This window comes from Macaca nemestrina, chromosome 9 (genome assembly GCF_043159975.1).
Source record: "Macaca nemestrina isolate mMacNem1 chromosome 9, mMacNem.hap1, whole genome shotgun sequence".
NCBI lineage: Eukaryota > Metazoa > Chordata > Mammalia > Primates > Cercopithecidae > Macaca > Macaca nemestrina.
The window spans coordinates 89,378,163-89,481,933 of NC_092133.1; the positions used below are offsets into that span (position 1 = coordinate 89,378,163).

At 52.5% G+C, this 103,771-nt stretch overlaps 1 protein-coding gene across 4 annotated transcripts; it reads right to left on the minus strand.

Annotated features, from left to right (window-relative positions):
- Positions 1 to 4,096: 4,096 nt before the first annotated feature.
- On the minus strand, positions 4,097 to 74,142 carry LOC105486611 (RasGEF domain family member 1A). Of its 4 annotated transcripts, none has more exons than XM_011749537.2 (13): positions 73,923 to 74,142; positions 15,388 to 15,591; positions 12,751 to 12,873; positions 11,328 to 11,465; positions 10,187 to 10,408; positions 9,701 to 9,775; positions 9,216 to 9,308; positions 8,635 to 8,737; positions 8,477 to 8,556; positions 7,544 to 7,735; positions 6,508 to 6,631; positions 6,008 to 6,080; positions 4,097 to 5,801 (listed from the first exon to the last, which is right to left on the minus strand). In XM_011749537.2, exons 2-13 carry the CDS (start codon positions 15,583 to 15,585, stop codon positions 5,777 to 5,779), a joined length of 1,446 nt encoding a protein of 481 aa, XP_011747839.1. In that variant the 5' UTR covers positions 15,586 to 15,591; positions 73,923 to 74,142; the 3' UTR covers positions 4,097 to 5,776. The 4 variants fall into 4 exon arrangements, with proteins under 4 accessions (XP_011747839.1, XP_011747841.1, XP_011747838.1 ...); XM_011749539.2 differs by lacking the exon at positions 73,923 to 74,142 and adding an exon at positions 39,506 to 39,589; XM_011749536.3 differs by lacking the exon at positions 73,923 to 74,142 and adding an exon at positions 39,027 to 39,385.
- Between the last annotated feature and the right edge of the window lie 29,629 nt (positions 74,143 to 103,771).

Sequence of the window (103,771 nt, forward strand, 5' to 3'; positions counted from 1 at the left end):
CATTCCTGATATATTTATGCTTTCTATTTTTTCTTGATCAGCTTTGCCAGGAGTGGGCAGATTTTTTTCAATCCTTTTAAATAACCCTTACCAGCCATGTATGAGACATCAGTTGCTTTACATCCTCCCCAACACAGTATTTCCAGTGTTTTTAATTTAAACTCTTTAATTATAATTTCTAATGGGTGTGTACAGTTCTTTTCATCTTAGTTTATAATCAGGGAATGATATCAAGTACCTTATCATATACTTATTGGCCATTTAGATATCTTCTTTTGTGAAATGCCTGTTGAAGTTTTTCTGCCTTTTTAACAAAAAAAAAAGTTTGATTTTTTTTTTTTCAGTTGATTTGTAGGGGTTAATTCTGAATTCTGAATTTGAGTCCTTTGTCAGATTTGCATATTACACATACCTTCTCCTAGCAACGGCCTCTCTTTCAGTATGTTAATGTTATCTGTCAGTAAACAAAAGTTCTTAATTTCAATAAAAACCAATTTTCTTTTATGGCTAGTGATTTTGGTGTCCAATTTAAGAAACCTTTCCTACTCTCAGAATTTTTTAAATTCTTTTTTTGACACTTCATTGCATTGCCTTTCATATTTAGGTCTGTGATCCATCTGGAAATCGTTTTGTATATGGGTTGCAGTAAGAGTCAAGATCCATCCTTTAGTTTTTCTTTTAGGGAAGGTCTGTGGATAGCAAACGCCATTGAGTTGTCTATAAATATCTTTATTATCTCTCATTTAATAAATAGTTTTAAAAAGTAGAGAATTCTAAATTGGCCATTATTTGTCTTTTTAGCACATTGGAGTTACTACTCCACTGTCTCTTGGCTTCAGTTATTTCTGCTGTGAATCATCAGCGTAACAGCCATCATCCATTGAAAGCAATCCACTCTCTTCTTTTCTGTTCTGTGTCACTATGATACATCTGTGTGTGGGTTTGTTTTTTTTCTGGTCCTGCTTAAGATTCTTTGGGTTCCTTGGATTGTTACTCTGAAAAATTCTCAGCTGTTTTCTTTTCAAAAGTGATTTCTGCCTCATTCTCTCTTTGCTTCTCTAACTCTGATAACATGTTAAAACCGCTGTGCCCTCCATGTCTCCACCTGTTTCTTGTTTTCCAATGCTTTATGTGTTAGATTCTGGTAATTTCTTCAGAATTATGATCAGATTTGGAAAAGAACCAAATAGAGCATCTAGAAATGAAAACTACAATAATTGAATTTTTTAAATCCAACAGATGGGTTGAACAAAATTAGACACAGCTAAGGAGATTTTTTTAAAAAACTGGAATATAGGTCAGAATGTTTGTTTCTACTGGATGTTTAGGGGCAGTACCGGTTCAGGGCCAGTTCAAAGAATTCTCAGCTTAAAGTTTGTTGGACCAGTGTTGATTTGTGCTGTAAAATTTTGTGAAGCTCACTGATTCATTGTTATCAATTATCAAGGTAAAATTTCCCTGCCTCCATTCAGTGCTGAGGTTCAAATCAGGGAGCTTTTCCTAGCTCCCTCGGTGGGGTTTGGGTGGAGCGCCTTATTTCAAGCTCACGGCTGCACTGAGGGGTGGCTCTTTGAGATGCCAGCTTTATGGGCTGGGGTCTCCTATTTGATTCTTCACTTGAGGCAGGCCCTGGACGTTTTTCTCTACCCCTGTGGACTTGAAAACAGAAGTTCATGGTCCTTACCCTCAGGCAAAGCAGGCTCCAGAGCTTCCCTGACTTCTCTGGCTCCCTGCCTTCACTTGGATTTTTAAATTTGGTACAACTCTGTCATTTTCAGTGGGCACGCACTTCATCTCTCACACTGCCAGAAATGGACAAGTGGTGCAGTTTACTTTCTTACACTCTTCCCTGCACTGTTGCTGAACCACTCAGCCCTGCTGCTGTACAGCCGTACCTGAGCGTCTGCACCTGAGCATCCTGGTGCTGTGGGGTAGATACTTGTGAGGTGTTCGTCAGCCCCTCACCTTCCTCACAGTATCCTGACTTCCTTGTTGGGAGTAAAGATTGAAATTGTGTTAACATCATCTAAACTGGCCTGCAGATGGATTGTAAGTTTTGCCTCTTGAAGTTTTGAATGCAAATTTGTGGGAATTCTTTCCCATTTATATTTCTGTGCCGGTTGGATCGAACAGTGACTGTGGTGAATGCTAACATGCTTCGTATTGACCAGGACCCCAGGTGTTCCTTTGAGAAGGGAGCCTTTGCTTCACTTTTCCCAAACGGTGCTGTGGCCTTTTGCAGAAGTGCTGCTTGGCGTCCCCAGCACCAGGGCCAGTCCACAGCAAGCACCGACTGTGCTGACAATGGACCAAGTGCCTGTTCTGTCTGCCTTTGCTTCTTAGAAGACTTTGCTTCACTTTTCCCAAAAGGTGCTGTGTCCTTTTGCAGAAGTGCTGATTGGCGTCCCCAGCACCAGGGCCAGTCCACAGACAGCACTGACTGTGCTGACAGTGAACCGGGTGCCTGCTCTGTCTGCCACCACAGCCCTGCAAGGGAGATCAAATGAGAACATGGAGGCTATAAGGTGAACAGCTTGTCCAAGCTTCTCCAGCTGGGGGCTGAAGACCAGCGCTCACTCCAGGTTCCCCAGGTCCTTGCTCCCTCCCTGCTGCCTTGTGCCTCCCTGAGTAGCAGGGTCTATGTTCGCATATGGGCATAGTAGGTGTGTGTCACAAGCAACGTGTGTCACAGAAGTCTCCATGGCTTAGTACAGATCTTTAGCTTATTCTGCTACATCTGACACTCGGACATCAATTTGTTCCTGAAACGTGTGAAGGGTGACATTCAGCCATCACACAGGGATGTGCTGGTCACAAGGCATATAGACTGTCACCCACCGAGTGCTTCTCGCACGTACTGTGCGGCCCAAGGCTTGGACTAGGCCCCCACCATGTTGCCAGTTCAGGAGGTGTGTGGAGGGGCCTAAGAATGGACATTCAAACAGGTTCCCAGGGACCCACACTTGAGAGCCACTGCCCATGGCAGAGGATGGCCCGCCCAGCTTGAGGTTGTATCCAAGGCCAGGGCAAATTATGCACTCCCCCTTCTTCAGCTGAGGCAGATGAACACTTCCAAAAATAACTTCACCAGGAAATTAGGGATGCCATTGGATTAAAGACCTAAAAAATATCATTCACTAAAAGCTCAAGCATCATCTCCATGTCCCCATTTCCTCCACAGACACCTGAGCACCTGTCCTTTACTGCCCACTGCATGGGGTGGCAAGGCCCCAAGGCCCAGCTTCCGTCCAACACAGGGGCTCCTGGCTGTCCAAATTCACATCCCAAATTCAGCCCCTGGGTCACACTGGCCACATCCCAGTGGACAGGACCCACATGTGGTTGGCAGCTGCTGTACTGGACAGCACAGATACAGGACATTCCCTTACCCCAGAAAGGTTTCTGTTGGATAGCGCTCATCTCGTGGGAATGATGACACTCAGCGCATAGTGAAAGATGAGCTGAGTTATCCCCGGGGTGCAGTCCCCACCTAGTCCGGGCCTGAGAACCGCGGGAATGGGCAGGTTGGAGGAGCAGAGGGGAGTACCATGTCCTGGTTCTGGAGCCTTAGTTCTTTTCCTTCAATTCTGGAGCTCTCATGTGCCCCCCAGTGAACCCCTCTTCTCTGTTACTCTTGAGTATAACTCATGACACCAGAAGCAGCCCCTCCAGACCTGCTTTCTGCAGGCTGCCCTGCAGGATTGTGTCCAGGGGTTCCCCAACCTCCCCTGCCCCAGAGAGGCCATCTGACTCCTCTGCAGTCACACAGCCCATACAGCCTAGCTTAACTAGGTATCCTGAACTTACGTGACCATGCGACCATGCAATACAGTAGCCAGTGATCTCTTTTTGGAGCTCACATTGAGGAAAGTAGGACTAAATGTGCCTCCTATAGCTTTTTTCGAGTCTTGCCTTATCCAGTGGAAAGCCCTTTGTCAGAAAGTGTTGCCAACTGGAGACAAAAGTCCCTTGCCCAGTCCCTCCTGGGAAGGCCACAGCAGGCCTGGCAGCCTCACCCTCCTCCCTGCCCCAGGGGACCCACGTCTCCAGCCAGCAGCAGGGCTGCCCCCTCACCATATACACATAGCAGGCAAGGGAGGGGAGTGACGTGTTCTTTTATTGAAGCAAGTATGTCCAGTCACACCAAAACTGACATCTTGCATTATGGTACAGCTTCATACTCAGAGTTCATCTTAAATACCAAAACATCAAATCAGGGTATGTATCAAATTGGGAAAATAAAGTAGCAAACATAGACACTGTTTCAAGTAGGTACTAGAACTGATCACCCGTGAAGTGCACGTGGATGTGTACAGAAACCATTCTAAGGCTGTATTCCAAATATATATTCTCAAGTTTTAAGCCTTTCTCATCTCAAAGACATAAACAAAGCAATATGTACTATCAATATACAATCTGTACTAGCTAGAACCTCAGAAAGTGCAAACACACTGTGACAATACAGTGGAACTATTCCTGCTCCACCCAGGACCAGAGGCATGGGCAGCGGGCCTAGGGCTGCCTCCTCCCCAGGCCCAGCCTCTCCCAGTGTCTTCAGGCTCTCCCAGGAGCTTTGGGAATTGGGACCTGGCCCATCCTCACCCAGGCTTCCCCATTAATCAAGGCTCCTGCAGAAGGCGGGAATGCAGAGAGGGACGAGGGTGCGGAATTCCTGCGAGGGAGACGGTCTGCGTGGATGGACCTCACGCTTTCTGAAGGACAGCTATCCTGTGCCACGGTCAGTAGTGCCCAGGGCTCACACCAGGAAGTCAGACATGGGAAAATGGAGTGTGCTCCTCTAGCTGGATGTAGAAAACACCTCTCAGTATTGGGCAGTTTTATCTGAATGAGCTCCAGCAGTATGGCCTGGTGAATTTTGTTTCTAATTCCAGTTAGGGGCGCTGCCCACCCAGGTGGGAGGAGGGCTGTTGGCTCCCTCCCCTCTGTAGGTAGGTTTCAAGACTAGCTCTAAATGTCACCACCCTGGAGTCAGCCGTGTATTTTTCTTCATCACAGCTCAGTGTGTCTTTCCGTCGCAGCCCAAAAACCTGACAACTCCATGCTTCCCTCCCTTATTTTTAGATTTCCTGCTTTCTAAAATGTAGTTGAAGAATGATTTGCTGGACACATTGTCACAGAAAATATGCTGCCAGGTGCCCCCTGCCCCTCCCTGACCCCACAGATCCCTGAAAGGAAAATGAAAATGTAAACTTTGGACAGCCTGTACTCAAAGGCTCACTTCCAGAAGTGTGTGGACGTGACCTCCCAGCCACCAGCCCTCCTGAGGGCAGGCGCCCAGATGGAGTGGGACTCACCGCAGCCCGAACCACAGAGCAGGAAGACCAGACCCCAGTACCCTCTAAGGCACTAACCCCTACGTCAGAGACACTGGCTGGAAAGGCGTCCGAGCAGGCAGGGCTCACGTTGGTTTTGGTTGGGTTTTTTAAAATATTTTTTTCATAAGATGTTAATAATCAAAAGTAGAAAATAAAAATCTACATTTCATTAGAATAAGATGTTATCATGGATGCCATCTCCCATGATACTCTCCCCTCTCCCTCCCCAAAGCAGGGCCCTGCCCTGTTATTTAAAATAAACAAAAAAACTTTGTAAGTGCCAAAGGTTGATGCATGAAATAATTACCATTTTTTTCTCATAAAAGTTATATACAAAATGGACCCCAACCAGTGAGGCCTCCTCATCTCAACCCACATCAGTCGAAATTTAAACCCAGTTAGTGCGCGTGCTTCCTCTGGCGTCACGGGCTGCATCCGCCTCAGGCTCTGTTCAGGAGGGTGGTCCTAGAGGGGGACAGGGGACAGGCAGCACTCAGGCCCGAGCAGGGCAGCGGGTCTGAGCCATCCTCAGCCTCCCACCAAACATGTCCGGCAGCCCCGCACCAGGGACGCGGCAGTGCCCAGGCCCCCTTTCCAGGAGGGTGACCCTTGTGCCCACCCTGAGTCCTCCCTCTTCCTCACAGACTCCCATGTCGCTGGCACTCTCCTACCTGAGGGTCTTCCAGCTGTCTTTTTCCATGTGGTTCTCAGGACCCTCACTTTCAAAGGAGGCGACGAAGAGAGCTGAGAGACAGGAAAGTCCCTCAGAGTCTGCGTCCCCATGCAGTGTCTGCCTGAACCCAGCTGTCCCTTCAAGGGTGCGGCCCAGGACAAGGGGACAGTGACCTCTGGCTGGGCTGAACACAGTTCTCTGCTGTGTGGGGCTCTCAGGCTGCCTGCTGGGGACTCTAGGAAGGTTCCTCGTGTTGCAGCTCCTGCCCTAACCCCATGTGACCCTCTCCAGTGGCCACTGGAAACTAAGTCTCTTGTCCTTCTCTTCCATCCATCCCACGACCCACCCTCATGCACACTCGCCCATGCGAGCAGAGCCAGGCCTGTGTGGCATGGAGCAGCCAGCAGGCCACCTCCCAGGGCAACCCCAAAGGGCACCGGGCCTGGACAAGGAGTCAGGTGGGGAGGGAGGCATGCTGCATTGGGAGGCAGCCCTCACCTTCCTCGCTGTAGATGGGCGCCGTGAGCAGGTAACTCTGAATCTTCTTGTCCTTCTCGAAGGGACACTCTACCTGTGTCCATGTCATGAACTCATGGATCTGTCTGGAGATCTCCCAAAATTTCTGAAGGGAGCAAAACCAACTGATGTTCATCTGTCACCTTAAGCACCAAACACTCGGTCAGGGCAGGGGACACAGGTTTTGGCCTCAGTCTCCTGCCCACTTCACTGGTCCCAGCGAGATGGGACAGCGGCCCTGCATGCTGACCCGGTGGCCATGGTGGCATGCCATGCAGCCTCACAGCCAGCAGGTGTCCCCCAAGGCCACTCTATCTAGCCCTCCACCTGGGCCATCAGGCCGGCAGCAGGGTCTCTGCCTCTCTGTGCAGGGACCCAAAGAAGGCCCTACTGATGACTCCAGCCTGGCAGGCACCCCATCCACACCCAGCCCAGTGGCGCCAACCAGAACATGTCATGATGTCCCTTCTCTGGGACCTTCAGAGGGATCCCTGCTCCTGCCCACCCCTCACCTGTGTGAGGTAGGCATCCGGCAGCCCAGAGCCGCCTACACCTGCCCTGCCACCTATGTCCCACCCTCCCATCCTCAGCAGGTGCCTTCAGGCCCACCAGGCAGGCTCTTCACTTCCATCTGGAATTCTCTGCCGCCTCCTTCCTACTCAAGTCCCTTCCTACCTAAACCCCTCCTGACTTCCAATCCCACAGGGGTGGACAGGGCTGTCTCCCTGTTGGGGCCAGGCTGGAACCACGGTCCTGGATAAATACAATTCCCTGTGACTCCAAGCTCTGCAACTAGGCCACCCACCCAGAAGTACAGACAGGCGCACCTCAAACCTCACAGTCAAACAGCACCCCTGACCCACCATAAGGCTTTTGGTCTTGAAGGCCCTTGTGAACCTCAGGCAGGGCTCAGGAAACCCACAGACCCTGACCCAGGGCTACTGCTGGCAGCTCCAGTAGCTCAAGACAGTTTCCACCTGGCCTGCCCTGTGCTGGGACCCCATGGGGCTGAGCTCACCTTGAAGTTAATGTGCCCGTTGGGTAGGTGGTTGGTGTGGATTTTGTGCAAGAAGTAGATGTCCTTAACGAAGAGGTTGAACACAGGGATGACAATCTTCTCACGGCTGCTGTTGGCCATCTGGGACCTCTGCGTGGCCCCCTGCAGGGCTGTGCGGTAGTTGCAGAAGTTGCTGGACGGGTCCATGTGATGCTGTGGGCACAGGGAGGACCTGGTGAGCATCACAGCCCCATGCCCCTCTGACCTGCTCAAGACACCCCTCTGCAGAGCAGGAGGCAGCAGACAGAGAAGGCACCTGCCCCCTGGGCAGCCTGGGAATTAGCACAGGGGAGGGGACGCCCAAGGTTGCCTGGCTGAGATCTGGAGCCAGGGCTTCTGAGTTCAGGTCTCGGCATCCTCTGGAAAGCCATAAAGAAGTGTCATTGCCCTGCCTGCCAAGCCTGACCCCCTCGCCCTCCTTCCTTTGAGACTTCCCTTTGCTCCTCTACTTAGATCAACATCTCCCAGACCTGATCAGCTCTACAAGACACATGCTTTGCAAAAATGGACTCTGTGATCACACACATCTGAGGAAGGCTGCAGATGATCCTGTCTGCCGGCCTCTGGGCCATCTAGACAAGCCAGGACCTGGAGACACTGACCAAGGAAAAGGCAGTGTCTTCCAACACAACCCCACTCTTGTCAAATTCTTGCTTAACCGCCTTCCACTCTGGAACTCGCCTTAGGCGATGCCGGGTCCGCCTGAAGTAACCGAGGACACCTTAAGTCCCCACTGCTGGAGGATGAACACGCCAGGCCAACTCAGCCAGCAGGTAGGTGCTGACCACAGGGAGAGGACAGCAGCTCCCCACCCCCACTGTCAGGGCCCCCTTCGAGCCGTTGCGGGACAAAGTGGGTGCAGCTCGCAGCTGTGACAGGGACTCAGGTGCCTACCTCCAAGACATCAAACTTGGCTGTCTTGACCTTGGACCAAGTTTTCTTCAGCCTCGCCACAGGACTGAGATTCATGCCAGCTGCAGAGGACAGCAGGTAGGGTCAGGGCTGGGGGGCGGGCCACACAGCAGTCCCACCCTGGGTGCCCAGTCACTCACAGATGATGGCCATCATGGAGTTGAAGTTCCCAATGTTGAAGCACTCCCGGGCCACATCAATGAAAAACTCCAACATGCGGGTCCGGTGTTTCTTCTTCACCACCTGAAAGGTGCAGGTGACCTCAGCACAACGCTGCCAGGGGACAGCAGGAGCTGGGGCCACCGGGCAGAGGAACAGAGGGGCAGGGAGGACCTTGGGACTTAGCTTCTGGCCACAGTGGGCTGGTCCAGGTCTATGGCTGCGTCTGGGAGGCCCAGACATGCGCACAGCCTATGCTCAGGCTCCTCAGTCATCAAAGGAAGGGCACCATCTGCCCCAGAGGGCTGTGAGGGCCTGCAAAGCCTCACACAGGCAAGAAAAATGGTGCTGGGCATGGGGAGCACTCCATGGACAGGGTGTCTGTTGTCACTGAAGGAATCGCTGTATGTTGGGGTTGGGAGACCACCAAGGCCCTGACAATGCAACAGGGACTTCGTGCGTTCACTCTTAAAGTTCCATCATCTAACTTCTGGGGCAGGATCAGGGCCTCGCTGGGTGTGGGCATGGCAGCCACCCCACCATGTCTGCCGTCGGTACTTACCCGGCACACCTCAGTGGCCACGAGCATGCTCAGGCAGTTGAACCAGTTGTCGTAGGCCTCCAGGCTGTAGGTCTTAGTCAGGTCCCCTCGGCACTGGAAAGGACACACCAGGTCATAGGGGGCCTGGAGGACCCTGGCTGGACAACTCAGTCCCCACAGCTGGCCCTGGTCCCCAGCCATGGCTCAGCCTACACTGCAGCAGCCTCAATCATGCCTGCCTGCTCCTTGCTGCCCAGTGCAGGGCTGGTAGGCCAGGCTGGCTCCCCAGCCCAAGTCTGTGACCTTTCCCAGCACTCATCATCCATGACCAGCACAGCCATCTAAGGCCTCTTGGAGCAGGTGCTAGGAGGGCCAGTGCCACATCCATCAGGGCTCATGGCCCAGCACTCCAGAGGCACTAAGTGAGGCCCACACCCACCCTGCATGGAGTGCAAGTGCCAGGCAGACAGGGCTGGCAGGGGTGCCACGGGCCTTGGCCCACTTACCCTGTGGTTGTCCAAGGAGTCCATGTGGCTGACGATCTGCATCAAGTCCTCAGGGTAAATGCTGCTGACCCTGTCCTGGGGTGGAAGACAGCAAAGGGAAGGTGACAAGCCTCCCCTGGAGAAGGGACAGCACTGCATAGGCATGGGCACAGGGAGAGGAGGAGCTGCCCAGGGCATAGGACCTTCACCTCCTCCCAGGCCAGTCCTCCATCCTAGGGCCACTACAGTCCCCACTGCAGGACGACGCTGCTCCAGCTCCTCCCACTGACACAGCACTGCTGTGCTCCTGAGGATGTGAGTGCCAGGCACAGAGGTGCCCGCCACTCAGATGGACACACACCTGGCATGAAGTGTAGCAGCTGGGACTGGCAAGCGGGCTTCCCTGATGGCTCAGTGTGACTAGCAGGGGCCTGCAGTGCTGTGCTGAAAGAGGCACTGTGGTCCCGCAGCCCCCGCCCCCTAGTCAGGGCATGAAGCAGCACTGACCAGCTCAATGTGAGTCAGCTGCTGGGCCAGCACCAGGGGGTCGCAGCACACGCCCAGGATGTCCTTCTGGGCGGCTGGTGGCTTGGTCTTGAGGATGGGCCCCTTGTCTACAGCCGGTGGTCGGAGCTTCTCGCGCAGTTCCTGGAGCTGGCTCCGGGCAGCCAGGGACAGCAACAGGCTCTGCGTCATCTGGGCAATGGCCTTCTTCACTGTGCCATTCTCCTGTGGGGTTGAGGGCAATAAGGGTGCCAGCATGGGCTGGCAGCAAGCCCACCACCACTGTGGGTAGGATCCATCTCACCTCCAGGGATGTGCCTGACCAATATGAGCCCACAGCTCCTATCTAAACCTCAGCCTTCAGGCCTTCAAGGACAAAGTGGGGCACAGTGTGGGCTCCTCTGAGGACTGCTGGGGAGGGGTCTCAGTGGGCTGTCCTGCTGCAGAACGAGGCTAAGGGCAGAGACAGGCTCAAGGCTGAGCTTTTGGGTCTGAAAAGCATGACTTTTTCAGAGGTGGCCCACTGAGGTGCTTCCTGCAGCAGGAGTGGCCCATAGAACAGTTCAAGGCATGGGAAAGGCTTCTGCCAAAGCCAGGAGTCTCTGCCCCCTAGGTGGGGGCAGCCTGGGATCCCTGGTTCCTCCTGGAGTACTCTAGGTGAACAGGAGCTGCTAAGCACTGGGAATGCTTCTACTGTGGAGGCCCAGTTGGCCCAGGCATCTCCAGTTTTCTCTCCACCAAAGGCAAGGGTGAAGACATTTGAAAAATGGGAGGCCTATTTAAAGCCTTACCCCCACCTCCTCTCACTAATCCAGGACAGGCAGAACCTTACAAACTCTCAATAGGCTCCCACTCCAGGGACAAGAACAGCAAGGGCCAGGAGAGGGTCGAGGCAATGATCGCCAGGCCTGCAACCGGGCTGCAAGGTCCCTGTGTGCAGTATCATGAGTGACCCTGGCCCACTGCTGGACAGCTGAGCTGTCATCTGGGGGAAGGGAGGTTGAATGGGGCCACCCAGCAACTCTCCTGGGGGAGTAACATGGAAGGGGACCACATACAGAATTATCCCCGAAGCCCCCACCCTCCCAAGGGCAGACCCTGACACACACCCAAGGACCCTGACCAGAGCCCAGAGAGCACTCACCTCGTCGCACTGGGTGACACGGTGTGTGATGGCTTTCAGCTCAGCCATGGCCTTCTCATCCTGGAAGTCATAGGGGAAGGCCTCCGTCCACTCCTTCAGGAGCTGCACGATCTTGGCTGAGAAGGACTTCAGCTTGGCCTGGGGCAGCAGAGGATACGGAGTGAGGCCCCACAGGGCAGAGCAGAGGACAAGATGGCAAATTGTGCAAGCTTCCCACATCCCCGAGCCACACCCCAGGGCCTGTGCTGGGCACAGCCCCCAACTGCGTGCCACCTGCAGTTTGGCCAGACCTGAACCACCACAGGACTCCTGTTTGGTTCCTTCTTCCTTTCCCTTAAGTTGGCTTTCTTTTTCACTTAAATAAACTTATATTCAAAAAACCTACCCCATCTCTAAGGTGACAAAAAACTAATTCCATTTGCTATAATGAGAAGTCACCCATAAAAACAATACAGTAAAATAATCCAAGCCAAGCCATCCAGTTAGAGGAGAGCTCCCGTCTGCCCCCCGCGGTTGAAAGCAGGGCGACAGCGCTGAAAGGGGTGTGACCCTGAGGAGAGGCGACGCGCCCCCGTGTCCTAGTCCACAGGCACGCACGACCCCACCCAGCACAGGGCCTAGAGCATGGGGACTGGCCCTCTTGGCTGAAACGACTTCGACCCTCTCGGAAGATGCCCGCGCTGCCTCAACCCCCATGGAGGGGGGACTGTGCCCGAGGCTCAGTCGCCGCGCCCCCATCCTCCAATCCCCTAGAACGCACCACGGGCCAAGCCCCTCCTGCGCCCACAAAGCCTTTGCGCCAGCCCACACCAGCCCACTCAGACCGCTGGACCTCCCCCCCGGCTCCTGCACCACCTAGTCCGCCCACGTTGCCGGCTCGGGCCTCCCCCTCCCACCACGCCCCTAACCCAACCCACAGCTCCATCCCAGACCTCACCCCAGCCTGGTGTGGCGCCACGCCCCAACTCAGACCCGCCCACAGCCCCAGCCAGGCCACGCCCCAACCCTAGCCCTGACCCCGCCCCCAGGCCCCGCCAGCCCAGCCAGGCCATGCCTAACCCTAGCCCTGACCCGACCCCGAGACCCCACCGCCCCAGTCAGGCCACGCCCCAACCCCAGCCATGACCCCACCCCCTGGTACTACCCTGGACCCCACCCTACAACCCCAGCTAGGCCACGCCCAACCCTAGCCCTGACCCCACCCCTGCCCCAACCAGGCCACGCCCCAACCCTAGCCCTGACCCCATCCCCTGGCCCCACTCTGGACCCCGTCCCACAGTCCCAGCCAGGCCAAGCCCCAACTCTAGCCCTGACCCCGACCCCTGGCTCCACACGGAACCCCGCCCCATGCCTCCAGCCCTTAGCCTTGACCTCACCTCCCGCCCCCTGCCCCCGCCCTTGCCCCAGCCAGGCCCCGGATCACCTTTTCAGGCCCAGCCTCCAGCTGCTGCTTCTGCTCCACACAGATCTGCCCCACACGGGCCAGCAGGTCATGAGGGGGCATAAAGACCCGTGAGCTCAGGAGAAAGGTGAAGATGTACGTCCTCTGAAGGCAGGAGACGGCGAGAGGGCGGAGGGAGGGTGAGGCTCGGCGGAAGCAGGCCCCCCGGGGGCTCACCGCGCTGCTTCACCTGGCCCGGCTGCTTCCCAGGCCCAGCACCGCCCGTCCGGCGGCCATGCCTTCGCCTGCCCGGTTCCCTTCGCCTTGCAGGCCCTTCCTCCTCTTACTGCTACCTCGGCCCTGCCTACCTAGGAGGCACAGCTCGAGCCCCGCCTCCCAGCAGCTCTCCGAGGGCTCCTAGCAGCCTTCCTCCACTGGGATTCTCCCCCTCTCTGCCCCAAGCCACCATAGGGCTAACCCCAGCCTGGGACGTTGGTAGGGCTCCATGGGGCTCGCTGCGCCAGGATGCAAGCCAGTTGCTTCTTCAGATCCTCGTGGGCCGGGCTGGAGGTCAGCGGTGGGGAGGGTGGGGGATGCAGGGAGGTTGGCACAGGAGCGGGGCCTATCGGGAGCAGGGCTGATCCATGGGGCGGGGCCTCATCAGCAGGGTCAGGCCCCATCAGCAGGGGCGGGGCCTGAGAAGCAATGGTGGTAGGGGTCCCTGCACTCTCTGACCAGCTCTGGGCCTAGACCCTGACTGCCAGAGCAGGGCCCCTCCATACCACATCCACATGCCCTCCATCGAGATCCTCATGGGCTGGGTTCTTGGGCCTTTTGTCTAATGAGGGTCAGTGTCTGTGGGAACTTCACTTTGGCTCCTGCTTGTGGACAGGGTAGACTTGCAGGTCAGGGAGACTGCCTGGGACTCCCTAGAGGGACTCTGCCCCACGTGGCTGCTGCAGGCTGGGCTGCCCAGGAGCCTCTGCCCCTACTCCCAGCCCAAATAACCCAGTTTTTCTTGCCCTAGCCAGAAGCAAGCCAGGTTGTATTTGCTGAGAGTACAGGCCTCCTGGAGCAGGACTCAGGGGCCTGGGCTGGCACTGCCCACCGCAGCCCTCCCTAGAGCACCGGGGACTCCTCTAACATCCTGCAAACTTCCCACGCCCTGCCCCAGGCTGTGCAGCATGGGGACTTGGGGGGTCAGAGCCAGCACATCTCTCAGGGTCCACCTTCTAAGGAGACAACCAAGATGTGGAGGAAAGGCCCGCCATGGAGCTCTTGGCCAAGGGCAGGGCACCCAAGGGGAGAGCCTGTGCATCTCCAAGGAGGAGCACGGAGACCATGTGTGTGTGTTTGTGTGCATATGTGAGTGTGTTCAGCTACCCGTGCACATGGGGAACGGTGGGGTGGCAGGGGAGGGGGTAGATGCTTGGCAGAGGAGCCAATGCCCAACTGGGCTCTCCTGCCCCTACCATCCCTTTGTCCTCTCCTGGGAAGCTGGTCAGATCCCAGGGCACAGGGACCACACTGGGTGACCGCCAAGTTGGCTCCTCTGGGGTAGGCCTCTGAGAGGGGCGGCTTCTCCAGCTGCGGCATGAGGCCCATGTCCCATAGACAGTCCTGCCCTGGACTAGTTCAGGGCCTTGGGCCTCTCCCCTGGCTCTGCCCTGTGAGCACTCACCAGCCTGTCTGCACTGCCATCTCCAGCCCCAGCCAAACCCTGACAGGGCTTATGGGACGGACAGAAGGACAGATGGAGGAGGAGGAGAAGTGGGCAACAGAAAGGCAAGGCCCCCTCACCCAAAGCCCAGAAGGCAGAGGAAGCCTGGCAGGTGGTGAAGCCAGGCTGACTGCAGCCCCGTTCATTGGAAGCTAGAGGGCAGCATCCCTCCCGCCCACCTCCCTGCAAGCTGTCTAACTCCCAGGCTGACTAGCAGGGCAGGGAGGGAGAGGGGGTAGCATGATGTGGGCAGGACTGGCCCTCCCAGAGGGTAAATGCTCAGCTCACAAGAGGGAGCTGGCAGGCCCAGTGCCACTGCTGCTAAGAGACATCACCCTCCAGGGAGAGGGAAGCCACACTTGACAAGGGAACGCTTTCTGTTCCAATACTGTATCATGCCACCTTGAGGTGAAAAGGGAGGATTAGGGTTGTTGCCTAGGAACAGTCCCCGAGTCAGCCTGAACAGTGCTCTGCTGACAGGGCACGGCAAGCCGGGCCATCTCCTCTTCATTCTGGACCACCAGGGTTTATGTACAAACCAGCTTCCCAGTTCAGCCCTAGGCTCCAGGACCTGGGCTGGGCGTGCCCTCGCCAGGACCCCAAGTGCTGGCTTTGCCCTTTAAAACTCCTCTTCCTCCTTGGAGGCCCTGCTCAGAACTCAGGGCCTTGCTCGGCCCTTGTGTGTTTCTGCTTCCCGTGTCCCCAGGATCATCTCCTCCTGCCTGGGGCAGCAGCAGGGAAGTCACAGCAGGTTCCCCCAGGCCCCCTGCTAGCTGGGGGTGTATGCAGAGCAGAAGGCAGAGAAGGCCCTGGAGGTGGGCCTGGGCCCTCCACTGCCCTGCCCCTCCTGCAGCCCCATCCAGCTCTACCACTCTGTGGGGGCCTCCCTCCCACACCTGACATCTGCTGGAGCCCAGGTCACCCCATTAGTCTCACTCCACAAGGCCCCACGCACTCACATCGGGGTAATAATCCACTGTGGGAACAAGGTGCTCCATCAGGGCCTCCAGGGACCCAGAGATGAGGCGTCCATCTTGGAAGATGAGGTCCCCGGAGCCACCACCGGCCCCGCCTCCACGCTCCCCCATGCCAGGCTGCACCTGTCCACTACAGCTGGGCCCAAGGATGCTGGAGAAGACAACGGACGTCTGGGGCATAGTTTCCTGGGAGAAAAGAGCAAGGACATGAGGCATCAAAGGCGCCTCCACAGCTCCACAGACCCTCCTCCCAGGCAGCCCGCAGCCTGCATGCATGTGCACAGGGGTGCGTGGCAGGGGCACAGCAGTACTGGCAGAGGGCACCCCCATCGCAGGGCAGGGGCAGGTGGGCTCCTCAGTGGTCCCCCAGCTGCTGCACATCTGATCACTGTGTCTTCAGCTCCCTGCGGGCCAGGCCTCATTCCAGGGCCCTGGACACTCAGAGCCAGCAGAGAAGAGAAACTCTGGAGAAATCGTCCGAGGAGGGACAGGGAGCCCGTGGTGGGCAGTCAGGGCCACCTGGGGTGAGAGGGCTGTGAACAACTGATGGGGCTGGCCACGTAGCTCCCAGGATAAGAAAGGAACACCCTAGGCATGAGGGACAGCGGGTGCCGAGGTCCTGACCCAGAGATGTGTGCAGCCGGGAGCTGGGAGGGCAGTCTGAGGACTCAGGGCCGGACACACAGGCTGCATGTGCTGCTTCGTGAGGTGGGAGCCTGGGGCTCTGAGCACAGTGGTCTGACTTGTGGTGGCTGCCGCGTGGACGGTGGGTCTTGCCACAGCCCAGGGAGAGCTTGCTCAGGCAGGTGGTAGCAGGAGTGGTGAGCAGGGCCACTCCACACGGTGAAGGTCTGGGGCCGAGCGGCTGACCAATATGAGGTGGGCGGGGCTGGAGAGAGATCTGGAACTGGCTTTGAGTGAATCTGAATGCTCCTGAGATGCAGATGTCTGAGCAGCTGGGCCTCCTGGCGGGCTCGGTGCCCACACTGGGACTGTCCTCCATGGCATGGCCCGCTGTGACGGGGCTCAGGGTCTCACCACACCCTGCAGCTGGGAGTTCTTGTGAAGCCTAAGGGAGTCTGAAGCCCTCTGGGCCTGTTTCCCCAGTGCCCCAGACAGCCAACCATGCCTGGGAGAAGCCAAGTGGAGACTGGGCAATGCAGCATTTGCCAGCCTGAGAGCCAGGGGTGGCCTGTCTATGGCCTTGTCTGCACACAGAGCCAGCCTCACCCTCCTGGCCCTCAAGGGAAGGCAGCACAGGTGCCAGCAGCTGAGGTCAGGTGGAGGAGCCAGGCCCTCCTGCCATTTTGGCCTTAGTTTCCCCTCTGGGCAGAGCATGTTGCCATGATTACTTCAGTGCCATGACAGGACCGTGGGCCCCTGCCCTGTAGGGGCCTTACAAGCAGAGAGCGGACCACCTGCCCGCCGCCCGCCCCCCATACACACACACACAGCACGTCCCTGTCCCTGCCACCAGGGAAAAAAGGGCATCCGGCCCAGATGACACTGGTTTTCCCACCAAATGCCTAAAGGTTTCCTTGGAATTCTTAGAAAATCCTTAGCAAGGAGAGCAATAACGCAACCAAAGGCCCCACGATGAGGCTGGGTGGAATCTCCAGGCCCCCAGGCTCAGTGCTGTCCCCACTCCAGGGCAGGGAGGTCATGGCTCAGACTCACACAATGCTCCCCTCAAACTCAGGCCAGCAGTGGTGCCTCACACAAGTTGGAATGCACATTCTCAGGCCTAGCCCCAGACCTGCTGGTCAGAAACTCAGGGTGGCCGCTTCTGTACTCCAACACACCCTCTACTCCAGCCCAAGAACCACTGATGTGAGCCAATCCTTCATTTTTCAGATGGTGAAACTGAGGCACAGTGGGAAGGAACTCAATTAAGGAAACTCCAGGAGTTCCAAGTCCAGCCTAGGTGTCACCACCTCCAGGAAGACTCCCTGGGTTTAACCTAGACTGTTGACCCACAAAGCCAGAAGTGGCTGTATCATTCACTTGTGTGTCCTATTGCTGGCCCAGGGTGGCACTCAGTGACCATTTGTGCAATGAAGTCACGAAGGTGGGCTCACAGACCCCTTGTTGCCCACAGCTGCTCAGCACTGTCTCAGGCATCTTACCTGAGGCCAATGCACTCTGAGACAACTTCCCCAAGATCACAGTTCTGGGTTCAAAAGGTGACCAGCAGGTGGTAACCTTGGTCAGTTGGGCCTCCTCACCCCAAGCTCTTGGAGTCATCAGAGAGGGCATTTGCCATGCCACTGGCCTCTCCCACTGCAGGCTGCTCTGATCAGGAGGTAGTATGTGGGGGATGCACTCTGACACCCCACAAACTCAGCCCCAGCGGATCCCCCACAGGGCAAGGCCACTCCACGTCCAGCCTTCAGAGAGACCTGCCTCAGTGCCGGGAGGCCTGCCTAGCAGCTGAGGAGCCAGCCTGGGGATCCGGCCCACTGGTCAGCAGCCAGAGAGGGGCTGGGAAGGCCACATGGGAGCTGGTCACCTTCAAGGGTGGGGGCCTGGAGGAGGAGCATGCAGGGATGTCCCAGGCAACCAGGGGTTCTGCACATGCTCACAATCCTTTCGGGGAGTCAGCAGAGCCTGAGGGGGCCCGTGTGGAGCCACACTGACCTGAGAGGTGGGGTGCTCTGGGTTCCTTCTGTCCTGCCACCTGGAGACCCACCTGGGGACATGGCCCAGTGCTAGGTCTCCTGCATTCAACAGTTTTAAACCAAGACCCTGCAGGTCTGGGGGATGCCCCATGAGCCTCTACCCCTGAAAGCTCAAGCCTAGCAGGGCCCACCCTGCCCAGCTATGGAGCACTTCGAGAAGGGCCTCCAGGGCTCAGTGCCAAGTGGAGAGGCAGGTTCACTACATGGCTTTTCCCGGGCAGGAATCCTGGCCCCACAGCAGGCCCACTCCTTGTTCCTGGGTGCTTCTGGCCAGCCCTCGACCTTCCCAGCTGTGAAATGGTGATGATGACAGCACTTCCCCTGCGGGGTCCCCTGCCGGCCACCCCCACCCAGCCCTGAGGTCACTTGTTCTTGCACCTGCTTCCTCCTCGCCCCAACAGCAGGGACAGGCACTTCGATGTGCAACTGCAAACCTGTGTATCTGAACAGCTGTGTCTACCCCCAGGCGGCCCCTTCCCAGGGAAGAACTGCACACTGGGCCCTTGGCTCCAGTCACAGCAATAGCGATCATGATACAGTGATGGCCAGGGTGCTGAACACTGAAAATGGCAATGCTAGAGTTGAAGAATCCCAGTTACTCCTCACAATCACCCCCTATGCTCCCAGAGAACCCTTTATTCCCTTACGCAGGTGAGGGCTCAGTAACTGCCCCAGGTCACAGCCAGAGGGCAGCAGTGCCAGGATTCACACCAAGCAAGCAGCAGGGGCAGGCAGGGGGCCCAAGTCTGAGCCTGGCTCCACCACCTGTCTTGGCTGTATCAAGATCCTCAAACCCTCGGAGCCTTAATTTCTTTGTCTATAAAATGGGCACAGGGAGCACAGGGGTTTGCAGGGAGGATCAGAGGAGCCCCTGTGTAAGGTGCTGGGTACCAGGTGGCTCCTCACCCCCAGGAGCTGACTCCCACCAGCATGATTGCTCAGCACCTCTCCAGCCCACACAGGAGGCACTGCTTATTCTAGACACACTGGCCGTTTGTGTCTGGGCACTGTGGAGAGCTCAGGAAGCCCCCCCAGGGCTAGGCAGAGACAGGGCTGTGGCGGGCCAGCTTGCTCAACCAGCATTTGTGGGAACCATCACCTCCACCCCAAGTCCAGCTGGGGCCGGCCTGGACAGAGCAGGCCACCCTGACCCCAGAGAACCAGACCCTGCATGGATGCTCTAAGGCCAGGTGTGGTCCCCGAAGCAGGAGCAGCACCTTCTCCTGAGCCAGAAACTGGTGGGATTGGGCCCAGTGCTCCCCCTTCAGGTAGCTCAGCTGCACACTAGAGTTCTAGACCCTTCCCCTACAGCCTCTCAGTTCCAAGTGTGGCCGCTGGACCTGCAGCTACAGCATGACCTGTCGCTTGTCAAAGTGCAGATCGCAAGTTCCAGGCCAGGCCTGCTGGGTCACAACCGCTGCTGAGCAAGACACCAGATGAATCATATGCAGGTGAATGGAAGGCCCGGGAAGCCCACCTGCGTGAGAGCCTCAGCCTCCAGGTAAGCTGCACTGGCTAACCCAGGGCAGGGGCCGGGTACAGAGGCTCATGCCTGTAATCCCAGCACTTTGGGAGGCCGAGGTGGGTGGATCGCTTGAACCCAGGAGTTGGAGACAAGCCTGGGTAACATAGAGACCCCTGTCTCTACTAAAATTCAAAGAAAAGTTAGCTAGGTGTGGTGGCACATGTCTGTGGTTCCAGCTACTTGGGGAGCTGAGTCTGGGGGATCACTTGAGCCCAGGAGGTTGAGGCTACAGTGAGCCATGATCATACCACTGCACTCCAGCCTGGGCAACAGAACCAGAGCCTGCCTCAATCAATCAATCAATAAACAAACCAGGGCAGGCCCTCGGCTGTAGTACGTGCACACCAGCACCACGTGGCGACTTTTCAAAGACACCGTGCCTAACCCCCACCCCAACAACTCTAATTTAACGGGTCTCGGGGGCAGGAGAGGCACTGGCATCTTCCACAGACTTCCACGAAGCACGGGGAGCCTCTCTCCTGCCTCAGCTGCTGCTGGCTGCATCAGACCCATCTCGAGGCAGCAGACCCTGTGAAGGGCTCAGGAAGCACCCTCCCCCTTCCCCCGGGATGTAGGCACAGACGGGGCCGGGGCCAGCCAGTGTGCCAGACCAACGTCTGTGGCAACCCTCACCTGGAAGAGCAGCAGCCCCTTGCAGGGAGTTGGGGACAGGCTTGCACCCTACACTAGCCCCTCTGACTCCTTGGAGAAGCAGCCCCTTGCAGGGAGTGGGGGACAGGCTTTCACCCAGCAGTCCCTCTGGCTCCTTGCAGCCCCTCCTCTGTTCAGGCAGGAAGGAAAGCGCCTCCTAATTATAGAGCTAATCAACACAGAAGAAACGTGCTCACAGTGAGGCGGGGAAGAGTGACTCACTGTCTCCTGGAGCACGCGCCTCACTCCCTTCTCACCTCCCACGCAGGGCCGGTGGGCACAAGGGCAGTCCAGAGGCCCAGCCTGCTGGTGAGAGAGGGGCCCTCTTCCATCTCGGGAGAGAGCCAGTTTCCATACTTGGCTTTACTTGGCTCTCTGGGGGCAACATTTGAGAAGGGGGTCCTCCCTGTATCTGAGCCCAAGTCATCCTGGCTGGGCCTTGAGGGTCACACTCCTGCCCTGCACAGCCTCAGCAGCACTGTGGGAGGCCTGGAGTGGAGGCTGCCTGAGAGAGGCTGAACCTAGAGACCCCTTGCCACCTGCCTGCCAGGATGCGCTGCAGCAGGCCAGAGGGGAGGCGGCAGACAACAAGGCACAGGGCTCTCCCCAGGCCTCCACTACTCCGCCTGAGTGTGGCTGTCCCAGCCTTTTCAGGCTCGACCCAAGGTGCCCCACTTGGCACATGTGCTGCTGTCCCCCAGAGGATGAAGTGACTCATGGGGTCCTGCTGCTGTCCCGCCTTGGTCTGCCACAGGGGATACTATCCTGAGAGGCCCCCACAGCTGCACCCCAGTCTCTCATGCCCTTGTCCGCAGCCCTGCACACCTGAGTCTGTTCCCGCAGTTGCAGATCTTGGGCCTGGGACTGCAGAGCATGCCAGAGAACAGGCTCTGTCCCCACACCTGCAGGAAGCCTCTGGGTGGCCCTGAGCCTGCTTCCTCGGCTGGACACTGGGTGTGGAATGTCTCGTCCCGCCTCCCTGCAGGGTTGCAGTGAGGTTGAAGTGAGAGACGGAAGTTAGTGCGGTTGTGTGCCTGGAGCGGAACCAGATATGTGGTTCTGTGCCGCCCACATCTAGGCCTTCCCTCAATGGTGCCCAGTGGCCCAGCACTGGGTGCCACTGCTTCTGACCTGTGGCCTCTGACCTAGGCCCTTAGGACCATGGACACACACGACACCGCCAGCCCTGGGAGAGGTTGGGGCTGGGGTAGGTTAACACCTTGTAGGAATCCTCACCCCAGAGGCACTGTTTTGAGACACAGAAGTTTCACAGAGCCTCCCCAGAGATGACTGGGACACCAGCTGATGTTGGAACACATCCTGGCATCTCTCCACTCGCTCCCGGCCTCCCGCTGCCCAGGACTGTGCTTCCCAATAAAGCGAGCACAGCCAACATTTCCCTGAGCTCTGATCTCAGGTCTAAGATGGGCTCTGAGACCTTGCACCACCCCGTAGAGTGAGTAGGGTAGAGGAAGGGCTGTCATCTGGTTTCTCAATCCCCTCTGACTCTAGAACAGCCACATGCTGATGGCGCCAAAGTGCCAGGAGGGGAGAGGCCAGGAGCCTGCATCCACAAGTGGGCCAGGCCTCCCATCGGCGGTCGGCCTGGGGCAGTTCCTCCGTCTGTGTGAGCCTTAGTGGCACTGGCACCTGAACCTCATGGTGGCTGTGGGGAGGGCGGGGGTGGCAGGGACACACGTGGAGTGTGGCTTCCAGCCTAGCATGAGTGCTCACACGCGGGGCGTGCTTCGGTGCAAGTGAACGCTGCTCTCGGGGCTCTGCTCAGCCTGGGTGAGGGACTGCGGGAACACAGCCCTGGATCTCTGGGACCTTTTGCAGTGGGTATGTTCTGGAGCTTGGCTTCAGTACAACTCAGGGGAGAGGCACTTTTAGGGGACATAGCCTAAAACTTTAGCTTCTGAATATTCACAGCTCCCCCCACAACACTCACACACACAGGTTCACACAGGTGCACACATGCACACACAGATGCACACGCCCCTTCACACCAAGGAATACACTGTGCCAAGCACGCAGCACTGAGAGTGGAGGGCACTATGTTAAGTGGAGCAAGCCAGGTACGGAAAGACCAACACTGCATGTTCCAACTCAGGTGGGAGCTGAAAACCTTGGTATCATGGAGGTAGACAGTAGAATAATGGCTACCAGAGGGCAGGAGCAGGAAACAAAGATAGCTTAGGCAACCAGTACAGACGCACATTTAGATAGAAGAAATAAGTTCTAATATTCCATAACAGACTCAGGTGGCTATAGTTTGCAGTAATGTATTACATACTTCCAAAGAGAGAGAAGACTTGAAATGTTCCCAACACATAGAAATGATAAATGCTCGAGATTATGGACACCCCAAATACCCTTCCTTGATCATTACACACCCCGTGCATGTAAAAAATACATGTACCCCATAACTATGTAAAATACTACATATGAATAAAAGAAAAGAATAGCTTGGGGAGAGGAAAAAAGCATAGAGAGCAAGAATGGAAGTGGCTAGACCAAGGGTCCAGGGTGAGAAGAGGGGAGGGGGCAGCCAGGATGTGAGAAACTCCAGCCTTTTAAGAAAGTAAGAGGGACCCTATGCAGCCCCAGTGCCATGAGAGATCCTGGGAGAGAGAGGAAAAGAGGGATATTTTTGCCAAAGAGTATGAATGACATTCCTTTTTGCAGCCTCTTCAAGAGACGTTGGAGAGTTTTTTGTTGTTTTTTTTATTTTGAGACAGAGTCTTGCTCTGTGACCCAAGCTTGGAGTGCAGTGGCACGATTTTGGCTCACTGCAACCTCCACCTCGCAGGTTCAAGCGATTCTCCTGCCTCAGCCTCCTGAGTAGCTGGGATTACAGGTGTACACCACCATGCCCAGCTAATGTTTGTATTTTTAGTAGAGACAGAGTTTCACGATGTTGGCCAGGCTGGTCTTGAACTCCTGGCCAGTCTCAAGTGATCTGCATGCCTCAACGTCTCAAAGTGCTGGGATTACAGGGTTTAGCCACCGCACCCAGCCTGCTACCCAGCTTTCTAATGTGGCCCATGCCTGCCCCCCAGGCAGCACACAGAGAGAGGCCATCTGCCTCTGGCCTCATGTGTGCAAAAGCTGGATGCACTCCTCAGGAGGGGCAGCCACACAGCATGTACACCTTTCCTGAGCTGATGCACAGTCCTTCCCTCCACTCAAACTCCAGCCATGGGCTCTGAGACCTTGCACCCTGCCCTGTCACCCAGGAGCCCCTGAGAGCTGCAGCTACGATGGAGGCCTAGTGGCTCCCAGCTCACACCTGTGGCCTCACTGCAGCCAGGCCCTGATGTGTGTGTCATCTTCCTGTGCACCCACTCATGTGTCCGGGCCTGGGCAGCAGCTGGGTCCCTTCCCACTCCCGAGTGTTCTTTCTGTGTCCTGCACTGAGGATGCCCAGCAATGAGGAGACCCAACAGAGCCACGGGAGGCCTGACACCACTGTGGCCTCATAAAAGACCCCCGGGGAAGGGGGACGCAGGGGTCAATGAGTATTGACCCACCCTGCCCCCCTTCAGGGGTGTGTGCACAGAGTACGTCTGTCCAGCTCCCCAAAAGGGACTATGGGAGGAGCATCAGAAGGTGGCCCCATGGGGTAACTAGCCATCCTCCAACACCGCCAGCCCCACCACAGCAGAGTGGGGACAACAGGGCAGGAGGGGACAAAGTCTCCTGCACAGCCAGACATGAACAGGGTCAGGCCTCCGTTCAATTTCAAAGGGAAGAGCGGTCTAGGGCAGGATTCTAGCACACTGTCGGAATCTAGCACACTGTCGGAATTCTAGGACCCCTTCTGGATCCTGGAGTCTGCAGTTCTGGAAACTTCCAAAGCAGGGATTCGCCTTCACTTGACTAACTTTGCTTTGCTTTAAGTGTGCATCATTAGGAGTTAGAGTGAGCCGTGTGCTGCCATTCCATGACTCATCTCAATGCAATTCTCCCTCATCCAGGGAGGCAGCCCAGAGAGGCCCGTTTCTCAGATGGGAACACTGAGGCTCAGCTCACAGGACCCACGAGGCCGTAATGTGCAGGTCTGCCCAGGTCTGCCCAGGTCTGCCCTGCTGTTACTCAGACCTCAGCATTACCCCTGAGAGCGCCTGGCGGGGGCATGGCCCCCCGAGCATCAAGTGCAGGCTGAAGCCCTGGCCCAGACGTGTGGACAAGTACACATTCCCATGACCTTCTGCAGATGATTCTGGGGACCGATGAGCTCTCAGAAGCTCATCCGTGGACCTCAAATTAAGAAACTCAGCTTCCTGGAAAACTGGGACAAAAACAGCCCTCAGGGCCCATCATGCATGAGTCCCAGGGATCTGCCAGGAGGTGGAGGAGGGGCTCGAGCCAGCCCCCTGCCTCTGCCAGCCTTGGCAGGGGGGCTTCTTTCTGAGGCAGCACGTGGGCTTCTATTTTTTAACCTACTCAACAAAAACGGAGACTATTTTTAGCTCAGCAAGCTGCAGGGCATCACAATTAGCAACTGAAAATTACACATCTCGCCTGTCTCCCCTCTCTTGGCTGGCGGAGAAAGCGTGCTCCTGGAGGGAGCCGGGGGCAGCCCTGTGCCATGACACTGGTGGGCCTCAGGAGGGGAGGACGCACGCACCTACCTGGGCTGGGCTGGATGCATGCCATGGACCCAACAGAATGGGCCGTTTGCCCTTCAAGGGATAACCAGCCAGTTCTCCGAAATTATCGGCACTGGGGTGGGGAAGGAGGTGGGTGTTCCCGGAGCCCTATTCTTTGGGCTGGATGCATGCCATGGACCCAACAGAAAGGGCCCTTTGCCCTTCAAGGGATAACTGACCAGTTCTCTGAAATTATCGGCACTGGGCTGGGGAAGGAGGTGGGTGTTCCCGGAGCCCTATTCTTTGCCCATTCATTCATTCATTCATTCACAAGTGGTAATGATCCCTACTGGAGATACACCAGGGAAAAAAAACAGGGCTCTCTGGCCCCAGAGAGCACCCCACAGAGCCTGTGTGGTGCCACACATAATGGCCACAGATGGCAACATGATATTACGGGTTAAGAGAGAATCAGTGCTCCAACAGAGGAGAGAGAAGGTCAGGAATATGAGTGGGAAAGCAGTAACCTCTGTCTGGGCTGTGAGGTTGGCCTCCCTGCGGAGGTGAGGCCTCAGCTGACTGGAAGGAGCTTCTGGGAAAGGACTAGCGGAGTGAGTGAACAGAAGGGCTGGCGCCAAGGCCTGGGAGCTTTGGCCCATTAGTTCTCTGGCAAACGCTCCCTGGGGCACCTCCTGGCTGGCTCACTCGCTCCAAAACATGCACTGACTGATGATGTGTGTGTCGGCTCTGCTAAACCTGGACCTGTGATGTGCCAGGGTCAGGGTCCCCAGCAGTGCCAGGCTGCCCCCCAACCTGGCCTGGTCCCCACCCTGCCAGGAGCAGGGGCGCTGGAGCCACCAGCACCCCGGGCACATCCCACCGCCACCACCATTGTCATCGGTACTCAGGGTCTGTGCCTACAGTGGGTGGGCCGCCTGCCCCACTCTGCGAGGGTCTGGGCTCCTCCCACCAGGACATCGGGAACGAGGCTCCCCTCCCCAGGAGGCTCTCCCAGGATGTAGCAGATGGTTCCTGATTCCCTTGGGGGACCATCTTGTGGGGGTCCTCACCTTACATAGCGGGGAGGGCTCAGCAGGGAGTCAGGTGCAATTTGGAAGTGAAGTGCTTGTTTGAGTGTATGGGAGGCAGACACCACGGTTACAAGATTCCTCGTGCAAATGCACATCTTTTGCCAAACCTTCAGTGGGCCCTTTGCCTCAGTGAGGATTTTGACCCCCTCCTGGATAGGAGACAGTGCTAGGTAGCCGGCCCAGGGGCTGCCCCCACCCAGAGAAGGCCGTCGGGATGTGGCAGTAGGCCACATCACAGGGAAGAAGCTGCCCGCCTTGGGGAAGGTAGAGGGCTGAGTGTGCCCACTTGGCTTGAAGGCTCAGTCACCCTCAGGGAGGAAAGAAAGCGGGACACTGCTCCTGATGGGATAGGAACCTGCATGGGGTGGCAGAGGAGGGGGAAGGAGGTTAGGGGCCTCCTCCACGCAGCATGCAGCAAGGACAGACCTCACCCCATCTCCCTCCCGAGCTCCATCAGCATTGGTCAGATGGCGGAGGCAGCTGCACCTCCTTTGCCACTCACCCTTCCCAACTTACACACCCTTCCCCAACCTCTGACCCTGCCAGTCCAGAGCTGCATTCCCAGACCAGTAAAAAGAGGCCTCTGGGGTCCCACCTGCACTGAGAGGCACGGTGGAGGGAGAGAAATGAGGTAGGGGCCACCCTCACTTCCTGGATGTCACTCACCAGCAGGGGAGCCCAAGTGAGGAGAGCCGATGGCCCACAGACCCAGTGGGGCTGCTGTACCCTCAGCTGACGGAGCGCGCTGGGACCCGGCCCATCCCAGCATAAGGCTGGGGGACCTGTATGGAGCTGAGAGGAGGGGTGCCTGCCCCAGGCAGCTCCCAGCCCTTCCATCCCCTTTTGGCTCCCACTTCTCTATCACCCCTGTCCTGGTGACCTGTGTCCCTCGCTCATGCTCCCTCTTCCCACACCAGGGCTACGGTGCTCTCTCCAAGCTGGCACTGCAGTCCCAGGCGCTGGACAACCCATCTCAGCGCCTCCATCCCCACTGCACCTAGGCCCTCCCGGCTCTGTGGAAGAAGGCTGGGTGGCCAGCCACAGACCAGCCCCTCCACCACCCCCAGGTCCTCCCAGCTCTGTGGAAGAAGGCCAGGTGACCGGCCATTGTCCAACCCCTCTGGACATCGTCTATCCACAATGTGCAGGTGAGTGACACCTGCCTGGGAGAGTCTGGGGCTTTGTCTCCACCATTTCTGAGATTCTAGTGCCTGCTAGAGGGACTAAAGCCAGGACTCTAGAAGCCACACCCTGACTCTGCCCAGGTTGGCCCCAGGCCTGCCCTCAACAGCAGGTGGGTCACATCAGAGCCCCTTCCCTCAACCAGGATGCATCCACCTCATACTCCCTGACCCAGGGCAGGAAGGGATCTCCCCCAACCACCCAGCCAACACTCATATGTCCTCCCCACCCCCAAACCCCAGCTCTCAGACCGTCCTGACTGCGCTGAAACGTGTCTCCCTTGACTCCAAGGAGCCCTTGTCCAATCTGCTGAGGCCAGCACAGCAGATGGGCAGGGGCCAGCTGCAGGCCCAGGCTGGATCTAGGCATAGGCTGGGTGTCCAGTGGTAAGGGAGTGGGCCCCACTCCAGCTGGGAGCCGGCACCCTCCTCTGTGAGATGCCACCTCCAGCACCTTCTTCCCAGGTGACCATGAGCACTAAGTGAAGCCACGAAGCTCAGGACAGGCTCAATGCCTGGTGGGCTCTGATGGCATCGGCACTGCAGAGCACTAGCAGTCCTATAGGTTATCCAGCTGCCTCCCTAGACACACAGCTCTTGGGAGCTGGTGCCGCCCCCTCCCTCATCCCACTTCTGAGTCCTCACCTCCCATGCAAGGGACAGCCAGTGCACCTGCTGCAGACAGCAACAAGCGAGCAGAAGCTGCCTCCTGCTTCTAGGCAGGTGGACCCATTGACCTGGTTGCACTGTCCTGTCCCAGGCATGGGGGACTCAGAGCTGGCTCTGGTCTAGGGGTGGGTGGCGTTGGGGGTGACACTCCCCTGCAAGTCACCTCTCCAGTCCTCACCCTCCTCTCTCTCAACTCCTGTGGCCTCTGCAGCAGCACAGTCCTTGGGAGCACATGCTGGTCCCATTCCTGCAGCAGGGCAGGGAGCTCCCTACAGCCCCTGCCTCTCCATCCTCCAGGCCAGGCAGGCATCAGAAGGCAGGAGCCACACTGTTTCACATAAGCCAAACTTCAAGTGCTGTGAAGAAGGGCTGGATTTACCTTGGTGAACCTTCCAGGCTGGCCAGGGCAGTCCCGGGACCTGGCCAAGGGCCGCAGGCCGGACTCCAACAAGGAGGCGGCTGCCATGGGAACCAGCAGGACAGCACCTCGCAAGGGCGCCCGCTCCAGAGGCCCGGCCACAGGCGCGACGCAGATGATTAAAGCTTTGTTACAGACACATGATTCATTTTTTCCTTCTGAATTCCCTTCTATTACCCAATACAATTTGAATTGACTGAAGGAATCTGGCCATCTCCTCTTCACACTCCTCAGATTCTGCCCAGTCTCCCTTTTCCCTTTCTGTCTAGTCAGCTTCTTCTGGGCCTGCTCAGGGCACAGAATGTCATTGTCCACGAAGAACCATTCCATTCTTGAGACTCAAGAGGCCCACGGATGCAGGAGGCGGGACTTCAGGGAACCCCTGCCCTTTCCCGGCAGGCGCTGGCAGCCTGGCTTCCCACTCCGGCTGCCTGGGGGTCCCTGTACCCCCTCCCCTTGGCCTCGCTCCCTCTTGGGTTGATACCATCAGATTCTGCAGGGGTAACAGGAGCCTCCTGCAGATGGGTGGGTAGCCCTGGGCCTCCCAGGGGCAGAGCTGGGCACAGGCTTGGATGGGGTCATGTGCAAACTCAGGCAACCTTGGTGGTCAGTTCTGTCCTTTCCAGGGAGACCCTCAGGGTGCCATGGAGGAGGGGGCTGGGAAGCAGTGTGCAGATTCCACCCCAAGTGAAATCAGCCCTCTGGGGTCCCTGTCCTAGATGGGTTGTCCACTGACGATGGCAAGACAGAGTAGGGTGTCCTGCTGCTCATCAGTTCTGGGCAGTGGCCAGGGCACCTGCCGGCTCCAGTAGGAAGGCACCAGTAACCTGTCCTGCCCAGGCCCACCCGGGCACACTGCCCACATCCAGCCAGCCCTGGAGTCAGCCCCGAAGCAGCAGCCCATGACCAAGAGAGAGAGACAGTGAGCGGGCGGGGTCAGGGCTGAGGGCCTCCAGAGGTGGGAAGGGATGGCCAGCCGCGCAGGACATAAACAGACCTGTTCCAGGTGAGCTGCAGCCTCTGCCCTCCACAGCCAACTAGGATGCTGGAATATGGAATAAAAACCATATGGTTCTTTTAAATGATAACTAATTAGGCTGAGCAAAGATCTTTCCTTTGTGTTTCAAAACAAATAAAAATCCATTTCCCTCAGCTGAATTGTCATCCTCCTGGCAGATGACTGTGGGAGCAGGGAGCTCTCTCTGGGCCAGTCATGGGGGTAAGGGCAGGGGCACCCAGCTCCCTGCTGGGTCACAGAGCCATGGGCAAGCTCAGCCCAGCAGCCTCTGGGAAACAGCACCCAGACACACGTCCTGACTGCCACCCCCATGCTGTGGACACAAGCAGCTCTCCTGTCACATGCTGTGTATCTGTCCCCTGGCCCTGGGGGCTGGTAACCGGTGGTTAGACACTGGGCAGACCAGTACACAGGAATGTGTAATAACGTGTTGTGGTCCTTAGGGTCTCAAAATAAACGGCCAGGCACAGTGGCTCACACTTGTAATCCCGGCACTTTAGGAAGCTGAGGTGGGAGGATTGCTTGAGCCCAGGAATTCAAGACCAGCCTGGGAAACACAGGGAGATCCCTGTCTCTACAAAAAAATTAACCAGGGACAGTGGCATGCGCCTGTAGTCCCAGCTACTCAGGAGGCTGAGGTAGGGGGATTGCTTGAGCCCAGGAGGTAAAGGATGCAGTGTGCCAAGATCGTACCACTGCACCCCTGGGTGACAGAGCCTGGGCAACAGAGCAAGACCCTATCTCACCAGGTGTGGTGGCTCACTCCTGTAATCCCAACACGATGGGAGGCCGAGGCAGGTAGATCACTTGAGGTCAGGAGTTCGAGACCAGCCTAACCAACATGGTGAAACCCCATCTCTATTAAAAGTACAAAAAATTAGCCAGGCGTGGTGGTGCATGCCTGTAATCTCAGCTACTCCAGAGGCTGAGGCATGAGAATTGCTTGAACCCAGGAGGTGGAGGTTGCAGTGAGCTGAGATCACACCACTGCACTCCAGCCTAGATGACACAACAAGACTCTGTCTTAAAAAAAAAAAAAAAAAAAAAAGGAGTACTTATGACAAGCAACTCAGCTTAGAGTGAAGTTGCTGAGCCCTCAGCGTGCAGAGTGACAAGCATAGGTGTGGTGGACTGCAATGATCAGGTGATATCTGCTGTGGCCAGGCACCCCTTTGCCAGACCCAACAAGAAAGTGATGCCAAAAGCCAAAAGGCAGCTGAAGATGATGGCCAGGGACACTCCTGCAGAGGGCCATAAATACAAAGAAGCTGCTCATGACCAACTCCTTTCCGGGGAGACCCTCAGGGTGCCATGGAGGAGGGGGCTGGGAAGCAGTGTGCAGTTCTGCGGAAGCACTGCCCTCGAGAACTCCAAGGCCTCTTTTCCTCTGGAGGCCACCAGATGCCCTGCTGGGAGAAGAGCAGAGATCCCATCCCTCCACCCGGGGGTCTACGCTCCCTCTGCTCTGAGGGAACATGGACCTCGGGCAGTCAGCAGCTGGTCTTCCCCTCCCCCCACACTGTGGTTCGCTCCCGCCTCTCTTATGACTGCCTGGGTGTGCGGAATATATTTGCATGATTGTTGGTGTGTGAAAGCGTCCCAATAAACCATGAATTTGTAAGCATTTAATTGGCTACTGAGTCATCCTGAAACCTCCCTGCGTCAATTAGTGCCACTAGGCTGATTCGAACCTAAGGTAGACACAGCCACCTCCACGCCTTCCCAGGGTGGCTCTCCTGCTGCTCCCCCTTCTCCAGATGAAGGAACAGAGGCCCAAAGGGCCTCAGTCACCAGCGCCAGTCGGGGAAAGTGGGATTGGAGGAGCTGGGATTGGAACCATGTCTGACGCGCCACCCAGGGCAACCAGCGCAGGGCTCAAGGGGAGGGAGAATGGTGTGACACGGTGACAGCAGGGGGAGCCAGCCAGGCCTGTGGGATGGACAGGGCCTGATCCAGGAGGAGCTGCCCTTGCTGCATTTGCGAGCTAGGCTGCAAGCGCAGGGCAGCGAGGTGGGATGGGGGAAATCAGGTCGGGGTCCAAGGGGCCTGTGCTGGATTCCAGCCCCCACAAAACTGCCCACAAGCCTCACCACTAATGAGTGCCGTGGGCAGAGGGCCTCCTACCTGCTGGGCCCTGTGACACCTTCTGGGGGCTTCTGAGGCCCTGCTCACCACTTCCCAGATGAGATACAGGTGTGGGGCTGAGGACAGGGCAGAGCTGGAAGCAGCCCAGGCCTCCTGCCTGCAAGTTGGCCCTTCCTGTCCGTGTGGCCCAGGCACAGGGAGGGGCCAGGATACTGTGATTTATAAGAAGACATACAGTCATGCGTCCATTCGCGATGGGGATACTTCCTGAGAAATGCATCTTAGGCGATTTTGTCATTGTGCAAACCCCACAGAGTGACTTAACACAGACCAGGATGGGACAGCCCACTACATACCCAGGTTCCGTGGTACAGCCTATTGCTCCCGGGCTCCCAACCTGCATAGTGTGTGACCGCACTGAATACTGGAGGCAAATGTAACACAATGGTAAGGATTTCTACAGCTAAACATAGAAAAGGCCCAGTGACAATATTGTATTATGAATCTCAGGGGACCACTATGTGGTGCATGACGCTGTCTTTTTTCCCAGCACACTCTCCTAACACTAAAGTGGTAAATGTGTGCTGTGTGCTGATGGACTCCTGGACAGCCTGGCTGGGGGCTGGTTGTCAGGGGAACCAACCATGTGATGAGGACTTTCACTCCCACCCCAGCTCTAGGGAGGAGAGAGAGGCTGAAGGTTGGGTCCATCACCAACGGCCAATGATGCAGTCAGTCACGCCCACGTAACCAGGCCTCCACAAAATTCCAAAAGGAGCGGGTTTGGAGCCTCTGGATAGGTGAGCAGGTAGAGGGCCCTAGAGTGCAGTGCCTGGGAGGATGGGGAAGCTCCACGCTCCTTCTCACATTCCTTGCCCTGAGCATCCCTTCCTCTGACTGTTCATCTGTGACCACTGTAAAAACCTGTATAGTAAGTGGGTAAATGGAAGCAAGTGCTTCCCTGAATTATGTGAGCCGCTCTAGCAAATTAATTGAATCTGAGAAGTGAGTCCTGGGAGCGCTGATTTGCTGGGTAAGTCAGAAGCATAGGCCACAACCTGACACTTGCAAATGGTATCTGAAGTCGAGGGAGGGGGGCAGCCTTGTGGGACCAAGTTCTCAACCTGTGGGATCTGACTCTGCCTCCAATATTGTCCAAATTGAATTACAGGGCACCCAGCTGCTGTCTTAATGTTAGAGAATCTGGTGTCAGAATGTTGTGCTGAATGGCTGAGAGTGGAGAGTAAGAAAAACACTTTATTTATTTATTTTTTTTCTCTAACCCTATTAGAGGTAAACTCCCAAGAACACAAAGCTATGCCCAGGAAATACAGTGAGCACCTCTTCATGCTGGATTCACAACCAGAAATTGCCCAGCAAGTGGTAGATGCCCAAGGGATGAAAATACTGCAATGCACGCTCTCTGGATAGGGGACCAACATATGTGAAAAACTGTGTCTAGAAACAGAAAGGCACATTCTACTGTCCAGAGTCTCTACCACATGGTAATATGTTATACCACCAGTGAAACCCCATAAAGTCCCCAAACAGAAGTGTGCAGGTGAGAGAATGACATGAGCTACAGTTGGATATTAATGTACAATGTACTACAGTTGGATATTAATACATAACTGATAAGCCAAAAAAAAAATACGCACTTCATAAAAAAATTCCCTAAATCATGCCTGTGTTAAAGATTCAAGCTCCAATTAGAGATGTCAGAAAAATAACCTTTATAGGAAACTCTGGTTGGAATTTGATATGGCCAAAGCTGTACTCAGAGAAAAGATCATAGATTTCAATAACATACTGAAGTAAACACTAAGCACTTGATTCAAAAAACTTAAAAAAGAGCTTCTCAACAAAATAGCGAAACAAACTGGAAGAAGAAATTGCTAAAAGGCAAATTAGATGACTTAATCAAAAAATAAAGTAGAACTCCTTATAAACTTCAAGAGCTGATTCTTTGAAAACACAGATTTCAAGGATAACCCTCTTGCAATTCTAATCAACAAAAGGAAAGAAGAAAGGGAGGGAGGGCCAGGCACCCTGGATCATGCCTGTAATCCCAGGACTTTGGGGGGCTCTAGTGACACCCTGTCTCTATTTCTTTAAAAAAAATTATTAAAATTTATTTAAGAAAAGAAAGGGAGGGAGAGAAGAAGGAAGAAAGGAAGGACATGAAAAATACATTGGGCATGAAAAAAGGAAATCTAACTCCAGATATGTAGAAGAAAGTTTAAAACAAACAACTACCTAAATCTATGGTAAATGATCTGCAAGAACTTTGAATGGTTATATTACCTAGAAAATATAAGTAACCAAAAATAAACTAAAAATGTTTAGAACCCAAAAAGACCAATGACCATAGTACAAATTAAGTTGACAGCCAACTAACCCTCTAGAAAAAATAAAAGCAAGCCCTGGCTGAAATAGTTTCTAAAATGAATTATTTCAAGTCTTTGAGGATAAGATAATTTTATATGATATATAAACTATTTCAGCTACACAATTCATATTGAAAAGGCTTCCTATTCATTTTATAAAGCTAAAATAGCATGATTTATAAATGTGACAAATGTCTTCTAGTATAAAAATATGCATAAATTCTTACTTCTGAAAATAGTGAAAAATACCCTCAGCAACATAGCAACACATCAGTAAAATGAACTCAGCAGCATTTTTAAGCACAATAGAGCCTGACCCAGTGGGCTTTATTCCAGGAACAAGAGGATGATTTAGCTCATAAGAGTTAATAAGTCAACACATTAATAAATCCAAGGAGGAAAGGCATTTGATGATTTTGATAGATACAGGAAAGCCTTTGATGAAACTGAATATCCATTCGTGGTGTGCACTCTTGGCAATTAATGTAGGATTCCAGCATACTGTCCATGATGACAAATACCTATTGGAAACATAGGGCTGATTTCAGACTTAGTAAAACATGAACGACCTCCTCATTAAATGAAGATCAAGCCAAGGACAACTGCTATTATTTAATGTTGCACCTTTTAGAAAACACCATAAGATAGGAAAACTAAAGATACATTAGAAATAAAGAAGTTGGCTGTTCCTTATGTGCAAGTAATATAATTAATTTCTTGGGTTTTCCGGGAAGCCAAACTAAAAATCTGTTCAAACTAGTAAGATATCAATAATCAATTACCTAACATAAACTTAAAAAATCAATAGCTTACCTATCTACCTCCCCTGAGCACAGGTTTCTGCACATAAGTCTGTGTGGAGCTGGTATGAAGATGCCCACACCAGTGGCAGTAGGGGGAGGTGTGTCTGTGTGTCTCTGTATGTGTCTGTGTGTCTCTGTGTTAGTGTGTCTTTGTTTCTGTGTGTGTGTGCCTGCATGTGTCTATGTGTCTGTGTCTCTGTATGTGTCTGTGTGTGTGTGTGTGCCTGCGTGTGTCTCTGTGTGTGTGCGTGTCTGTGTGTGGGGGTCTGTTGCGGGGGGGTCTCTGTGTCCGTTTCTCTCTGTGTGTCTGTGTCTTTGTGTGTGTGTGTCTTTGTGTGTGTGTGTCTTTGTCCCTCTCTGTGTCTGTGTCTGTGTGTGTGCCTGCATGTGTCTGTGTGTTTGTGTGTCTCTGTGTCTGTGTGTGGGTGTCTGTGTGTGGGGGTGTGTGTGTCCAGGAATCTCTCAGCTCTCTAAGCGCCATCGTCATCACCCAGGAACACGATGTCCACAGTGGGCCTGCTCTGCCAACCAGCTCAGCTACCCTGAAGCCACTTTTCCTGGTCACCCACCCAAAACACCCCACACCACTGCCCCCTCAGGCTGGGCACTCTAGGAACATGCCAGTCCCTGTTTTAAGGACATCTGTCGTATGTGGCCCCCGGGATGCCCCCAGGGAAGTCATACTCAGGTTGGGGCCAGAGTTGAAGGCTGAGCCTCCTCACCCACAGGGAGGGGGAGGGAGAGGAGGGCGGCACTCTGACGCACACTTACCGGCCCAAGGCCGGGCAGGGGTGGCTGGCGGCAGTCACAGTGACATTTGGGAAATGCCAGGGGCTGGGTTCTGGCCCAGAAGGCGGGTGTGGGCAGTGACAGGGCGGGGGTGGGGTTATTCCCCAAGCCTGAGACCACAAGATACCAGCTTTGCCAACAAAACTCCACTGGGCCAGTGGTGCCAGGGGCCACAGGGCCAGGGCCCAGCCAGCAGCAGGGGCCAGAAGAAGAAACAGGAGGCCGGGTTCGGTGGCTCATGGCTGTAATCCCAGCACTTTGGGAGGCCAAGGCGGGCAGCTCATCTGAGGTCAGGAGTTCGAGACCAGCCTGACCAACATGGAGAAACCCCATCTCTACTAAAAATACAAAATTAGCCGGGCGTGGTGGCACATGCCTGTAATCCCAGCTATTCGGGGGACTGAGGCAAGAGAATCACTTGAACCTGGGAGGTGGAGGTTGCGGTAAGATCATGTCATTGCACTCCAGCCTGGGCAACAGGAGCGAAACTCTGTCTCAAAAAAAGAAAAGAAAAGAAAAAAAGAAACAGAGAAGCTGCAGGGGGTCTTGGCTGCCATCCTCCTCCAAGACCCACACCATCCATAGGCGCCCACCTGACTGTCCCCAGGTTCCCTCAGGAGCCCCCAGGCCTCGTGTTCCATCAGCCTCTGAACTCCCCTTGTCCTGGAACCCACAGGGACCCAGGCAGCCCAGAACCCACACGGTGGAGCCCTCATGACCCAGGAGCCAGCTCTGACTCCTGACCTCCTGGCTGACCTCAGGCAAGACACAGCCCCTCTGGACCTCAGTTTCCCCAGATGTAAAGCAAGAAGTAGAGAGCCTATACGGGCCACTTCCTGCCCTCATCTTTGTTCCTTCCTTTCTTCCTTCCTCCTTCCTTCCAGAACTTGTTCAGTCAAGTCAGCATCCCTTGAGGCCCTTGTGGCCTATGCCACACATTCAGAACGGAACAGCCCATGGACCTTAGTGTCTGTGGGGAAACAGACACAACTCCATGGCATGGCATGATCTCTTCAGGATTGGGGGTCCATGCTGGGTGTCAGGGAGGCACAGCGGTGGGGAACTAACTCTGTAGGGAGTAGTCACGAGGGCTTCATGGAGGAGGTGATTCTGAGATGGGCTTCCAAGGATAACCAGGGGTTTTCCAGTGGATTAAGGGGGAAAAGGGAGGTTGACATGACAGTTTGGTCTCCTTCCTCTAGTCATTCACCAGCAGTTCCCTGGAGGACGAGGCCCAAAAGCCCAAAGGTGTGGGGGATGCAGGCAGCTTCCCCTGCACTAAGTCAATTCTCATGCATCCCACCAAAGCCAGTGTGATAGTCTCTCCCCCAGGCAGCCCTTCCTGACTGCCCGCCCCTCCCCCTCCAATGGATGGCACTGCTGCAGCCCATGCATCTGTGAGTGTGTGACCCTGGGTTGTGCCGTCCCCAGTGCCTCCTGCATCCTGGCCAGGCCTGGACCCCCAACACACAGAGGGGGCGGGCTAACATAAGAGGCCATGGGGCTCTGCTCTCCTTCCCCTGGCCTATGCCCCGCTGAGGGCTAAAGTCCTTATCCCACCTCTCCTGAGGGAGCTGAAAGAAGGTGGCTCAAGTTAGCAGGCCCAGCAAGATGGGCTTTGGGCCTGGGCAGGCTGGGGCCCAGGGCTGTACTGTCCTGAGCCAGCAGATGCAGGCGTGGGCAGTGTGGCCAGGGGCAGGGCAGCAAGGAGCCTGCAGGGTGGAGCAGGCCAGGCTCTGCACGAGCACATGCAGCCTAGACCTCTCCCTGGACTCTAGACTGCCCACACCCCTGCCAGGCAACACCTCCGGGGTTGGAGGTGTTGAACTGTCCCCGCTCCCACCTGCTGCACCTGCCATCTTGCCCACCTCTAAGGGCAACACCCTCCTTCCTGCGCCAGCCTGACTCTTTCCCATCTCAATGAAAACAGCCTACCCAGCACGACCTCCAGGTTCTGCCTTCAGAATACCCCGAGGATCAGTCCTTCCCTTCTCCTCCTCTGCCATCTCCCAAGGCTGGGACTCTCATCTGTCCCTGGACCACTGGGGTGGGACCCTGCTAGCTTCACCCCTCCCAGCAGCAGTCAGCAGTGCCATGGTAGCCCCATGGGGAGCACACCCTGCTCTGCTACCTCCCACTGCAGCCCAGTCACTCCCCGAGCCACGCCACCTCGCTGACCTCACTGTCCCACCTCCTCATGGGCTCTGCTCCTGATGCCCCAGTCTCCAATCTGGCCCCAACATGCAGGCAGCTTCCACTTCAAAGTTCTGCCTTGGCCTTTTCCTAGTATGCACCCCACATAGCTCCCTCCCTCCCCTCCTTCAGCAGGTCCTGTGCACATGTCTCCTCTAGCCACTGTACCTAAGGCACAGACAGCCCCCTCTTCACTGGTGGTCAGCACGCTGGGCACCAAGTGTGTCAGACCCCTGGTTGCTGGGGGAGCAGGACTGTCATTGCAGGTCCGAATGAAACTGGGTGGGGCCGTGGGGTCCACCTGTCTCACAGCAGTGACTGGAGTACTGGGCTGGGGTATTTAAATACCAGTGCAGGGCCCTCCCCCCTCCCCTACCACGTGACCCCGTTGGCCTGGGTCCCTGAATGAGGGCGGCCTGGACCAGGGCTGACACCAGTGAGTGGAAACTGCACCGTGTTGTTGTGAGCCGAGGGACTTGGGGCTGCTCTGTTGCTGCAGAATGACCTGAACTACCTTCACCGCTGAACTCCTCACAGGCCCTGCTGGCTCTCCTACATTGCTTTTTCTCTAACCCTCAGCACCAGGTGGCACTCCACCCATTTTACCTACCCATTGTGCTTGTTTCTTTCCTGTGTGGGCACTGTGAGAACAACACCCTCCTTCCTGTGGTGTTTGGTTCCCTGCTGAACCGCAGTGCCTACACACAGCAGAGGCCCAATAAATGCGTGTTAAGTGAAGGAAGGAAGGGACAGATGAGTCCTGCATCTTTCACGTGGCCAGGGCTGGCCGGGGCTCAGCTCCATGCTGTGGGCGCTCAGAATCCAGGGGGCTGCCGCACCCGAATCACACCGCCTTGCGCCTCTGGGAGTGGGTCTCCATAAACAGCATGAGAAATGCCTATGCTCCACGGTCAGGTCCTCTACAGGGCCAGTTCTCCACCTGCGCCCCACAGCGCCCTCGCCCTGGAGCGTACACTCCTCAAAGCCCCACGCTGGGCTCCACTCTCCCTAAACGCACAGGCGCGCCTGGGGCTCACAAGGCACAGGTACGGCCGCCTCCCTCCCACGTGCCATGAATAAGCGCGCCCGCGCTTCCGCAGCCCTCCGCTGCCACCACCTCACACAGACCACACACCGTGGACCACCCCTCGCCCGGCACATCCTTCTCGGAGCAACAGGTGGTTCTGCGCCCCTCAAGTAGTCCGGGCTCTTATACACCCGAAAGTGCCCGTCCCGGACAGACCCCTCCGGTGCCTGCTGCTGGGGCGCCTGTCCCCATCCCTTCCAGGCTCACAGGCTGTGCTCTCAGCGTCTGCGGGCCGCGCCGCGAAGGGCACAGCAGGAGAAGGGGCAGGCTGGGCGCCGCCCACAGGGCAGCAGGTGCTCCAGCGGGGACGCACAGAGCGAGGCGCGTGGGTCCTCAGGACGGGCTCCCTCCCGCGCGAGTCGGGATGCAGGGGACCGTCGCACCCCTCCCGAGCCCGATAACGCAAAAACCCTGCCCCGCGGTCCCGCACCTGGGCCCGCCACAGCCCTACCTGGGGCTCCAGTAACATTCTGGCCGTCGCGTCCAGCGAGCGGCAGTTCCTCTGCCCGCGACTTGAGCAAGCGCCCACTCCTGCGCCAGCCCCTGCCGCTGGGCGCCTCCGCTGGAGGGGTGGGACCCGGGACGCGGGAAACCGAGAGGCTGGGCTGGGGACCGCGGGGTCCGGGCGGCGCAGAGGGGCCGCAAGGCCAGCCAGGAACGCTGGGCGGGGCCGAGGCTAGGAGCATGGCGCGGAGGTGGGGCAGGGACCTGGGGCGGCCTGGAGTGCTGTCAGGGGGCGCCGCCTGGGCTGGGCGCGCGCCTGGCACGAAGTGTGGGGGCGTCGTAGGTGCCGGGGTGTGGGGCTGGGCGGGGCGTCCGGGGTCGGCCGTGCCTGGGGTCGGTGCTAGCGCGCGGAGTCGGCGAAGAGGCGCAGCGTGGGTCGGGGCTCTGCTCGAGGAGGGGACGCCTCTCACCCCGCCCCGGCCTCACCTGATCGTAGACATCCACTACGGAACTACAGCAGGTGTTCCGCCAGCGTTCGGCTTGAATGCCTCCCCTGACGGGGCGCTCACTCCACACATCTCTGGCCTGAGACGGGGGTCGCACAGAACTCCCTGTCCTTCCATTTCCTTGGAACGCGGGGGACACGGCAGCTGCTTTTGTGGGAGGACTGATCTGAGCCGCGGCGAGGGGTGGGCCGGGCACATGGCACAGTGAGGCGCCTCCCGCCCCCAGAGCCCCAGCCTCAGAAGGAATCTGTCAGGTGACGGGGCTCCCCCTCCGCGAGTCCCTGCAGTGGACCCCACTCCCTCAGAGGATGTGGACTGGAAAGATTCGCGGAACCGAAGAGCGCCCTCTCCTGGAGTCTGGATTGGAGCATCCAGCACCTGAGCTGGGTGAGAGACCCATTGGTTCTGGGGGAGTCCAAGCTGGCCGGCGGGGCGGCCGCTAGGGAGGAGCGGGGTATGCTCAGGTTGAACCTCACAGAGAGGCTCTGACAACCCCGGAGAGCTCGCAAGCCATGGGCTGATGGACAATCGTGACCCTGAAGACATCCGGCGGCCCCAGGACGCCCATACCCTCACCCCACCTCCACCCCACGGCTCTTGCCCAGGCCTTGCCAGAGGCCCTCTGCCTCCCAGCTTATTTGCCTGCTCACTTACTAGCAGCAAGAGTACCTACTAGGCTGGTTCGATGGGCAGTTGTCTCTGTCTTGGGAAAGTAGGGGCTGTGCTGGGTCCATTCACTGGCCTCCCTCAAGCCAGCTCAAGGGCCTGGAGACAGGAGTCCTTCTCCTGGAGCACTGCCCTCTCACCCGCTCTTCTCTACCAGTGAGTGTTGGCCTGACCTGGAACCGCTTCACACTGCTCAGAGCATGCACTATACATTACTGCGTGGTATGCAGTGCCTCTGGGTGAGCAGTGCGGGCAACCAGGCAGAAATGGCATAGTGGCCCTCCAGCTTTCACAATGTCCTCCCCCACTTTTGCTTCTGCATCTTGTTTCAGTCCAGCCAGAAGATGCAAAGCTCATGGTGACCTTGGCAGGTGGACAGGTGGCATCAGGATGGTCTGGGCCTGCAGGGCCACCCTGTCCCTTCAGGTGGCTTCATGGAGAGCACGAAGAAGGTGAAGCCTGGTGTCTTGCTCCTGGGGAAGACTTCCAGGCACCTGCCCCTGCCTTCCTCAGCCCTGTACCATGGCCCTGCAGAACATCTCGGCCCTGGGGTGAACCCAGTGTTGTCTCAGGAAGTCCGTGTGAGCAGTTGGCCCTGCTGCCTCCTGACCCCAGAGCGAGCATCCCCTCTGCCTCCCTGAATGTGACACTCTAGAGGAGGTGGCGGATGGGTGGGCAGTCCCACAAGCCTTCTTATACAGTCACAGGGTCACTTCCCATCGTGCTCATCCCAGATTGCACCAGTGTCATCCAAGGACCTCGATAAGGCAGACATTTCCCCAGGAGGAATGGGGCCCTTGCCCCCGTCTCTGGCTGACACAGATGGTGCTATCTCCTTTACCCACCAGTGTGACCTCAGCATTCATGTGTGACCTGACCCACATCCTTCCTGGTGCCTGAGGATGTGAGGAGGCTGCTGTGCTGGGGCTGAGCCCTGCCAGGCGTCCTGCTTTATATCCCTGCAGCTGGGACTGAGGCCATCCTGCAGGGAGGGCCGGTGGGGCCTGAGGCAGAATCCCACTGCCACTTCAGAAAGCAGAGAAAAAGCCAGGTGTGGTGGGGCCAGTGGCCATCTGCTGGGGCTTCAGGGAGACCAGATACACAGGAAGACGCACTTTCTCCAGATGCCTCCTCTAGGGGCAGGGCACAAGGCCTGGAACGGGGCTGCCTCTGACCAGAGCAACAGATGCTGCTCTGAGGATGGCGAAGCCTAGAGCAGGCAAGCTGTCAAGATTCTGAGTTGAGGGTCTCAGGACAGGAGGCTGGACTCCCCTTGATATGATTTGGGTGTGTGTCCCCACCCAAATCTCATGTTCAATTGTAATCCCCAGTGTTGGAGGTGGGGCCTGGCGGGAGGCGATTGGATCATGGGGGCAGAGTTCTCACGAATGGGTTAGCACCATCCCCTCAGCGCTGTTCTCCTGTTAGTGAGTGAGTTCTGGAGGGATCCGACTGTTTGAAATTGTGGGGCACCTCCCCCTTCTCTCACTTGCTCCTGCCGTGTCAGACCTGCCTGCTCCCACTCTGTCTTCCACCATGAGTGAAAGCTCCCTGAGGCCTTCCCAGAAGCAAATGCTGCCACGATTCCTATACAGTTTGCAGAGCCGTGATCCAATTAAACCTCTTTTCTTTATAAATTACCCAGTCTCCGGTTTTTTTTTTTTTTTGGTTTTTTTTTTTTTTTTTTTTTTTGAGATGGAGTCTCCATCTATCGCCCAGGTTGGAGCGCAGTGACATGATCTCAGCTCACTGCAACTTCCACCTTCTGGGTTTAAGCGATTCTCTTGCCTCAGCCTCCTAAGTAGCTGGGATTACATTACAGGTGCACACCACCATGCCCGGCTAATTTTTGTATTTTTAGTAGAGACGGGGTTTCACCATGTTGGCCAGGCTGGTCTCAAACTCCTGACCCAAGTGATATGCCCACCTTAGCTTCCCAAAGTGCTGAGATTACAGGCATGAGCCACCGTGCCTGACCAAGGCCCTTCTTTATAGCAGTGTGAGAACAGACTACTACACTCGCAAAGGCTCCCTCTCAGAGTCCACCCTTGCTGTCTCCACACAGCAGCCAGAGGGGATCTCTTAGAACCTGAGTCAGAAGCTCTCTGACTCCCACCTCAATCTCAATGAAGGCAGAGTCCTAACGAATAGCCCCATCAGGGACCTCAGTGCTCCCTGCTCAGCCTTGACATGCCCTGCCCACCCTCGCCTGAGTGGAATGTGCTCTGCAGTGTCTGTGCCCCCCACCCCGACAGGCCACCTTCCCACTAACACAGCTGCAATGCCACCCTCTGCCCCAGCACTTTCCCGCCATGAAACGGTTTTCCTCAAGGTTACTGGGTCCAGCAGAGCCTTTCCACCTCCTGGTCCGTTCGTCTGCTCTCCTGAGAATGCGACCTCCATGAGGGCAGGATCTTTGTTTTGTTCACTGCTACATCCCAGTGACTGTAACATGTCTGTGCACAGAGGCACTCAGAACCTATGTGTGTGCACGTGTGTGTGTGTGTAGACAGATATAGAGACACAGGTGTGGATACGGATTTGGTTGTATATATCCAGCACAGGACTCATATCGAAAATATATAAAGAACTCATGTAAATCAAAAAAGTCAGAAGACTCAATATTTTACAAATGGGCAAAAGACTTGAAGACATATTTCACTGAAAGAAGGCTATCCAAGGGGTGATAGGCCTAAGAGAGCACCCAGCTCCATGACTCATCTGGGGAGGGCACTAAACTGCAGTGTGGCACCCTGCACACCCGGCAGCATGGCTACTATCAAAAGCCAGAAAATGCCACGTGCTGACGAGATGGCACAACCCAAACTCCCAGCTGCTGGCGGCACGGCAGAGTCAGCTGGAGCAGCCAGGCAGGAAAACAGCCCAGTCATGCCTATGAACACCGACCACACCAGGACCAGAAATTCCATCCTGGATGGAGGCCGGGCAGAAACACTAGAGACTCACACCGAAGGACACACACAGGAGTGTCTGCAGCAGCCCTACACACAAGGGCTTCCAACTGAAAATGACCCAAGCATCCCCCACAGGGGACTGGGTTTCCACCAAGCTGCGGCATGTGTCACTCAATGGAATGCTCCAGGCCGAGGATAACCCGCCCAGACAACCACAGGCAAGGGCAGGGAGTCAAGGACACTATGCACAAAGAGCATCTAAGGCTGGCCCCACACGGAGCCAGCTCAGGGCCGGTGAGGGCACCCTCACCCCCAGAGGTCTGGGGTGCTGCCCTGGGGCAGGGGCTGAAAGGGGCTGGATCTGAGTGTCCCCGCGGAGTCACCCCATGAAAAATCACTAAGTGTACACTGTGGCTCTGGCTCAGGCATGTTTCTGTGTGTGTTACACTTCAATCGCATGAAGAAAATTGAAGGAGAGAAAAATAAGAGAGAATATCCGGGCCGGGACAGGCAGAAGCTGTCGGCACCTCAGGGCCTATCTAGGTCAGCTGTGGCCACACCTAAGGGAAGAAGGGATGTGGAGGAAGGGGCCTAAGCCTCCCTCTGCTCATCCCCCCAAGAACAAAGGCAGAGTTGGGGCAAACCCTGCTCCCTCTTCTAAAAGGCACAGCCTACAGGGTCAAGCAATGGCAAGTGAGAGGCATCCACTGGTTTTGGAGGATGGAAGGTGGCCTGAGGCAGGTGATAGACCTTGCAGAACAGAGAAGCAGGAGCGCAGTGCTCCACGCGGGCTGATGAGGACCACGCCGGTGCTGCAGAGGCCCTGATGAGGCTCAGCCCACAGGGCCTTGGGTTCCAGAAGGAGGGTCAAGGGACAGAAAGGCTCTAGCCCCCGACCCTGCCCTGCTGGTGCCACCTCATTACCAGACCACACCACGTTGTCCAAGAGCTTCAGGTCCAAACCCTGAGGGTGATGGTGCATACCTCTCTATCCTCTCCAGGGCATGAAGTGGGACCCATGATGCCAATTCACAAGGGTGTTGGCAAAACATGAAGCAAAATGAAGCAAGCCCTCAGTGAGCTCCAGAGGCTCCTCAGACAGCCCCTGCCTCCAATGGGGTTTGAGGGCTCGCGCTGTCCCCAGGCTCAGGCCTGATGTCTGCCAGACTCAAGCCTCCTGCACACACAGCTACAGTCTGCAGAAAGGCCTCTCCAGGCTCCTCCAAGGCTGATCAGCACCCCTGGGCAGAGGCCACTGATAGCCCCAGTCGAACCCACACCCAAGCAGACCCACAGGCTCCAGGGAAGGTTGTCTGGCAGCCAGCCCCGTCCCTTGGGTCAGTGGAGAACCCCTAAGTCTTCTGGAATTTCCCTCAGGCTATACCATTAGTGCTCCCTTTTGGAGAATAATGTTCCATGCACTGAAACACTCATGGCTTTAGGCAGAAGGCGTGAAGGAGGGGCTGAATGGGAGTCAGCTGAGCTTTCTGATGTGCAAGGCAGCATCCTTCCAGGCACCAGCATACCTGGGAAGGAGCCCACTGGCCACAGTGTCAGGCACACCTCTCCCCAGTCGTCTGAGTCAGAGCCTCCACCCTCACACATGGGCACCTTTGAGAAGCACATCAAGGTACCATAGTGGATTTAGCCCTTCCACATCCTCTTCTGCCTCCTGGGGTCCACGAGTCTTTCCTGAGGCTCTTCCTGGGGTCCTGTATCCATGTGCCTTGGCCACCCCTCCTCAGCCACACTCAGAGCATCCAGGGTTTCAGCAACGCAGGAGTGCGGGAAAGGCAGGAATGCCAGGCTGGGAGGCTTCCTCCAGATGGGGCTCTCAAGCCTGACCACACTGCCCAGGAGCTTGCTAAAAAGGCAGTGCACAGGCGACGTCCTCAGAGATCCTTCCTGCCCCCATTGGTGTGTGGGACTCAGTGCTCAGGGAGGTGGCAGCAGTCAGAACTCGGCTTGGGACGCAGGGCCTCTGGTCCAGGGGAAGGGAGCCCACCACACTGAGCGCCAGCCTGCCACATGCACAGGGGACAGTGGAGAACGCATCCAGGGATCGGGGGGGCATAATGCATGGGGTGAGAACACAGCATCATGCCCAGCATAGTGGGACCCAACAAGGGAGGAGGCTGCAGCCATGCAGGCAGGACGGGTGAGGGCCCGGGAAGTCACTTCCCCAAGATGAAGCAGGTCATGACCAACAGGGACCCCTCCCGTCACAAGGCTCTGGATACCCACCCCATCATATGAGCAGAGACCTGCACAAAGTGAGACATAGAAAATACCAATGAGAAAGGCAGAAGAGGGACAGCACATGGAAATAGGGCAGGCCCAGCCAGGAGCAAACTACTTCATGGTGACAAAAAGCTTGCAAGTCAAAGCCTTGAGTCATCACTTGGCACCTGTGAAATCTGCAAAACTAATGTTAAAGGTAATACAGAGTGTGAGCTTAAGTGTCAGGGAAAAGCCAGGGTCACTGGCAGCAAAAGGAGAGAAATGGACAGCAGGTATCCCCAAGCACCTCCCCGGAGCAAAGACATGGCAGCAGGCATCATCTAGGGCACCGTGCATCCATGTGTGTTTGTGTAACCTTGTGTGCGCACGTGTTCATGTGCTTGAGTGTACCTGTGTATCTTAGGAGGTGTGCGTATGCACATGTGTGCTTTGTGCATGTGTGCAACAGGCATGGGTGTGTGTGTACATAGTTGCACGTGTGCATTACGAGTGTACATGCCTGTGCACGTGTGCATGTCTGCACCTGCGCCTATAAAACAGACAAGCATCCACATACCAAAAGTCTAATCAGGGTGCCTCCCTCCACTGGCCGGCATACACCCTCTCTCCATCTCTCCTGCCCTCCCTCCTCCTCTTCTCTCCATTTAGCCTTGTCAAGTGCTTCCCAAGTTCTCTCCAATTACTATGAATGGCTTCATGACAGCATAACACAGCGCATGCTCATCTTCTAAAACCAGGACATGAGGCATCCCTGCTCCCACTAAGACTGCACAAAGTTAAGGCTGGAGCAGCAGTGGCCCACTCAGGGCTTGCCCCTCCCTCGGAGCCCTTCACAGGCTCCTGGAGAAGGGAGACTCAGAGGAGACCCTGCCTGAGAGCTCATACCTGAGATCCCCTGGTGTGTGGGGAACAAAGCAGGGATGCTTAGGACCACAGGGGGGTCTCAAGGCCAGCCTGGCCTTGTGGGAGGGTCTCGGGGCCAGCCTAACCTTATGAGGGTCTTAAGACCAGGCTGCCCTTGTAGGAGGTCTTAGGACCAGCCTGGCCTTGTGGGGAGTCTCAGGACCAGTCTAACACTGTAGGGTGTCTCAGGACCAGTCTGGCCTTATAGAGGGTCTTGGAACCAGGCTAACCTTGCAGGGGATCTTGTGACCAGCCTGGCCTTATTGGGGGTCTCATGACCAGCCTAGTCTTATAGAGGATCTCAGGGTCAGTGTGGCCTTCTGAGGGGGTCTAGGGGGCCAGCCTGGCCTATGGGAACTGGAGGCACCAGGCAAGGAGAGAGGCTTCTGTCTCCCTCGGCCCTTGGTTTCCACCTATCCTTGGCCAGCACCCTTACTCCTCCCCGACCCCGGAGGTTCCTAGTCTGTTCTCCTGCTTCACCTGCCCTCCAAAGGAGCCTCCGGCCATCATGGGCCCAGGCCCCAGAGCTGATCCCTGACCCCACTGTTGTGCCCCTAACTCCCACTCTCCCCCTTCTCCCCTCCCTTCTCTCTGCCTCCATTTCCCCTCAGCCTCTGCCCTCTCCAGACCACAAACACAGTCTTCCTGACCCCGACTCCTGAGCTGCCTCCCAACCTCTCTTTTCTTCTCACCTACATTTCTAGAAAGAGTTGCTGCATCTGCTACTTCCCAGCCAATTCCGCCTCCTCCCTCCAGTCCCTGCTGTATTCATCGGAGGCACCAGGCTAACGCAGGGCATGGGTTCCAACCAAGCCCAGGCCTGAACGCACTCATGCCAGGATGCCTAGCTGGCTCCGCTCTCCCCAAACTCGGCTGCTACTCCTCAGGGACCCCATGACACCCAGCCCCATAGAAGTCCCAGGGACCCTCCCAGCATGGCCCCAGCACCTAGACCACAGAGCTTCTCTGCCTGAATGTCCCAGGACCGCCATGGGATGCCTCCTCTCCCACAGGGAATAGAGCCCTGTCCTGTAAACACTCAGGCACAGGCACACGGAGACCCAGCCACTGTATCTGTGGGCGGGCATCTGGGCTCAGCACAGCCCCTGACCTGCCTATCAGGGGAGTGTGCCGCACAGGCCAAGGTGGCCAGGCCTGACACAGGTGTGCCTGAGACCCGCCTTTCAGGGGGATTAGCCATCACAGATTGAGACCCGCCTTCAGGAGGGCTGATGCTATAGATTGAGACCGGCCTTCGGGAGGTTTAGCCATCGCAGATTGCGACTCGCCCTCAGGAGGGTTAGCCACTGCAGACTGCGATCTGCCTTCAGGAGTGTTATAGTGCAGACTGAGACCTGTCCTCAGGGGGGTTAGCCATGCAAAGTCAGAACTGCCTTCAGCAGGGTTAGCCATTGCAGATTGTGTGGCTTCCTACCGTTGAGCTGCTCAGTGTACTTCACCGAACTGCAGTACTTTGGATAGCTCTATTACTACCGTTTTTGACCGTTTACTTATATTTTATTTAAGTTTAGTGGAGAAAGCCTGGGTTCCTCTTCCAGCCTCCTCGTTCACTGCCCCAGCCCCATGTCCACATATACTCCTGCAACTCTGCAAAGACACCAGGGTGCTGTGAGGGTCCCGTGGGTTTCCCCAGCTCCTCTTTTGGCAGGTCCCTATAACATGTTGTAGGGCAGGGGAGAGGCTGTCTGTGATGGGCAGGGCCCCGACTGCCATTCAGGCAAGTGGGGATACTGGGGGACCCTGAAAGATATCAGAGTGAGGCTGGCCAGGCTGGTAGGGCATGTGGGCAGCAATGCATCTCAGGGAGTCCTGCCCCCTCCTCCATGGGAAGGGCCCACAGCTGCCATCCCCACGAGCCAGAGAGGATGACACTCTAGGCTGGTGGAAAGGGACCTGATATGAAATGGAAATGAGGCAACCCACGAATGCACAAGTCTGCACGTGCTTCTGTGCATGTGTCTATTCCTAGAGCAGACACAAATGTTCCAGAAGTTTCTTTCTTAGTCATTCCCAGAATCACAGGCTCTCGAAGAAGGAGTATTATTCATTCTAATCGGTGGTGCCTGGAATGATGCCCCTGTAGTTTCTTCCCTTGCCCCAGACACCTGCAGCTACCTGGACAGAGCCCCTCAGTTCCTGGAAACTCCACATGTTCTGTAGCAGCTGCAGGATATTCCGTTGGGTAGGTGGGCTGCCACACATGTAAGAGGTCCTGTAGCAAAAGACACCGAGGTGTTTTACAGTCTTTGGCAACTAAAAACACTCCTACAATGGGCATTCTTGACTTGATGAAGTTTTTATTCAAATGTGTGACCATATATAAAAGATGACACTTGATGTGCTGGGTCAAAGGTTATGAGCATGGTAAGTTTAAAGAGACATCACAGAAGTGCTTTCAGTAGAGTATGGCCAGGTCGTGAAAATGGTGGAGTAAGGACCTCTAAAAACCCTCTCTTCCATAAAAGCGACAAGAAAACCAGCAAAAAAACAAAAAGGTCAGAATCTACTTTTTTAGAACTTCCAAAATCAAGCAAAAACTTGCAGAAATCTTATGAGGATTTATTCAAAAAACAACCGAATCTCAGTAAGAACTGCAAACTTTGTAGCACTTGAACTTGCCCTAGTCCCATCCCTGACTCTGTATCTCAAGTGCCTTGAAAAGTAAGACCCCACATTCATCATGAAAACCACTAGCACAGCAGCCCCTGGTGGGAGAACAGCAATGGAACTCTTTCAAAGCTTCATTCTCAGAAACTCTCGTTATTCGACCTGTCCAGTAGTTCCCATGGAGACCCCACTTACAAGGATGTCTGTATTTGACCTGACTCAGAGGTCTCAAGCACAAAAACCATATTCCCCAAGGTTCATTGTCAAAAACAATTACTGATATTTAATTTCACAGATGCCTGAAGCAGTAGATAACAGTGAAGTAAGCAATAGACTAACCAGAAAGCTTAAAAGAAAAGTTCAGTAATGACATGATCATAGGGGTTTTGAAAAACTGCAGTGCATTCCTGAGAATCTAGAAGGCCAAGTGCACGCTCAGGGCTGTGCACATGCTCAGAAAAGTACTTGGGAAACCCTAAGCACTCATTTCTGGCTGACTTCAAGGCTCTGTGCAAGCAGGAAGAGAAGACTAAAGCAGAGTTATCAACTGCTTAGCTGAGAGCTGAAAGCATACCCAAGCACACAGAGCCCCTTAGCAAAGACTGAGAACTTACTGGCTCCAGGCACTTAAGAAAATTTCTTTCCAATCGTTATTTGACCACTAAGATAACTGAGCAGAGATTTCAGTGCCACACACAAAAGAATACAGGCATTGCAGAAGTAATCCAGAAATGTCACAAAACAAATAACCATTACTACAATAAACAGCAGCAGCAACAAACCCCAAAGAGTGGGGAGAATCTGATTTCCAGACTTGACTTACTAAACAAAAACTTTCAATCAGCTACTTTAAGTATATTTTTTAAAGACTGAAGGAAATGATGTTTAAAGAACTAAAGGAATGTATGGAAGCAATATATCAAACAGAAAATATCAATAAAGGAATACAAATTTATAAAAAAGAACCAAGCAGAAATTCTGGTGTTGAAAACTAAGTAAACGAAATGAAACATGAGCAAGAGGGCTCAACAACAGGTTTGAACAGACAGAAGAAAGAATCAGTGACTTGAAAAAACATCCATTGAGATTATCCAGTCTGAGGCACAGAAAGAAAAAAGGAACAAATAAATAGAGCCACCGTAATGGACACTGTCATATGTATAAGAAGAGTCTCAGAAAAAGAGGAGAGTGCGAAATAAGGCAGAAAAAAAAATCAGAAGCAATAATGGCTAAAACTTTCTAAATTAGATGAAAATATCATCTCCATATCCTAAAAGTTCAACAAACTCCAGGTAGATTTCTTAACAGAAACCATGAAGGGCAGAAAGCAGTTAGGATGACATGTTCAAAATACTGAAAGAAAAGAGGTGTCAACCATGAATTCTTTATGCAGCAAAACTGTCATTCAAATATGAAAGGGAAATTACCTGACAAATAAAATAGAGAACTCATCAGTAGAAGACCTGCCTTATAAGAACTACTAAAGAGAGTCCTTCAGGCTGAAACAATAGGACAATAAACAGCAACTTGAAATCATGTGAAAAAATAAAGAGGACCAGTAAAGGTAACTTTACTAGTTTAATATTTATTGTTATATATTAGTAAATATAAAAGATAGTATAAACACATTTTTATGCACTTAACTCTATTTTTCTACTATTTGAATTAAAAGACAACTGGTCTATGACCATACTACCCTGAATGAGCCTGAATTAAAAGACAACTGCATGAAACAATAATTTTAAATATAGACTGATAAGCACACAAGGTATTTGTAAATTTTATGACAATAACAGCACAAAGGAGAGGAGAGGAGCAAAGTTTTTGCATACTGTTGCAATTAAGTTTGTATTAATCTGAACATTGACATGTACATATAACATATACATAGCTATATGTTAAGATGTTAATTATAACCCTACAGGCAACAGGTAAGAATATGACTCAAAAATATACAATAAAGGAAAAGAAATTAAAATAGTATACTAGATAATATCTAAATATCTAACACAAAGGAAGAAAATAATGAAGGAATAGAGGAACAAAAATGGCATAAGACATAAAAAACAAATAGCAAATCCTACCTTATTAGTATTTACATTAAAGTAAACGAATTAAACACTCCAGTTAAGAGTCAGAGATTATCAGCATTAAAAAAACATGATCCAACTATATGACTTTCTAAAACAGACCCACTTTAGAAAGAACACAAATAAGTTGAAAGTGAAAATATGGCCGGGCGTGGTGGCTCACGCCTATAATCCCAGCACTTCGGGAGGCCGAGATGGGCGGATCATGAGGTCAGCAGATTGAGACCATCCTGGCTAACACAGTGAAACTCCGTCTCTATTAAAAATACAAAAATTTAGCCAGGCGTGGTGGCGGGCTCCTGTAGTCCCAGCTACTCGAGAGGCTGAGGCAGGAGAATGGCGTGAACTCAGGAGGTAGAGCTTGCAGTGAGCCGAGATTGTGCAACTGCACTCCAGCACTCCAGCCTGGGTGACAGAGCAAGACTCCATCTCAAAAAAAAAAAAAAAAAAAAAAAAAGAAAGTGAAAATATGAAAAAAGACATTCCATGCAAAAAGTAATCAAAAGAGAACCAGAATGGCTATATTAACATTAGAGAAAATAGACTTTAGGACAAAAATTTTTACTAGAGACAAAGAAGGACATTTATAATGATTAAAGGGCTAATCAACAAGATATAACAATCACAAACAAATATGTACCTAACAACAGAGCCCCAAGATTCAAGAAGCAAAAACTGATAGAATTGAAGGAAGAAATAAGACAATTCAACAAAAATAGTTGGGGAATTCAATAGCTCCACTTTCAATAATGAACAAAAACACTAGACCATAGATCAGCTAAAAAAAATTTCAAAAGACTTGAACAACACCATAAGCCAACTAGACCTAACAGACATCAACAGAACACTCCACTTAACAACAGCAGAACACATACTCTTCTCAAGTGCACAGGAAATATTCTCCAGAATAGACCTTATGTTAGGCCATAAAGCAAATCTCAATAAATTTAAAAGAACTGACATTATACAAAGTATGTTCTGTGACCACAATAAAATAACAGAAGTCAATAGCAAAAAGAATCTGGGAAATTTACAAATACGTGGAAATTACACAACATATTCTTAAACAACCAATGGAAAAAGATGAAACCACAAGGGAATTCTCAAATTTACTTAAGTAAAAATACTATGAAATAAATGGACATGAAAACATAACATGCCAAAACTTATGGAATGCAGCAAAAGCAGTGCTGAGATAAAAAAAATATAAAACTATAAATGTCCATATTAAAAAACAGAAAGTTCTCAAATCAATAACCCAACATTCCACCTTGAGAAACTAGGAAAAGAGAAGCAAATTAAATTCAAAAATAACAGAAGAAAATACTATAGAGTGGAAGTAAATGAAATAAAGAGTAAAAAAATTTTGAGAAAATTAATTAAAAATCAAAAACTGGTTCTTTGAAAAATAAAATTGACAAACCTCTAACTACACTGAACAAGAAAAAAATAGAGAGAAGACTCGAATTAGTAAAATCAGAGAGGATATTACCACCAGCTTTACAGACATAAAAAGCACTATAAGGGAATACTATGAACAGCTGTTTGCCAAGAAATTCGATAAACTAGATGAAAGGGGAAAACTCCTAGAGACACACAAACTCTCAGACTAAAACTTAGGTCAGAATAAACCTATAACTAGATAATGAATTAGTAATCAAAAAACTTCTCACCCACAAAGAAAAGCCCAGGGCCAAAGTCACTGGTGAATTCTGCCAAACATTTAAAGAAGAATTAACACCAATCCCTTACAATTTCCTTCAAAAAATAGAATACAGAGCACTAACCAACTCATTCTATGAGGTCGCTATTTGCCTTAATACTCAAACCAGGAAACAAAATCACAAGGAAAAAAACTATAAATCAATAAAAACCATCTATAAATATAGATGTAAAATTCCTCAACAAAATATTAGCAAATCAGATCCAACAGCATATTTTGTAAGTATTCATCATCATGACTAAGCTGTAAGTATTCAAGGAATGTAAGGTTATATCAACATACAAAAATCAATGTAATATACCATATCAATAGGCCACATAATCACAATAGATGCAGAAAAATCATTTAATAAAATCCAACATCCTTTGAAGATTTAAAAAAATGCTCAACAAACTAGCAATTGAGGGGAACTTCATCAATCCAATAAAGGGTATCTGTGAAAAATCCAGATCATCATGCTTTTTTTTTTTTTTTTTTTTTTTTGAGACGGAGTCTCGCTCTGTCGCCGGGGCTGGAGTGCAGTGGCCGGATCTCAGCTCACTGCAAGCTCCGCCTCCCGGGTTTACGCCATTCTCCTGCCTCAGCCTCCCGAGTAGCTGGGACTACGGGCGCCCGCCACCTTGCCCGGCTAGTTTTTTTGTATTTTTTAGTAGAGACGGGGTTTCACCGTGTTAGCCAGGATGGTCTCAATCTCCTGACCTCGTGATCCGCCCGTCTCGGCCTCCCAAAGCAGAACATCATACTTAATTGTAGAAGATCAAAAGCTTTCCTTCTAAGATCAAAAACAAAGCAAATATATCTGCTCTTGCCACTTCTATTTAACATTGCTCTGGAGGTTCTGGCCTAGGCAATTGGATAATAAAAAGATATAAAAAGACACCCATATTGAAAAGAAGAAGTAAGACTATCTCTATTTGCAGATGATCTCATATATAGGAAGTCCTAAGGAATACACATACACACACAGATGCACTATTAGAACTAATAAATAAATTTAGCAAGGCTACAGGATACAAGATCAGTATATGAAAATCAATTGTAATTCTATATGGTAGTAATGAACAATCTGAAAATAAAATTAAGAAAACAATTTAATTCGTAACAGCATCAAAGAGAATAAAATAATTATAAATTTAACAAAAGTATAAGACTTGTACACTAAAAACTACAAAACATTGTTGGGAGAAATTAATGTAGACTTAAATAAGTGGAAGGACGTCCCATGTTCATGGATTCTAAGACAATATTCTTCAGATGGCAATACTCCCCAAATTGACCTACAGATTCAATGCAATCCCTATCAAAATTCTAGCTGGCTATTTTTGTTGTTGTTTCACAAATTGACAAGCTGTTCCTAAAATTCGTGTGAAAATGAAAGGGACCTGGAACAACCAAAACAGTCTTAAAAAGAAGTACAAAGTTGGAGGACTCAAATTTTCTGACTTCAAAACTTACTACAAAGCTACGGTAACTAACTGTGTGGTAATGGTATAACAACAGACCTATAAATCAACAGAATAAAGGTAAGAGTCCAGAAATAAACCCACACCTCCATGATCACTCAATTTTTGTCCAGAGTGTCGTAACAATCTAATGGGGAAAGAATACTCTCTTCAACACATAGTGCTGGGACAACCAGAGAGCCTCACACAAAGGAACACATTTGGACTTGCACCTCATACCATATACAAAAATTAATTCCAATGGATCACAGAAATAAATGCAAGACCTAAAACTATAAAACTCTTAGAAGAAAACAGGTGTAAATCTTTGTGACCGTGGATTAGGCAACAGTTTCTTAAATATGACACCAAGAGCACGTGCAGTAAAATTTAAAAAGAGATAAATTGGACTCGATCCATTGAAAACCATGTGCTTCAAAGGACACTATCAAGAAGAAATGGAAAACACTACCCTCGAAATGGGAGAAAATATTTGCATACCATATATGTTATAGCGTCTAGTATCCAGAATATATGAAGAACTCTTACAATTCAATGATAAAAAAAGATAACCCAATTAAAAATGGGCAAAGGCCCTCATAGACAGTTCTCTAAAGAAGATGTACAAATGGCCAATAGGCACATTAAAATTGCTCAAAATTATTAGTTATTAGGGAAATGCAAATCAAAACCACACTGAGACACTACCTAACACCTACTGGGGTGGATATAATAGAAAAGACAGTAATAACAAGTGGTACTGAGGATGCTGAGAAACTGAAACTCTCATACTTTGCTGGTAAGGATGTAAAATTGTGCAATCCATTCAGAAAATGATTTGGTATAGTTGCTTAAATTGTTAAACAGAGTTACCATAGGACCCAGCAATTCCACTCTTTGTATTCCACAAAATATTTAAAAACCTCTTTCCACTCAAAAACGTGTACACAAATGTTCGCAGCAGCATTCTTCATATTAGCCACAAAGTGGAAACAACCCAAATATCCATTAACTAATGAGTGCGGTTTATCCATAGGATGGAATATTACACAGCAATAGAAGTAATGAAATACCAACATGCTACAACATTGAAGAATTTGAGAACAGTATGCTAAGAGAAGGAAATTAGACAAAAAAGGCCATGTTGCATGATTCCACTTATTCAAATATCCAGAATAGGCAAATTTATAGAGTCATAAAATAGATTAGTGCTTACCAGAGGCTGGTGGGTTGGGGAAGGGGCAGTTTGGGGGATAATTAAAAAGTTCTGGGCTGGGCGTGGTGGCTCACGCCTGTAATCCCAGCACTTTGGGAGGTCTAGGCAGGCAGATCACCTGAGGTCAGGAGTTCAAGGCCAGTCTGGCCAACATGGTGAAACCCCATCTCTACTAAAACTACAAAAAAATTAGCCAGCTGCAGTGGCACATGCCTGTAATCCCAGCACTTTGGTAGGCTGAGGTAGGAGGATCACTTGAGTGCAGGAGTTTGAGACCAGCCTGAGCAATATAGTAAGACCCCCAGTTCTATTTATAAAAAATAAGACAATTAAATTAAATTTAAAAAAAAAAGTGACCGAGTGCGGTAGCTCATGCCTGTAATCCCAGCACTTTGGGAGGCTGAAGTGGGTGGATCACTTGAGGTCAGGAGTTCGAGACCAGCCTGACCAACATGATGAAACCCTATCTCTACTAAAGATACAAAAATTAGCTGGGCATGGTGGCGCATGCCTGTAATCCCAGCTACTTGGGAGGCTGAGCCCAGAGACTCGCTTGAACCTGGGTGACAGAGGTTGCACTGAGCCGAGATGGCACTACTACTGCACTCCAGCCTGGGCAACAGAGTGAGACTCGGTCTGAAAAAAAAAAAAAAAAAGAGTTCTGGAATTAGAGATGATGGTTCCATTTGTGGATACACTAAAACCCACTAAATTGTGCACTTTAAAAGGGTAAAATGTATGTTATGTGAATTATATATTTTAATTTCTTAGAAGAAAAGATGACGATGGCCAGCATTCCACTACCAGGACAGCACTCAATGCCCCTCACAGGCACCACAATCTAACAGGTGAGAATGGTCTCACTGCAGGCTTAATTTGTATTTTGATAATTATGAGTAAGAGTGAGCTAATAAGGCATTTTTTTCTTGAATGGTGTGTTTGGGGTTTCCCCTTTATTCAACTAATCTGTAGATTTTTTTCTTATTCATTTCTCTTTGGCATAAATATAAGGCTAGGTAATGGTATTCATTCATCCAATAACTATATCTTGAGGGCTTAGGGTTGCCTCACTCTGTTCTAGGCAGTGGGATATGGTCATAAACACGACCCACAGAGTCCTGGGCCTCATGAGGCATAAATGGTCAAGGGGAGACACAAATACTAAACAGGGAAACACATACCAGCTGGCAACAAGCGCTGTGGAAAAAACTAGAGCAAGTGGGGAGAGCCAGGAGTGGATGGGGGCGGGGCTCTGTTGGTGATAATATGGGCCAGCTGGAGAAGGCTCCTCAGATGCGGTGACTTCTCACCCGCATGACGCAATCCACGTAGGGAAGAACGGACCCCAGAGGAAACAGACACTCCAGGCAACAGAAGAAAGCATAAAAAGCAGTTGTGAGGGAGAGAAACCTGGGCAGCTGTGTCCATCTGAGGAGCAGGACACCACGGCTAAGAATCAACCAGACTCTAAGAACAGTAGCCAAGACCCGCAGCCATCCCCTCACTGCCCCACACCTAAGCCATCGCCAGCTCCCACCTGCTGGTATGCTACCCACTTCCCACGTCTGACCATCTGTCTGTCCATCCTCCCTGGTAAGCCCTCATCCAAGCGGCCATCCGCTCTCCAATGCGGGGTTGTAGGGCCCCTACTCTACCCCAGCTAACCATGCTCTCCTGAGTCAGGGTCCTGGGGGAAAGGGGGTTCTGTTGGCCTCAGCTTCTGAAAGCACTTCCGCGGCTCCAAGAAGGAAGACAGTGCTTGTGATTTGGCCAGCAAGGCCCAGCCTCACTCTCCCTCCCCATTGCTGTCGGCTGACTCTGCTCCCCTAGGCACACAGCGGCACAGGGTCCTGCCCAGGTCAGCTGACATCACTGCCAAGATGGGACTGAAATGTCAGTGTCTGCACACAGCTCAGACCAGCAGGGCGTCCTGGCCCCTGGCTGGCCCTGGGGCTTCCTGTTCCCCTTACCTGCCGACCAGGGCCAGCTCTGTGTCCCTCAGAAGGAGCCAGCTGGGAAGACCCGTGGGCAGGAGGGGCTGGGCCCCAGAGTGTCCCCCGATCCTCAGAGTCCAAAACAGAGAATGCTCCTGCCCCACCACCGGCGCCCACACCAGGAAGCTGCTGCAGCCACCAGGGTCTGACGCTGCCTAATCAGGGAAGGTGCTCCTGCAGGGACTTTCACGTGTGTCTAATGTATATTTAAAAGCAAGATTATTCAGTGCCCTCCTTCGGGGAAGGTCCCCTAGGGAGAGGGCACAGTGCTCACAGCAGGGTCCAGCGGCCAAGGCAAGCACGCCACCTCTGTGTCTCCCAACGAGGGAGCTGGCAAAAGTCCTTTACCTTTCTGAACTTCAGTTTCCTCTTCTAGAAAATGTGGTGAATGACATGCGCCTGAGGGACCAGTGCAGCTCCCTGCGGGGCACCTCCTCCGGCACTGTGTACCCTTGGCCAAGGCACAGTCTCTCGGCTACGGAGGAGCACTGCCTGGGAGCCAGCTGCCCGGACACCGGTTTCACTACAGCTGGGAAGAGGAGGGCCGCCTGGAATGGGGGAATGAGGAGAGCCCCTGTCATGGACACACCTGAGCAGCTATGATGGTTTCCCTGTTGGGGGATGCGGAGACCACCTCCCAGGTCCACGTGCCATTACCAGCTATAGGACACAGTCGTTCTAGCTGACCCAGGACAGTGCCAATTTCACCTGTTGCTTGACATAAGTCACTCTCAGAAAGTGCCCCACCCCACCCAAGACTGCTAGAAACACATTCCTGGGCTCCGCCCCCAGGCTGACAGAATCAGAGTCTGGGGCTGTGGTTCTGAGGTTGGAATCATCTGCCAGCTCAGTGGGAGACCCCAGCACACAGCCAGACTTGAGAACCCCCAAGTGTGGGGTGTGCCGAAGGGGTGGGGGTGGTCAGGCACCCTAGGGGGTCCCTTCCACACTCCATTCCACAGAGTCTCCTTGCTTACATCTGCCCCTCACCTAGCCCCAAGGTCAGGTCAAATGTCAAAAGTACATGAGGGGCATCGTGGCTCCGCTGTTTTCCCACCTATCACCTGGTCAATGGCGGCTTCCCAGCTGAAAGGGGCAGAGAGGGCTGGAGGCTTGGGGTGGTGGTCCTGGGGATCAAGGCTTAATGGACCCAGGCACCGACCGGCAGCCCTGCTGAAGCCAGAGACGCCTGGGTGGAGGTGGGGACGTGCAGGCAGGAGCTGCCCAGGGCCAGGCAGAGGCTCCAGCAGTGAGCCTCACAGCTGAAGGGAATGTGTGAGGAGGGGCCTGGGCCTCGCTCTAGGGAGTGCCTCTGAGGCTGCAGGGCATGGAAGGCAGTGCCTATCCCCTGATGGAGGCAGGGAAGGTGCCAGAAACCCAGAAATCCAACAGGAAGGGCTGCAGGAAGAGGCCTGCTCTACTTGCTGGGCTCTGATGGCACTCTTCTGCAACCCAACTTCTGAGACTCAGTTTACCTTCCTGCCGCAGTCCCAGCATGCAGCACTGATCAGCCAGCAGCAGCCGCCTGGGGCCCTCATGAGAAGCACACCGTGGGTTCGGCACCAGGTCCCTAATATCCCCCCAACATGAGGACTGCATGCTTCTCATCTGCACCCCGCTGCTGCCTGAAGCATCTTGTGGGGCCCCTCACCATCCTGGGATTTGCCCTTCAGCTGGAGCCCCCTAGGAGGCACAAAAGCTGGAGCAGGAACAGCGTGGCTTCCAGAACACACCCAAGCATGCCCAGGAAAGAAAAAGACACACAGATTGATTTACTGCTTCTGCTTTGCCACTGAGCACAAAGTGTCAGTGTGTGTGACAGATGCGGGCCACTGTGAAAATTGAGATGTCAGCCCAGAGCCCACAGCCACACCACCTCACCTCCAGACGCAGTCAAGGGTGGCACAGTCCTGTTAATTGTGAGCCCTGAGCAGACTGCGAAACATGCTTGTTGAGCGCTAGCTGGGGAGCTCGCACTGCCCGGACTGTCAGGAATCCGCACTCTCTGGCTCACGGGACACCTCTGCTTCTGCCTCCCTGTGCACAGCCACTCCTCCAGGACTGTGAGGGGGACCAGGTACTGCTGGACAAGGACCGGGCCTTCATCTGGCCCTCACAAGTACCAGTTCTCTCCTTGCTGTTGTCAGGTTCACAGGAGACACTTGAAGGTGCTGTGCCACAGGGAGTCTCCCCAACAAGACGGAACCCTGGTGATGCAGAAGCAGGCAGATGGAGAGGCCCTGTTGGATGGTAGCAGCACCCTGAGGATACGCAGGGTGGTGTCGAGCTCCCACCTGGCCCTGGCCACGGGGAGTGTTGTCAGAAGGTGAGGACACAGACGGCACCTGTCGCCACTGATGCTGGGATGACCAAGGGCAGTGCCTGGGGCAGGCCCCCAGAAGCAGAGGGGGCTTAGGGGCATAGAGGGCTGACCCAGGCACTCCTGTGTGTACACAGCACTGCCACCCACCCACATGGGTGTGTACACACAGGCACACTCCACACCATGGACACATCTTTAGTTTCAAGGGTGTCAGCAGGCAGGGCACAGAGTGGGCACCCCAAAAGGAGCAGACAGACCAGCAGACCCACCTCTCCACAGCCAGGCCTAGGTGGGCAGGGGAACCAGGTCAGGAGTCAAGGGCCTGGCCAGGCACTTGGAGTTGGGAGGTAGGGAGGAAGGGGTGGGCTACGGGGCTGCGGGACAGGCCGGGGCTCAGCATCCAGCAGCCCTTTCTAGTAGGCAGGCCTGCCTGGGAAGGGATGGCAGGGCATTAAACCACAGTCAGAAGACCACCAGGCAGGCTGCTGGGAAGGGGGACCCTCCAGTGGGGCACGGCAGCCCAGGCACACAGCCAGAGGCAGGGAGGGTGGATGGGAGGCCTCGGTCTGCCACCAGGCAGGGCTCAGATCCCACATCTGCCATCTGCTACCTGCTGTGAGTCCTGAGTCCTGCTGTGTAGTCAGTGACTCTGCCTTCCAACCCCAAGTGCCTGGCCAGGCCCTTGACTCCTGCTCAGCCATGGACTCCCAGGAAGGGAGGGGACCTGACTGTGAGGCAGGCACAGTACACTTTCTTTTTGGAAGGTCTGATTTCCCCTCACCTGAACTTGGGAGTTCAGGGGCCTTTAGCAGAGGCAGAGGACCCTGTTTCGGGGCTCAGTTGCCAAACTCACCTGACTCCCACTGGCAACAGAGCCCCTCTGCAGAGGCTTGTAGGCTCCCTCTGCTGCACGCCCAGTGATTGGCTGGCAGGGGGAGGCAGGACCCGAGAGAGGCACCTGTGCCTCCTGCTCAGCCTCAACACACACCCACTGGGACCAACCGCTCCCCTGCACCCTGGCACTCATCATCCGTACCCCACTGGAACCCACAACCTGCTGCCAACAACCCCAGCTCTCCTCACAGAGCACCACACCCCATGCCTTCAGGACTATCAAGTTCAAAGCAGCCCATCATGGGCAGACCCCCGTGGTCTCCTCTGTCCATGCCCCAGAGGGAGGGCCCACAGGCAGGGGTGCCCCCACACACTCCCATGCCCGCCATAGCAAGGCCACCTGCAGGAGGGGCCCAGTCAGGTCCAGCCTCCCTGACACCCACCCCCACACTCCCCACCACCCCATCCTGATGTGTTCAGCGGGTGCCGCAACCTCCAAACTGCCCCGTGTGTGGATTTGGGGTCCTTGTAGCTCCCCAGACTGTAAACCCCTGGGGAGGGCTGTCTTGCTCACCTCATGTGTGGGATTAGGCTCTCAAGAGTGGGTATGACCCCCAAAGATGCCCACACCCTGATCTCCGGAACCCGGGAATGTTCCCTTATTCGGCAAAAGGGACTCTGTAGGTGTAATTAGGCAGAGGCTCTTGAGGCTGCTGGGAGATTCTCCTGGGTGGGTCCAATGTATTCACAAGTCCTTAAAGTTGAAGAATCTTTCCCAGCTACGGTCAGAGAAAGTGTGACGACGAGGCCGGGTCAGGGAGAGGGTGGCGTGAGGGGACCCAACACCTGTGGCTGGCTCGGAGATGTGGGGAGCCTCACATAAGGCCCAGAGGGAGGCTCTAGGGGCCCTCAGGGGCCAACAGCCCACAGGGGACAGAGACCTCATGGAATGAGATTCTGCCTGGAGCCTCCGAAGAGGCAGGCCAGCCAGCGCCTTGACCTCGGCCCCTGAGACCCGACCCAGCCTCTGACCTACTGGCCAAGATAAGCAGCATGTGGTGTTGAAGCAGCACGGCTAACCCCCACCCCCAGGCCCAGTCTACTCTTGCAGGCCCCGGAACTGACACCTTCACACCCAGGTCACAGCACACTGACATCCGGCCTCTGGGCCTCCGCTGAAGGCAGAAGGCTGGGTGGGGGCTGGGTGGGGGCTGGGAGCTCATAAGGCTGCGTTCCCTGAGCCAGTGTCTGTGGTCACAGGCAAGGATGGAAAGTGCTGCTGTAGCTCAGAGGTAAAACAGGTCTCTGTGGGGTGAGCTCCAAGCAGGGTTCCAAGCAGGGGCTCCTCCTAGGGTCCCCAGAATCTGTGACTAAAGGGAGGGAACAAAGGAGACAGTCCCTTTATGGCACACAAGCAATGACACCAGTGACTCCATTGGGTCTGACATTGGGACCTCCTTGTGTAGCTGGTGGCCCCAGGGCCCACTGGAGAGCCCTCTATCCCTGCGCTCCTGACATACTCAGCTGGGAAACTGGGGACTTTCCTCCCAGGCAGAGGCTCCCCATTCCCAGGCATCTGGAGAGGAGACCGGGAAGTGTGAGGTTTCCAGCACCTCCAGGAAGCCCCGGCCATGGCCTGGTCACTACCTGGCAGAGTTCAGCCCCACCCAGCCCCACCCCTCCGGCTGGTGTCAGGCTTGGCTGCAGTGGGAATGCTCAGCAAGGAGAGAAGGATCCAGGAAATCTCCCCAAGTCACTACGCTGCATGGCCCCACCCAGGCCCCGGCGCCCTCCAGGCCCCTCACACCACCTGGGCCAAGCTGCCTACCTAGGCTGCCCACTCAGCATCGCTCCTTCCTGCCCGGCCCACTGCCATCTAGGCCTGGACAGTGGAGCAGGCTGAGGTGAGAGAGCTGACCACCATCCTGACCCAGCCCCAGGGCTGCACCCTCGTCCAAAGGCTGCGGTCAGTTGCCCCCACCTCCTCTTAGGCTGCAAGCTCTGGGGGCAGGCACACTCCTCACTCCTTGTCTCACAGCCCTGCCCAGAGCCTGCACCTGGAGTAGGACAGGAACATCACAGCTCTGCCGTGTACCCTCTGCAGCCACCACTCTGAGGAGGTGAGGAGTGCCACTGGCATTTCATAGCAGCACAGACTGAGGCCAGAGACCGTAACTGTCTGTCCAAGGACACAGGACACTGGTCAGGGCCAGAGTTAAAACCAAAACCCAGACTCCCATGTCAGGGGAACCGTGGAGCCAGGGATGGGGGTGCTGGGGTGGGAGTAGGCACGAGTGTTGGCTCAGGACCACCAGGTGGTGGGTGTGTGGCCCTTCCTGGGCATCCGTCACCCTTGGCTTCTCTGGGCTGGCTCCTGGCCCTGTCTGCCCACTGGTACCCCACTCCCCCAGAGGGGGACCAATCTAGAGTGGGGACACAGTGTGGTCTGGGCTTCTCCGATGCCTTCCTTCCTTTCTGGTTGCCAAACAACGTTAAAGCTGCACACCTGTGATCAGGGAGACCGTCTCGGCTTGACTGCTCTCTCCTGCCCCCTAGAGCTGCCACAGTGTTTAGATGGAGGCTGTCCCCAGCCTAGGGGGAGCACTCTGCAGGAGGAGGCCCCCAGGGGACCCAGAGTGAACTGACTTCAAGGAGCCCACGCTAACGACTGTCCTGGTCACACTGTGCCCCACATGCCACAGGTGGAGTGAGGATGCTGAGGGGCCCTGGAGCCAAGACAAGGCAGGCCAGGCAGCGGCAGGTGCGGCAGGTGCTGCTGGAGGCCCCCCGGAACACACAGCAGCCTGCATCCAGGCAGCCAGTGGAGAGCTTGGTTCTTGATCTGGCTGCAACTGGCTGTGTCCTCCCTGGACCATGTGCTCAGGGATGGGACGAGGGCTGAGGGGCTTGTCACAGGCAAAAGAACGGGAACAGGAACCTCAAGGAAAGAAAGGGCTGGTGGGCTGGGGGGTGGGGTCGGGGGGGCATGGGGAATCAACAGCCAAGGGAGGTGGGTGAAGAAAGTGAGGTGCAGCAGGTCAAAGACGCAGACCAGAGTGGCCTCTCAGGGGTCCCTGCCCACGTCATAATGCATGGGCTACCCCTCTCAGCTTCCAGGGCACTGCACACTCAGTGCGACTCTGGACCTCAGCCCCTTCCCCCACCCAGTCTCCCATCCTTGGTTCTCTCCATGTTGGGGCTGAGGATGTGTTTGGTGTGGACCAGCGCACACCACGGCCACGCAGCAGTGCCCCCACTGGCGCCATTTGCACACTGACACAGATGAGTTGTGAAGGTGGCATGAAACCCCAGGCCTGTGTCCCCCGGCTTTCTTGCCATTCCCTGGTTAACGGCATGAGTCCATCTTGGGGCCCAGCTGGACCAAGATGGGGTTTCTCTACGACCAGAAACCCCCTTCCTCCTCTCAGAGTTTTGCTTGAACCTGGCCTTCCCAGGGTGGCTGCCTTCACTGCTCCCTCCTGGCACCTCTCCCTCCTTCCTATGAGCCGAGTCATTAGGCTCGTTTCTGCCTATTTTCAGGTTGTGTCTGCACTCCCAGAGTCTGGGCCATGCCTGGCGTGCATGGCCTGCAGCGGGTGGGATTGTGATCTGACATATCTCCCCAGGTCAACTTTCCACTCTCCAGTGGTTCTGCCTGAGTCCATCTCTCAGGTGGAGGTGAGGATGACTGGCACCTTGCAGAGTCCCTCACATGGCTCCAGAGGTCACAGCAAGGGGGAGGAGCCATGAGGCCTGGGTCCACACCCTGGACTGGCCACTTCTTGGTTATCAGCACCGGCAGGACTCTTGACCCCTCCAAGCCTCGCTGACACGCTGGTGACAATTTGCATGCCTGCCCTGGGCCCACTTGTGTCTAGACACCGCTCACCAGGTGGGCAGTTCATCAGCCACATAGGGCCTTGCCCAGCGAGTCCCACCAATGCGGTGTTTGGTGGGGAAGGAGGAGCACAGGTCTCACCCAGGAGGCAGGATTCTGGGACTGGGCATGCCTCTGCCCCCCGGGGGTGTCTCCATGGGCCTCTCCACACCTCAGTCCCATCTGACCTGCAGGCAGGTTCCACCAAGTGACATTCTCCTTCCTAGGAGGGTGAGGATGTTCTCGGATCCCGTAGTCCCCTGCACTTCCCCGGGGCCTCCCCAGGGGGTAGTGACTGCACACAGCGATGGGCAACAACAGGGTCCAGGGTCCCATGAGCAGTGCCCTCCCCGTTCGAAAGCAGGCCCGGGACTCACATTCTGCAGAGCCAGCCCTGGCACTGCATTACTCTGCACTGGCCATTTTTACATGTGCTGTATAATGTCTCGTTGAGGCCAGGGGTTCTCCCCTGGGCTCCCACAGGGGTGCATGGCTGTCCCCACTAGCTGGGGAAAAGTGTGCCCCCTGGGACTGACAGACACTCCTCCCACCATCCAGGCAGCCAGTGCTCTGGCTGAGGCACACAGCTGCAGCCTGGAGAGGGCAGACAGGGCGAGGCAGGGGAGGGCAGCTGGCTGGGCCATGATATGAGGGCCTCCAGTGTTACAGTTATGGAGGCTCAGAGACCAACCAGGCTGGGCATGTTTCCAGTGGGCATCTGGGGTGAACTCCTTCCCCACTCAGGATCCCAGGTGAAAGCTGCCTCTATACTACATGGCTCACTGCTACAGGGAGGGGTACCCTCATGGAGGCCTGCCTGCCGGAGCCCCCAGAAGCCTGCACCAGTCAGCTCTTCATTGAAAGATAGGGAGGCACAGTTTCGTTTAAGCCTGCATCATCTGAGTGGGTGGGTATGGAGTGTCTCATCTTGAGGTGAGGGATTCTGTGAGCGGGAGGACCCCATGACTGGCCTGGCCTGTCAGGAGGTTGAGGTGAGGGGGCTGTGGAGGGTGACATCATCCCTCCTAGCAGGGCAGCAGGAGGGTGAAGTCCAGCCTCGGTCACCACTTCCCCTGCCCCATGCCACCTGCCCTCCTCTTTCATGGCCAACCCGGTGCCCCACCTCCCTCAGGGCCACCTGCCACTCTGCACTTAATGCCAGAGGGCAAGTGCATTTCCTTGGGGCAAAGCTGCAGGCTACACCAGGTGGCTGGCCCTTTGGGAGGAGGAGAGCAGCTCTGTTTCGGTAGGCCAAGGGGCACCACCCGCAGGGAGCCTCAGAGAGCCTGGCAGGCTTGGGTGAGCTGCTGAGCTGCAGGCTTGCTGGATGGATGCCCCACAGGCCAGCCCCTAGGAACGGGACCGCCTCTGTCTCCTCTTTGTGCCACCCACACCCACCATCCATCCACTCAGCAGAGCCTCTCCATGCCTGGTGGACTCTCTGGGCAGCTCATATGCTGCCACCTGGGCTGGCCCTCCTGGCAAGCTGAAAGAGCTCACTGGGCACATGGGCCTCCTGACCACCAGGCCTGGGCAGGACAGCTAGGAGCCAGAGTGGAGAGAGGGCTGTAGCAGGGGCTGATGTGCAGGCCCCAGACTCCCCGGCCAGTGCTCCCCACCCTGCACTGCCTTCACTGGCCTGGGGCTGGCCCTGGTCTCTGGTTCCCCCATCTCTGGCCCATCCAGCCTGAGCCCCGGGTTGACAACATGACCATCAGTCAGTCCTTCCCTGGACAAACAAACAAAGCTCCTCTGTGCCAGCACAGCACTTGGTCCCAGGGCTGGCAGTCAGGAGCACAGAGAAGAACCCGCAGACACTCACAGTGACCCCAGGAAGACAGACATCCATGCAGGGTGGTGATGCTGTGGGATGCAGGAGCAGGCTGGACCTGAGGTTGCATTCCAAGCCCCCCAGGGACCGGCTGAGGGCCTGTAGGCACAGCAGGTAGCCTCTTGCCTGGGGGTAGTAGCAGCGCCCCCTGGGACTTGCAGCTGGGCCCTACCCAGACTTCCCTAGGGCTGTGCAGCAGCCATCCACACTTGCAGCCTTCTGCAGAAGACTGGAGTGCCAGCATCCAAGGGCTGAGTAGTGCACAGGCCTGACTCCAACTCCCCTGCCTCAGAGGGAGGCTGGCTGTGGGGTCAGTTGACACTCCGGAGTCCCCATGGAATCAGGCTAGACTTCCACTGCAACTGCACCTCCATCCAGCCTCCTCCCCTCCCTGCATGGTGCTTGTCATTCCCACACAGATGTCTCCTGAGAGCATACCCTCTCTAAGCCCCTTCTATCAGAATCTCCAGCCCAGGCACTAAGTCATAGCCCTCACAGGCAGGAACGAGATGAGAGGACACAGAACAAGCACTCAGAAGCCAGGTGCCGCCGCTGCACGTTCAGGGGCTCAATAGCCCAGAGGAGCGGGGGTGTCCTCAACTCCAGGAGTGGAGGTGCTCTCCACTGGGGCCGTCCAGCTGAGCCCCAAGGTGGCAGTGTGCATTCAGGAGGCACACAGGCAGGGGAAACCACTCACAAAGGCAGGAAGGGGGATGGCCAGCTCAGGAGCTGGACGGAGGGGTAGGGCAGGGACGGCAGGAAGGCTCGGGGAGATGAAGGGAAGCACCAGAGAAACACACCACCTGCTCTCTAACATGCTCCCTCGAGCACGGGAGCGACCTGGCCTCAACCTCTGCCTCCGCCCCTCTCTGCAGACCCCAGAGGCTCATTGGCAAAATCGGTGTAATGATGCTGGCATCAAAAAGAGGTGCATTAAGTCACATGTCAGTGAAACGCCCAGCAGAGCCCTTGGACAGTAGGCTGGTCAGGGGCCCTCCCAGCACCTGGGTGTGAATGCACACACCCGGAATGAATGTGTACACCCAGAGCCCCCAGGCATGTGACTGTACACCACACCCAGGCCTGGACACCAGTAGGGTGGGCCAAGGGCACCGGCCTCCCCACACCTGCTGCTCCTTCCTCTCCACTCTGTAGCCTGAGCCCTGCCTGGCACTGGTGCTGTCCTGGAGATCCCCTCCTGTGTCTTCCCCTGACAGCATCCCCAGTCGCCTCACATAAGACAGCTCTGCACTCGGTGCACCTCCGGATGCATCTGGTGTCCTGCCCTGCAGGGCTGAGAACACCGTGCTGCCCTGGAGTCCATCGCTGGGCGCCATGGCAGGCCAGAGAGACACTGTGGAACTCCGGTCCCCACAGGCAGGGCCAGGCGGCTCCCCAGACCCAGACCCCACGGAGAAGCCAGGATCCGACCCCCTCTCAGGACCCCAGCAGGGAGACTCCCGTGCCCACAGGAGGCCTGGCCACTGTCCTGCCCCCTCCCACCTTTCCCACTGTGGGAGCCAAGGAGGGCACCTGGGTGTGGACTTCTCCTGTACAACTGGGCTCTCCAGAAGTCAGCAGGCAGCAGGGCATGTAGCCCTCGACAGCCATGACCCAGAGCGCGCAGCATTCTATTTTTTATCATTTAACCCCAAACTTTCGATTCCACTGTTTCTTTGACCCATCATTCAAATATGCGTTTCAAATTTTCTAAATATACGATTCTTTTAGAGTTATCCATTTTGTTATCACTTTCTCTCTTAATTGCACTGTAGTTGGAACACTTGGCCTGAATAGCAGCTTCTTTAACATTTGTGCGGGCATCTCCGAGCCAGCACTGACTGTGCAGCCTGTGTGCACCTACCAGGCTTGGTGGGTGCCTGGTGACCACAGCTGTGGGCCTCCCCTCCAGGCCCCACCAATGTGAGAGTGCCCTCCCCCTCGGCCCCACCCCCTCTTGGAAGTGGTTCTGGCTGCCATGGCCTTTCCATGAAGAACAGCTGAGACCCCTGGCCACACCTGCCAGGGCAGTTTACTATCAGCCCTCTCCACCACCACCACTCCCCATAGGGCAGTCGATCTGGCCCAGGTACCCGCAGGTCACCTCACAGCAGGTCCAACTCACTCCAGCTTGGTCAAGGTGAGCTCGGCTCCCAGAGACAACCAGGCCAGAGGAGGGAGGGGCACAGGGCATAGAAGGCCCTGTCCCCCTAGTGGGACCGAGCAGGAAGGGCCATGCCTGCAATGGACCGTGTGGGCAGGACCTGGGCTCTCCCAGGTGCCACCAATGCTCACCTGGCCTGGCCTGGCCTGTGGGGGACTCCACTCCTCATCCAGCCACCCACTGCTAACAGCAATAATAAAATGAATAATTGATGCAGCCCCCTACCCGCTCTGAGTAATTAACTCATGAAAGCATCAGGGCACCGCCAGAACTCCCCAAGCTCCAACCTCATCCAAGCCCCATCCTCCCAGCTGGTCCACTCGCACTGCCTCTGGCCCATCCTTCCTCCCCCAGCTCTGAGGGCAGAGCCTTGGGTCCCAGCAACTGGGGCCAACCCTCCTCTCCTCAGCCAGCAAAGCTGGGGCTGCCCAGCTCTCACCCAGAGCCTGGCTCAGGGCTGCACATTACCTCCATCCAGACCACAGCCCTGGGAGAAGCGGGGCCCAGAGGGCATGCTCAGAGCACTGGCCAGAAAAAGCTGGGCACAGAACTCTCCTGCAGAGAAGTCCAGGTAGGAGAAATCTGGACCTTGGAGTCTGTGTCTGTACAGGGACAAAATGCAGATCCTCACCCTGGGAAGTACCTGGTGCTGTGGCTGGGCATGTCTCCCCAGGCCCCAAGGAGGAGGCCTGCCCCAGTGCCCCAGTGACCCAGCTGTGGCTGGGGTCCAGGACACACCCGGATGCACTCAAGGCTGCCTGACATTCACATTCGGTGGGTCAGGGTACCAGAGACCTGGAGAGCCCCATGGGCAGAGAGGGTGGGGGAGGGTCCACCAGATTTGGGCAGCCTTGGTGGGGGTGGGGAAACAAGCCCTGCTGGTAAACCATCAGAACGCGCCCCCTCTCCTCTCCCAGCTCCCGCCAGCCTCCTCCACGGAAGCTACTCTTTGTTAACAGTGTTGCCATGGTAACCAGATCCAGGGAGAACTCTCTCTTCAAGGTAGAGTCTAAGGGTGACACTTGGAGAAACAGAAGTGGTGGTGACAACACACAGGGTGCTGGCCTCCCAGCCCCGCCTCCCAGAATTCCTTCCTGGTCCAGGACCCCAGACACCATCCCCCCAGACTGTCCCAGGGCTCTCAGGTCAGCTTCCCTCTCCTCTCCTCTCCTCTCCTCTCCTCTCCCTGGTGTGGGCGCAGCAACATGGCCCAGGCCAGGCAGCTCTGCCCCACCACACACAGTGGCTCAGGCACTTCCATGCACCTCCCATGGATGTTCGCTGAATCTGCCAGCATAGCCACTGTCTCGTGGCTGGACTCCAACAGGCCTCGTGCAGACTGGACCCCAGGGGATCACAGACAAGTACACCCAGGGCGGCTGCTGCAGAACAGCCCCAAAACCCCTGCACAGCAGGAAAGTTCAGGAAGGCACCTGAGGAAGACTGGGAGCCTCCTGGGAGGAGGGAGTCCCAGCAGAGGCCATGTCCTGAGTAGGGGAAGAGACTGCAGGGTAAGGAGGCCACTGCAAATGTCCTGGCCAGGGAATGGCGGCCCGGCCCATAGAGGTGGCAGTGAGCAGGGAGAGGCAGCGAAGGGGCAGAAGAGAGGTCTGGAGTGGGGTGTGCCAGACTGGCTGACAACTCCAGGCAAAGGGAAGCTGGCAGAGGGGGCAAGGGAGAGCCGGCTGCCCATGTGCTCAGATGGGGAACCTGGGGCAGGCAAGGTTAAGGGGCATGATGATGTGCATCATCACCTGGGAGGCGTCCAGCAGGCTCACACCTGACAGAGCCCAGAGAACAGGTGGGGGCTGATGGGAGCTGGAACCGGATGAGCATGGAGGAGGGAACAGATGCTGTGGCTGGGTAAAGGGTTTAAGCCCAGGTCCTGAGGAACAGGGACTTTGAGCGTACCGGGACAGGAGGAGGAGAACCAGGGGCCAGCCAAGCCCAGGAAATGGGTGTCTGGGAGGAAGGCAGTGGACGTCCACGGCCTCTCAACAAGACATCCCTGGACTGAAGGAGGTGTGTGCAGATTGGCGTGGGTGGGAGTGAGTGGGAAGTGAGGATTCAGAGTGAGCAGAGAACATGTCTTCAAAGTCAACCCGCACAGGCAACCAGGGTGGGGACGGCTGAGCAAGTTTCTCGTTGTTTTTAAAAAAGGAAAAGCACCTGTCAACCGAGCAGCCACATCTTTGCATCCCACGTATGAAGTGCCCGCCCTGGGCTGTTCTGTCTAGAGTCCCAGCCCAGGCCTCTCCTCTTTGAGCCGGTGCTGGCCTCTGCTCCCTGAATTCACAAAGAACCCCACAGCCAGCTCACAAGAGACAGGCAGGCCTTGGAGCCCCTGCTGGCTGCCCTGGGCAGCACAGGCCCACAGCCCAGCCCCTACCCCAGCCCAAGCAGCGCCCAGGGCAAGGCAGGCAACTACAGGTGCAGAGGAGCTTCCCAGAACAGGCTCACTGGGTGTCATCCTGAGTCATGCCCAAAAGCACCCATGTGCTTCCTGGGAAGCGCTGCAGCAGAGCCAGGGCCACCTGACTACTCTCCCTGCCTGGCTTCCCTCTCCACAGTCCACCAGGCAGGGATGGCCACAGCAGCAGTCACATCCCCACCCCGTCCATCACAGCACAGGCCCCACTTGGGTCCTCAGACCTGTCCACTCCTGGTCCGACACTCCTCACAGCCTTCTGTCACGGTGCCTGGAGCAGCCTCTACCAGCCTGTCCCAGGTGGTGAGCCCTGAGGCCAGAGCCCCTCTCCCACTCTGAGCAGGCCAGGACCCCAAGGGACTTTCAGGCTTCCCTTCACACAGTGCCCACCAAGCCACTGCTGGCCATACCAGTTGACCTTCCCACCCCTGCTCCCAGGCTGCTAGCTGGGGAATTCCTGGTGTCCCAGCGTGCAGGGACATTCTGCATGGGCTCCTGGCAGCTTGCCACTCTGGGCCAGCCCAGAGCCCACTCTCACACACCCACAGCCCCAGGTTCTGTGCCCAGAAAGGGGCAACAGGGATACACCCAAAAAGTGGGCAGTGAGCCCTCTCTGGACCCCCGCAGGTCAGGCTGACAGCCATAGGGAAGGGCCTCTGACACCCCCAGCAGTTCACCAGTGGGTATCAGAGGCCCTCCTCTATGACTGTCAGCCCACCAGTGCCACTTCAGTCCCCTCCCTCCGCACATCACACCCTTGCTAGGTAAACACTCATCCTCCCCAGCAGGGAGTGGGCAGGGGAGGGCAGAGGAGCCGGGAGGCAGGCTGGAGTGGGTGGGAGTTACAGGAGGCAGATTGGAAGCTCCAAGAGAAAAACAGCCAGAGCGCTGGGCCCAAGCAGATGGCCTCAGGAGAAAAAGGGGGAAGGGGAGGGAGGGGCCGTCAAGGGGCAGCAGGGAGGGGTCGGGGAGATGCCTTGAGTCTCCTCCCCATCTGCTATCTGCTTGCCCCTGGGACTACCCCCAGCAGCCCAGCGCCCCTTCCCTGGGGTGGGCCATGCAGAGAAGAGCATCCCTCCACCAGCCCCTCTCCTGAGGACAGTGGGGGGGCCAAACCCCCTGGCCCCATCCCTGCCTTGGCATAGCACCTTCACTTGACCTATTTGACAAATATGGCTTCTGTGAAACCCACGGTTCTGTTGCCAAAAACCAAAGGCCAACCAAAGCTGTCCCATCCTGCCCCTGGCATCATTCTACAGGTGGGGACCGGCGTGCTCAGGGGCTCCTGGCCACACTGTGTCCCAGTGTACACTCGCTCTCCTCCCTGGCTGGCCCCTCCCACTGCCGGGGGCCACTGTGTGTGTGGCTCTCCCCGCACCAGCCACTGTCCAGCACAAATGCCATTTATCCCTCCTACTCCTCCTCCCCTGCCTGCAGTTGCTAAGTTACACCAAAAAACCCCTCTGCTCTGTGTGAACTGTTCCATTTCCACGTTTTGCCAGGTGGAAGGGAGCCATCCGGCTGGCAGCTCGAAGATGTCTCCCAGAGAAAAACAAACTCGCTGGCTGGCCTTCAGGCCAAGGCACACCTGGGATACCTGCTTGGTTCGCAAACCCAGGGGCATGTGCAGGAGGACACAGCTTCTCCACTTCACCAGAGAGCCTGGGGGATCCACACAGCTCACACCCTTCTCAGAAGTAGGGCCTGTGGGCCTGCTGCACCCACCTCGCTGGGTCACTACCAACCACAGCCCTAAGGACACGCACTGGCTGGAGGGGCAGAGAAACCACCCATGTGTCCCTGGCCACCCAGCCAAGGTCCTCCATGTCCCCCCGCTCCGGATCTCCCCTTCCTGGGCTGGGGTCCTGAGGTTCCAAAGCAAAGTGTCACTGGACACCAGGGTGGAAATGTCCTCAGAGGTCATCAAAACTGTGTCAGTCTACAGATGGGGAAACTGAGTCTCAGAGGCCTGCAGCCTGCCTGTGGTTCACGAATCAAGACCTGTGGCCTCTCGGGTGGAGGCCCCCTAGAGTCCCTTAGAGTCCAGGGCACCGAGCTGGACAGGCTGGGCTGGCAAGACTGCATCCGGAGGGGGCAGAAGAACCCTGGGAGGGGGCAGAGGGAAGCAAGGCCTCGGGGAGGCTCCCCTGCACCCAGCCTGACTCCTGTGTTTTGGAATCCTGCGGCCGAAGGCCATCGGGGCCCTTCCCGCGCAGGACAGTGGGAGAAGAGTGGCAGTGGTGGGGAGGGTGAACCAGGGAGGAGCTCGCTGCTCTGGGCAGGGAGGGAGAGAGCGCTGACCACCACCAGGTCTCTGCCCCCAGGTGGCTCCCAAGAGGCAGACTGCGGCCTCCCTGTAAACATCCACCAGGTCTAGTACCCAGAGGCAGCCAGAAATGCAGGGCACATGAACCTGCCAGCGCGTCCCTCCACACACAGCAGGGGACTTCCGCCCCCACCTCTCACTCACCGACCCTCAGACCAGAACCAGCTGCACCTGCCCCATCCCTGGGGCCGACAAGGCCCGGGGCAAAGAGAGCGTGGTCCTTCAAATGACCCTTGCCCAGCAGGGAGAGGGAGACACCTGGCATGGCCCTGGCCCTCTCCCCCAGATGCAGAGCTCAAGCCCCAATTCCTCGCCAAACAGCAAGGGCGTGAGATACCACGGCGGGGCCCAGAATGCAGAAGAGCAAATGGAAACTTCCAACTGCGCAGCCCTGAGCTCCTCCGATTCCCCAGCCCCCACCCCCATGCCAGGCTCCGGGCAGCGGACCTGCCCGCAGTGCCCACGCCCGCCCGCCGCGTGCGCTCCTGCCACGCCCGGCCTGGCACGGCACGGCCCTCCGGGTGCACTGCAGGGGCGGAGGGCGCAGGGGGTCCTGGCGCCGTCCAGCCCCGGGCGGAGTTCTCAGCAACTCCGCGCGCCGGGCTCCCGGCCGCCCTCCCCCGCGCGCGTCCCCCGCCCCGCGCCCAGAGCCCGCGCCCCGGCCCCACGACGGCCGCGTCGAGCCGGGACCCTGGGCCCGCGCACGCCCCGCCCTGCCCGCGCCGGCAACCAGAGGGCACGGCCCCGGGCGCGGGCGAGGGCCCCGAGGGACTGAAGGTCCGCGGCCGCTGCCTACCTCGGTCCGGGCCAGCGTCGCTCCCGCGCCGCCCTCGCGCCGCAATCGGGCCCCGAGCAGCGCGCGGCCGGCGCCGGCGGCGGCTCATGCTCGGCGCCCGGGCCCGCGGCACCCGCCCACCCGCGGCCGCCCCCGCGCTGCGCCAGCTGCGGGCAGAGCAGCTCCCTCCGCAGCCGGCGCCGGGGAGCGCGAGCGAGCGAGCGCGGAGCGAGCGCCGAGCGGGCACGGAGCGGGCGCGAGAGCGCGGGGAGCGGGCGAGCGCGGGACGCGGGGCGCAGAGGGAGGAGGGTGCGGGGCAAAGGTGCAGGGGGAGGTAGGGCACGAGACGGGGCTCGGGCAGAGGGCACTGGGACAGGGCAGGCGCCAGGAGAGGGCGGCCAGGCTTTCATTTAAAAAGGATAAGGCATCACGCCTGTAATCCCAGCACTTTGGGAGGCCGAGGCGGACGGATCACGAGGTCAGGAGATCGAGACCATCTAGGCTAACACGGTGAAATCCCGTTTCTACTAAAAATACAAAAAAAAATTAGCCGAGCGTGGTGGCGGGCGCCTGTAGTCCCAGCTATTCGGGAGGCTGAGGCAGGAGAATGGCGAAAACCCGGGAGGCGGAGCTTGCAGTGAGCTGAGATCGCGCCACTGCACTCCAGCCTGGGCAACAGAGTGAGATTCTGTCTCAAAAAAAAAAAAGAATAAGGCGACAGACAAGCTAGGAGGCGATGCGGCCACCGCATTTAAAAGGCCCTCTGGGGACTCCCGCAGAGCTGGCAAAATTTTTGTCAATGGCATCAGACCGTGAAAGTCCTTCTGTGGGCAAGTCCTGGCCCCTTGGGTTACTCGCCTTAACCATCACAATCGCCCTGTAAGATCGGTGGCGGGTTTGTTCCCATTGGACTGGTTAGTAAACTGATGTACAGGGAGTGCGGTGACCCTGCAGGGTCTCAGTGCCAGTAAGTCGCAGAGCAAGGCTCCAAAGCCACCTTGAGAGATTTCAGAACCACTAAAGCAGGACACAGGTCTTCTGGCATCCAGTGGAACTTCCTGTCGCTCTAAAGGGTCACCTTCTCCCCGTGGCCTGACCTGAGGGTAGCCCGGAGTGACTCTTGCAGGCAGTCAGACGAGAGCCAGTGTGAAACAGGTCTGCGGCCACGAAGCCCCCAGGTGGAGGGGTCTGTGTGAAAAAATTGGGAGGGGCCCTACAGCACCCCTTGAAGAGGCTGAGGACCTTGCTTACTCAGTCCTGTGTCTTGAACACCTGTATGCCAAGTGTAAGATGGGGCACTGGGATTCGGCTGTGAATGTCTGGTTGGAGTTTGCATTCTTGTGGGAAGTAGGCAGTGAATAAAAACACACATAAATAGTCCATGTGTCAGATACTGCAGATCCCAGAGAGAGGCCCAGCGGGGAGAGGGAGCAAGCGAAGAGACGGGGAGGGGAGCTTGTAGGGTTGGGGATTCTTTTTTTTTTTTTTTAAGGGGAAGTCTCACTGTGTGGCCCAGGCTGGAGTGCAGTGGCTATTCACAGGTGCAATCACTATGCTCTACAGCCTGGGACTTCCTGACTCTAGTGAGCCTCCTGCCTCAGCCTCCTGAGTAGCTAGAACTGTAGTCTCTCACCACCAGCCTTCTCTGCTGGGTTGGGGATTTTATTTTGGGTGATCAGGGAAATCTTGGCAGAAAGCATCATATTTGAGCTAAGACCTAACTGGGGCAAGCTATACTAAATCTGAAGAATGAACATTTTCAGCAAAGAGAACAGCAAATGCAAAGGCCCTGAGGTGAAGGATGCCTTAGAAGGACGCCAGGTGGCGATGAGTGAGTGTGGTAGAGAGGAGCCTGCAGGAGCTGCCAGGTGGACCACATTGCCAAGAGCCTGGCCAACCATCAGCCCTCTATGGTTTTGACTCAGAGGGAGGTGGAGGGTTTGCACAAAGTAATATGATCTTACTATTTTTTACAAAAAATATTTTATTCGGGAAGATTTCGCTTATAATAGTAATGGCTAAAAAGGTATATACAATAAACTCAATGGCCCAACTTCAACAATGATCAATACATGGCCAATTCTGTTTCATCTGTATGCCCATCTACCACTCCCCATATTATTTATTTGCTTACTCATTTTAAGTAAACTTTTATAGCTTTTTTATTTTTTTGAGACAGGCTCTCACTCTGTCCCCCAGGCTAGAGTGCAGTGGCACAATCATAGCTCATTGTAGCCTCGAACTCCTGGACTCAAGCAATTCTTCTGCCTCAGCCTCCTAAGGATAATTTTTTGTAAGTATAAAATACATAGACAAAAATCATAAAGTTGTGCTCCACGGATTTTCAATAAGAATACACCCATTCAGTGAGAATATTAATAGCTCTCTGCACCTGAATTTTCACTGTAGAAAGGTTTTTAATGACAGATTCATTTTCTTTAATATATATAGGACCATGTAGATGCCCAAAATGTGTATACATATTTTAATACAACACATTGTACACTATAAATACATACAATGCTTATTTGACCATTTAAGCAACGAATTAACTTTTAAAGGCACACTGTAATAGATTTATCCAATCTACTGCTAATAGTCATTTGGGGCATTGACACGTTTTTGCTATTATGAACAATGCTGTTATGAATATTCATCCATCCACTGAACAAATGTTTCTTGAGTACCTACTGTGAACTGGCCACTATTTTAGGCATGGGGATACAGCAGTGATCAAGACAGATGAAAATCCCTTCCCACAGGGGTATTCTAGAGGTGGCTGACTACAATGAGCAGGAAAAAATAGGGAAATTGTGTTTTATGTTAGAGGGTGGTAAGCGCTCACTGGGAATGAAAAGCAGAGAAGGTGAAAAGTACCAGGGTAGAGGCTACACAGCCCTGAGTTGATATATAGGCGGAGACTTGGGGTGAGGACAGTGTTGTGCAGCTGTCCAGTGATAGCTCCAGCAGAGGGAGGGGCCTGTGCAAGGAGGCAGTGGGTGGGGCCACACTGAGACCAATGGAGAAGGGCCTGGTCAACCCAGGGCAGCCTGACTCCCCAGGCCGAGGCCAGACCTCACAGGTTAAGAGTGCCCTCACTGAGATACACACCGCAAACTTGGAGGCCCCAGGCCACCTGCGCTTCTGACCAACTGGCTCCAAATTTAGCAGTTCTCCCTCGAGTGGAATTCACTGGAACATGCTCGGAACTCAGTCAGCACTCTGCTCACGACGACAGCTTCACCATAGCAGAAAGGCCGAGTCAGGACCAGCCACAAGAAGAGTCTCAAAAAAAACGAAGAAGTCTCAAAGGTTGAGGTCTGGGAGGGTCCCAGACGCAAAGCTTCCATGGCCTCTGCCAGGGAGTCAAGTACATCACCGTCCTGACACATCTATGGGTAACAACATGCAAAAGGCATTGCCGATGAGAGAGGTTCATCTGAGCTTGTGTGTCTAGAGTTGGGTTTCTGCATCCAGGGCTTCGTTGCACAGGCATGACTGAGCAATCAGCACCACGTGCTTTGTGCTGCAGCTCCTCTCCCCAGAAGTTGGGATGATAGCGTGTGGCTCCAAGGCCCACCCTCTAATCACAGGGTTGGTCTTTCGGGCCTGACCAGCCCCACTCTGAGCCATCTTGGCATAAATTCAGATGTGGTCCGAGGCGCCCACCAGGAATAACAAAGACATTCCTGTCACCGGGGAAATTCCAAGGATTTAGAGGCTCCCATCCAGAAACCAGGACAAAAGCTGGCCCAATTCCTCATTCCACAGCAGCCTGTATGGCTGGAAAACAGTAAGTGTGGCCAAGAATAAAAGGAGGCGAGATCAGAGGGTTATGAGGACTAGACCCAGGAAGTGCTGGGTACCTGTCTCCTGGTGCCCAGGTGCAAGAGTTCCCCAAACGTAGGCTGGAATTTGCAACTCCTGGGTCATAGGCAATACACATGTTCAACTCTTGGGAAATGTCCCATTGTTTTCTATAGAATAAAGACCCCCCAAATGTCTGTGTCCGAATCCCTGGAATCTGTGAGTATGTTTCCTTATATGATAGCAGGGACATTACAGATGTGATTAGTGGAGGATCTTGAGATTATTCAGATGGGTCGTCTCACCTCAAGGGTCCTTACAAGAGGGATACAAAGGGGTCTGAGTCATGGAAGGAGATGTGATGACAGAAGCAGAGGCCCAGAAAGAGTGAGACTGGGTGCAGCGGCTCACACCTGTAATCCCAGCACTTTGGGCGGCCAAGGTGGGCATATCGCTTGTGGCCTGGAGTTCAAGACCAGCCTGGGCAACGTAGTGAGACCCTGTCTCTACAAAAAAATACAAAACTTAGCTGAGCATGGTGGTGTGCACCTGTGGTCCCAGCTACTCCAGAGGCTGAGGTGGGAGGATCACTAGAGCTGGGGAAGTTGAAGCTTTAGTGAGTCATGACTGCATCACTGTACTCCAGCCTGGGTGACAGAGCAAGACCCTGTCTCAAAAAAAAAAAAAAAAAAAGACGACGACGAAAGAGAGAAAAAGTTTGAAGTTGCTCCACTGCTGGCTTTGAGGATGGAGGAAGGGACTAAAGCCAAGGAATGCCTACAGCCTCTGGAAGGCGGAAGAAGCACGGAGACAGCTTCCCCTCCAGCCTCCAGAAACAACCAGCCCTGCTGACACCTTGGTTTTGTGCGACTGATTTTGGACTTCTGACCTCTAGAACCATAAGATTGTGGATTTTTGTTGTTTAAGCCACAAGATCGTGGTAATTTGTTATAGCGGTAGGAAACTAACACACAATCTTTGCCCACCCCTCTAAGTGATGACTTCCCTACTTTGGCCAGTCTGTTGGTTGAATTGTGTTGTCTCATTGTGGATTTCATTTTTACTTTCCTGGTGATGAAAGATGTTAAGCATTTTCACAGATATCTATTAGTCATTTGGGTTTACCCTTTAGCAAAGTGCCTGCTCAAGATTTTTGCTCAGTTTTTTCCCCCATGGTTTTCAGCATGTATACAGAGTTGTGTAGCCATCACAATTTTAGAACAATTCTATCACCCCAAGAGGAAACCCCAAACCATCTAGCTGTTCTTCCCACTCTTCCACGCCCTCCCAGTCTTTGCAACCATTGATCTACTTTGTCTTTATAGATTTACCTATTCTAGACAGCTCATGTAAATAAGAAGCATACGACATGTGGCCTTTTGTGTCTGGTTTCTTTCGCCTTGCATAATGATTATTTTCACTTTTTGTAAACTGACAAATTTAAATTGTATACATGTATTGTGTACAACGTATTGTTTTGCAGCATATATGTATTGTAGAACGGCTAAATCAAGCTAATTGACATAGGCACTACCTCACATACATGTCATTTATGTGTAATGAGAACACTTAAAATCTACTGTCTTAGCAATTTTCTTTGTTTAATATTTATTTTTTAATTTATTTATGTATTTATTTATTTATTTATTTTTGAGACGGAGTCTCGCTCTGTCACCCAGGCTGCAGTGCAGAGGCGTGATCTTGGCTCACTGCAACCTCCGCCTCTTGGGTTCACGCCATTCTCCTGCCTCAGCCTCCCGAGTAGCTGGGATTACAGGTGCCCGCCACCAAGCCCAGCTAATTTTTTGTATTTTTTTAAATTATTATTTACTTTAAGTTCTAGGGTACATGTGCATAACGTGCAGGTTTGTTACATATGTATACTTGTGCCATGTTGGTGTGCTGCACCCATCACCTCGTCATTTACATCAGGTATAACTCCCAATGCAATCCCTCCCCCCTCCCTCCTCCCCGTGATAGGCCCTGGTGTGTGATGTTCCCCTTCCCGAGTCCAGGTGATCTCATTGTTCAGTTCCCACCTATGAGTGAGAACATGCGGTGTTTGGTTTTCTGTTCTTGCGATAGTTTGCTGAGAATGATGGTTTCCAGCTGCATCCATGTCCCTACAAAGGACACAAACTCATCCTTTTTTATGGCTGCATAGTATTCCATGGTGTATATGTGCCACATTTTCTTAATCCAGTCTGTCACTGATGGACATTTGGGTTGATTCCAAGTCTTTGCTATTGTGAATAGTGCCGCAATAAACATACGTGTGCATGTGTCTTTATAGCAGCATGATTTATAATCCTTTGGGTATATACCCAGTAACGGGATGGCTGGGTCATATGGTACTTCTAGTTCTAGATCCTTGAGGAATCGCCATACTGTTTTCCATAATGGTTGAACTAGTTTACAATCCCACCAACAGTGTAAAAGTGTTCCTATTTCTCCAGATCCTCTCCAGCACCTGTTGTTTCCTGACTTTTTAATGATTGCCATTCTACCTGGTGTAAGATGGTATCTCATTGTGGTTTTGATTTGCATTTCTCTGATGGCCAGTGATGATGAGCATTTTTTCATGTGTCTGTTGGCTGTATGAATGTCCTCTTTTGAGAAATGTCTATTCATATCCTTTGCCCACTTTTTGATGGGGTTGTTTGTTTTTTTCTTGTAAATTTGTTTGAGTTCTTTGTAGGTTCTGGATATTAGCCCTTTGTCTGATGAGTAGATTGCAAAAATTTTCTCCCATTCTGCAAAATTTTCTCCCATTCTGCAAAAATTTTCTCCCATTCTGCAAAAAGTTTCTCCCATTCTGAAAATTGCAAAAATTTTCTCCCTGTTCACTCTGATGGTAGTTTCTTTTGCTGTGCAGAAGCTCTTTAGTTTAATTAGATCCCATTTGTCAATTTTGGCTTTTGTTGCCGTTGCTTTTGGTGTTTTAGACATGAAGTCCTTGCCCATGCCTATGTCCTGAATGGTATTACCTAGGTTTTCTTCTAGGGTTTTTATGGCATTAGGTCTAACATTTAAGTCTCTAATCCATCTTGAATTAATTTTCGTATAAGGAGTAAGGAAAGGATCCAGTTTCAGCTTTCTACTTATGGCTAGCCAATTTTCCCAGCACCATTTATTAAATGTGGAATCCTTTCCCCATTTCTTGTTTTTCTGAGGTTTGTCAAAGATCAGATGGCTGTAGATGTGTGGTATTATTTCTGAGGACTCTGTTCTGTTCCATTGGTCTATATCTCTGTTTTGGTACCAGTACCATACTGTTTTGGTTACCACAGCCTTGTAGTATAGTTTGAAGTCAGGTAGCATGATGCCTCCAGCTTTGTTCTTTTGACTTAGGATTGTCTTGGAGATGCGGGCTCCTTTTTGGTTCCATATGAACTTTAAAGCAGTTTTTTCCAATTCTGTGAAGAAACTCATTGGTAGCTTGATGGGGATGGCATTGAATCTATAAATTACCTTGGGCAGTATGGCCATTTTCATGATATTGATTCTTCCTATCCATGAGCGTGGTATGTACATCCATTTGTTTATATCCTCTTTTATTTCACTGAGCAGTGGTTTGTAGTTCTCCTTGAAGAGGTCCTTTACATCCCTTGTAAGTTGGATTCCTAGGTATTTTATTCTCTTTGAAACAATTGTGAATGGAAGTTCATTCATGATTTGGCTGTCTGTTTGTCTGTTACTGGTGTATAAGAATGCTTGTGATTTTTGCACATTAATTTTGTATCCTGAGACTTTGCTGAAGTTTCTTATCAGCTTAAGGAGATTCTGGGCTGAGACAATGGGGTTTTCTGAATATACAATCATGTCATCTGCAAACAGGGACAATTTGACTTCTTCTTTTCCTAACTGAGTTCCCTTGATTCCTTTCTCTTGCCTGATTGCCCTAGCCAGAACTTCCAACACTATGTTGAATAGGAGTGGTGAGAGAGGGCATCCCTGTCTTGTGCCAGTTTTCAAAGGGAATTTTTCCAGTTTTTGCCCATTTAGTATGATATTGGCTGTGGGTTTGTCATAAATAGCTCTTATTATTTTGAGATACGTTCCATCAATACCGAATTTATTGAGAGTTTTTAGCATGAAGGGCTGTTGAATTTTGTCAAAGGCCTTTTCTGCATCTCTTGAGATAATCATGTGGTTTTTGTCTTTGGTTCTGTTTATATGCTGGATTACGTTTATTGATTTGCATATGTTGAACCAGCCTTGCATCCCAGGGATGAAGCCCACTTGATCATGGTGGATAAGCTTTTTGATGTGCTGCTGGATCCGGTTTGCCAGTATTTTATTGAGGATTTTTGCATCGATGTTCATCAGGGATATTGGTCTAAAATTCTCTTTTTTTGTTGTGTCTCTGCCAGGTTTTGGTATCAGGATGATGTTGGCCTCATAAAATGAGTTAGGGAGGATTCCCTCTTTTTCTATTGATTGGAATAGTTTCAGAAGGAATGGTACCAGCTCCTTCTTGTACCTCTGGTAGAATTCAGCTGTGAATCCATCTGGTCCTGGACTTTTTTTGGTTAGTAGGCTATTAATTATTGCCTCAATTTCAGAGCCTGCTATTGGTCTATTCAGGGATTCAGCTTCTTCCTGGTTTAGTCTTGGGAGAGTGTATGTGTCCAGGAAATTATCCATTTCTTCTAGATTTTCTAGTTTATTTGTGTAGAGGTGTTTATAGTATTCTCTGATGGTAGTTTGTATTTCTGTGGGATCGGTGGTGATATCCCCTTTATCATTTTTTATTGTGTCTATTTGATTCTTCTCTCTTTTCTTCTGTATTAGTCTTGCTAGCGGTCTATCAATTTTGTTGATCTTTTCAAAAAACCAACTCCTGGATTCATTGATTTTTTGGAGGGTTTTTTGTGTCTCTATCTCCTTCAGTTCTGCTCTGATCTTAGTTATTTCTTGCCTTCTGCTAGCTTTTGAATGTGTTTGCTCTTGCTTCTCTAGTTCTTTTAATTGTGATGTTAGAGTGTCAATTTTAGATCTTTCCAGCTTTCTCTTGTGGGCATTTAGTGCTATAAATTTCCCTCTACACACTGCTTTAAATGTGTCCCAGAGATTCTGGTATGTTGTATCTTTGTTCTTGTTGGTCTCAAAGAACATCTTTATTTCTGCCTTCATTTCATTATGTACCCAGTATTCATTCAGGAGCAGGTTATTCAGTTTCCATGTAGTTGAGCAGTTTTGATTGAGTTTCTTAGTCCTGAGTTCTAGTTTGATTGCACTGTGGTCTGAGAGACAGTTTGTTATAATTTCTGTTCTTGTCCATTTGCTGAGGAGTGCTTTACTTCCAACTATGTGGTCAATTTTGGAATAAGTGTGATGTGGTGCTGAGAAGAATGTATATTCTGTTGATTTGGGGTGGAGAGTTCTGTAGATGTGTATTAGGTCTGCTTGCTGCAGAGATGAGTTCAATTCCTGGATATCCTTGTTAACTTTCTGTCTCGTTGATCTGTCTAATGTTGACAGTGGGGTGTTGAAGTCTCCCATTATTATTGTATGGGAGTCTAAGTCTCTTTGTAAGTCTCTAAGGACTTGCTTTATGAATCTGGGTGCTCCTGTATTGGGTGCATATATATTTAGGATAGTTAGCTCTTCCTGTTGAATTGATCCCTTTACCATTATGTAATGGCCTTCTTTGTCTCTTTTGATCGTTGATGGTTTAAAGTCTGTTTTATCAGAGACTAGGATTGCAACCCCTGCTTTTTTTTTGTTCTCCATTTGCTTGGTAGATCCTCCTCCATCCCTTTATTTTGAGCCTATGTATGTCTCTGCATGTGAGATGGGTCTCCTGAATACAGCAGACTGATGGGTCTTGACTCTTTATCCAGTTTGCCAGTCTGTGTCTTTTAACTGGAGCATTTAGTCCATTTACATTTAAGGTTAAGATTGTTATGTGTGAACTTGATCCTGCCATTATGATATTAACTGGTTATTTTGCTCATTGGTTGATGCAGTTTATTCCTAGCCTCGATGGTCTTTACATTTTGGCATGTTTTTGCAATGGCTGGTACCGGTTGGTCCTTTCCATGTTTAGTGCTTCCTTCAGGGTCTCTTGTAAGGCAGGCCTGGTGGTGACAAAATCTCTAAGCATTTGCTTATCTGTAAAGGATTTTATTTCTCCTTCACTTATGAAACTTAGTTTGGCTGGATATGAAATTCTCGGTTTAAAATTCTTTTCTTTAAGAATGTTATATATTGGCCCCCACTCTCTTCTGGCTTGTAGAGTTTCTGCCGAGAGATCTGCTGTTAGTCTGATGGGCTTCCCTTTGTAGGTAACCCGACCTTTCTCTCTGGCTGCCCTTAACATTTTTTCCTTCATTTCAACTTTGGTGAATCTGGCAATTATGTGTTTTGGAGTTGCTCTTCTCGAGGAGTATCTTTGTGGCATTCTCTGTATTTCCTGAATTTGAATGTTGGCCTGCGCTAATAGGTTGGGGAAGTTCTCCTGGATGATATCCTGAAGAGTGTTTTCCAACTTGGTTCCATTTTCCCCCTCACTTTCAGGTACCCCAATCAGACGTAGATTTGGTCTTTTTACATAATCCCATACTTCTTGCAGGCTTTGTTCATTTCTTTTTCTCCTTTTTTCTTTAGATTTCTCTTCTCGCTTCCATTTCATTCATTTGATCCTCAATCACTGATACTCTTTCGTCCAGTTGATTGAGTCGGTTACTGAAGCTTGTGCATTTGTCACTTATTTCTCGTGTCATGGTTTTCATCTCTGTCCGTTCGTTTATGGCCTTCTCTGCATTAATTATTCTGGTCATCAATTTTTCCACTCTTTTTTCAAGATTTTTAGTTTCTTTGCGCTGGGTATGTAATTCCTCCTTTAGCTCTGAGAAGTTTGATGGACTGAAGCCTTCTTCTCTCATCTCGTCAAAGTCATTCTCCATCCAGCTTTGATCCGTTGCTGGCGATGGCTGCGTTCCTTTGGAGGGGGAGATGCGCTCTTATTTTTTGAATTTCCAGCTTTTCTGCCCTGCTTTTTCCCCATCTTTGTGGTTTTATCTGCCTCTGGTCTTTGATGATGGTGACGTACTGATGGGGTTTTGGTGTGGGTGTCCTTCCTGTTTGTTAGTTTTCCTTCTAACAGTCAGGACCCTCAGCTGTAGGTCTGTTGGAGATTGCTTGAGGTCCACTCCAGACGCTGTTTGCCTGGGTGTCGGCAGCAGAGGCTGCAGAAGATAGAATACTGTTGAACAGCGAGTGTACCTGTCTGATTCTTGCTTTGGAAGCTTCCTCTCAGGGGTGTACTCCACCGTGTGAGGTGTGGGGTGTCGGTCTGCCCCTAGTGGAGGATGTCTCCCAGTTAGGCTACTCAGGGGTCAGGGACCCACTTCAGCAGGCAGTCTGTCCATTCTCAGATCTCAACCTCCGTGTTGGGAGATGCACCGCTCTCTTCAAAGCTGTCAGACAGAGTTGCTTGCGTCTGCAGAGGTTTCTGCTGCTTTGTTGTTGTTGTTGTTGTTGTTGTTGTTGTTGTTGTTTAGCTGTGCCCTATCCCCAGAGGTGGAGTCTACAGAGACTGGCAGGCCTCCTTGAGCTGCTGTGAGCTCCACCCAGTTCGAGCTTCCCAGGGCCATTGCCTCAGCAATGGTGGGCGCCCCTCCCCCAGCCTCGCTGCTGCCTTGCGGTTAGATCGCAGACTGCTGTGCTAGCAATGAGGAAGGCTCCGTGGGCGTGGGACCCTCCCGGCCAGGTGTGGGATATAATCTCCTGGTGTGCCCATTTGCTTAAAGCACAGTATTGGGGTGGGAGTTACCCGATTTTCCAGGTGTTGTGTGTCTCAGTTCCCCTGGCTAGGAAAAGGGATTCCCTTCCCCCTTGCGCTTCCCAGGTGAGGCAATGCCTCGCCCTGCTTCAGCTCTCACTGGTCGGGCTGCAACAGCTGACCAGCACCGATTGTCAGGCACTCCCCAGTGAGATGAACCCAGTACCTCAGTTGATAATGCAGAAATCACCTGTCTTCTGTGTCGCTCGCGCTGGGAGCTGGAGACTGGAGCTGTTCCTATTCGGCCATCTTGCTCTGCCCCCTCCGATATCTAATTTTTTGTATTTTTAGTAGAGTCAGAGTTTCACCTTGTTAGCCAGGATGGTCTTGATCTCCTGACCTTGTGATCCACCCACCTCGGCCTCCCAAAGTGCTGGTATTACAGGCATGAGCCACCGCACCCAGCCTATTTATTTATTTTTAGAGACGCCTTATTATGTTTCCCCAGGCTGGTCTCTAACGACTGAGTTCAAGTGATCCTCCTCCCTCAGCCTCCCCAGTAGTCTCTTCGCAACTTTCAAGAATTAATACATGGTTATCAACTATAGTCATCATGTTATACAATAGATCACCTGAACTTGTTCCTCCTGTTGAACTGAAATTTCGCATCCTTTGACCAACATCTCCCCAGCCCCACCCACCTCCAGCGCCTGACGACCACTGTTCTATTCCCTGCTTCTGTGAGATCAACGTTTTTAGATTCCACATATGAGTGAGATCATGCAGCTTCATCTGCCTGTCACTGGCTTAGTTCACTTACTATAAGTCTTCCAGTTTCATCCATGCTGTCCAAATGAAGGATTTCCTTCTTTTCTAAGGCTGAATAGTATTCTGTTGTGTATAGGTGCCACATTTTCTTTACCCATTCATCTGTTGATGGACACTTAGTTTGCTTCCACATCTTGGCTTTGTGAATAGTGCTGAAAATAACATGGGTGCAGACACCTCCTCAGCACAATGATTTCATTCCCTTTGGATATATACAAGGTAGTGGGATTGCTGGATCTTTGCTCAGTTTTCTATTGTTTATTCTTCTCATTGATTTGAAAGATTTCTGTATATTCTAGATGCTAGTATGATGAGAGTTAAATGTGTTAAAATATCTTCTCCCCCTTTGTGGCTTATATTTTACTCTCTTTGTGCTGTCTTTCTCTGCAAGAATGTCTTACCTTGTATAATAAAGTCCCCCGTGCGACTCTCTTCCTTTACGGCATAAGCTTTTCAGCCTCCTCTTCTCTAAATTCTCCAAACATTCCCAACAATTTCAAATCCTCCAGCCTTCCCCCAGCCTACTCTCTATTCCCCTCCCTGTCAAAGAATGACTCTCCCTCTTTTACATCCTAGAGAAATTTGAAACCCCTGTTAGGAACCGTCTCAACTCTTACCCCCAAGTTCATACACTTACCTGCATGCTTCCCTTCTTCCTTCCCTGTTGCGGGAAGTCAGGGACCCTGAATGGAGGGACCGGCTGAAGCCGCGGCAGAAGAACATAAGTTGTGAAGATCTCATGGACATTTATTAGTTCCTCAAACTAATACTTTTATAATTTCTTCTGCCTGTATTTACTGCAATCTCTGAACATAAATTGTGAAGATTTCATGGACACTTATCACTTCCCCAATCAATACTCTTGTGATTTCCTATGCTATCATCTTCTTCGTAAACTGAGGAGGATGAATGTTGCCTCAAGACCCTGTGATTGTGTCAACTGCACAAATTGTTTGTAGAGTATGTGTGTTTGAACAATATGAAATCTGAGCATCTTAAAAAAAGAACCGGATAACAGCGATATTCAGGGAACAAGAGAGGTAACTTTGAACTGGCCACCGGTGCGCCGGACAGAACAGAGCTATATTTCTCCTCTTTCAAAAGTAAATAGGAGCCGGGCGCGGTGGCTCAAGCCTGTAATCCCAGCACTTTGGGAGGCCGAGACGGGCGGATCACAAGGTCAGGAGATCGAGACCATCCTGGCTAACCCGGTGAAACCCTGTCTCTACTAAAAAAAAATACAAAAAACTAGCCGGGCGAGGTGGCGGGCACCTGTAGTCCCAGCTACTCTGGAGGCTGAGGCAGGAGAATGGCGTGAACCCGGGAGGCGGAGCTTGCAGTGAGCTGAGATCCGGCCACTGCACTCTAGCCTGGGCGACAGAGCGAGACTCCGTCTCAAAAAAAAAAAAAAGTAAATAGGAGAAATATCGCTGAATTCTTTTTCTCAGCAAGGAACATCTCTGAGAAAGAGAATGCGCCCTGAGGGTAGGCCTATGAACGGCCCCCTCAAGGCGTGCCATCTTTTATGGTCAAAGCCTAAGGGATGAAATAAGCCCAGTCTCCTGTAGTGCTCCCAGGCTTATTAGGAGGAGGAAAATTCCCACCTAATAAATTTTGGTCAGACAGGTTGTCTGCTCTCAAACCCTGTTTACTGATAAGATGTTATCAACGACAATGCGTGCCTGCCCGAAACTTCATTAGTAATTTTAATTCCACCCCATCCTGTGGTCCTGTGATCTTGGTCCTGTGATCTCGCCCTTCCTCCATTTTCCTTGTGATATTTTATTACCTTGTGAAGTATGTGATCTCTGTGACCCACACCCTATTCCTGCACTCCCTCCCCTTTTGAAAATCGCTAATAAAAACTTGCTGGTTTTACGGCTCAGGGAACATCACGGATCCTGCCGACATGTGATGTCTCCCCCAGACACCCAGCTTTAAATTTCTCTCTCTTGTGCTCCTTCCCTTTATTTCTCAAACCAGCCGAGACACTTAGGAAATAGAAAAGAACCCACGTTAAACATCGGGAGCGGGTTCTCCCGATACTTCCCATCATAAAGGAGCACATGATCTCTTTTTTCTCATAGGTCACCCTCTCTCCCTCTGCCCTGGATACCATCCCCACCACCCCATCCTCTTTAATATTGTGCCATTAAGTATACCTTTCTAGGAGAGGGAAAAATAGTTTTCCTCTACCCTTTTATGTTCTCAGCTGGGGCCCCTATTACAAAAGGCAGATTGACAAAAGAAAGACAGAGGCTGATTAACATGTACATCTCATATATACATCGGAGATATATATATACACATATATGCATTGTATAGATATATACACTTATTGTGTGTGTATATGTGTGTATATATACACACACACACTTACATACAATGGAGAAACTCAGGGATGAGTAAACTCACAGAGGTGGTTAGAACTTGGGCTTACACACCATCTTCAGCTAAAACGAAGAAGAGTGTCAAGGAGGCTAGTTATAGGGATGTGACCAGGAAAAGCACAGTAACAAGCATAAGGTTTGGTATGCAGATTTAATTCAGTGCCTCCTCCATTGATAAGAGTCTCATGATTTAGAGCCATCCTTTTCTTCCTGGTATAGACAGAGACACCCTTACAAATTGACATTTTTAAAAAATAAATTTCCCTTATAAAGAGATAATTATTTTATTATTTATTTATTTATTTATTGAGATATGGTCTTGCTCTGTTGCCCAGGCTGGAGTTCAGTGGCGTGATCTCAGCTCACTGCAAACTCTGCCTCCCCTGTTCAAGCAATTCTCCCATCTCAGCCTCCCGAGTAGCTGGGATTACAGGAGTAATCCACCACACCTGGCCAGGATTGTGATGTTTTCCATAAAGGCCGATACACACATACAGCAATTTGACTGGTTACAGCTTGCTGCATGCCAAGGAAGATTGCTTGAATATTCTGTGAGGAGGGGTGATGATCTGCAGGGGTCTCATCTCTGGCGCAGCAAAGCCTTTCCTAATCACTTACAAGAAGAAGCAGAGGCCAGGTACGCAGTCCTAATTTTCCTCCCCATCCCTTTTATCATTACTGTCATTCATTTCACTTTTTATTTTATCTTCATTTACCTTCAATTTTTATTTCACCTTCATTTATTCATTCTCCGATGCTCTTCTTTTCTTTCTTTCTTTCTTTTTTTTTTTTTTTTTTTTTTTTTTTTTTTTTTGAGACAGGGTCTCACTCTGTCACCCAGGCTGGAGTGCAGTGGTATGATCTCAGCTCACTTCAGCATCCGCCTCCTGGGTTCAAGCTAGTCTCATGCCTCAGCCTCCCAAATAGCTGGGATTACAGGCACACGTCACCACAGCTGGCTAATTTTTGTATTTTTAGTAGAGATGGGGTTTCACCATGTTGGCCAGGCTGGTCTCGAACTCCTGACCTCAGGTGATCCACCTGCCTCGGCCTCCCAAAGTGCTGGGATTACAGGCATGAGCCACCTTGCCTGGCTCTAAAGGGGTAATTTATATTCTGCTTTTAGAGCTCCTCTTGAGCCTGCAGTTTCTCAAGGTAATGAGCTCAAAGAAATCCTCATGTCAAAGAAGCATATTTTGGGGTGTGTGAAATAAAGTAATTCAAACTTAAAGCTGTTGGAACTTTAAATTATTTTGGGCCTTGAGAGGAATGTGGCTATGCAGCCTGAGTCACATAGCCTGCAGCTGCAACTTCTGCTTCTTCTTTTTTATTTTTTTGAGATGGAGTCTCCCTCTGTCGCCCAGGTTGGAGTGCAGTGGCGTGATCTGGGCTCACTGCAAGCTCCGCCTCCCGGGTTGACGCCATTCTCCTGCCTCAGCCTCCCCAGTAGCTGGGACTACAGGCGCCCACCACCACTCCTGGCTAATTTTTTTGTATTTTTAGTAGAGATGGGGTTTCACCGTGTTAGCCAGGATGGTCTTGATCTCCTGATCTCATGATCCACCCGTCTTGGCCTCCCAAAGTGCTGGGATTACAAGTGTTAGCCACCGCACCCAGCCAGGACTATTTTATTTTTATAAGGTACTTGAACTTCCCATGAAATGATGCAGTGTTTTTATTTTGTTTTGTTTGTTTGAGATAGGGTCTCACTCTGCAGCCCAGGCTGGAGGGCAGTGGCACAGTCATGGCTCACTTCAGCCACCATGACCAGTTGGCTAATTTTTTATTTTTTGTAGAGATGGGATCTCACTATGTTGCCCAGACTGGTCTCAAACTTCTGGGCTCAAAAATCCTCCTGGCTCAGCCTCCCAAAGTGCTGGGATTACAGGCATGGGCCACTGCACCTGGCTAGTACAGTATTATTTGAAAGTGGTCTTGGACTAGCTGAGAATATATAGTACAAACTCTAGGGCAACCACTAAAAAAAAAGTTTAAAAAAAGAAGTATAACTAATATACTAAGTATAACTCTCAGCATAACTGATATACTAAGAAAAGAGAGAAAATAAATTGCTCAGTTAAAACCACAAAAGGCAGAAAAAGTTTAGTAGGCAAAAGTAGGAAAAAATAGAAAACAGTAGCAAGTATGGCAGATATTAATCCAACTATATCAATAGCTACTTGAAATGTCAATGGTCTAAATACTAACTAAAAGACAGAGATTGTCGGAGTAAATCAAAAAACAATTCCCAACTACATGTTGTCTATAAGAAATTCACTTCAAATATAAAAACACATATAGAATAAAAGAGATGGAGAAAGATATATTATGCTGGCACTCATCAAAAGAAAGAAGGAGTCGTTAAATTAATTATTTAATTTTTTTTTTTTTTTTTTTTTTTTTTTTTTTTTTTTTTGAGACGGAGTCTCACTCTGTTGCCAGGCTGGAGTGCAGTGGCGTGATCTTGGCTCACTACAACCTCTGCCTCCCTGGTTCAAGCAATTCTCCTGTATCAGCCTCCCCAGTAGCTGGGACTACAGGCACGTGCCACCATACCCCGCTAATTTTTGTATTTTTAGTAGAGATGGGGTTTCACTACGTTGGCCAGGATCGTCTCGATCTCTTGACCTCGTGATCCATCCGCCTCAGCCTCCCAAAGTGCTGGGATTACAGGCGTGAGCCACCTTGCCCGGCTGAAATGGACCAATTTCTTGACAGATGCAATCTACCAAAAATCACACAAGAAGAAATAAACAATCTGAATAGGCCTATATTTACTATATAAATTGAATCTGTAATTAACAACCCTCAAATCAGAAAGTACCAGGTTTAGACGGGTTTCCTGGTGAATTCTACCAAACATTTAAGCAAGGAATTATATAGTCTCTTTCACAAGACAGAAGCAGAAGGAACATTTCCCAGCTCATTCTATAAGGCCAGAGTTACCCTAATATCAAAATCAGACAAAGATATTACAAAAAAAAAAATTCAGCTAGTTAAGAAAATATAATCTATACATATCCTTAGCTGGGTTCATGGAAACTACAGTAAGTGCAAAATTCTGAAAGCAAGAAACATGCGGGTGACCACTGCCCTCTCTCTGCAGTGGGGTCTCCTGCTCTGACCCAGTGGGTGGCCTTTATCAGAAAAAAACAGAATCTACCTGACATTGGATTGAGGCAGGTGCCAGGGTCAGTCTGCAAATTAGTTATTAGTAAAGCTGAATTTCTGTATTTTGAATAAATAGATGCAAATGGATCATCCTGCTTACCCAACATTGGAAACTGCTGCTATATTTGGGAACAAATAGTCACCAAATACCAGCCCAGTGCTGAGTCTGTAACTTGAATTACTTTATTTAATAATCACAACTCTATGAAGTGGATTCTAAGATACCACTCATTTATGAATGAAACTGGTGGCTGGGCGTGGTGGCTCACGCCTGTAATTCCAGCACTTTGGGAGGCCGAGGCAAACGGATCACTTGAGGTCAGGAGTTCAAGACCAACCTGGCCAACATGGTGAAACCCTGTCTCTACTAAAAATACAAGACAGGCATGGTAGCGGGCACCTGTAATCCCAGCTATTCGGGAGGCTGAGGCAGGAAATCACTTGAACCGAGGAGGTGGAGGTTACAGTGAGCAGAGATTGCACCACTGCACTCCAGCGTAGGTAACAAAGCAAGACTCCATCTCAAAAAAAAAAAAAAAAAAATATATATATATATATATACACACACACACACACATACACACACACACACATATATATACACACACATATATATACACACACACACATATATATATATGTATATACACACCATGGCAGCCATAGCTGGGGCAGCATCCCCGTTCTTTAGTTAGTGCAGTCACTCTTCTTATTGGACACAAATCGAGTGCGACCTTATGCCCCACCTTTGCAGTGACCCAAGGCTCCAGTCCCTTCTCAGAGGGAGGGTAGAATCCAGAGATGCCCCAGCCGTCTTGCCTCTAGTTCTTGGATCTGAGCAATAAGCGATGATCGTGGGCCTCTGCCAGTGGTTGGTCAGGATTTCTTTCTATTTGGTGTTGTCCCATCCTTTTCTGGAAGAATATCTTGAATATCCAAGTTTCCAATTTGTCGATGTCACACCTCTCCAATTTCTGGCATTGATGCATGCTTTTTCTATTTCTGTGTTCTGTTCTTGGCCATTTCAGTGGAAATTTGGAAAGAACTTAGAGGTGCATGCAAATGTAGCCATTTTATCTGGAAGTCTCTTGCATCAAGTACAAAAGCTAAATGTTCTTCTTGCCTCTAGAATGTGATCATGGGCAAATTTTCTGAACTGAGGCATTATTTGTCTCATCTGGGCTAATGGCTTTTACCTGAAACTATTGTCTAGAGTGTAATTCTGTCAAATTAGTGGAGGCAGGAGGAGCTGGAAGGTAGAGGAAGGTAGGATCTTCAAAATGCTCCCGGGATGCACTTCTCAGTTCACCCCAGAAGTGACCTATTCCAAGGCTGCTGTTTACAAGGCCTCTTTCTTTCTAGGGTTAAGGTTTTCAGTGTGAGTTCCGTGAGCTCTTGAGGAGTGGGAAGAGACTGAGTATGAGACTCCAGCGTCCCCCATTTTTTCCACTTCACCCAAGCAGCTTCGTGAGAAGATCTTTGCTAGGAACATGGTCCAAATCCTGGTTGGACATTTACAAATGATGTAAGCAGGACTGAGCCAGGGGCACCATTCCAGAGTGGGAAGGGTGCAGGGGCTCCTGGGTTTCAGTCCTTGCCCTAAGTCAGGAATTCCTGAGCCAGGAGCCAGGAAGTCCTGTCAGACCTGGAAGGACCCTGTCACAAGAGGTGGTGGGGAGTCCTGTCCCCTCTGTACCTGAGGGTAAGGTACACTTTGTCTCCTTAAGGAGATCCAGTGTCTCTCATTTCACAGAAGAACTGGGGATGTTTCTATTACATGGAAAGTGAAAGACAGCAACATCAAAGCAACACTTATTTAGGGCGATGGACAAGACTGATGTCCCTCCACCCTGGAGAGCTTCCACCTCTGAAGTGTGGAATGTGCCCCAGCAGCAGCTCTGCAAGGAACGAGTCCACATAGGGCTCTCAGCACCTGCTTCTGAGGCTAAGGACAGCCAGGCAGTGTCAGACATCTGCTGTCGTGAAGGCTCAGGATCCTGCAACTCTGTAGCCTAATCCAGCTTTCTAAGAAGGTTGGAACCCCACTCTGTCTGAGGGTCCTTGGCTGCCGGCCACAAAGAGGTGCGCTGTTGGTCAGCACCGAGGACAGCACTTGGGGGGCGGCGCTCCGGGGAATTCCTGGATAACGAATACCAGGACAGAAGGACCTCCTTCCCGACAGCAGGAAGGATCAGGCTGAGGGTAAGAGTGTGCCCAGGTGCCCTGCAAATGCCACAGGCAACTGACGAGCCCTTTCTTGTCATCAGCCAGTGTTAGGATTATCTAACTGCACCCTGGGGGCTAGGAGGCCAAAGGCTGAGTGGAAGCCAAGGGAGGGTTGGAGGGCAAGATGACCTCCCTGGACAGAGAGATGCGATGTGTTCCCCAGAATGGCAAGCCCTGCCCGACAAGCACAGACCAGCTCTGTGGCTCTACCCCCTGGCCCAGGACACACCTTCTCTCTCTGGCCTGCCTGCTCACACTCTTGACCTTGGGGTGCTGTGCTTTGCAAGGGTCCTTGGTGTGGAATGGAAATACCTTTACTCATCCACCTTTATGTGGAGAAATCATGAGAGCAGCAGGGGCCAATGCAAGAGAGACAAGGCCCCGCTGGGGTGACGCTGCCCAGTCCTGCCTCAGGTGCCAGCATGGCTGCTGTGCTGGGGCAGATCTCCATTCAAAGGGAAGCTCTCTGTTCCCAACGTCATCACGTCATCGAGTGGTGGGAAACTGGTCCCTCTTTGCCCCTTGAGGGGCTGCCCTCTACTGACCACTTCCTGTCCCCCACCCACTAATCTTTCCCTGCATCCTCTCTGATACTCACAGCACCCCATGGGCTGGGCGCTGCTGTTGTTCCCAATTTGCAGGCAGGAAAGACAGAGAGGCCAAGTGGCAGTCGGTGAGTGGTGGAGCCAGGACTCTAACCCAGCTCTGTTTGCTGCCAGCATCCCTGTGTTGTGCTGCATGGCCCCAAGGGTTCTGCGGTAAAGTTCACACCACAGCTGAGCTCCAGGGCCTTCCTTTCTAGGTAGCCAGAGGTCATTTAGATTTAGGGCTGGGCGCAGTGGCGCCTTTAATCCCAGCACTTTGGGAGGCCGAGGCAGGTGGATCACCTGAGGTCAGAAGTTTGAGACCAGCCTGGCCAACATGGTGAAACCCTGTCTCTACAGAAAATACAAAAATTAGCCAGGTGTGGTGGTGCGCAACTGTAGTTCCAGCTACTTGGGAGCCTCAGGCAGGACAATTGCTTGAACCCAGGAAATGGAGGTTGCAGTGAGCCAAGATCACACCACTGCACTCCAGCCTGGGTGACAGAGTGAGATGCATCTCAAAAACAAGACAAAACAAAAAATAGATTTGAAGGTCAGACCCAAATGGCATTGCTCGGTGCTAGGCTTACAAGGTTCCTGTGCCCTGAAACTGAGAGTCCCTGGAGGAAGGCCCATATTAATGCACATATACTCATGCAAGGCCAGCCAAAGGGTATGACAGTCGTGTCTCTCCCACAACCCTGTCCAGGGTACTGAGTGAGGATCCCACTGAGAAGTGTCTGGTCCAAGGTACATACTTCAGAAACATGGCCTCCTTTCTGGCTACATGTTGGAGATCCAGGAACTCAGCCTGGTTCTTTTGGACACTGAGTCACCAGGAGGTCTCCAGTCAGGGGCTGTGAAGGTTGAGCATGGGGGCCTCCCTGGCCGCATGGGGCTGGCATCCCAAACTAAAAGGTGAGGGGATCCAGGGGCACATGAACCAGAGGCAGAGAGAGATGCGGGTGCTGTGAGCTAACTCCAGTCCTAACACTGCCACTTACTGTCTGTGTGAACTGGGCCAAGTCCCTTGTACACCTGAAAAGCAGTTTCCACATCAGTAACAGGGAGTAAACTGAGGGCACCTCTTTGAGATAAAGGAGGAGGGAACACCAGGAAAGTGCCTGGCAATGCCAACAGAGCACACGAACACATGCACACACAAGCATGCACACCCCCCCCCAAAAAAAATACCCTTAATTAGCCCAGCAGAGCAAGCCCTCATAGACTGGGTTTTGAATGGTAAAAATAGTGGTCTGAGAGTGGTGAGCCCCCGGAGGCTAACAGCATTCCTCAGGAGGTACAGTCCGTGTCCCTCTCGTAGGGGGCACACTGGGCCTTCTTAAGACAGTGGGGATGGTGGGTCCTTGAAGAAGAACATGGGGCCCCGTGGACCCCGCCATCTGCTTCCCTCATCTCCTTGGCCCAAGCTGGCATTGGTCAGGAGAGTCTGTGGTGACCCCCTTCCCATCTCCCCTCTTTCCCTTCTCCTCTCTCTTCTAGAAAGAAGACAGAGGGAAGAGGACGCACTGCCTTCCTGCTAATGGAGGGGGAGGCTTGAGCACGCTCTTCTTTCTAGAGGTTGATGCGTTTGTCAGAATTCAACTTCTGCCCCTGCTCACAGATTAAATCACTCATTTCTAATCGGGATGGAAAGCTCCTGCGTGGGTGCCACTGTGCATGGCATTGTGTTTCAACTAAACGGATCATAACTGATCAGGAAGTGTTCCCCACACTTCCGATGCTTCCCGGAAGCAGCCAGCAGATACTGGGTTGCAGGGGAGGCTTAAAGCAAAGGCCACTAAAGAAGCCACAAGGGGTTTCCAGGACCGGGTCAGACGGTGCTACCATACTCCATGCACAGGCGGTGCGCAGCACAGGGCAGCCTGTCAGCGCACACTTGCTGAACAAATGAATGAATGAATGGAGGGAGGAAGCAGGAGCAGACATGGGAAGTGCAGAGAAGACTCACATTAGTTTAGCTAGGCAAGATGGCCCTCAGGTCCCGGAACACCCTCCTTGCTGGGGAGGACAGGCAGCCATTTCACGGAGGAGACAGCCTGAGGGATAGGGAGGCTGGCTGCAGCACATGGCAGGGACAGGCCAGAGCCCAGCCTTCTGCCTGGGCTTGGATGGGTCATTGTCAGGCCTCCAGCCATTCTGCCAAGAGGATTGGGGTTGCGGGGGGCTTCCTATGGTGACCCCAGGAAAGGAACAACAGCTGGCCCTGGGGGTGGCCCCTAAACTCCTGCCTGGGCTAAGGGATGGGAGAGTAAGCTTCTGCCTCATCTGAGGGCAGAGGGTGGCTTTGCTCATTGAGCTCCCTGCAGCTGGGCCACTGCTCCTGATTTTCGTGCCTTGTGTGACCCCACCCTCGCCGGCCCTCCTTGAAGGCAGTGGGGCAGCTGAGCCTCTCCCCCATGCTCTGGGGCTGACTTGGTGGAGGGGATGGCACCAAGGGGCCGTGGATGCTGAAGCGACCTCCCAAATCTACTTGCAGCACAGCTGATACCACGTGATGAAGCCAAGAGCGCAAACTGAGGCCCGGTCAAGCTGGGGAGAGGGGACAGGAGATAGAAAAGGATTCTTTGAGAGGGAGTGGGAGCGGGACAGGGAAAGAGGAAACAGAAGCGAATGTGGGGAAAGAATAGTCCCGCACCACCGAGGACTGTGGGGTGCTGTGGGCTGCTCCACAGGGTGCATGTCTGTGCACGTGTCTGCGAGGGCACCTGTCAGTGTCTGGCGTATGTACCGAGTGCAAGGGTGACACACTCAGGTGCACTCGGGCACCCCCGCGAGACAGCAGAGCTTGTTGGAGTCTCTGGAACCCAGAGTGGGGAGGCGCTTGGCCTTCTCTGTTCTGGTGAGTCCCCACAGACCCTACAGGCCTGTGGCGCAGGCACTACCCAACCAGCCCACAGGAAGGTGATGAGACCCGGTGATACCTGAATGAACCACAGTGCACAGGTGCCTCCCAAGCATGCCCTGTGTTCATTCCCATGTTGGCCTTTCAGAAAGGAATGCTCTACCCATTTTACAGAGGACAGGGGGAAACCAGTGAGGTCAGTTTTCTAGTCCCGTATTACCACAAATGGGAGGCTGAGCCAGGAGGATCCCTTGAGCCCAGAGGTTTGAAACCAGACTGGGCAACATAGGGAGACTCCGTCTCTACAAAAAATTAAAAAGTAGCCTGGCGTGTTGGTGCATACCTGTAGTCCCAGCTACTCAGGAAACTGAGGCAAGAAGATCACTTGATTTTGGGGAGTCTAGGCTGTAGTGAGTTGTGTTCACACCACTGCACTTTAGCCTGGGTGACAGAGAAAGACCCTGTCTTCAAACAACAACAACGAGAGACTCCTGGGCTGTGCTGCAGGCTCTGGGAGGAAGCAGCAGAGGGGCCTGGGTTCTGAGGGCTTTGAGACCCTGGGCAGGAGTTGGGAGTCAACCCCTGTACTTCTCCTTCATTTGCTCCCTGACAGGGCGGAAGTGTAGGCATTTGGGCTTCAGAGGCCAGGCAGGGTCTGGAGCAACCCCAGGCAGCAGAGCCGCCCCACTCTAGGCAACCCCTCCAGGTGAGCCCACAACTGACCACAAGGCTTGCCCTTCCCCCATGTGCCTTGGGGAGAAGAAACAGAACAATCACACTGGTAAACAGGAAGTGAAAGGGCAAGGGAGATCTCAGTTGTGAGTCACTGTGATTTAAACACCGAGGCAGACAAGTAGCACAAAAGAGGAAACCAACACATCTCATGGAAAACACATTCTGGGACCCAGAGCTAATGCGACAAAGAGAGTAAGGCTTCAGAATAAGTGTAATTCATATCCACAGAGAGATGTGCGTAAGTAGGAAGCCAGAACATATTCCACTGCGAATCTTGACAGCATCCAGATTGGAAAGGAAGAGGTAAAACTCTCTCTGTTTGCAGATGACGAAATCTTGAATATAAAAAGTACTAAGGAACACACACACGCGCGCACACACACACACACACACACACAGAGCTAACAGCAAGTTCAGCAAAGCTGTAAGGTGCAAGGTGAATATGCAAAAATCAGTCATATTCCTATACACTAGCAATGAACAACCTGAAAATTAAATTAAAAAAACAATGTTAATTTGGAGGGACACCATAACAAAATGCCACCAACTGGGTAGCTTATGGGTAGCTTACAAATGTATTGTCTCATAGCTCAGGAGGCCAGAGGTCCAAAATCAAGGTGATGCAGGGTTGGTTCCCTCACAGAAGGCCGTGGGGGAAAGCTCTGTCCCAGGCCCCTATCCTTATTTCTGACAGCTTCTTGGCTTGCGGCAGCAAAACCCCAGTCTCCACATGCAGTTCTCCCTGTGTGCCTGCACCTGTGTCTGTATCCAAATTTCCCTTTGTATAAGGACAGCAGTTACATTGGATTAGGGCCCACCCTGTTCCAGTGTGACCTCATTCTAAGTCAATTATTTGCATCTATAGTTACCCTATTTCCAAATAGGGTCACATTCTAAAGTACTAGGAGTTAAGACTTCAACATATGAATTTTGGGGAGATATAGTTCAACCCATAGCAAATTCTGTTTACAAGGGCATCAAAAACAATAAAATATTGACCGGGCACTGGGACTCCCAGCACTTTGGGAGGCCAAGGCAGGAAGATGGCTTGAGGCCAGGAGTTTGAGACCAGCCTGGGCAATATAGCAAGACTCCATCTCTACAAAAAACATATACATAATTTGCTTCTCAGGAGGCTGAAGCAGGAGGATCACTTAAGCCCAGGAGGTCAAGGTTGCAGTGATCCGTGTTGGCACCACTGCACTCCAGCCTGGGCAACACAGCAAGACCTTGTCTCAAAAAAATTAAAAGAATGAAACATTTATGAATAAATTTAACAAAAGAAATGCAAAACTTGTAAACCGAAAACTATAAACACAGTTGGAAGAAATTAAAGAATACTTAAATAAATGGAAAGACATCCACATTCATGGATTGGGAGACTTAATATTGTTAAGATGGCAATACTTCTTAAAGATCTCTGGGCTCACAGAATCCATATCAGAATCCCAGGTGAATTCTCTGCAGAAAGTGAGGAGCTGCTCTGAAAATTCATCTGAAAATTCAAGGAACCCAGGATAGTTAAAACAATCTTCAAAAAGAAGAACAAAGTTGGATGACTCACAATTCCTGATTTGAAAACTTACTACAAAGCTACAATAATCACCAGGTATAGTGGCTCACAGCTATAATCCCAGCACTTTGGGAGGCTGAGGCGGGAGGATCACTTGAGTCCAGGAGTTCAAGACCAGCCTGCTCGACATAGGGAGACCCTGTCACTACAAATAATTTAAAAAGTAGCCAAGTGTGGTGGTGTGCACCTGTGGTCCCAGCTACTTGGTAGGCTGAGGAAGGAGGATTGCCCGAGCCAGGGAGGTTGAAGCTGCAGTGAGCTATAATCCAGTGCCACTGCACTCCAGCCTGAGTGACAGAGCAAGACCCTGTCTCAATAAAATAAAATAAAATAAAATAAAATAAAATAAAATAAAATAAAATAAAATAACTTTTAAAAGAACACCAAACCAAGCTGGGCTTGGTAGTACATGACCATAGTCCTAGCTACGCCGCAGGCTAAGGCAGGAAGATCACTTGAGCCCAGGAGTTGGAGGAGTTGTATGCAATGATCATACGTGTGACAATAGCCACTGCACTCCAGCCTAGGAAACACAGAGAGACCTTGTCTAAAGCAAACAAACAAACAAACAAAACCCAAACAGAAATTACCAACCACTTAGAAATGGGTGACAGAACAGAATGTTCCACTTTTTAAACTTGTGAAATGTTTCAAAGCAATATCCCGAGAAAAGTAGAAGCCTTAATACGTTTATTAGAGAAAAGGAAGATTAAAAATAAATGAACTACTACCTTAGTTCAAAAACAGGAACACCAACATTAAAATAAGCCCAATAAAGTTGAATAAAGTGATTGATAGAGAAAAAAGCAAGGCTGGGTGCGGTGGCTTATGCCTGGAATCCCCCTACCCCTCACCTGTGAGAGGCGGAGGTGGGTGGATCACTTGAGACCAGGAGTTTGAGACCAACCTGGACAACATGGTGAAGGCCCGTTTCTACCAAAAGGCAAAAATTAGCCAGGCATGGTGGTGGGCGCCTCTAATTCCCGCTACTTGGGAGGCTGAGGTGGGAGAATGGCTTGAACCTAGGAAGCAGAACCTGCAGTAAGCCAAGATCGTGCCAGCGCACTCCAGCTTGGGCAACAGACCAAGATCCTACCTCAGAAAACAAACAAACAAAAAACAAAACAAAACATACAAACAACAACAACAAAAAAAAAAAAAAACAGAGAAAAAAGTAGAAAGTGATAAAATAGAAATAAATGGGAAAATAGAAATTCAACAGGAAAAAAACTCACCCTCAGAATGTGGTGAGGCTGTGAGTTTGGACAGAAGCAGGTGAGGCTCAGGGCTTTGCATGAGCGTTCCCAACCTGGGTGGTGCAACCTGGGCAGACGGTCAGGAGAAGAGAGAAAACACAGACAGATGATGTGGGGAAAGATGAAGTGGGTGAAGGAAATTAGCCATCGTGGCCCAATATGTATGAGGAAAGCTTTGAAATCATAGGCATCATGGAGAAATGTACAGGAAAATACAAATTATCAAAATGAGTGGGGAAACCCCAGTAGACTTAAGAACTACAGGGAAGGAAAAGGACAAGAGAATACAAGGTTTATCTAAAATACAGTGTCATTTGTTCAGACAATGTGACTTTCTACATTGTCTAGAACATTGAACTAACAAATTATAAGAATAATTAGGACAAATTCAACTATGTGGCAACATCTATCTACACAGAGTCCTCCTAACTATCAGCAATGATCAATTACAGCATAGAAAAGAAAAATGTCATTCATGATAGCAACACTGTTACAGCACATAGAGGGGGAACCCAACAAAAAATGAGCAGTACTGATGTGGAGAAGACTATAAAGTGTAGCAGGTATTGCACGAATAGAGATATACTGTGTTCCTCAGTGGAAGACTGAATATGGTACAAATGTCAGTTTTCCCCTAAATTGGCATTGAATTTAAATTTGGCATCAATTACAATCAAACAGGATTTCCCCGATGAAACTGACAAGCCAATTAGAAATAGAAAATGTACAAAAAAAGACAAGTGTGAAAAAGAGAAGAATGCAGTCGAGATTCTCTGTAATACACAAAATATGCAATAAATGATTTTAATTGAAACAATATATAAAAATAAACATATAGCCAGCCTAGACAACATTGGAAGACCCCGTCTCGGCCTAAAATAATAATAATAAAAGAAATCATCTAGGTGTGGTGGTGTGCACACCTGTAGTCCCAGTTACTCAGGAGGCTGAGACAGGTGGATCGTTTGAGCCCAGGAGTTTGAGGCTACAGTAAGCTATGATCGCGCCACCACACTCCATCCTGGGCAACAGAGTGAGACTGCCTCTAAAAAAATAAAAAATAATAATAAATAAAATTTTAAAAAAGAATAAATATATAAAATACTCACTTTAAAAAAGAATAGTGTCCTGAAATAGGCCCATGCATTTAGTAACTTCCTATAAACTAAAATAACGTAAAAATATAGGCTATTCAAAAAATGGTTCTGGGTTGACTCACTACATTTGTAACATAAGATAGAGAGCTATCTCACACTAAAACAATCCAGATGATGTATTAATCTAAACTATTGTAAGAAAATTATAAAACCTTCAACTCATTTGATAATGAATGAAAGTTAAAAAAAGAAAATTACAAAACTGAAAGAAAATATGCAAAAATATAAGTGAAGAAAATATAAAAGGATATATATTGAGGTAGAAAAGTCATTCCTTTTTTGAGATGGAGTCTTGCTCTGTCGCCCAAGCTGGACTCCAACGGTGTAATCTCAGCTCACTGAAACCTCCCCTTCCCGGGTGCAAGCGATTCTCCTGCCTCAGCCTCACGAGTAGCTAGGACTACAGGTGTCCGCCACCGCACCCAGCTGATTTTTACATTTTTAGTAAAGACAAGGTTTCACTACGTTGGCCAGGCTGGTCTCGAACTCCTGACCTCAAATGATCCACCCACCTTGGCCTCCCAAACTGCTGGAATTACAGACGTGGACCACCACACCCAGCCGATAGAAAAGTCATTCTTAAGACATGAATTACAAAAGCTAAAAGTGAAAGATTAATACATTTGACCACATCAAATTTAAAACAAAAATATTCTATAGAATAAAAGACACTAGGCAAAGCAGGGTAGCTCACACCTGTAATCCCAGCATTTAGGGAGATTGAGGCAGGCAGATTGTTTGAGTTCAGGAGTTCAAGATCAGCCTGGGCAATATACCATCTCTACAAAAACTAGCAAAAAATAGCTGGGCATAGTGGCACATGACTATAGTCCCAGCTACTCAGGAGGCTAAGGTGAGAAGATAGATTGAGCCCAGGAGGTTGAGGCAGCAGTGAACTATGATGGCACCACTGCACTCCAGCCTGGATGACAGAGAGAGTCCCTATCTCAAAAACAAACATACAATCAAAGACACTAATTGCAAATCTAAAAGGCAAGTTACAGTATAGAGGAAACATTGGCGACAGATATACCAGGAAAAACAATCCCTGATACATGATTAAGGAAAATTCAACAACTAAGTAGGGAGACGACATAAACAAGTAAATCAAAGAAGAGGAGGCACAGGCAACTAGGAGCCATGAAAACATGCGTAATCTCAAGACACAGGACATATTTTTCACTCGTCAGTTTGGCAAAAACTGTGAATTATGAAAATGTTTAGGATTGATGGGGTGTAAATAGGTACAGCATTTCTGGAGGGCAATTCGTCCATAGCTACTAATGTTCCCCAGAGTCTAGCAACATGCAAAAGTGTAAATAAATGATCCCTATTCAGCAGTTTAGAAATGAGGTCGTCCTATATGCATTAATATGAACTACATTGCTAAGTGGAAAAAGCATGTCACAGAAGCATGAATCCACGGGACACTTTTCATGTTATCCATTTGTGTTAACTCACAGATGAAGCTCAAATTACACAAAAGTGAATTAAGCAGAAGCCCTCAGGAGGGACCTACACTGGAGGGTTGCCCTGTCATCTCCAGGG

Excerpts from the sequence above, each read along its gene's own strand:
- LOC105486611 (XM_011749536.3), bottom strand. Across the intron at positions 7,736-8,476 it reads CCAAGTTTGATGTCTTGGAG|CATCACATGGACCCGTCCAG; the intron begins GTAGGCACCTGA and ends CTGTGCCCACAG. Across the intron at positions 6,632-7,543 it reads ACGGGCACATTAACTTCAAG|AAATTTTGGGAGATCTCCAG; the intron begins GTGAGCTCAGCC and ends TGCTCCCTTCAG.